Source organism: Hevea brasiliensis, chromosome 10 (genome assembly GCF_030052815.1).
Source record: "Hevea brasiliensis isolate MT/VB/25A 57/8 chromosome 10, ASM3005281v1, whole genome shotgun sequence".
NCBI classification, from domain to species: domain Eukaryota; kingdom Viridiplantae; phylum Streptophyta; class Magnoliopsida; order Malpighiales; family Euphorbiaceae; genus Hevea; species Hevea brasiliensis.
In genome coordinates this window covers 9,950,549-10,094,008 of record NC_079502.1, presented here as the reverse complement: position 1 = coordinate 10,094,008, position 143,460 = coordinate 9,950,549, and the positions used below count along the sequence as shown (strand labels likewise).

The following is a 143,460-nucleotide window of genomic DNA, read 5'->3' as shown; positions in this document are numbered from 1 at the left end:
ATATTTTAGTTTTGTATTTTCGGTCATGTCACACCTTACTCCTCCGTAAGGCATAACATGATCCCGTAGAATACTTAATGAACTACCGAACTTTACCTACCGATAACTCATTAAGTACCCTACAAGGGATTTTAAAACAATTTTCTTACATTTTGGAAGTGGTGAGCATTTTGGTAGGAATTAAAAACCATTTATTCAAGTTTAAATACTAGTAAAATTTTTTGTCCATTTTAATTTTCCGCAATTTCTATAAAAATTTTGACAGAGTTTCCTTTGTATTTTGAGAAAACCGTTCTTCAAATACCTGTAAAAAGCACTTCTAAAAAAAATTCTCAACCACTACTCCAATTTCATACTCAATTCCAAACAATTTCTCAACACATTTATCAACTTTCAAATTTCAAATCCACTATTTAATGATCATCAAAATATTAGCAATCCATTTCATTAAAATTAAATAAAATAGTTGTACTCATTTTTCATTAGGGACAAAATAATTTATATACATTCTTACAAAATTTACATCAAAAGAAATACAACTAAACTTTATTACCAACTTCATACAAATTTTTGTACAGCTGCTCAAGATCCATTTACATGTCCATACATTTATGTGTAATATATACATCAAAAGAAATATTTACAGTTAGGGTATAAATTATACCCGAAGACTTTAAGCTGATGACTCCTCACACCTCAGCAGCTCAGTCTGCTGCTCCTCTAGTCTCTGTATCTGCGACAAGGCAAAGCTATCACGAGTACTAGGACTCAGTGGTGCACAACATACTAAAATAATCTTTATGCAAAATATAAATCACACTTATTCAAAAATTTGATTAAACATGAGCATTAAACACAAAACATGAATTATGAGGTTTTAATGTAAACCAAGTTCATTTCGAAGTATCAAAACACGTTTCATAAATCCCACAGTTAGATCATGCCATTCGAAACAAATAGAATCTCAATAACCAGAGGCTAAAGAGAAATCACATTACAAGGCTAGCTAGTTGAAATATATGGATATCCATTCACATCCTCTTCTACTGGCACACCTCAACACTTCTCCAGAGAAGGAATCAAAATTCGAAACTAATTACCCCCACTAATCGTGTTAGTGAGGTGTTCAAATATATGGTCATGATACTGTGGTTTCAAAACTTATCTTAATAATTTGTTAAACATTGTTATTTCAAATATACACAATAACTTCCAACAATTTAAGTCAAAACATTATAACTAATGTCACAAATAAATTCTCAATAATTCAAAGCAAATGTAAAATACATATTTCATTCACTTTATCAACACATTTTAAAGCATAGTGATGTTGTGCACAAACCTCAAGCGAGTCGTCCCTTAGCCTCGACTCGGTTCCTCGGGTTCCTTCCCGATATTCTTTTCAACTGAAATACAAAATTTTACAATGTTTCAGTACTAGAACTTAACACAAATCCAAAATAAATTTAACTTCACTTATACCTAGCTCTAACGTGCTAATTTCGACATTCTTGAAATTTTTGTGTTTTAGGTTACTATTCACTACACTATTCAAGTCAAATTGTTAACTTTTTAAGGCTTAATAGGTATGGGAACTCCAACTTCACCCACATACCACATTTTGGCCATTAAACTTGTTGGTTTTGGTCATTTTCTCAAAGCTTAAGTTATTTCGGCAAAATTGCCAATTTTCGGTTTTGGTGCTCTTAGTTGCACTATTCCATTGGTCAATCTACTGTTGGAATTTGGCAAAACTTCCTTCATAGAAAATGTTCCTTATTGTCTTAAGTGTATTCCCATTTTTGGATCACCACAATCGGAGTTTTGTAGCTCAAGTTATAGCCAAAATAAGATTACTGTTCACATGCACTGTTCATACTGAGATTTTGGTTCTGGCAGATTTTTGGTCCAACTTTGTTCAGTAATTTGATCAAGTTAAGTTCATAATTTGGCCTAAATTTCTTCACATGAAATGTTCTACTATGTCTTAGGTTTCTATCGATTCAAGAATCGCCTAAATCCGAGTTTCCTAGAGAGAGTTATAGCCTTTCAAACATTACTGCTCAAATGGAATTCTGCAGAATCGCAGGTACAGTAACTCAACTTTGCTCAATAATTTGAATGGGTTAATGGCATAATTTGGGGTGGTGTTCTTCATGAAAGTTTTAGATCTATATCTTATCTAATTGCTGGTAAAATTTCAGATCAATTTGACCTGTCTAGCTCGAATTATGACCAAATGAACAGTTTTGGTCAGTTTGGTGCAGAGGCAGCCTGCTCTCATTTCACTTTGGTCAATTGTTTCACTAAGTTTTGTTCAGTTTTTGGCCATGGTTCCTTAATGAAAATTGTGTCCTTTTTTGTATATTTTCATCCCCAATTGGTGGCATATCAATTGGGCTTGTAAAATTTGAGTTTTGGTCCTTCAAAGTGGGTTTGGTCATGCTGCCAGCAGCATGACCAATTGACCTACGAATTTGGTTTTCATCCCAACAATTTCCACACATCTCTTTTGGTCATTATTGACCATTTTTCATCTCACAATAGACCAAAGTCATCATTTAAGCAGTTCTCAAAAATTTGGTTCACAAACCCTAGCATTCAAACCCTAATCTCACTAACTCTTGCATTTAACCATTTCAATACCTTTAACTATCATCACTTAACTCATTAAGGTTCATATTCCTATCCAAGTCAATCAAGCCATGCAAATTACACTCTTCACAATGCTGGCCGAAATTCCCTCTCTTCCTAATCATGCAATATTTTTCAATTTCTTCATATAATCTCATTCATTTCTACCTTAAATTCATCATATATATACAAAAAAAAAAAAAAAAGTTGGATTAGCTTACCTTTAGTGAGCAGAATTTGTCTATCCAATTCTTCAACTTTGCTTGATTTATTTGCTCCCAACCTTCTTATCAAAGTTCAAATACAAGTTTTAATTATGGGATGTAAAGATTTCATGGCAAGATTTAGGGTTTAAGGGAAGCTTTAGATGGCTTCAATGGAGGTTTCATTCATGGGGAAACAAGGGAGGGTTTCGGCTGGTTTGGGTTGGGAGAGAAGATGAGGGTAATTTTTTTTTCTTTGTTTTATTTTTGTCTTATTCAATGGATATTTAACTTGGTCAACTTTGGTAGGAATTTAAAAATCAATTGTGACATCATTTTGATGTCATAAAGTAATGTAATTAGCTTTTTCTTTTCTTTTCTTTTCTTTTTTTTATTTATCTATTAGTTCTTTAATTTAATTCCTGATTCTGAAATTTTATTTTCTCCGTTTTTATTTGACAATTAGGTCAGGAGTCAGCTCTCGGGGTCAATTGACCAAATTGCCCCTCGCCGGTTCATTCCGGTTTGTAAATAATTCCATATTTCTTCCGGCTCCCTGACCTAATTATTTGACTGGCTTAACAGTTCTTTTTCGTGATTTTCTCTTTTCCACTGTGTTCATAAGGGTCCTAAGGACCACAACGTCACTTTTTACGGTTCGAAATTTGAGTTTAAAACGACTTCGCAATCGTTCCCGAGGAGGTCACTCATCGCTGTGACTCTCGGCTCATTTAACTTCTTCTATTCTGTTTTTCTTATTTATAGTTAACTAATTAAACATTACTAATTATTTGTGTTTATGGCTTCTCAAGTTGTCTTAAGTGTGGTTCTAATCCCCTTAATTGTCCGGACCGACACCGGTCACTGGAACAGTGAAATCTACCAAGCTATACAAACGGGGGGTGTTACAATTCTCCCCCCCTTAAATAAATTTCGTCTCGAAATTTTACCTGGTATCAATCTCTGAACAGCTGTGGGTGCTGTCTCCTCATGTCCTCCTCTCGTTCCCAAGTAGCCTCCTGGCCCGAATGATGGTTCCACAGCACCTTTACCAATGGTATCTGCTTGTTTCGTAGCTGCTTCACCTCATAAGCCAGAATTTGTATGGGTGCTTCTTCATATGTGAGGTCTGAATTCACTTCAATTTCCTCTACTGGTAGTACATGAGATGGGTCTGATCGATACCTCCTCAACATGGACACATGGAAGACATTATGTATCTTCTCTAACTCTGGAGGTAGTGCCAACCGATATGCCAAAGGACCCACTCTTTCCAATACCTCATATGGCCCGATAAAACGAGGACTTAGTTTCCCCTTCCTGCCGAATCTCATAATCCTCTTCCAAGGAGAAACTTTGAGGAAAACTTTCTCACCCACTGCATACTGAATATCCCTTCTTTTCAAATCAACATAGGACTTTTTGGATGCGATGCGGTTTAAGTCGACCTGATCACGAATTTTCTCTTGATGCATTGAACTATTTCGGGTCCAATCATCTTTCTTTCACCCACGTCATCCCAACACAACGGGGTTCTACATTTTCTGCCATACAAAGCTTCATATGGAGGCATCCCAATGCTTGATTGGTAGCTGTTGTTGTAAGCAAACTCAATCAAAGGCAAGTGTGTATCCCAACTGCCCTCAAACTCAATCACACAAGCCCGTAGCATGTCCTCCATGATCTGAATTACCCTCTCAGACTGGCCATCCGTCTGTGGGTGGAATGCCGTACTGAAGTTCAATCTAGTTCCTAGGGCTCTCTGAAGACTACCCCAGAATCTATAAGTGAACCTAGGATCTCTGTCAGATACGATGGATACTGGCACTCCATGCAGTCTCACAATCTCAACGATGTATAACTTGGCCAATCTTTCCAAACTATAATCCATCCGGACTGGCAGAAAATGAGCAGACGTAGTCAGTCTGTCAACAATGACCCAAACTGTATCATGACTCTTCTGTGTCCTCGGAAGTCCCATCACAAAATTCATCGTTATTCTCTCCCATTTCCATTCTGGTACTGGTAGTGGATGTAACAACCCAGTAGGTACTTGATGCTCTGCCTTTACTTGCTGACAAGTTAGGCATTTGGATACAAACTTTGCCACATCTCTTTTCATACCCATCCACCAGTAATGCTCCTTTAGCCCTCTATACATTTTTGTGCCACCAGGGTGCATGGCAAAAGGAGACTCATGTGCTTCCTTCAAAATGATCTGCCTCAAATCAACATCATTGGGAACACATATTACGCCTCGTGTAGTGAGACCATCATCTCTGATTGAGAATTCGGTTTCTTGCCCTGTCGAACTTTTTCCATCGACCGATACTTCGATCATTCGGCGACCATTCTAATCTGATCAATCAATACTGGCTGTACATGCCATGCAACTGCTGTCTGCCCATCATCATTAATCTCTAAGTTGGCATGCAATGATCTCGACTCATGTACCAAAGACAAAGGAGTAACCCGTAGACTTGCCATAGTCTTGCGACTTAAGGCGTCAGCCACAACATTAGCCTTCCCTGGCTGATAGTCTATCAGACAATCATAGTCTTTTATCAATTCTAACCATCTCCTCTGTCTCAAATTCAGCTCTTTCTGGGTGCCCAAATACTTCAAACTCTTATGATCTGTATAGATGTAACACTTTTCCCCATACAAATAGTGTCTCTAGATCTTAAGAGCAAACACAATAGCTGCAAGCTCCAAATCATGTGTTGGATAGTTCCTCTCATGCGGTTTTAGCTGGCGTGATGCATAGGCAATGACATTTCGATCTTGCATCAATACACAACCTAACCCATTGTGAGAAGCATCACTATATACTGTATATTCTTTACCTGGAGTAGGTAAAGTCAGGACTAGAGCCTCTGTCAAACATCTCTTCAATTCATCAAAACTCTGTTGGCATTTATCCGTTCACTGAAATTTTACATCTTTTCTAAGCAGCTTGGTCAATGGAGATGCCAACATGGAGAATCCCTTCACAAATCTACGGTAGTATCCAGCTAAACCCAGAAAACTACGAATCTCTGTGACATTTCCGGGTGGCCTCCAATTAAGGACAGCTTCAATCTTACTTGGATCTACCTTAATGCCCTCTTCTGATACTACATGCCCCAAAAAGGATATCTCCTTCAGCCAAAATTCACACTTCGACAATTTAGCATATAGCTGTTTCTCTCTCAAAATCTGTAGTACAATCCGCAGATGTCTATCATGCTCTTCTGCATTCCTCGAATAGACCAATATATCATCTATGAATACCATAACAAACTGGTCGAGGTATGGTCTGAAGATAGTGTTCATCAGATCCATAAAGCAAATGAACATTAGTTAACCCGAATGGCATGACTAGGAATTCATCATGGCCATATCGGGTTCAAGGCGCTTTAGGAATACTCGCTCTTGTACTTTCGGTGATAATAACTCGATCTCGTGTCAATTTTGAGAACATGTTGCACCTCAACTGATCAAACAAGTCATCAATACGGGGCAATGGATATCTGTTCTTTATTGTCACCTTATTCAACTGCCGATAGTCAATGCATAACCGGAGAGTGCCATCTTTCTTCTTTACAAACAATACTGGCGCTCCCCAAGGTGACACACTAGGGCGGATAAAGCCCTTGTCAAGCAACTCTTGCAATTGTACTTTCAACTCTTTTAATTCCGCAGGTGCCATTCTATATGGCTTTATGGAGATTGGGTCCACACCAGGCATAACATCAACTTCAAACTGCATCTCTCTTTTTGGAGGTAATCCTGGCATTTCATCAGGAAATACATCCGAAAAGTCACATATAGTAGGGATGTCCTTCAGTGCTGGACTCCCCACTTGGGTGTCTATCACATGTGCTAAGTATGCTTCACACCCCTTTCTGATCATTCTTCTGGCTAGTGCAGCCGAAATGATGTTTGATGGCAGTAAATGCCTCTCCCCATGTATTACCACATCACTGTACAAAGGGAGACCAAAAGTGACTGTCTTCAGTCTACAGTCAATCATAACATGATGCCTGGCTAACCAATCCATGCCCAAGATAATATCATACTCTCTGAAGGGCATTTCAATCAAGTCTGACAGGAAAATATGTCCTTGGATCACCAAAGGACAGTCTCTATAAATTCTGTTGACCCGGACCTCTTGTCCTAACGGACTAGTTACTAGCACTTCAAAATCCATTTGCACACATGAAACAGCAAGTAAACTAACTATGCTAGTACTAACATATGAATGGGTTGAACCCGGATCAAACAACACAAATACTTCTTGATCAGAGATAGAGAATGTACCAGCTACCACATCAGAAGTCTCAGCCTCTTCTCGCTGTCTCATTGTGTAGATTCTGGTTGAAGCACTTCCTTGTCCTGACTGACCAACTGTGCCCTGACTGCCTGAAGTAGTACCCTACCTCTACCTCTTCCTCTGCCAACTGATTGTGAACCTCTGAGAGCAGGACTCTGAATAGATCCCTCGGCAATAGTAGGAGCTGGACTATATCTCGGAGCACTAGTACAGTCTTTAGCTATATGGCCCTTGCCACCACAGTTAAAGCAGGCTCCAGTGGCCTAGTAACACTCCCCCCCATGAATCTTGCCACAAGTCTCACAGGGGCGGGCAGAATGTGAACCCCTGCTCGACTGCTGACCAGACCTAGGGGGTCTCTATCCGGAGAATCGGCCCCTACCAAATCTTCCACCTCGACCCCTGCTGGGTCCACTAAACTTCTTCTTTTTTCCAGAAGTCCCACCAGAACTCGGCTCTACAGACTTTTCCCCCTTGTCTTTTTCTGATTTCTCAGCTTTCTCTGATTTTTCTTTCACTGGGGTTGCTTCTGATTCTATTCTTTCCAACTCAAGTGCTTGAGACATGAGCTCTGAAAAGTTACTGTGTCGGAATCCCACAACTTGCATCCTTATGCTGGGCTTCAAACCCGTTTCAAATCTCTTGCACCTTGCCTTGCTGGTAGTAAGGAGACTCCCAGCATAATGACTTAAGTGGGAGAACTCCCTCTCATACTCTGCCACCGATCGATTCCCTTGTTTCAGGCTCAAAAATTCTTGCAATTTCTAGTCAACATATGCATCTGGGATGTATTTACATGCAATTCTCGATGAAGTCATCCTGTGTCAACACGGTGGTTCAAGCTGTGGGGGATGGTCTTCCACCAATCATACGCATCCCCTTGCAGTAGCGACACAGAGTACTCAAACTTTAGTTCATTATGGCAATGTAGCTTCTTAAATACTCTGTCCATTCTTTCAAGCCATTGCTCTGCCTCTAAAGGGTCCACTGTACCCTTAAATTCTGCAGCCCCATACTTCAGTAGTTTATCATATTGTCCGCCGAGGCGGTGGTTGTGCCACAGTGGTTGGGATGGAGCTTGAGCAGGCATACCCCGACCATTTCTTTGAAACATCGCAGCCTATCTGGCATGCGAATTGTGAGGAACTGCGGCATTTGTGGGGCTGGTGTTGCTGACCCACTAACATTCGGTAAAGCTGGGGCTTCCCCTTGTGCCTCAGCTTCAACAGACTGCTCAACTGAGCGATCCCCTTCTTCCATTTCAGGCTGAAGTTAGGGTATCTCCTGAATAAGTAACACATGGATATTTCCCTCCGTTAGTTCATATTCATGATATAATGCACTGTATGTGACAAATATGGACATTGAGCAGTTGTACTTAACAAAGAAAAATACAAATTCACAAGTTAAAATATACTTCAATAATTTGCTCTGATACCACTAAAACATGTCACACCTTACTCCTCCGTAAGGCATAACATGATCCCGTAGAATACTTAATGAACTACCGAACTTCACCTACCGATAACTCATTAAGTACCATACAAGGGATTTTAAAATAATTTTCTTACATTTTGGAAGTGGTGAGCATTTTGGTAGAAATTTAAAAATCAATTGTGACATCATTTTGATGTCATAAAGTAATGTAATTAGCTTTTTCTTTTCTTTTCTTTTCTTTTTTTTCATTTATCTATTAGTTCTTTAATTTAATTCCCGATTCCAAAATTTTCTTTTCTCCGTTTTTATTTGACAATTAGGTCAGGAGTCAGCTCTCGGGGTCAATTGACCAAATTGCCCCTCGCCGGTTCATTCCAGTTTGCAAATAATTCCATATTTCTTCCAGCTCCCTGACCTAATTATTTGGTAGCTTAACGCTTCTTTTCGTGATTTTCTCTTTTCCACTGTGTTCATAAGGGTCCTAAGGACCGCAGCGTCACTTTTACGGTTCAAATTTGAGTTTAAAGCGACTTATGTCGTTCCCAAGGAGGTCACTCATCGCTGTGACTCTCGGCTCGTTTAACTTCTTCTATTCTGTTTTTCTTATTTATAGTTAACTAATTAAACATTACTAATTATTTGTGTTTATGGCTTCTCAAGTTGTCTTAAGTGTGGTTCTAATCCCCTTAATTATCCGGACCGACACCGGTCACCGGAACAGTGAAATCTACCAGGCTATACAAACGGGGGTGTTACAGGTCATTACTGTGTTTTATTAAAAATTATCTATAATGCTTCCAATCAATATTATATGAATTTTAGTCAATTTTCTTGACACAAAATTTTATTATTATCAAAATTAAATTCATTGCTTGACTTTAAATGAATAGAAATTATGATTGTATTTTAGTTTAATGGGACTTAGAAAAAATTATATGATTCTAAAAATTAATTTTTAGAATTATTTGGGTGCAATAGCTTAAGCTCTATTAGATTAAACTATAGTCCAAGTTTGTCTTCAAAATAAATAGTAATTGGAGACACCTGAAATTATTTTAAAATTTATTGCTTTAATTTTCATGATCTAGCGTTGCTTTTGATTTTTATTTAGCTCCTATTTATCCATGTACATATGAATATATGTTTATGAATAACATATCACTCTAAAATATTCTTTAAACTTAAATGCCTTTATTTTTTATCAAAATCTGTTGATAAATCCCTTGGAAATGTACATTATACATTCCATTTATAATATTTATGCATTATGTGGATTATTTCCATAAAAATGTTTGTAGAAGGATTATTTTTGCAAATAATTTCAAAAAAGCCAATGGCCCCAAGGTGATAATTCGCCTTTATTAAGTTTATCAAGGCAACAATCAACTAAGCTAAAAATAAACTGAAGGTGTTTAACCAATTTATAGTGATAGTTTGTTAGGTTAAATAAAAAAATATAATTTTTATAATATTTAATATTTGAAAATAGAAATCGTGTAATATTTTCTAAAAAAATATTTTTCATGAAATATTTTTCATTGTTTGATTTTAATATTAAATTAATAATATGTATTTATTTCATGTATGTATAAATATTTTCACATTTTAAAAATAGGATTACTAAAATTTATAAAATGAAAAATGACCTTTTAAAAAAAATTTTTTTTTAAATAATTTAATTTTCCTTTTGATCAATAAAATATTTTTCATGAAATAAATGAAGTCTTAATATTAATAAATTATTATAATTTAAAAATAATATAAACAATTAATTAATTAAATTTAAATAATTAATAATATTTAAAAAAATATTATCAGACATTTCTGTATCAAAATTTTCTCATCATTAACAAGACTTTTTCTTTTAAATATGTTATTTTTATTTTGTAAACAAAGCGAACTGTATTTATACAAAGTGACAATGAATTAAAAATATATCGCTAAAGAAATTAAGACACAGAAAAGTAATATTTTCTACTTGGGTGAATTGCTATTAGGTCCCTATATTTTATTAAAATTAATTATTTAGTTTCTATTTTTTAGAATCAAATAAAAATATTATTATATTTTGTAAAATTAGATTTTCAAAAAAAAAAAAGTTTAGCCAACTTGTTTTAGCCTTAGTCAAAGAGAATAAATAATGCGGATGCCTATAATTATAAGAACTAAATAGTATGAATAGTTAAAATTATAAAAATTAAAAAATATAAATATTCAGAGTTAAAATAAGTTTATTAACTTTTTTTTACAAAATAATTAAAGTGCTTGATTTTATAAGATACAGAACGTTTAATTAGGTTTTAAAAAAATTAAATAATTAGTTTTTTTATAAATGAAAAAAATATTTCATTAATTAGAAATTAATTAGAAATAAAATATAAAAGAGAAGTACAAATTGACATACTATATTTTTATATAAATGAAATTAATTATAATGGCCCGGCCCACTAATGATATTATCCGCTCTGAGCCGAAGCCCTCATAGTTTTTAAAACGCGTCACTAGGGGTTACGAACCACTAACTTATAAACCCAGCATCTTTCCCGTGTTTTGTCGATGTGGGATTTGCCTAGAGTATTACATTAATAACTAAAAAAAAATAAAAAATTTTAAAGATTCACTAGTGCTGACAGAGTACGTAAATTGATCAATAGAAGAGTTGAATGCTCCACTCTTTAATTTCATGCTTTTTTATGAACCCATAATAAGAAGGAAGAATCTGTAATTTATAGAGTATTCTCTGCAGAAAAATAAAATATATCCAGTGGCAAATCTAAAAGAAGGCAGAGCCTCTCTCTACAATTTTCATAGTGAAAATTCTGACTAAATAAATAATTTTTACATGATAACACGGTGAATGGTCTAAGCAGTAAAAGTTCAGTAATAATATACCATTTTTCACTTCTAATTAATGTATAAAGGCACAGAAATGGTAACTCTTTCTTGCTTCTAATACATGATTTCTCATTTGTCAAACTTGCAAATTAAAAAGCTCACTATCACAAGGAATAATATTTCTTTTTAGCTGCAAACTTTACCCTAAATAATTTCTAAAACCTATCATTTCATGATTAACTTGTTGTCTCCCATATTTTATATTTAGAACTGCTTGCATCAACATGTCATGATCGCTGCAACAACTTTCATATTATAAAGAAAGAACAACAACATAAAAGAAAAAACAGGAAAGACCAATTCAGGTTCAACTGCTTCATTATAGTTTCTTTGCGGATGATCAACCACTACTTTCCCCTTTAATTAAGATCCCACTTCACCAACCCCAACTAATATCCAAGAGATCAAAGAATTGGAATACACACACAAAGATATGAAGGCTTCTTCCATTTCCATGGTCATCTTCTTCACCACCTTATCTTCTTTATCAATCTTGGTAAACTCACAAACCGATTCTTGCAGCTCAAATCTGAACCTCAATAGACAGCTTCCCTTTGATATTGCATCTCTCCACTGCGCTTCTGTATGGAATGCTCACAACTACATCCTTCGAGTAAGTTCATTAATTTCTTCCTTAAGATAACAACCAGTACATATATATAATCTGATCTTCTTTATTCTGCAGTTTGTGCAAACATCTCAGAATCTATGGAGCTTTGTCCTCTCAGCACCAGACGCAAGTTCTTACGTGGGAATAGGATTCTCAAGCAGCGGTTTAATGGTGGGATCGAGCGCAATCGTGGGTTGGGTATCGTCGACGGATGGTTCAGCGATGATAAAACAGTACTACTTAGGAGGACAAACTCCGACTCAAGTAGTACCTGACTCAGGCAACCTAAATATTACATATTCCATGATCACATCTCAATCGTCACGTTTGTACTTAGCCTTCCAGTTGAGCATCGATCAGCCGTCTTCCCGGTTGATTTATTCCCTTGGACCGGCCGGTAGATTCCCGTCGGCACCAGGCTACCAGTTGATGGAGCACCAAGATAAGGTGTCTACGGCTTTGAATTACGTGACAGGTAACCACTAGCTAATTTTGCATTTTTATTATTATTCAATGGAGCATGCTTGTTTATTTGGGGATTATTATAATATGTAGTGACGACCATGAACTAATCATGTCTACGGCTTTGAATTACGTGACAGGTAACCACTAGCTAATTTTGCATTTTTATTATTATTCAATGGAGCATGCTTGTTTATTTGGGGATTATTATAATATGTAGTGACGACCATGAACTAATCATATTCTGTATTAGTTCAATCAGTCGTTGATCATGAGATACCTCCAAAACGGGTTGCTTGTTATTATGCACAATCTCTCTCTCTCTCTCTCTCTCTCTCTCTCTATATATATATATATAAACTAACTAACGAAAATTTATTAGGCAGTATCATAATTGTTTCTAATATCATACATGTTGTGTCCATCATAGATTCAATGCTATGTGAATGTTAGAAAAATAACAATAACAATAACAATAGACTTCGATCATATATTCATTCTCCTTAAAGAAATTATGCCTTCTACTATATTATTGCAGAGTAGTTTGAGCAGATCACTTCAGGATAACATAACCAAAATAAAATTCTATATAGTAATTCTAGAATTTTTTTAAGAATGAATTAAAGAATATTAACGTTAATTGTCAGTAGAAGTGAAGAAACGAGATAGAAAAGGAAGAGATAATATTTTTTTGTTTCAAAACTATTGCTATTTATAAAGCATTTATACTTCTTCAAATAGATATAATAGTTCACTTTATATATATTAAAATAATTACGTTTGTTCACTTGCAACTTTTATAACAAATATAACAATTCATTTTTTCTCTTAGAAAAATTATATCTGTTCACTTATACCTCTTATAATAGAATAATTACATTTGTTCATATATATCTCTTAGAACATATATAATTGCTGGTAATAAATAGTTTCTTTTGATGTATTTTAATGAACAGACATAATTATTTCGATATGGGACAACTGTTATATCACTAATTATTTATAACAAATTTTGTATTCATCATGTATTTTGAATACGAATAAGTGGATTTCACTTATTTTATATATGAGTTTTAAATATATATTGTGTCTTAAGTTTATAATAAACTAAGTCAAATTATAAATGCATTTTCCATATTCTATTAAGAAAAATTCTTATTCAGACTCGGTCCGCTATGAACTTAAAACATAATTACATGAGATCTATATATTTAATAGGTGGGTCTCATCATACATGTTGTATCTTGATTCCATAGTGAATCAGATCTTGATAAGAAAAATCCCCCAATGAAAAGTATTTGTTTGAAGTTTGAAATGCATGAAATTAAACAGGTGCGACTAGCAACAATAACCCTCAAAGTGGACTAAGAAAGAGCCATGGGATACTGAATATGCTTGGATGGGGAATTATGATGATAATAGGAGCAATAGTTGCTCGCTACTGCAAGCAATGGGATCCTATTTGGTTCTATCTTCATACTGCCATTCAATCTTTGGGATTTCTACTGGGCTTAGCAGGAGTCATTTGTGGGTTTGTCCTGGAAGATCGTCTCAATGCTGATGTCTCTACCCATAAAGGCCTTGGGATCTTCATTCTTGTTCTTGGATCCCTCCAGGTTTGCATATAACAATACATTCTTGTTTCTTAATAAGATTTCACAATCCTATAGAAAATGACTTCAGTATCATTGAATTAAATATTATTAATTTTATGCATGTATATAGGTGATGGCATTTTTGGCAAGACCAGACAAGGCATTGAAAGTGCGAAAGTATTGGAATTGGTATCATTATAGCGTGGGGAGGATATTGATGGTATTTGCAATAGCAAATGTGTTCTATGGAATTCATCTAGGTGAGGAGGGAAGTTCTTGGAATGCTGGCTATGGGATTGTTCTTGCTATCTTGTTTGTAGTTGCTTTCATTTTAGAGTTGAGGGTTTGGATGTCAAAATGAATTTCTTAATTTCAACTCTTGTATCTTTATGTAACATTTTATTATTATTATTATTGTTATTATTGTTACTAATTAATTAATTGCTACTGAGAATTTGAGAGGATTTATTTTATTTTATTTTATTAGTTTTTTATATTAATGTGGATTTGATGCCCAATAAAATTAAATAGTGAAAAAAATTTATATAGTTGATCCCAACTAGTATGAGATTAAGATTTAATTACCAAACGATGTGGGATTTGGATATTCAAAAACGCATCATTCCAACCCCTTTAAACTGCATGTCTTTGTGCAGGAGACCAATATTGAGTCAAGTTGGATATCTAGGGTCTGGAGCTCTGATACCAAATAATGTGAACTCTCCTAACTTTAACTCAAAAGCTACCTCAAGAATGGAGGACTTGAAGATCTAGAAAAGCATCAGACCTAACTGTAGCATATGAAGCATCTCATAACAATTTCTAAATTTCATTATTTCAACCTTTTTAAAGTAATATAAAATAAACAAATATAACATAGATTTTTGTTTTTTTAAGTTTTAAGCGTCAAGTTTTTTTTTTATTTTTTTATTTTTAATTCTTAGTTAATAAGGTATAAGAGAAATTATATACTATATAAACATGGAATGCTAAGTAAATTAAGATACATATAGTCATTATAAGAAGGGTAAATTAGTCTACATAATTTTTATTAATTAAATTGATGGTAGCACTAGTAAGTATAGTTGTGGAAATAGAGGTTGTCATCCTAATATTAAAATAATTACATCTGTTCACTTGCAACTTTTATAACAGATATAATAATTTATTTTTTATCTCTTAGAAAAATTATATCTGTTCACTGATATCTCTTAGAATAGAACAATTACATTTGTTCTTATATATCTCTTAGAACATATACAATTGGTGGTAATAAATAGTTTCTTTTAATGTCTTTTAATGAACAGATATAACTATTTCGATATGAGACAACTGTTATATCACTAACTATTTATAACAAATTTTGTATTCATCATGTATTTTGAATATGAATAAGTGGATTTCACTAATTTTATATATGAGTTTTAAATATATATCATGTCTTAAGTTTACAACGAACTAAGTCAAATTATAAATGCATTTTCTATATTCCATTAAGAAAAATTCTTGTCCAGACCCGGTCCGTCATGAACTCAAAATATAATTAAATGAGATCTATGTATTTAATAGGTGGGTCTTATTATACATCTTGTATTTTGATTCCATAGTGAATCAGATGTAAATAAGAAAAATCCCCTAATTAAAAGTATTTGTTTGAAGTTTTAAATGCATGAAATTAAATAGGCGAGACTAGCAACGACAACCCTCAAAGTGGACTAAGAAAGAGCCATGGGATACTGAACATGCTTGGATGGGGAATTATGATGATAATAGGAGCAATAGTTGCTTGCTACTGCAAGCAATGGGATCCTATTTGGTTCTATCTTCATGCTGCCATTCAATCTTTGGGATTTCTACTGGGCTTAACAAGAGTCATTTGTGGGTTTGTCCTAGAAGATCGTCTCAATGCTGATGTCTCTACCCATAAAGGCCTTGGGATCTTCATACTCGTTCTTGGATCCCTCCAGGTTTGCATATAACAACACATTCTTGTTTACTAATCAGATTTCACAATCTTGTGGGAAACACTTTAGTATTATCAATTAAATATTATTAATTTTATGTATGTATACATGTATAGGTGATGGTGTTTTTTGCAAGACCAGACAAGGCATCGAAAGTGTGAAAGTATTGGAATTCATATCATCATAGCATGGGGAGGATATTGATGGTATTTGCAGTAGCAAATGTGTTCTATGGAATTCATCTAGTAAGGAGGGAAGTTCATGGAATGCTGGCTGTGGGATTGTTCTTGCTATCTTGTTTGTAGTTAGTTTCATTTTAAAGTTGAGGGTTTGGATGTTAAAATGAATTTCTTAATTTCAACTCCTTCTGTATCTTTATGTACTGTTTTAATATTATTATTGTTACTAATTAATTCATTGCTACTGAGAATTTGAGAGGATTTATTTTATTTTATTTTTTTAGTTTTTTATATTAATGTGGATTTGATGTCCAATAAAATTAAATAGCAAAAAAAATTTATATAATTGATCCCAACTAGTATGAGACTAAGATTTAACTACCAATCGATGTGGGATTTGGATATCCAAAAACGCATTATTCCCAACCCGTTCAAACTGTGAGTCTTTGTGCAGGAGACCAATATTGAGTCAGGTTGGAGATCTAGGGTCTGAAACTCTGATACCAAATAATATGAACTCTCCTAACTTCAACTTAAAAGCTATCTCAAGAGTGGAGGACTTGAAGATCTAGAAATGCATCAGACCTAACTGTAGCATATGAAGTATCTCATAATATTTTCTAAATTTCGTTATTTCAACTTTTTAAGGTAATATAAAATAAACAAATATAACATAGATCTCTTTTTTTCTTTTTTGAGTTTTAAGCATCAAGTTTTTTTTTTATTTTTTTTTAATTCTTAGTGAATAAGGTATAAGAGAAAATATATACTATATAAACATGGAATGCTAAGAAAATTAGGATACATATAGTCATTATCAGAAGGGTAAATTAGTCTATATAATTTTTATTAATTAAATTGTGATGCATACATTTTGCATAATCATTTAGGTTTAATTTCATAACCATTTTTATTTGATTATTAGTCATTTTTAGCTAATTTTATTAGTTAATTAGTTAGTTTTTCATAATTGTCGATTTTGGATTAATTTGTAATTTTTACTTTGTTTTGTAGGAAAAATGGTGTTTTTGAAGGACTAAAGAGAATTTTGCCATTGAGGAGTGTCTTCTACAGCAAAAAGATGCCAAAAGCAAGTTTTCAAGCTAAAATATGCATAGACCAAATCAGGCATAACTTGCCGCATAAGCTATGCAGCTCGCATAAGGAGGAAGAACACTTCTGTAATCCAAATTAAATGTGCATAAGGAGATCGCATAACTTATGCACATTCTCACCTCCCTTATGCAGATTCACGAAATTGTGCATAACCTATGCACTAAGTCATGCAATCGCGCATAAGGGATCAGATAACTTATGCACCCACTTATGCAATTCCCATAAAGAGTTCATTAATGAGTCGCGTAAGATTCCCTTAATGTATTCCTCCTAGAACATACTATTTTAGGGCTCCATGTCAGAAAAATGCTATATATAGTCCCATTTTCTCATTTTAGAGGAGGGAGGTAAGGAGCAAAGAAAGAAAGGAGGAGGCTAAGCAGAATTTGAAGAGTCATTTCCACCTTCCACACCATTTTCAACTAAGATTTGCAGATTTCTTTCTTTCTTTACACTTTTCTACATTTCTAGTGTTTAATTCCTTACTTCTTAGCTTAGATTAAAGCTTTATTTCCATTTAAACTCATCATATCTTGTAAGCATTATGGATAGTGAGTAGTTTACTTTTGATTCTGGAGTAAGGGTTGTAATATTTGAGATATTTGTGGATTTTGATTGGGTATTCCATATTTTGTGGCCTTAATGAGTTTTATTCATTTCTTGTAAGCTTAATGACATGCTTAATGTAGGATCCCATTGAGTAATGTTCTTAATCCATGGTTGAAGCACCGAAAGGAGAAGGCCTTGTGATAGATAATCAGGAAATTGGACTTAATTAACTTAGACCTAGAAATAGGCTAAGGATTAAGAGGATTCACAGATTAATTAAGGAACTTAATGGGTCTTAATTAATTCTAACTCCACGAAAGTAGGATTAGTTTGATTAAGGCACTCTTTGTCTCACCCGAAAGGGAATTCAAAGGATTTAAGAATTAATCTCCTTAAAACTCATAAGTTTCATAAGATTGGACAACCAATTTAAAATCCCAAAATAGCTCGAATATGAAATCCCGAACTCCGGAATCAGTTTTTTACCATTGTTAATTTCTAATCGAATTTAATCATTTGCCAATTTAAATATTGCCATATTTGAACTTGCTTATTTCTATTTGATGCAATTTTAGTTTAATTAATACATTGTTGAATAGAATATTAATTTTGCACATTTAGATTTCATACTCCATTACCCATTAATTCATCATTTTAATCTCATAAATACTTCAATTTAGTCAACTTTTATATCGAAAATTCAATCATTAACACAACTCCTCGTGGGATCGATATTTTTCTATACTACTTGTACGACCCGTGCACTTGCGGTTGGGACGCATCAAGTTTTTGGCGCCGTTGCCGGGGAGTTGTTTGTTTAAGATTGAATTCTTGATTATTTTAGTTGTTTTTAGTTTTATCTTTGTTATCTTTTCATTTTGTGTTTGTTTGTTCTTTTTCAGGTACCTTTAATCTTTTATGAGAAGAGCTAGAAGCTCAAGTGACACAACCTTACTGTTTAATCCTGAAATTGAGAAATTTTGTAAGGCCAACAAGAAAGAAACCAGAAGAAGGAAGGAAGTTTCGAGAGAGACTGAATTAGAAGCAAACATGGCTGATGAAAGAGTTAGAATTGGTGTTGGTAATGCTGGAAATGGTCAAAACAATGAAAATGAAGCCCAAGGTGAAGAAGTTGTTAATGCAAATGTGCCTAGGGGAAGTATGATGGATCATGCTTTTCCTCGTTTTGATGACTTGAGAGAGAGCATAGCAAGACCAAGAATTGATGCAAATAGTTACAAGATGGATTTTGGAGTTCTTCAAATGATCCAAAACTCTCAATTTGGAGGACATCCTTCTGAAAATCCACACACACACCTGAAGAAGTTTGCTATGATTTGCGACATGCAAAAACAACCTGGAGTATCTGATGATGCAGCAAGATTGAAGCTATTCCCATTCTCTTTGAAAGATAGAGCATTGGATTGGCTTGATTCTTTACCTCACAACTCCATTACAAATTGGGAGCAACTAATCGATGCATTTCTTGCACAATATTTTCCACTGAAAACTCAAGAGCCGAGGAATCAAATGACACTTTTCATCAAGAGAAGATGAAACTCTCTATGAATCATGGATGAGATTGAAGGAATTAGTGAGATTATGCCAACATCATGCCATTCAAAATTGTATGATAAATCTTTATTTCTACACAAATGTCACTCCCGCAATCAGAGGAATTATTGATGCTCAAACAGAGGAGAATTTATTATAAAGCATGAAGATGAAGCTTATGAGTTATTAGAGAAAATTGCAAAGAATACTCATCTTTGGAGTAGTCCAAGAGGACCACTCCAACTCAGAAAAGGCAAGCTGCTGGAATGTATGATCTTGATCCATTCAACATGATTAATGCAAAGTTTGATGCACTTACAAATGTCCTTGCTAAGAAAATGGAAGATTTGAGTATGTTGGTTAGTTCATCATCATCAGCTGGAAGTTCACAACAAGTGGCTTATGCAGAGGAAACAACCAGCTGTGGAGTAGATTATGGAGAACAAGCAGCATATGTTGGTAATTATGGAAACAAGCAAATGGGGAATCCTTATTCTCAAACTTACAATCCAAATTGGAGGAATCATCCCAACTTTTCATGGGGCAATCAGCAAGGTCAAGTTCAAAATCAGAATTTTCAACCACAACAGCAGAGTCAAGTTCCATATCAGCAAAATAGGCAACCATTGCCCAATTTTCAGCAGAAAAATATGAACCCTCCACCATAACATCAAAAGAACGAAATTCCACCATCAAGCTTTATTGCAAATGATTCTTGCCAACCAAAATAAGCATGATGATGAGATGAGAGAGGTGAAAGCAAGGCTGGAACAAATGCAAACACACAAATGTATCGCCGAAAACCAGATTGCACAACAAGCATCTTCCTCAAGTGCCAAATCTTTTGGAAAGCTTCCAAGTCAACCAGAAAATCCAAGAGAGCATTGTCAAGCTATTACTTTAAGAAGTGGTAAAGTTATAAATGATGAGAAGAGTGAAAACAGTGAGAAGAGAGAAAATGAAAAAGGAACTGATGAGAGTGAAAAACAAGAGAGTGCAGAAAAATGTAAGGAGAAATTTGAAGAAAAAGAAGAGAAGTATATACCTCCTGAGCCCTACAAGCCACAACTTCCCTTTCCACAAAGATTTCACAAAGCCAAGCTTGATAGGCAATTTGGGAAGTTCTTAGAGGTTTTGAAGAAACTTTACATAAATGTGCCTTTGTTGATGCTCTTTCACAAATGCCCTCTTATGCAAAATTCTTGAAAGAAATTCTCTCAAACAAGAGAAAACTTGAAGATGATGAAACTGTAGCTTTGACAGAAGAATGTAGTGCTATCCTCCAAAGGAAACTTCCTCCAAAGCTTAAGGATCCAGGGAGTTTTTCAATTCCATGCCACATTGGAGAGTCTTGTTCTACAAAAGCTCTATGTGATTTAGGGGCCAGTGTTAGCCTTATGCCCCTTTCTATCTATGAGAAGCTCAACATGGGAGATCTAAAGCCAACCCATATTTCTCTTCAGTTAGCTGACAGAACAATCAAGTATCCTGAAGGGATTTTGGAGAATGTGCCCTCAAGGTTGGAAAGTTCTATATACCGTTGACTTTGTCATCTTGGACATGGAGGAAGATTCTAATATTCCAATTATCTTGGGAGACCCTTTCTAGCTACAAAGGAGCATTGATTGATGTGAAAGGAGAAAAGCTTACTCTTAGGGTTGGTGAAGAGCAATTAATTTTCAATATTAATAACTCTATGAAGAAGCATCATTCAAGTCGATACTTGCTTGAGAGTTGATATTATTGATGAGCTGGTTGAAGAACACTTCGTAAAGAAATATCCGTAAGATCCACTTGAAAATTGTTTGGTTCATGGAGGAGGCATAGACTATGACAACCCTCATGTAGCTGCATATACTCAACACTTAGAGGGAAGTCCACCATTCATTTCTCGCTCCAGCTTTTCAACTCACACAAAAGGAAAAAGCAATTTAAGCAACCATCATTCAAGGAAGAAGATGCACCTAAGGTAGAACTTAAGCAACTTCCTTCTCACTGTATGAATTTCTTGGCACTAATAACACTTATCCAGTAATTGTAAATGCAAATTTGAGTACTTTAGAGGCTGATAAGTTGTTAAGAGTGTTGAGAAAATTTAGGAAAGTTTTGGGATACACCATAGATGACATTAAGGGAATAAGCCCACATTTTTGCATGCATAGAATCAGTTTGGAAGAAAATTGTAAACCATCTATTGAACATCAAAGGAGGTTGAACCCAAATATGAAAGAAGTTGTTAAAAAGGAAATTTTGAAGTTGCTTGATGCAGGGATCATATATCCCATCTCGCATAGACTTGGGTGAGCCCAAGACATGTTGTTCCAAAAAGGGTGGAATGACAATGTCAAAAATGAAAATAATGAATTAATTCCCACTAGAACGGTGACTAGTTGGCGAATGTGCATAGATTACAGAAAATTAAATGTTGCCACTAGAAAAGATCACTTTCCACTTCCCTTCATTGATCAAATGTTGGAAAGACTAGCTAGGCATTCTTACTTTTGCTATTTAGATGGATATTCAGGTTTTTTTCAAATCCCTATCCATCCAAATGATCAAGAGAAAACCACTTTTACTTGTCCATATGGAACCTTTGCTTATAGAAGGATGCCATTTGGGTTGTGTAATGCACCAGCCACTTTTCAGAGGTGCATGATGGCAATCTTCTCAGATTTCATTGAAGACATAATGGAGGTTTTTATGGACGATTTTTCTGTTTATGGATCTTCTTTTGATATATGCTTAGCTAACCTTTCTAAAATTTTACAAATGATGTGCGATATCGACCTTGTGTTAAATCGGGAAAAGTGTCATTTCATGGTTCAGAAGGGATAGTGCTTGGACATTTGGTGTCTAACAGAGGAATAGAGGTTGATAAAGCCAAAGTTGAAGTGATAGAGAAGATGGCTCCTCCTACCAATGTCAAGGGAATTCGAAGTTTCCTAGGACATGCCGGGTTCTACAGACGCTTTATTAAGGATTTTTCTAAAATAGCTAAACCTTTGTCTAATTTGTTAAGTAATGACACACCATTTGAATTTGACCAAGAGTGTTTGGATGCCTTTTGCAGGTTGAAGCAAGCTCTCATCATCGCACCAATCATGCAACCACCGATTGGAGCCTACCTTTGAAATTATGTGTGATGCTAGCAACTATGCAATTGGGGCTGTTCTTGGTCAAAGAAAGGACAAAAAGGCTTATGCTATTTATTATGCTAGTAGAACACTGGATGAGGCTCAAACAAATTATGCAACAACTGAAAAGGAATTTTTGGCAATTGTCTTTGCATTGGAAAAGTTCAGACCTTACATTATTGACTCAAAGGTGGTTATATTTTCAGATCATGCAGCCATCAGGTATTTGCTCCGTAAAAAGGAGGCCAAACCGAGGCTCATTAGGTGGATTCTGATGCTACAAGAATTTGATTTGGAGATTAGAGATAAGAAAGGAGCCAAAATGTAGTTGCCGATAATCTTAGTAGGTTGAAATTGGATGGTGAAGAATTGGATGAAATCCCTATTGATGAGTTTTTCTTGGATGAACAACTTTTCTCTCTTGTTGCTAAACTAACTTGGTATGCACTTTGTGAATTATCTATCTTGTGGAGTTTTACCTCTAGGTATAACATGGCAACAAAAGAAAAAGTTTCTGCATGAAGTGAAGTTTTATAGATGGGATGATCCTTTACTCTTTAGGAGATGTTGTGATGGTCTAATTAGAAGATGTATTCCTGAAGAGGAAATCCAGAGTATTTTGCATCATTGCCATGCTTCGATTATGGAGGACATTTTGGCATCTCTAAGACAAATAGTAAAATTTTGCAAGCTGGTTTCTTTTGGCCAAATCTTTTTAAGGATGTGAGGAAATTTGTGTTGGATTGTGATAAATGTCAAAGGAGTGGAAATTTGTCAAAAAGAGATCAAATGCCCCTAAATAATATTCTTGAAGTGGAATTATTTGATGTTTGGGGAATAGATTTTATGGGGCCATTCCCTCCTTCATATGGTAATAGATACATCTTAGTTGGGGTTGACTATGTGTCAAAGTGGGTGGAAGCTATTGCAACTCCAACTAATGATGCTAGAGTGGTAGTAAAATTTTTGAAAAAATTTGTCTTGAGCAGATTTGGAGCTCCTAGGGCTATAATTAGTGATGGGGGTTCCCATTTTTGTAATAAGCAATTTGAGAGCTTAATGAGGAAGTATGGTGTAGTGCACAAGATAGCTACCCCATACCATCCTCAAAACTTCAGGACAAGTTGAAATTTCTAACAGAGAGCTCAAGCATATTTTGGAGAAAACAAAGGAACAATTCTAGGAAAGATTGGTCTATCAAACTAGATGATGCTTTATGGGCATATAGGACTGCCTACAAAACCCCTATAGGAACTACTCCCTTTAGGTTGGTGTATGGTAAGTCTTGTCATTTACCTGTGGAGCTAGAACATAGAGCATATTGGGCCATTCAGACCTTGAATTTTGATCTTAAGCAAGCTGGTGAGAAAAGGTTGTTACAACTTAATGAGCTTGAGGAATTGAGGATGGATGCTTATGAAAGTGCCCGTATTTACAAAGAAAGAACTAAAGTTTGGCATGATAAGCATCTGAGGAAAAAGGAATTCAAAGAAGGTGATTCAGTTTTGTTGTTCAACTCAAGATTGAAATTGTTCCCTGGAAAACTCAAGTCAAGGTGGACTGGTCCATATAGAGTTTCTAAGGTTTTCCCTTATGGAGCAATAGAAATTTGGAGTGAAAATTCTGGGAATTTTAAGGTCAATGGGCATAGATTGAAGCATTACATAACCGAGACCCAATACTAGGAGCAAGCTGTTACAAGCTCTCCAATCCTCACCTCTTTTCAAATAAATTCATGAAAAGTCCAAATAAGGACTATAAATTAGCCCTCTTGGGAGGCATCCCAAGTCCTTTTATTTTGCTTTTGTTGATTTACTTTCATTTTCATTAATTTTGTTTTTATCTTAAATCTCCCCAAATTAAAATTTTGACATTGTTAAATCTTGTCCCTTGTAGATGTAATTCAATGAAGAAAGGTCAGAACTGTTGGGGAAGTAATTTTAACTTGGAAAATTTTGTCCTTCAAAAGAATCGATAAGCTTTTGTCGCATAACTGCGGCAGAGCCGCAATCTAGTTCATGCAGAGGAAAAATAAAATCTGCAGAAAAAAGGGTGTCTGCAAAGAAATGGCTCATGTTTTTGATGAGGTTGGATGTATTTAAATGGAGGAAGGTTAGTGAATCAATAAAGCTGCAACTGTTATTGCAGAGGAAAAGTATCTTCAGAGAGCGTAAAAATAGAATCAAGCAGATCACTTGTGTTTTTGGTGAGGTTGGGTGGGTAATTTTCTAATATTTGTGCTTATAATGATATTATGGTGGTAAGTTGGTCATTTTTGCAGTTTTGAACTTCTTTGGGGTTATAGGATACAAGGTAGAAATGTTGCATTTTCTTGACAAATCTTGGAGATTTCATTTCTCATTTGTGGTTAGATGCAACTTCATGCAAATTTTATGGAGTTTTATGTGCTAAATGTTGATTTGCAGAATTTGAGTCAAAATGGCATAGCTCTCAAAGATCTTTTATGTAGGATCCATTTTTACATGCTTGTGTGATGCACTTTTTATGAACTTTGAATATATTGATGTGTTTTTGATGAAAATTTCTCATGGTTTGTGCTTCATAGAATTATATTTCATCATTCCAGGGTATCTTTCACACTTGCAATCCATGTTCTATTGCATTCTTGATCTTGTTGAATTTGTGCATAAGCAACTGCATAGCTTATGCAATCCTGCATGACCAAAATTCTTGCCATTTTTCACCTTTATTGCAAGTGCATAAGCAGAGTGCATAGCTTATGCAACTCTGCATAACCTCATTTTGTCAAATTTCATATCTGTCAAAACTTGCATAAGGTGAGTGCATGACTTATGCACATTTGCATAACTTCAAATCCTTCATTTTCTCTCTCTGCCGAAGTTTGCATAAGGAAGGTGCATAAGCTATGCACTTCTGCATAACCAAAAATCCAAAGCTCCAATTCTGCCGAAGGTTGCATAAGCAGAGTGCATAACCTATGCACTTCTGCATGACCAGAAACCCAGAAAAAAATCAACCTTGCCGAGGGATGCATAAGGAAGGTGCATAAGTTATGCACTTCTGCATAACCAAGATCTCCAAAAATCAATTCAGCCGAAGAGTGCATAAGCAGAGTGCATAACCTATGCACTCCTGCATAACCAGAAAACAGAAAATCCCAAAAGTTGCCGAGACATGCATAAGGAAGGTGCATAAGTTATGCACTTCTGCATAACCAAAATTCTGAATTTCAAAACCTACCGCAGAGTGCATAAGCAGAGTGCATAGCTTATGCACTTCTGCATGACCACCAACCAAAATTCAAAAAAATTGCCGCAGAGTGCATAAGCAGAGTGCATAGCTTATGCACATCTGCATGACCCAAGTTTCTGAAAAACCATTCTTGCCGAGAGATGCATAAGGGGAGTGCATAACTTATGCACTCCCGCATGACTTCGCTCCTCACCATTTCAGGGTCACCGAAACATGCATAAGGACAGTGCATAACCTATGCACTTGTGCATAAGCACTTTTCTGAAATATAAATCCTTTTGAAACACGCACAGGTTATGCATAAATCATTTTCCCCTTATGCAGTCTCCTACAACCCGATTCAAATTCATTTTCAGCAAAGACCATTCCCACCACCTCCACTTCCCGACTCTTGAACCCCACGACCGCCCTTCAACCTTCATTCTTTCCGGCATTCTCGCCGTCTCTCCCATCTTCTCCATCGCCTCATCACGAAACCCTAAATCCCCTACATTTTCATTTCCCTATCTCTTCTCCAATCGACCATGGATTCCCTCCACATTCCCGCCCGCCTCCTCTTGAAGTCTCTCCATTGTCTTCGATACATCCCCTTCCAATCCTCCACCACAAACGACACCACCACCACCTCCATCAACAACATACAAACGCAAAATCCGATCCAAACTGCGCGACCTATGTCCTCCGCTCCTCCTCCGTCCAAACGCAAAGACCCACTCCACCCCATTTTCTGAGCCACCTCCTAAAAAGCCAAAAGCTCCAGCCTCTACACCTTCTTCCAAAGAAAAGACAATTTCAAGAACCCCATTTGTATCAAAGCTACCCCGCCTCTCCCTGATACAATTCAAAAAGCCGCTTTCAAAAGACTCAAAGATAGAAGGGTACAACCTACTAGGTATATATCTGTTGATGCTCTACAATCTATGGGTTTATTTGATAATGTAGTTGCATTTCTTGACGGTATGGGTTGGACAGTAATTTGTGCATAAGCAAGAGGTAGTTTATCCAATTCTAGTTTTGGAGTTTATTTCTTCATTCTCTGCTACCCTCAACTTGCATGATGTAGACCATAAGCCAATTATGACATTTAGATGCTTGGGGCAAAAGAGAGAGCTCACAGTGGATCAATTTCATAGCATATTTGGTTTTGCAATAGAAGGGATCTATAGAGTGCCACATACTGGAGTAGAGGTAGCCAATAAGGGCATCTGGAATCCTGCCCAATTTTGGAGAATCATAACAAACCAACCCCAAACCTTCTCTGCTGGTAGGTCCAAAACATCCCATATCCTTGACCCTGCACTTAGGTTTATTCATTGGTTGATGGCTAGCACCATATTGGGCAGAGGGACTAGTTCTGGTGCTGTGGGCAAATCTGAACTATTTATTTTATGGTGTGCATTTCACAAAGTTAAGGTGTCTCCAGGTTACTTCTTTTGCGAACATGTGTCGCATATTGCCACCAAATCCATTGGTGACATTGTTTTGGGTGGGCTCATTATCGCCATAGCCAAGCATTTTGGCTTTAATCGCAGAGCACTCAATCCCAAAGACTTGAGGACACTTCCTATTTTGATATCGCACACTTAACCAAAACAGGGTTCCATTTATCATATTTTGATGATACTGGCCACCCTGCAGCAGAAACTGATCCTATTGCACAACCAGAAACCCAACCTTTCACACCAGTCCCACAGCACCCTACTACCCCTACCCCACCCCTCACCTACTCAGACACTCCACCTACCTCTGCTCACCCCATTCCTCCTACAAATGAACCTACCTCATCCACAAGACCTCCTCCATTCAACACTAAAGCCTTATTCACCTACCTCGACAGTTTAGTGATGATATCTACTTTGTGGATAGGAAGCTTGATGCTGGTCTTGATACACTAAAGGATCGCCATGATCAACTATTTGACCTTGTCATGGAAACCAGTGGACAAACAGAAGAATCAAGGAGATGGTGAAGCAACTCATGATGTTTCGGGCATGCCACCCCACCTCCATCACCTCCTCGCACCATCATTTTCGACAAATTTCAAACAGCCTACCACTTTAGCAACATCCTTGGACAAAGGAAAAACAATAGACATAGATTAGTGTTTAGTTTACTTTTGTTCAATCTTGTAGGACCTTTTCTTTGTAAATATGTTCAAACATTTATACTTTGTTTTGGATTTTGTTGCTTTGTTCAATTAGTTTCTTTTAAATTCTGCTTTTGAAGTTTTATTGAATAGCTATTACATTAGTCCTCTTTGATTTTTATTGCACTTATTGCCTTTTTGTACATATTTGCCCATACTGCCTATATTTCCATACTTTTACTTTGGTTGTACATTTCCCTTGCCAATTCCCTCAGCAGCTTTTTGTATACACTGCATACTATGAATTTCTCATGCATAACCTTTGCATAGCCTGTGCAACTCTTTCTGCTACTTCTGCAGAACTGCACAGGTTGTATTTCCCTTATGCAACTGTCCTGCATAGCCTATGCAACATCTATTGCCTCTTATGCAGCACCGCATGGCTTATGCACCTTACCTATGCACATGTTCTGATAAAGACTTAACTCGCATAACCCGTGCAAACCTCTTATGCATCCCTTTAACTTGAATTCTCATACCAGGTAACTCTTTCTTTTTGTTCTTATTTTTACAATTCCTGGTCAATATTATTTGCTTTGAGTTTTGGATATCTACTGTTTGAGACATTGAGGACAATGTCTAATTTTGAGTTTGGGGGTGCACATTTTGATTTTTAGCTTTATTTTTCACATTTTGAGTATAGGAACATCTCATCCCATTTCATTTACATATATTGTAAATATTTTACATATACATCCACACATACATATACATAACACATTTACACACACATTATACATCACTTAGAAATTGTACACATTGCATACAAATAGACTTCCTCCATTTAGTTAATGCATTACTCATTTTTAGGAATCATGCATCATGCATTAAATTCTTTTGCCAAATCCCTTGAGTATTGAAAAGTTGCCTATGAGAGTAATTTGACTTACCTTTAGTTGGGTTTGTGGATTGAAAGTTTCCTAAGAGGTGCAAAGTTTTGAAGTGTTATCCCTTGCCTATATCTTCTTAGCCAAAAAGCCACCCAACTAGTCATTTGGAGATGGAAGTGTTTAGAGGGAGTTATTGGATATAAGGTAGTCAAATGATGTCTCACCAATCCTAGAACAAATTTTCTAAACCTTTCAAGGCGAAATACCAGCTTGTACTTGAAAAGAGAGATGATTAGGCATTCTTTGATTTAAACCTCCTCATTTTAAACCTTTGGCCCTTTTCCTAATTAAAATTGACCCTTGCAAACCCCTTTGAGCCTTTTTTGTCCCTAATTTTTCTTGAAACCCTTATTACTACCTAGCCAATGAACCAAACACTCCAACCCTTTTCATGAGAATAATTATTCATAATATTAGATACATAAAAAAAAAAGAAAAAAAGAAAAAAATACAATAAAAGGGAGAAGAAATGCTTGTCACCTTGTAAAAGTGCTAGTATATGTGCTTTTCACCATTGTCATTCAAAATGAAAGAAATCCACCCAAAGTATTAAAAGAAATGAGTTTGGGGGTGGCAATTTTAGGGACAATCATCAAAAGAAAATGCAAAATACAAGTTAAAGTATCAAAATGTCCCTCCATTTTTATGTGTTTTGTAAACTATGCTAGCACTTGACAATTCTCATTGTGTATTCTTCTCTCCCATATATATAAAAAAATACATATATATATATAATAAAGTGTACCTTATGTTTAAAAATTGAAAATATTCTCATGCTTTGAATACTTTTTACCCATCTTTCTTCTTAGCCTCATTTTAAACCCCATGGCCTCATTACATCCCTAAAAAGACCTTTGATCTCTTGATAGTACTTGCTACATTAGTGGAGATAGGAGTAGGGAATTTGCCTATGGGATTGGAAAACTATTCATCTATTCATTCAATTCTATCATTCCATGTTGAGATACTTTGGTTATCAATTGTCCTAGAATTCCTTTTGAGCATGACTCTCTCTTTTGATTAGTTGGTTTGGGGATTTGAATGATAATTGACTTGATGGCTAAGCGGTGAAAGCTTGGATAAGCATTAAATTCTTTGCATTTTGAAGGATGGGTATATGGATTGTTGGTATGGCTAAAGGTGTGTTAAGTTACCTTAATGAGTGATTTTCATAACTCTTGGATAAGGCACCCTTAAAAACTTTGCACCACATTTTAAAGTTTGCTTGAGGACAAACAAAAGCTTGAGTTTGGGGGTATTTGATGCATACATTTTGCATAATCATTTAGGTTTAATTTCATAACCATTTTTATTTGATTATTAGTCATTTTTAGCTAATTTTATTAGTTAATTAGTTAGTTTTTCATAATTGTCGATTTTGGATTAATTTGTAATTTTTACTTTGTTTTGTAGGAAAAATGGTGTTTTTGAAGGACTAAAGAGAATTTTGCCATTGAGGAGTGTCTTCTACAGCAAAAAGATGCCAAAAGCAAGTTTTCAAGCTAAAATATGCATAGACCAAATCAGGCATAACTTGCCGCATAAGCTATGCGATTCGCATAAGGAGGAAGAACACTGCCTGCAACCAAATTAAATGTGCATAAGGAGATCGCATAACTTATGCACATTCTCACCTCCCTTATGCAGATTCACGAAATTGTGCATAACCTATGCACTAAGTCATGCAACTGCATAAGTAACCTGTAATCAGCTAAAATCGCATAAGGGATCGTGATAACTTATGCACCCACTTATGCAATTCCATAAAGAGTTCATTAATGAGTCAAGTAAGATTCCCTTAATGTATTCCTCCTAGAACATACTATTTTAGGGCTCCATGTCAGAAAAATGCTATATATAGTCCCATTTTCTCATTTTAGAGGAGGGAGGCAAGGAGCAAAGAAAGAAAGGAGGAGGCTAAGCAGAATTTGAAGAGTCATTTCCACCTTCCACACCATTTTCAACTAAGATTTGCAGATTTCTTTCTTTCTTTACACTTTTCTACATTTCTAGTGTTTAATTCCTTACTTAGCTTAGATTAAAGCTTTATTTCCATTTAAACTCATCATATCTTGTAAGCATTATGGATAGTGAGTAGTTTACTTTTGATTCTGGAGTAAGGGTTGTAATATTTGAGATATTTGTGGATTTTGATTGGGTAATCCATATTTTGTGGCCTTAATGAGTTTTATTCATTTCTTGTAAGCTTAATGACATGCTTAATGTAGGATCCCATTGAGTAATGTTCTTAATCCATGGTTGAAGCAATCAAAGGAGAAGGCCTTGTGATAGATAATCGTGAACTTGGACTTAATTAACTTAGACCTAGAAATAGGCTAAGGATTAAGAGGATTCACAGATTAATTAAGGAACTTAATGGGTCTTAATTAATTCTAACTCCACGAAAGTAGGATTAGTTTGATTAAGGCACTCTTTGTCTCACCCGAAAGGGAATTCAAAGGATTTAAGAATTAATCTCCTTAAAACTCATAAGTTTCATAAGATTGGACAACCAATTTAAAATCCCAAAATAGCTCGAATATGAAATCCCGAACTCCGGAATCAGTTTTTTACCATTGTTAATTTCTAATCGAATTTAATCATTTGCCAATTTAAATATTGCCATATTTGAACTTGCTTATTTCTATTTGATGCAATTTTAGTTTAATTAATACATTGTTGAATAGAATATTAATTTTGCACATTTAGATTTCATACTCCATTACCCATTAATTCATCATTTTAATCTCATAAATACTTCAATTTAGTCAACTTTTATATCGAAAATTCAATCATTAACACAACTCCTCGTGGGATCGATATTTTTCTATACTACTTGTACGACCCGTGCACTTGCGGTTGGGACGCATCAAATTGATGGTAGTATTAGTAAGTATAGTTGTGGAAATAGAGGTTGTCATTCTAATATTTAAAATAATTGAAAAATGAATTTAATTCATGTAACTAATACTGAATTAATTATAATTAATTTACATAGTTTATTTAATTTTCTTAAAATCGCTCTACTTTAGGAATGATTTGGACTATTAATGCCCTTCATGTGTATTAATTCAATTACTTAATTGACATAAGCTAGCCTTTTTTGTAACGATCGGGCTCTAATCGCTAGAGGAATTGTCCGCTTTGGCCGTAAGCCTCACGGTTTTGTCCCATAGGTAGAATGGAGAACTTCTCAGGAGGTCACTCATCCTAGGATTTCTCTCAAGAGAGCACGCTTAACCCTGGAGTTCTTCCAACTCTCCAGGCCATTCCACCAAAAGGCACCTCTAGTGATTAGTTCCTCCATTTTATATATTGTTACTTTTTGAACCCTAGACCATCTCCGTGCTTTGCCGATGTGGGATTTGCCTAAGGGACCTTTCTCCCCCCCTTTCGGGACTCAGCGTCCTCACTGAGTTTGCCCCACCATCGCCAAGAGGACACGCGAGTAGCTGTAATACTAATTGTAATGGTCGGGCTCCAACCACTAGAGGAATTTTCCGCTTTGGCCGTAAGCCTCACGGTTTTGTCCCATAGGTGGAATGGAGAACTTCCCAGGAGATCACCCATCCTAAGATTTCTCTCAAGTGAGCACGCTTAACCCTGGAGTTCTTCCAACTCTTCAGGCCATTCCACCAAAAGGCGTCTCTAGTGATTAGTTCCCCCATTTTATATATCATTACTTTTTGAACTCAAAACCATCTCAGTGCTTTGCCGATGTGGGATTTGCCATTCTGCCCTAGTGTAGCAATAGACCATTACCTCTTACTGAGAATTCTAATTTCTTGCCCTGTCTGATTTTTTCTAATTGCTTCTGATATCTTTCATCATTCTGAGCAGCCATTCTGATCTGATCAATTAACACTGGCTGTACATGCCATGCAACTGTTGTTTGCCTCTCATCATTAATCTTTAAGCTGACATGCAATGCTCTCAACTCATGTACCATAGACAAAGGAAAAACCTATAGACTTGCCATAGTTTATCAGACAATCATTGTCTTTTATCAACTCTAACCATCTCCTCTGTCTCAAATTCAACTCTTTCTGAGTACCCAAATACTTCAAACTCTTATGATCTGTGTAGATATAGCACTTCTCCCCATATAAATAGTGTCTCCAGATCTTAAGAGCAAAAACAATAGCTGCTAGCTCTAAGTCATGTGTCAGATAATTCCTCTCATGCAGTTTCAACTAGCGTGATACGTATGCAATGACATTTCGATCTTGCATCAATACATAGCCTAACCCATTGTGAGAAGTGTCACTGTAAATAGTATACTCTTTAGCCGAGGTAGGTAAAGTAAGGACTAGAGCCTCAGTCAAATATCTCTTCAACTCATCAAAACTCTGCTGGCATTTATCTATCCACTGAAATTTCACATCTTTCCGAAGTAGCTTGGTCAATGAAGATGCCAACATGGAGAACCCTTTCACAAAACGACGGTAGTATCTAGCTAACCCCAGAAAATTGCAAATTTCTGTAACATTTTTGGGTGGCTTCCAATTAAGGATAGCTTCTATCTTGCTGGGATCTACCTTAATGCCCTCTGCCGATACTATATGCCTCAAGAAAGATATTTCATTTAGCCAAAATTCACACTTTGACAATTTTGCATATAGTTGTTTCTCCCTCAAAGTCTGCAGTACAATCCGCAAATGTTTATCATGATCCTCTGCACTCCTCGAATAAACCAATATGTCATCGATGAATACCACCACAAACTGATCAAGGTATGGTCTGAAAATAGTGCTCATCAGATCCATAAAAGCAGCTGGAGCATTGGTCAACCTGAATGGCATGACCAAGAACTCATAATGGCCGTAGCGGGTTCTAAAGGCAGTTTTAGGGATACTCTGCTCTTGTACTTTCAACTGATAATAACCCAATCTCAGGTTAATTTTGGAGAACACAGCTGCACCCCTCAACTGATCAAACAAGTCATCAATGCTGGGGAATGGATATATGTTCTTTATTGTCACCTTATTCAACTACCAGTAGTCAATACATAAGCCGAGAGTGCCATCTTTCTTCTTAACAGACAGCACTGGCGCTCCCCAAGGTGACACACTAGGGCGAATGAAGCCCTTGTCAAGCAGCTCTTGCTATTGCACTTTCAACTCTTTCAGTTCTACTGGTGCCATTCTATATGGTGTTATAGAGATTGGGTCCACACCTGGTATGACATCAATCTCAAACTACACTTCTCTTTCCGGAGGTAATCCTGGCAACTCATCAGGGAACACATCCCGAAAGTCACATATTGTAGGGATGTCCCTCAGTGCTGGACTCCCCACTTGGGTTTCTATCACATGTGCCAAGTATGCTTCACATCCCTTTCTAATCATCCTTCTGGCTAGTGCAGTCGAAATGATGTTTGATGGCAGTAATTGCCTCTCCTCATGTATTACCACATCACCATACAGAGGGAGACCAAAAGTGATTGTCTTTAGTCTATATTAAATCATTGCATGATGCCTGGCTAACCAATCCATACCCAAGATAATATCATAATCTTTGAAGGGCATTTCGATCAAATCGGATAGAAAAACATGTCCTTGGATCACCAAAGGACAATCTCTATATATTCGGTTGACCCAGGCTTCTTGTCCTAACGGAATAGTTATTAGCACTTCAAAACCCATCTTGACATATGAAATAGTAAGGGAACTGACTATGCTAGCACTAACATATGAGTGGATAGAACCTGGATCAAACAAGACAAAGACATCCTGATCAGAGATAGAAAAAGTACCGGCTACAATATCGGAAGTCTCAGCCTCTTCCCGCTGTCTCATTGTGTAAACTCTGGCCGGAGCACTCCCTTGTGCTGATTGGTTAACAGTACCCTAACTGCCAAAAGCATTGCTTCTACCTGTGCCTCTTCCTCTGCTAACCGGTTGTGAACCTCTGGTAGCAGAACTCTTGATGGATCCTTCTGCAGTAGCAGGAGCTGGCCCAAATCTACGGGCACTGGTGCAATCCTTAGCCAGATGGCCCATGCCTCCACAGTTAAAGCAAGCTCCTGTAGCCCAATAACAAACACCACTATGGGTCTTGCCACATGTCTCACAAGGGCGGGGAGGGTGAGAACTCCTAGTCGTCTGCTGACCAGACCAAAGGGGTCTCTGTCCAGAAAATCTACCTCTACCAGACCTTCCACCTCTGCATGATCCCCCAAATTTCTTTCTTTTTCCAGTATTGCCACTGGAACTTTGATCCATTGCCTTTCCACTTTTCTCTTTTTCTGATTTCTCTGTCTTCTCTGTTTTCTCTTTCACTGGTGCCCCTTCTAACTCAATTCTTTCTAACTCAAGTGCTTGAGAGATAAGCTCAGAGAAGTTATTATATCTGAATCCAACCACTTGCATCCTCATACTGGGTTTTAAGCCGGTTTCAAACCTCTTACATCTTTCTCTACTGGTAGATAAGAGACTCCCTGCATAGTTGCTTAAGCGAGAGAACTCCCTTTCATACTCTACCACAGATCGATTCCCTTGCTTCAGACTTAAAAATTCTTATAGCTTTTGGTCCACATATGCATCTGGGACATATTTCTGTCTAAACTCTCTGATGAAGTCGTCTCAGGTCAATACTGGTGGTTCTGCCAAGCTATGGGGGATGGTCTTCCAATAATCGTAAGCATCCCCTTGAAGTAATGACACAGAATATTCAAATTTCAGTTCATCTAGGCAGTGCAATTTCTTGAATACTCGGTCCATTCTCTCCAGCTACTGCTCTGCCTCTAAAGGGTCTACTGTACCCTTGAATTCTGTAGCCCCATATTTCAATAATTTATTATACTATATGACTGGAGCCTAAGGTTGCACCATAGGAGTCTAAAGTGGAGCTTGAACAGGCATACTCCCAGCCATTTATTGAAATATTGCAGTCATTTGCTAGGCAAACTGTGCCGGAAACTATGGTATTTGTGGAGCTGGTGCCACTGAACCACTAACATTTTGGAGGGCTGGGGCTTCCTCTTGGGCCTCAGCCTCTACCGACTGCTCAATAGAGCGATCCCCTTCTTCCATTTCAAATTGGGGTGAGGATATCTCCTGGACAAATAACACAAGGAGATTTCCCTACGTTAGTTCATAATTATAATATAATGCACTGTATGTAACAAATAAGGACATTGAGCAGTTATACTTATCAAAGAAATAGACAAATTCACAAGTCAAAACATATTTTAAAAATTTGCTCTGATACCACTATAACATGTCACACCTTACCTCTCTGTAAGGCATAACATGATCCCGTAATATACCTAATGAAGTACCGACTTCGTCCACCGATAACCCATTAAATACACTATAAGGGATTTTAAAACAATTTTCTTACCTTTTGAAAGTGGTGAGCTTTTCTAGCAGGTATTAAAAATATTTAATTGAAGTTTAAAAACTAGTTAAAATTTTTATCCATTTTTATTTTTTCAAAAATTTTGAAAAAATTTCGACAGAGTGCCAGCAGTATTTGAGAAAAACCAAAAATTTTTACCTGTAGAAAAACACTTCCAATAGTAGCACTTCAACCAAATTCAACTCAACACAATTTCTCCCAACTCCATAATTCAAATCAATATTTCACAACTCAAAATGTCAATTCAATTATTTCCAAAATTAGTAATAATTAATTTCATACACATTAAATTAAAGAAAAATTAATTTCCATTCATCGGTCCAAAATTACATCAAAAAATCTAAAATAATATTATTACAAAATCTGTATAACTGCTCAATACTGATTTATACACGTACATACAGTTACATACATCAAAATAAACATTACCATCAGGGTATAAAATTATACCCAACAAAAATATCCAAAAGTAGTACAGCAGTTCTTAGCAACTCACTCAGCTGCTCTATCAGTCTCTTGACGTGTGACAGTAGAAAAGAGCTATTGTAACACCCTCACTGTAGCAATTTCATACATTCTACTGTTTCGGTGACCGATGTCAGTCCGGACAGCTAGAATGTCTGGAAAAATATTTAGACTAGAGTGACGAGTCATAAATAACTCAAATATTAATAAGAAAAATTTAGGAAAAATTTTTAAAATAAAATACAACCAAGTTAAATGAGCTGGTGTCCTAGCGATGGGTAACCCAGTGGGAAGTTGCAGTTCTCGCAACTAGGAGCCCTAGACCCGGGAGAAAATTTATAAAATAATTTTTGGGACTCCAGAGAAGAGTCATTGAGGTTTCTATGGAATTATAATGCCAAGGAAAGACTTAGAAAAATTTTTCAATCGGTACAGACGATTTTGGCTCAATAAGCCAAACAGAGGGCATTTTGGTCATTTCGTCTTCGGAGATGATTTTTGGCCGACTTGTCCAGTTAAGTAAATAATTATTATGAAATAAAATGTGAATAAATGTTACTAAAAATTTAATTGAAAATGAGTAGAAAAGAAAATGAAAGAAAAATGAAAGAAATTAGTAATTATGACATCACATGATGTCATTAAACACTCTCCACCCAATCACAACTTGACAAACTAATTAAAAGGGATAAAAACTAATTAAAAAGAGACAAAATGAAAAATCAATATGCACTCCCATCTTCATCCTTTGGGTAGCCAAAACGTAGAGAGAGAGAGGAGAGAGTTTCCACCATTGTTTAGTCTTGCAAGCTTGATTTCCCCAAGTTTTTCACTCCAAAATCCTTAGGCCCCTTCACAAAAAATTATTCTTACACCTTGAGAAAGTGTTTGGCTGCCAAGAAAAGCCAAGAAAGTGAAGGAAAATTAAGATTGGATGAGGAAAAATTCTGCTCACACAAGGGCTAGTGCCTATTTCTTTTCTTTTTCTTTAGATTTTGTGCTAGTAACATTATTTATGCTAGAAAATTGAGAAAATTGAACAAATATGTGCATGTTTGGACCTCTATAAATTTTGGCAGCTGTATGGGGGGAAGTAGTTATGATTATTTCGATGGATTAAAGTGGATTAGAGGTGGTGTTTGAAGTATATATGTAGAGTGATAATGAATTAGTATGTTTAATTGATGTATGTGCATGAATGGACATTTGAAAACTAGGGTTTGTGGCATGAAGTTAGGGTTTGCTCATGTAATGATATATTAACATTGTAATGGTCAATTAGTAACCATTTGAATATGTGAGAGGAGGAATTGAAGTGAGTAAGGATAATGGAGTTGAGTTTAGGCATGCTGCCCTTGGTGACCTGCCGGACTGGTTGTGAGCCCAGCAGGTTTGGGCAACCATAAATGGAGTTGTATAGGTTCAATTGGTGCAAGGCCAATTAGGAATGAAACTAGACACATAATGGCACAACTTTGGTGAAGAAACCCTACCCAGAAAACCAAACCAAGTTGACCTAAAAATTGCCCTAATCCGGGTGACTTGCATTCTGCCTGGGCAAAATGACCAAAAGAACAGTGTTTATTCATTTGGTCATAACTCAGTATAGAATGGTCCAATTGACCTGAAATTTTGCCAGAAAATATCTGAGACATATACTTACAACTTTCATGAAGAACACAAATCCAAATGCTGACCATAACCTAGTCAAATTGCCAACCAAACTTAGGTTACCAAATCTGGTAGAACCAGATTGCCCAGAAATTCTGTGTACAGGTCAATCCGGCCAGTTATGGTAAAATGACCATAACTTGAGTTACAAAACTCCAAATGGAGTGATTCCAAAAAAGAAATATAACTAGACACAATAAGGAACAACTTTCATGAAGACAATTTTATCAAATTCCTACTGTACAAATGACCAATGGAACAGTAAACTTAGGGTATGAAATCTGAAAATTGTGAATAACATAAGATAAGCTTTGAAATGGTATTGGAAATCAATACTAACAAAAATAAAATGCAAAATGTGGTATCTTGGAGAACTTAGGTTTAATAAATTTATTATGTATTAAAAAGTCAACAATTTGAGTGAATAGTACTGTGAATAGTAGTACAAAGGCACAAAGTGTAAGAACTATATTGTTAAAGGGAAATTAAGGCCATAAATTTGAAATCCATGAATTGAAACATGAAAAGTAAGTCATCTAATTAATGTGAATAGGTAGTTAGGGCTTATATGCCCATCACAAATAGAATTCATAAAATGTATAAATGAGAAAGGAAAAATGTTTTGAATACAATAGTACATGTGAACCATTGTTTTGAATTGTGATCAATATGAATAACATAATGAATGAATAAATGAACCATATTAATGTATGAATGAGACATTAGTTCTCATTATTGTAGAAAGAAAAAGTACTTTGAGTACAATGATATAAAAGGATAATTGATGTGAATTATGATCATATATATGATCAAATGAATGTATACATTATAATTGAAAATTTTTATGAAATAATGAAGTTATAAAATATAATTTATTAATATTTAATGATATTATGTGCCCTTGTATTGCCTAGACATGTTTGTCAGATTGGATAGATTGGCATACCAATAGGTTATTTTTTAGCAGTGCTGCGAAAGGCTTTATGCCTGTATTCATGGCTTTATACTCGCATTCATGGCTTTATGCCCGCACTCATGGCTTAATGCCCGATTATGTGTTATCATGGCTTTTTAGCCATACTGACTGCATACGTGATTGACATTCTACGTTCCATGGTATGATGGCTCGAGGCACCGCGGTGTCCAGTGCCAACGACCCGTTATCCAGTTTAGTCAGCCTGTCGTAGGTTACTTGGGCAGTCTAATTTATTAAAATAAGTTATGAATATTAGCAATTAAAAATACTAGAAAGTAAATAAATGAGAAGAAGTTCTGAAATAAATTAGATTAGCTCCAAAAATTTGTTCCTTAGAATGATTTGAAGTAAATTAGACTAGTTCTAAAAATTTTAAATATTACGAAATGATTGTAAACAACTTAGAAAATATCAAGAAAGTGATAAAAAGACTAGTAGAAGAATTATAACTTAAATAACATTACAAATGTGACTTTCATAAGAATATAAGTATAAGTATAAATTTTAAATTTATTTATACATTATATAAATGATTATTGTAAACTTATAACAAAAGAGATTCTAGAGAGCAACATAAATGACGAAAAATGTACTGTATGGAAAATTTCATATGAACTCAGTAAAATTCTTGAATATAGAAAATATTCTCCAATTATTTTTATTTGTATACATTATTTTTTGTTATATTATTGCACCACTAAGTAGCAATGCTTAGCGCAATGGATTTTTTTCCTTATGCAGGTACTAAAGTTAAAGCCCAATAAATACCAAACAGAGATTTTGGAGTTCTGATCTGCAGAGTGTTCAAGGTTGTCACCTCCTCAGCAATGCATGTAGATAGGGTCCATATAGATAATATTATGTATTTTATACATTATAATTAGTTATTATTTGTAATATAAACAATGAATTGTATGTTGAAATATAGATTATGGAACTGTAATTAATTTATAGATTATGTAAATTATGAATTTATGTAATCAGTATGTAAAATATGTAAATTAATGAAACTTGAGAATTTATATATATAAATTGTGCATGAATGAAAATGCATGGAAATGAATATGAAAATTGAGATATATGAATGAGATGTGAATTATGAGATGGTTATGAGAATAATTGATGAGATTTTTATTGTAAAATATTATTGAAAATTTCAAACAGGTGAATAGTAAAGTACGCCAACTGGTAATAAAATAGGGGAAACTCTGCTGGTTTCTCCGTCTAAAAATAATTGATATTAAAATATAACGAGAATAAAATTTTTAAAGAAACAAAGTAAAATAAGTTAGGGTGCTTCGACACCAAATGTAGCACACTTTATTCGGCAACATTATAGTCGGGTGAGGGGTGTTACAGCTATCGCTGAGTACTATAACTTAGTGGTGTACAATATACTAAAATAACATTTTATGCATAATTCAAATCACATTTATTCAAATATGGTACTGAAAATGAAAAGCAGATACAAAAGACAATTTATAATTTTAGTCTAAATAGTCTCATTTCGAAAGTCTCAAAACAGATTTCATAAAAATACATAGTTATATCATGCCATCAGAATAATATTCATCTCAATAGCAGGAGGCTTATGAGAAATCTCAAGGCTAGCCAGCTCAATCTATGGGTACCCATTCAATTTCTTCCTCTACTGGCACACACCTCAACACTTAAGCCAGATAGAGAATCAAAATTCAAAACTAATTCCTCCCACTAGTCATGCTAGTGAGGCATTCAAATATATGGTCATGACACTGTGGTTTCAAAACTATCTTAGCAATTTACTAAACATTTATTGATAATTCAAACACATAAAATTAAATTTCCAACAATTAAGGTCAAAAGCACTATATTCATTTCAGTCACAAATTTGCAGTATAGATAAATCACAATTTATTCATCAAACAATTTGCCAAAGAGCATTGATAGAAAAATTTTATGTTGTGCACAAATCTCGTGCGAGTCGCCTCTAGGCCTTGACTCGATGTCTCAGGTTCTTTCCCAGTATTTTTTTCAACTGAAACACAAAATTTCATAGTGTTTCAGTTTCACAACTTATAACAATTCCATTAACAAATTCACATCTATTTATTTCTAGCTCTAATATGCTTAAATTAACGTTCTTTAAAATTTACATTTCGGGGTTATTATTCACGACACTATTCAAGTCAAATTATTGACTTTCTTATGCTTAATAGGTATAGGGATTTCAATTTCACCCACATACCACATTTTGGTTACCAAATTTGTTAGTTTTAGTTGCTCCTTAAATTTTTAGGTTTCCTAGGCTTTTCAAATTTTCTAGATTTGGTATCCTATTTTGCATTGTTCTATTGGTCAAGTTGCTGTGGGAATTTGGCTAAGTGTTCTTCATAGAAGTTGTTCCTTATTGTCTTAATTTTAATCCCCTTTTTGAATCACCCCATTTGGAGTTTTGTAGCCCAAGTTATGGCCATTTGAACATGGCTGGCCAGATTGGTCTAACCTAGGTTTATGGGAACCTAATTTGGTTCTAGCAGTTTTAGACAATTAATTTTGGGTGGCACAATGACTTAGTTATGGGCAGAATTTGAGTTAGTGTTCTTCATGAAAGTTGCAGTTCTATGTCACACCTTTCCAATGCCACAAAAATCAGGTTATTTGGACCTGTATAGCCCAAGTTATGGTCAAATGAACAAACACTTGTTCATTTGATCATTTTGATACAGTGGCAGTGCACTACACCCGAATTTGACCTAATTGTCGACTATGTTATGGTCATTTTCTGGGCATGATTCCTAAATGAAAAATGTGTCATTATGTGTCTGTTTTCATCCCCAATTAGCCTCACACTAATTGGGTTGGTAAATTTTCATTTGTGATCCCTGAAAGGGACCTAGGTCAAGCTGCCAGAATATGCACACTAACCAATCCGAATTACAATTTGGTTCTACCAATTCACACACACCACAAATGGTCCCAATTGACCATTTCTCAACTCAATTTAGGTTAATTGCATCAATTGCCAATTTTCTCAATTTTTCCTCAAATTGTCAAAATGCTCAAGAACCCTAATTACATAAAGTTAAAATCTAATGCATTCAAAGTATATATCTATAGTCTACATACATAATTCAACTTAAACAACCCTTCCATTGCACCAATTTCAATCAATTCAAACCCTCACATAAGCTGACCGAATTCCATCTTACTCCCCCATAGTTGTTTTCTTTTGATTTTTAAGTTGAATTCTAGGTTAATTGAGCTAAACATACACATAATAAACTAAAATTTTCAATTTAAATTGCTTACCTCCACTTGACTTCCAATTCTTCACTTTCTTCCTTTTCTTCTTTTCTTTCCTTCTTCTAATGCCTCCTCAAGTGAAGATAACAAGCTTTTGGGGGTTAATTTTGGGGGAAGTTAGGGTTTAGTAAAGAAATCTAAGCTTGAAACAAGCTCTCATGGTGGTTTAACAATAGAGATGGCTAAGGGAAGATGGGCGGCCAAACTTAGGAAGGAGAAGAAGAGTGATTGGTTTGTTTAATTTTTATGTATTTTATGTTAATTTATGTATTTGACTTGGTCAATTATTGAGGGCAAATAAATTTTAATTTTGACATCACCAATGATGTCATCCACATGATGCAATAAAAGCTTTTTCAATTTCTTTTTCTTTTTCCTTTATTTTTCAATAGTTTCTTTAATTTAATTCTCGATCCTGAAATTTTCTTTTCTCCAATTTTATTGGATAGTTAGGTTAGGAGTCAGCTCTAGGGGTAAATTGATCAAATTGCCCCTCGCTAGTTCGATCCAGTTTGCAAGTAATTCAATATTTCTTTCGGATCCCTGACCTAATTATTTGACCTGCTTAACAATTCTTTTCTATGATTTTCTCTTTTCCACTGTGTTCGCAGTAGTCCTAAGGATCGCGGCGTCACATTTTCAGGTTCAAAATTCAGGTTAAGACTGACCTCGCAGTCACTTCCCGGGAAGGTCACCCATCGCTGTGACTCCCGGCTCATTTAACTTTTTATGTTCTATTTTCCTTATTTATACTTAACTATCTGACAATCACTACTTATTTGCATTCAGGGCTTATCTAGGTGTCTTAGATGTGGTTCTACTTCCCTTAATTGTCCAGACCGACATCGATCACCGGAACAGTAAAATGTACCAGGCCATGCAAATAGGGGTGTTACATTTTTAGGTCATGTCCAAAAATTATTTATTCCATTATACCTTAAAAAGAGTATATTGAATGCAAGGCTTGTAAAAACTTTTGAAAATTAGTTTTCATGAAAATATTTTTCGTTGTTTGGTTATGATGTTAAACTAATGGTATGTATTTATGTCATGTATTGATGTTACTTGCTCGAATCTCGCTCATTTGTGGGATGTTTGCCCGCTTAATAGGAATAACATTGCTCGCCCATGGGACGTTAACCTATCTAGCTGGTATAAGGACGTTCGCCTATGGATCATGCTCTCCCAATAGGCATAAGGGACGCTAAGACATGGGAGATCTCCCTTTCATGGGAAGATCTCTCTCTCACGAGAGAGAGGATTCTGAGATACTCACATGACGAATTAGAATCCTAACAGGAGGATGAATCTTAGACCAACAAGAACTCTATCAATAGGATAGTCAGAGATATTTGGGGATCAACCCCTATCACAACTGAACACTCCTAATCCCAATGAAAGTCTAACTGATACCTATATATATATATATATATATATATATATATATGAAAATTGAAAGGTACACAGGATTTAACTTTTATTCTCTCAACTCTACTCTCATTCTCCAAATTATCAATAGTAACTTGGGCATCAGAGCAGTGGTTTACTAACCCACCTGGTACTTTCTTATTTTGCAGATCCATACTTGTAGAGATTCCTATGACAACATCATTAGCGCCTTCTATGGGAAACCACCAAATAATTCTCTTATGATCGCTATTATCTCCACCAAACTATGACCTCAGATCTACTATATTATCTCCACCAAACTATGACCTCAGATCTACTAGCTGAACCACCAATTATTGAAACACCACCCACAGGCAATGGCACCACCAATGGTGCCACAGTTGCAAATAATGCCCTAATGCAACTTACACCATAACAGATGCTGCAGCAAATCAAAGAATTGGAAGCTGAGAATTTGGGCCTAAAAAATTAGGCCATGGAACTGGATAATTTTATGGCCCCAGAAAACAGTACTACAATCCGAGCCAATTAGGGACAGAAGTCTAACTCAAAAAAGAAAGAGAAGAAAGACCTAAAGTTTAGTAAAAATAATATCTTTTTTGTGTGATAGCAAGGCACAGAGTATGACTTTACTTCCTTAAAAGAAAACTGAATGCTATGAATGATGTTCATAGCCTGTGAAATGACGCTTTAAGGGGCTTGTAGTATGATAAGAGAGTAGATAGCCTGACATGGTTGTGGCAAAGTGGTAAATGCATTATCTCTTTTGCAATCAATTGTGATGTAGGATATGGTCTTATCCTTTTAGGAAGGATAGAAGGTTACTACTGATGATGGTGACCTATGGAATAGTATCCCAGATGGGACTGTAAAGTGTGGTAGAGAGTTGTTAACTCAGGTACCCTAAAGAGGGTACAAGTTCCATTATAGGAACCATAAGTGATTGAATCATGATGGATGAAAGGCCTGTGAATTGAATGACGGGTTATGGTACCCAATATCTTAAGTTTTGGCTAATTGAGTTGATATTGGAAAATAAAATCCCTGTAGATCCTCTCCTTGAGGTAGTAAAGGGTAGCATGTAGTCTAATGGATAGGAACAAAGATCACACAGTGAATATATGACTGCTATTCCCTGAATTCCTCCTTAACTTCTTATTGCTTGAGACAAAAGTATTATAACACCCCTATATGCATAGCCTGGTATATTTCACTATTCCGGTGACCAGTGTCGGTCCGGACAATTAAGGATTAGAATCACATTTAAGATACATAGATAAGCCCTGAACGCAAATAATTAGTAATTGTTAGATAATTAACTATAAGTAAGAAAAATAGAACATAAAAAGTTAAATGAGCTAGGAGTCACAGCGATGGGTGACCTTCCTGGGAAGTGACTGCGAAGGCCATCGAAACTCGAATTTTGAATTGAAAAATGTGACGTCGCAGTCCTTAGGACTATTGCAGACACAGTGGAAAAGGGAAAATCAAAGAAAAAAATTGTTAAGCAGGTCAAATAATTAGTTCAGGGATCTGAAAGAAATATCGAATAATGTGCAAATCGGATTAAACCTACAAGGGGCGATTTGGTCAATTCACCTCTAAAGCTGACTCCTGACCTAACTATGCAATAAAATCGGAGAAAAGAAAATTTTGGAATTGGGAATTAAATTAAAGAAATAAGGAAAAATAATTGAAAAAGAAAAAGAAAAGAAAACTTTATTTACATCATGCTTATCTCACAAATATGACATTATAAATGGATTTTCTTATTTCCCACCAATTTTCACCAAGTCAATTAAGTAAAAATACACCTAAAATACATAAATTAAAACAAAAAAAAATTCACTCTTCTCTCGCACAAGTTTCAGCAGCCTCACCCTCTCTCTCTCTTCTATTGCTAAAACCACCATTAAAGCTTGGCAAAGCTTGAGTTCACCCAACTAAACCCTAAAATTCCCCAAATTTAAACCATAAAAGCTTGTTATCTTCACTTGAGGAGGCATTAGAAGAAGGAAAGAAAAGAAGAAAAGGAAGAAAGTGAAGAATTGAACATCAAGGAAAGGTTAGTAGTTTGAATTGAAAAATTTTAGTTTATTACTTGTATTCTTGGTGTAAGTAACTTAGAAATTAACTTAAAATCAAAAGAAAATAATTGTTGGGGGACCAAAGGAAATTTCGGCCAGCTTATGTTAGGGTTTGAAATGAATAATTTTGATGCAATTGATTGGTTGTTTTGGTTAAATGAAGTATGTAGACATTGAATATGCACTTGGATTTCATTAGATATTAAATTTATGTAATTAGGATTCTTGGCATCTTGGAAAATTGGGAAAATTTTGTGGAATTGGTCAATTGATACCATAGACCTTACTTGAGTTGAAAAATGGTCAATTGTGACTATTTGTGGTGTGTGTGATTGCTAGAACCAAGTTACAATTCAGATTGGTTAGTGATCAGATTCTGGCAGCTTGACCTAAGTCCTTTTCAGGGACCAAACTGAAAATTTACCAAACCAATTGGTGTGAGGCCGATTGGGAATGAAACTAGACACATAATGGACTATTTTTCATTTAGGAATCATGCCCAGAAAATAACCATAGCCTGGTGAACAATTAGGTCAAACTCGGGTGTAGTGCACTACCACTGTACCAAAATGGTTAAATGAACAGTGTTTGTTTATTTGGCCATAACTGGAGCTATACAGGTCCAAATGGCATGATTTTTGTGGCATTGGAAAGTTATGACATAGCACTACAACTTTCATGAAGAACTCTAACCCAAATTCTGCCCATAACCAAGAGTTTTGCCACCCAAAGTTAGTGATTTAAAACTTCCAGAACCAAATTAGGTGCTCAAAAATTCTGGGTAGACCAATCCGGATAGCCCTGTTTAAGTGGCCATAACTTAGGTTACAAAACTCCAAATGGAGTGATTCAAAAAGGGAATTAAAGTTAAGATAATAAGGAATAAGTTTTATGAAGAACACTTTATCAAATTCTAGCAACAACATGACCAATGGAATAGTACAAGACAAGACACCAAATCTGGAAAATTTAAAATTGTGCCTAGGAAACCTAAAAATCTAAGGAGCAACTAAAACAAAAAAAATTGGTAACCAAATATGGTATGTGGATGAAATTGAAATCCCTATACCTATTAAGCATAAGAAAGTCAACAAATTGACTTGAATATTGTCGTGAATAGTAACTCCGAAATGCAAAATTCAAATAACGTTAAATTAAGCATATTAGGACTCGAAATAAGTAATTGTGAAATTATTTAATGGATTTATGATAAATTATAATACTGAAATACTGTAAAATTGTGTATTTCAGTTGAAAAGAATACCAGAAAAGAACCTAGGACATCGAGTCAAGGCCAAGAGGTGACTCGCACGAGGTTTGTGCACAACATAAAATGTTCTTTAAATTTCTTTTGCTAAGTGCATGAAATGAATTGTGATTTACTTATATTGCAAAATGGTGAGTGAAATGTACATTATGCTTTTAATCTAAATTGTTGGAAATTTAATGATCTGTGTTTTAATTATCAGTAAATGTTTAGCAAATAGTTAAGATAGTTTTGAAACCACAGTGTCATGACCATATATTTGAATGCCTCACTAGCATGACTAGTGGGAGGAATTAGTTTTGAATTTTGATTCCCTCTCTGACTGAAGTGTTGAGGTGTGTGCCAGTAGAGGAAGAAATTGAATGGGTACCCATAGATTGAGCTAGCTAGCCTTGAGATTTCTCATAAGCCTCTGGCTATTGAGATGAACATTGTTCTGATGGCATGATATAACTGTGTGTTTTTATGAAATCTGTTTTGAGACTTCCTAAATGAGATTGTTTGGACTAAAAATTTATAACTTATGTTTTATATCTGTTTTTCATTTTCAGTACCATATTTGAATAAATGTGATTGAATTATGCATAAAATGTTATTTTAGTATGTTGTGTACCACTGAGTCACAGTACTCAGCGATGACTGTTCATTGCTGTCGCAGGTAGAGAGACTATTAGAGCAGCTGAGTGAGCTGCTAAGGAGTACTGAGCTACTTTTGGATATTTTATCGGGTATAATTTTATACCTTTATTGTATATATTCATTTTGATGTAAATAACTGTATATACCTTTGTAAATGGATATTGAGCCGATTGTACAGATTTTGTAATAATATTATTTTGGACTTCTTGATGTAACTTTTGGACGGATGAATGTAAATTAAATTTTCTTTAATGCAATGAGTATGACATTAATTATTACTAATTTTGGAAATAATTGAATTGAAATTTTGAGTTGTGAACTATTTATTTGAAATGTGGAGTTTGGGGAAAATTTGTGTTGATTAAGTTAAAATGGTGGTTGATTTTGGTTGTAAGTGTTATATTGGAAGTGTCTTCAACAGGTAAAATTTTTTTGTTTTCTCAAATAAAGCCGGCACTCTGCTTAAATTTTCCTAAAATTTGCGGAAAAATGAAAATGGACAGAAATTTTACATGACTTTTAAACCTTAATTAAATGTTTTAAATTCCTACAAAAATTGCTCACCACTTCCAAAAAGTAAGAGAATGATTTTAAAATCCCTTGTAGTATATTTAATGGGTTATTGGTAGGCGAAGTACGATAATTCATTAGGTATACTGCGGGATCATGTTATGCCTTACAAAGGGATAAGGTGTGACAAGTATACTCTAAGTAAAGGAAAGGCTAAGGACAGAAGTTAGCATAGATAAATCATAAAATATGTATATATATCAAAGAAGTGCAGAAGAGAAAGACAAAATAGTTAGATCAAATGTAACAGGAGAGATAACTTAAATGCCAATAGAAGTACTAGGTATAGTGGTTAGAGGACCAATTCTAAGTAACATTAAGGTGTTGATGACTTATTTGACTAGCTGCAAGAAGTAAGATACTTCTCTAAAATGGACCTATGATCGGGCTATCATTAGCTGAGAATAAGAAGTGAGAATGTGCCAAAAATAGCATTCAGGACTAAGTATGGTCATTATGATTTCTTGATGATGTCGTTTGGACTCATTAATGCACTAGCAGCATTTATAGATTTAATGAATAGGGTATTTAAGCCATTCCTGGATTGCTTTGTCATTGTTTTCATAGATGACATTTTAGTATTTTCTTAAACAGAGGAAGAACATGCTTGGCATTTAAAGATAGTGTTGCAGACCTTGAGGAAGCATCAACTATATGCTAAGTTTTCGAAGTGTGAGTTTTGGTTGGAAAGTATTTCATTCTTGTGACATGTGATCTCTAGTGAAGGCATTCAAGTGGATCCCAAAAAAATTGAAGCAGTAACTAATTATTTTAGGCCTACTGCAGTCACTGAGGTGCGAAGTTTTCTAGGCCTAGCAAGTTATTACAGGCTCTTTATACAGATCTTCTCCAGGATAGTAGCTCCTCTGACAAGATTGACTCGAAAGAATGTCCTGTTTTTCTGGTCAGATGAGTGTGAGGAAAGCTTCCAGAAGCTTAAGGATTTTTTAATTTCAACTCTTGTGTTAACTTTGCCTATGAGTGGAGAAGAGTATACGGTATGCTGTGATGCTTATAGAGTTGAATTGTGGTGTGTGTTGATGCAGCATGGCAAAATGGTGGTTTATGTTTCAAGATAGTTAAAGAAACACGAGCAGAACTACCCCACTCATAATCTAGAAATGGCAGCTATTGTCTTTGCACTAAAAATCTAGAGGCACTACATGTATGGTGACGTGTGTAAGATATACACCGACCAGAGAAGCTTAAAGTATATCTTTCAAGAGAGGGATTTAAATTTGAGGCAGAGAAGATGGATGGAGCCTCTGAAGGATTATGACTACACCATCCAATACTACCTAGGTAAAGCAAATGTAGTAGTGGATGCTTTGAGCAGGGAATCTTCTGGCAACTTGGCATCAGCAGAGAGGAGACCATTAATTTGAGAGTTGCATGAGTTGATGGATCAGGGTTTGAACTTGGACATAACTGATTCAGGTGTACTTTTAGCACATTTCAGAGTAAGGTTGGATCTGCAGGACTAGATTAGGGTTTCCTAATATAGAGACCCATAATTAATGTGGATTGTGGAAAAAGTATAGCAAGGGGATGATTATGAATTTGGGTTTGATGGAGATGGTACCCTTATGCGAGGCTCCAGGGTATGTGTGTTAGATGTGAATAACCTAAGAAATGAGATTATGCAAGAGGCACACTATACGCTTTATAGTGTTCACCTAGGATCTACAAAGATGTACCCTGATGTGAAAGATAAGTATTGGTGGAATGGCATTAAGAGAGACATAGCAGATTTTATGTCCAATTGCTTAACTTGTCAAAAAGTAAAGTTTGAGCATCGGAGGCCATCAGGGAAGTTGCAAGAGATCCCTATCCCAGAGTGAAAATGGGAAATGATCACTATGGACTTTATGACTGGGTTGCCTTGTAATACCCGAGGGTATGATTCTATATGTGTCACACCTTACCCCTCTGTAAGGCATAACATGATCCCGTAGAATACCTAATGAACTACCACACTTCACCTACCGATAACTCATTAAGTACCCTACAAGGGATTTTAAAACAATTTTCTTACTTTTGTTAAGTGGTGAGCATTTTCTAATAGGTATTTAAAACATATGATTAAAAGTAAATCTAGTTAATATTTTTGGTCCATTTTAGTTTTTTGCAAATTTTATTAAAATTTTGATAGAGTTGTCTGTATTTTGAGAAACCAGTTCTTCAAATACCTGTAAAAAGCACTTCTAAAAGTTTTTCTCAACCACTACTTCGATTTCACAATCAAACTCAATCAATTTCACAATCATTTCAATAAATTTCTCAAGTTCAAAATTCAATAATCCTCAGCATACTAGCAATACATTTCATTTAAATTAAATAAAATAGTTGTACTCATATTTCATTAGAGACAACACAATTTATGTACATTCTTACAAAATTTACATCAAAAGAAATACAACTAAATTTTATTACAAACTTCATACAAATTCTTGTACAAGCTGCTCAAGACCCATTTGCACGTCCATACATTTATGTGCAATACATACATGAAAAGAAATATTTACAATTAGGGTATAAATTATACCCGAAGACTTTAAGCTGATAGCTCCTCACACCTCAGCAGCTCAGTCTGCTGCTCCTCTAATCTCTGTATCTGCGACAGCAATAGAAGCCATCGCTGAGTACTAGGACTCAGTGGTGCACAACATACTAAAATAATCTTTATGCAGAATATAATCACATTTATTCAAAAATTTGACTAAACATAAGCATTAAACACAAAACATAAATTATGAAATTTTAATGCAAACCAAGTTCATTTCGAAGTATCAAAATACATTTCATAAAACCTACAGTTAGATCATGCCATTCGAAACAAATAGAATCTCAATAGCCAGAGGCTAAAGAGAAATCACATCACAAGGCTAGCTAGCTCAAATATATGGATATCCATTCACATCCTCTTCTACTGGCACACCTCAACACTTCTCCAGAGAAGGAATCAAAATTCGAAACTAATTACCCCCACTAGTCGTGCTAGTGAGGTGTTCAAATATATGGTCACGACACTGTGGTTTCAAAACTTATCTTAACAATTTGCTAAACATTGTCATTTCAATATACATAATAACTTTCAACAATTTAAATCAAAACATCATAAGAATGTCATAATCCAATATTTCACATTATTCAAAACAATATGCAAAAGATGATTACAAAAAGTATACGTTGTGCACAAACCTCAAACGAGTCACCTCTTGGCCTTGACTCGGTTCCTCGAGTTCTTTCTCGGTATTTCTTTCAACTGAAACACACAATTTTACAGTGTTTCAGTACCATAATTTAACATAAATCTAAAAATAAATTTAACTTCACTTTTACCTCGCTCTAACGTGCTAAATTCGACGTTCTTGAAATTTTGTGTTTCGGGTTACTATTCACTGCACTATTCAAGTCAAATTATTGACTTTCTAAGGCTTAATAGGTATGGGAATTCCAACTTTACCCACATACCACATTTTGGTCACCAAACTTGTTGGTTTTGGTCATTTTTTTCAAAACTTAGGTCTTTTAGGCAAAATTACTAAATTTTCAGTTTTGGTGTCCCTACTTGTACTGTTTCATTGGTCGGTTTACTGTTGGAATTTGGTAAAACTTTCTTCATAGAAAATGTTTCTTATTGTCTTAAGTTTATTCTCCTTTTTGAATCACCCTAATTGGAGTTTTGTAGCTCAAGTTATAGTCAAAATACAGTTACTGTTCACGTGCACTGTTCATGCTGCAATTTTGGTTCTGGCAGATTTTTGATCCAACTTCGTTCAATAATTTGATCAAGTTAAGTCCGTAATTTGGTCTAATTTCCTGTACAAAATGTTCTACTATGTCTTAGGTTTCCATCGGTTCAAGATTCACCTAAATCGGAGTTTTCTAGAGAGAGTTATAGCCATTGAAACTTTACTGTTCTAATGGCAATTCTGCAGTTTTGCAGGTTCAGTAACTCAATTTTGCTCAATAATTTGATTAGGTTAATGGTATAATTTGGATTGGTGTTCTTCATGAAAGTTTTAGGTCTATATCTTATCTAATTACTGGTAAAATTTCAGGTTATTTTGACCTTCCTAGCTCGAGTTATGACCAAATGAACAATTACTGTTCATTTGGTCAATTTGTGCAGTGGCAGACTGCTCTTAACCAACTTTGGTCAATTGGTTCACTAGGTTTTGGTCAGTTTTTGGGCATGGTTCCTTAACGAAAATTGTGTCATTTTATGTCTATTTTCATCCCCAATTGGTGGCATATCAATTGGACTTGTAAAATTTCCGTTTTGGTCCTTCAAAGTTGGCTTGGTCATGCTGCCAGCAGCATGACCACACTCCCTCCGAATTTAACTTTAATTCCAATCACTCCAACACAACTCATTTGGTCATAAATGACCATTTTTCACTTCACAATAGGTCAAAGACACCATTTACTCATTTCTTACATTTTTGGTTCATAAACCCAAGTCCCAAAACCCTAACTTTGTCCAATCTTCACAATTCATGTAATCTAGTTATACAATCACATATATAACATCTATTCACCAATATTTCATGTTTAACCTAACTAAATACCATTAAAACCTTAGGGTTCTATGGTTGCCCCATTCTTTCTTCCCTTATTTAAGCATGATTTCCTTTATTTCAAATGCAATTTCATCACACATAAACTCAAATTCATGAATTCCATAAGATCCAAACTTGAAATTGCACTTACCTCAATTTGTAGATTTCCTAATTCTTCACTTCTCCAAGTTTTCTTTTCCTTCTTGCTCCCAAAGTGTTTATCTAGGTCTAGGGATAAGATTTAATGTTGGGATTTAGAGGATTTATGGAAAGGAACCAAAGAATTCCAAGCTTTTCTTGCTTAAAAATGGTGGAACAAAATAAGAAGAGAAGGAGAGGAGAGAGCTACGGGAATAAGCAAAAGAAGAAGTGAAAAAAAATCTTTTTGAATTTTTGTTTTTATGCCCATAATTAACTTGGTCAAAAAAGGTTGGAAAATTAAAATTAATTTTGACATCTTATATGATGTCATCATCATGATGTAATAAGTATCATTTTTATTCTTTTTCTTTTTCTTTAATTCTTCAATATTTCTTTAATTTAATTCTGGATCCCGAAATTTTCTTTTCTTTGATTTTATTTGACAGTTAGGTCAGGAGTCAGCTCTCGGGGTCCATTGACCAAATTGCCCCTCGCCAGTTCATCCCGGTTTGTAAATAATTCAATATTTCTTTCGGCTCCCTGACCTAATTATTTGGTACTTAACGATCCTTTTCGTGATTTTCTCTTTTCCATCGTGTTTATAATGGTCCTAAGGACCGCAGTCACATTTACGGTTGAAATTTGAGTTTAAAATGACTTCGTGATCGTTCAGAAGGTCACCCATCGCTGTGACTCTCGGCTCGTTTAACCTCTTATGTTCTGTTTTTCTTATTTATACTTAACTAATTGAACATAACTAATTATTTGTGTTTATGGCTTCTCTAATTGACTTAAGTGTGGTTCTAATCCCCTTAATTGTCCGGACCGACACCGGTCACCGGAACAGTGAAATATACCAGGCTATGCAATTAGGGGTGTTACAATATGGGTGATTGTGGACCGTCTGACCTAGTCAGCTCACTTTTTACCTGTACGAACCACCTATTATGTTGCTCAGTATGCAAGGTTGTACATCTGTGAGATAGTTAGATTATGTGGGATTCTTGTTTCCATAATATTTGACAGAGGGCCCCAGTTCACTTCTCTGTTATGGAGGAAACTTCAGGAAGCACTTGGCATACAGTTGAATTTTAGTACGGCTTTCCACCCATAGATAGATGGACAGTCTGAAAGGACAATTCAGACATTAGAGGATATGCTTCGCATGTGTGTCATGGATTTTAGAAGTCAATGGGATGATCAGCTACCATTAGTGGATTTTACTTATAATAACAACTATCATTCCAGTATTAGAATAACACCCTATGATGCATTATATGGTAGAAAGTATAGATCCCCTTTGTGTTGGACAGAAGTTGGAGAGGCTAAAGTATATAATTTAGATCTGGTACAGTACACTTCAGAGATTGTTCCTTTGATCAGAGAACGTTTAAAGACAGCTTTCAGCAGGCAGAAGAGTTATGCAGATCCAAGGAGAAAAGGTGTAGAATTTGTAGTAGGTGACTAAGTGTTCTTAAAGGTCTCTCCTATTAAAGGGGTTATGAGATTTGGAAAGAAAGGCAAGTTGACACCCTATTACATAGGACCTTTTGAGATTACAGACAAAGTGGGAGTAGTTACTTATCAATTGGAGTTGCCATCAAATTCTTCTCATGTCCACCCAGTATTCTATATTTCCATGCTCGGGAAGTATGTTCCCGATCCTTTTTGTAGATAAATCGGGATGAGTATGGCTTTGAGTTAATTTCGCTGACCCCCGCATTTGGATTATTAAGAAAAAGTTCAATTTGAGTTAATCTCGCTAGCAAGTATTGGATTGAGAGAGCCGTATAGGGGATCAGCTCCTATATTTGTATATAGTGATGTGACACACAGGTGTGTGAGTACTTTAAATTATCTTTTGTGCGAGTATTATTTGAATTTGGTTTAATATATTTGTATATATTATATTTTATACTTAGGGATGCATTAGCCTTAGATAGTTATAGAAATTGTATTTAATATCAATATCTTACTCTATGAGTCAAACACTTACTCCTATTCAACTATTTTTCCTTAGGTAACAGGAGAGCTCTTTGAGTTTAATCTGCTTTCTTCCTCGCAGGTTTACCAGAAGTAGATTTATTATGTTCTTATTTCCTTGTTTATATTTTAAAAACTCTGCATGTACCATTAGTGTATTAAATTTTATGGGACTGTAATAACTTATTATATTGAATGTTATTAAGGTTATTATGTGGTTGTGCTTAGATAAGGAAGCTGAGCTCCCATTGAATTATATTTATTTCTTTGAGGATTGTGAGGGTGAGCTGAGTTCCCCAAATTAAGATATATTATGATTACAGGTCGGGTGAGCTATTTCTTCCTGTTGGGTAGCTCAATTTATGGTCGGATTCTATCCGTTTATTTTTTTTAAATTGGACTATAATTATGGGCCTTATAGTTGGGCTAATAATAGTTAAACTTATTACGGGTTTTAGAAGACTTACGCTGACCCAAGTCTTAGTAGTAGTTTGGCCTAAAATTTGGATCATGACAAAAAATATTATTATTGGAACAATAAATTACACTTAATTATAAATAAATTTATTTAAGTGGAAATAATAATTAAGTTGTTTAAAAGTAATTGAAATTAAAATAAAAATTTGAAATGAGAAAATTAATTTTAATTTATATACACATATAGGAAAAAAAAAAAAAAAGATGTAAAGAGGATTTTTATTGTTCTTGTATATAAGAAAATTTTGAACCCATCCAGTGTGTCCTTACCATAGAATGACGCATGGGCTGCTGGCAATGGCGCCCTCAGGATTTAGAAGTTTAAAATATAAATTAAAAAAAAAAGGACAAAGAGAATTTTTACAGTAAAAGTGAGCTCTTATTTAATAATATATAAAAAAGAAAAATATATTTTTTTAAAAAAGAAAATTTTTATAATAATAATAATAATAATAATGGAATATAATTATTTCAGTTTATTCCTTTAAATTACAAATATATAGTATTACACTAAATACATTCAAATTCAATGGCAAAGTTTTAAATTTTCAATAAATTTTAAATATATTTAAAAAATATTAAAGTAATTAAATAGAATTATATATTTTTAGGACATTATGTGATGTGTGAGGTTAATTACTGTAATTAAAATTTACTAAATTTTTATTAAAAACATGAAATTAGAAAACATGTGAGGAAAAAGAAATAATATATTTTTTTTTAAATAACCTGCACTTTAAATTTATTTATATTAAAATTAAAAAATTTTAAATTTTAAGAAAAAAATTAAAAACGAGTGACGACACTCAAAAAATACATAAAGTTAGTTTGAAAGTCCACATATTATGATACTTTAATGATACATAAATTGAGGATTAATTATTTTAGTGCTTTTTTAATATTATATTCTGAGGTCTAAAATTGATTTTATGGATAAAATTATTATTTTAAATATTATTAAAAAAATAATTTAAAAAAATAATTTTATTATTTTTATAATTAAAATTTATTAAATTTAATTTTAAATTATTTTTAATATTTTTTAATTTATATTTAAAAAAATAATTTTTTTAATAATAATTTCAACAATAATATTAAATAAGTTCTTAATCGTTTTTTCAATTTATGTTATTATTTTATTTTAATCACTTAATTTTAATTTATTAAAATAAAAATATTTAATTTTAATTTAAAAAAAAATCATTCTAACATATGGTAACAGATTTTCAAATAAAAAAAAGTAAATTTATTATTTTACTGTTTTATTTTATTTTGATAAACTGAAATAATGATTTTACTAAATAACTCATAAAATTCATTAAGCCAAGTGAAAAATAAAATGTTAAGACTGTTCAAAAAATATTAAGAGAGTATAAATTCTTAGCAAAAGACTGAAAAATAGTATTCTGCGCCCCTTTTTCTCTCTCAAACTCTCAATCGTCTCCGACCCTCCGTTTCAAGAAAATGCTGAGAACTCGGTTGCTTTGGTTCACAGTGGGATTTTCTATGTCAGCAGCTGTAATAGGTCAATTCGTTTGGAGAGATCTTATTGCTGAGAGATACGCCCTTTCATATCAAGTAAACCCATTGTCTCCCTTTTCTTTTACTGCTTTTCTTCTCTCTGTCTCTCGTAATTGGCTTTCAGAAAGTGTTTGATCGTTTTTCTTCTACTTTTGATAGACGCAGCAGGCTTTTGATGCCCTTGAAGCTAGAGTCTTGAATCTCGAGTCTATCTCTTCCCTTAACTCAAATCCGGATCAGGTTTGTCTGTGTTTCTACTTGCTATGCACCTTTATAAAGCGTAATACCCAGAAAAGAAAAGGGTTGAAGAATTTTTGAAAATTGGAGGAGATTTTAGATCATGGGTTGTTCTGCATTAGTCTATGAGAGAATCATTTAGTTCTCTCTTCATTGTTTCGATAACTTTTGATAAAAATGCAAATTGTGATATTTTGTTGTGTTGGAATTATCAAATTATGTTGTGTTCATAGCTTTCTATGGTTGTTTCTATTGTATGAGATTGCATTATATTTATGCTGGAGTTGGGATTTAGGTTCTTGAGATCCAAAATTATTAAAAAGTAGGATGAAGTTATTTGTAGCTTGTTCTGAGTGAGAGAAGGGAAAAATGTAGCATGATAACAGCCATAATAGGCATTCAATCCTCTGTACTAATTTAATTCCCATTTGTAAACTTAGATAGTTGTCTCATTATGGAGCACAAAATCCTGTTTGTTAGTGGCAGAGTTACTAACAGCTTGATGAAAATGGGGCAAGAGTATCCTGTAAATAAGAATTGGGTTTCAGTTAAAGAGTACTGATAACATTATTTGTTATTGTAAGGTTACTCTTAAGGAGAACAAGAATGATGGGTTCTTTTTCCAGATGAATGCTTAGACTCTTAAGAAATCTGTTCAAGCCAATACAGGCATCATTTAGTAGTAATAATTAAAATTATTCATGGTTTTGCTACATTTTACATTAGATTTTCTAGTAATCCTATAGAAGTTTCTGATATATGTGTAAATGATCGTATCTGCTTAATGTCCTTTAACCAGAAACAGGTATGAATATATTTATAGGAACCACCTGAATTCGCAAATGGCCAACAATTGGTAAAACCTTGGCATTTGATAGATTAACAAGTTAGGCTATAAACTTGGTCAGAAATCATAAGAATGTATCAGGATATCTTGAGTGATGTGTCACTTCACTAGGAAGCAACTTCTGAGATCATTTTATCTCACTTAGGAAAAGTTAAAGTTGCTTTGGGTTTGTGGGAGGGCTCAACTCAAGCAAGCTAACTTCATTACCATTAGGCTGCCATAATTTTCATGCATTGAAGCTACAATAACTATATTTGTTCTGGACATACAATATCCAAATCTTAGAATTTCTTTTTCCTAATCTTTTCTGCTTGGAGTCCTAATCAACAATTGTATCACCTAATTATCCTAATTAACACCCAACTTAGTTATGTAATATGACTTTGAGCCAGTCCAAGGTAATAATTTCTCATAGCTGAAACACTTATAAAGATAATGTCAAATACAAAAATTAAAAGAAATAGGCTGAATTGAAAATCACACAAAATTTATTCCCTTTTTGGTGATTGATGGTAATTAAAGATAAGAATAAAGAAACAAACATGAACACTCTCTTTGTTAAATATTTTACTTCTGCGAATGTGAACAAGTTAACTCCGATTCAACTCAGTTGCACTTTTGACCTTTACTTCTATCCTCATCTTAGTTCCAATGAATGGCCCATTTTTAAAATGTTGATATATACTTCAGAAAAGTAGGAGAATGTCATGCATGTGTGCAGGAGGCAGAGAGTTGGTTGTTTATTTATTTATTTTGACTTAAGGTAGGGGAGACAGGATTATTAGGATTTGAGTCCCGCACCCCAAATCCAACTACTAGGCCAAGAATTGCTTCATTTATATGATGTTTGTTGCACTTTTTGAGCAAGATGTTTATTGATCAAATCTTACCTTTTCTCTTGCAGGTTGAAGGTTAGATCTTATATCTAGCTGAAATGATTTGGTGACAGTTCCAATGGAGTCCGTTGCTCAGGCCATTTGAGTTTCTGTCATTATACTGGGGTATAGTTGAAGTCATATTCTTGTCATGGAGTTGCCTTCAAAATACTATAAGCCCAAATTTTACGTGGTTGAATAAAAAAAATTAAAAATCTCTTATTTTATTTTGTTATCTTTTCAATATCCTGGAAATTTTAATTCCCATATGAAGCCCCATAGTGTGAGTGTGACCGTAATTGGTTGGACTTAAGCTTCATTCTTCTGAAACCAAACTCTCCACAATGGATGTAGAAGAAACGATTACACTAAATTTAGATGTATCATGAAGTTAAAAGAATTCCATCTTTAACTCTTTGTTTGGAAGTGAATTCTAAATGTTTTCAGTACAAATATGGTTAAGAAGATGATTATGGCTGCAAATGACAGGTGATGATCAAAATGATTATCCTGTGCACTTCTCCAAAAGATATGCAGACTAGATACTTCTTGGGAAACTAATTGCAAAATTTCAAGTAGCTAAAGACTAAGGTATCTGAGGAAAGAGATGGTATGGATATAAGCAATCCATCAACTATTTATTATTTTCCATTGAAAACAATCCAACAAATAGTTTTTGTTTGAATTGTTTTTTCAGTGAAAATCCCCCTACGCAGCTAAGTATATATACATATACTACAACTGATTTCCTAAAATCAGTGTCCCCCCCTAATAGAGATTAAATGTTAATAAACAAATAATACTCCTTGTTCTTCAAATGTTTGAAACCATGGGCAATTTAAATGTCTTTGGATCTTCTCAAATGACAGAACTTGAATCCAGTGAGCAGTTTATCTGATCAGATTCAACCAAGAGATCCCAACTTGAGGGCAAAATTCAGAGGCATCATCAGCACACAGGCATCATGATTTAATATGATGTGATGATGGGGGAAGGATGGAGTTGGCAAGCTCTTCGTTCACCTTCACAGGAAGTGAAGGCATCTGTTTCATTATCTCTGGCATGTCATTCAAGCTGCAGAAATAATTCAAATTAGAAGCAAGAATTGAATTCCTTGTATAATACATCAATGATGCTTAACTGCCAGCTGGCATTGCAGGATACTGAATTGCACTCGAAACAAGGGCATAAGCATATATATCTAATTGCATAATTTACAGCTTCAAAGCAAACATTCCATGTATCAAACCAAATTCATAAATCTCATCAATAAGAAAGTGTCTAGAAGACCTACATAATCAAAAAATTTGTTGAGGATAAGCGCCCCTCTAAATGGGCATCAGTGTGTATAGGATGATAGTGGGCAAAATTTCTGAGTTCTAAATGCCTTGTAGTTCTTGGCATGCCATCACAGATAATATTAAAAAGTATTGACCAAGAAAAAAAAAATCCTCCCGATGGCTTGAATGTGACTTTTAAAGCTGATTCCATAGACTGAAAGCTCTTCTCAATAGTCTATTACCATATAGTCATTCGCAGTGTGCATGAAGCTCTGGACACATCAAAATTTGCACTTCAACAACTGACCAATCCAGAAGCAGAGTTGTGAGTAAGGCTGTGATGGAGCACTACAAAAAGCTACTCAAGCCAATCCAAGACAAGATCTATTGGAACTATGCAAATCAGGATCACTTTTGACTCAAGACCAAGTATTCATGATGATTTTGGGTATTTTACTCAGGTTGTTTAGACTACTCTCGCTATTCAAAATTGTTTATGTAATCATTTCCACATTATGATTACAAGTAAAAAATAGTCTCAAGTTAACGTATTGCAGTACTTAGCTTACTGTTCATGTTTTGCAGTCAACAAAGTGTGGGCTGTTGTTCTAGTTTTCTTAAATTAGGGTTTTGTAATCAACAGTAGTGTCTAGGACTAGCTACATGTTTCCAGAGCTTGGAGCTTAAAAAAAGAGTAGATATACACATTTTTCTTCCTTTAAAGGTATTTTTTTGGAGGAGGATTTCAATTGATAGCCTCCCTTAGAGTGCAGAGGCGTAGCCATCAACTAGGTTATGCCTTGGCCAATGTAACATACACTTTATGATGGAAAGGAAAATATTTAAAGAACTAGAGATTAATACCTTTGCTTGGAGGCAAGTATACCTAGCGTTTGTACCTCTGATTTCCTTAGTTTTTAATTTTTTTTAATGTATTTTCCCTCTATTTCTTCTAATTTTGAGCACACAAATCGATGTTCTTTAGCCCAGTTTAGACTGGAATCTGTCTAACAGAATTTTATATTTAGCTTCAATTTAATCTCATTACTTCTAAAAAGAGTCCCTAGCTATCCCCAATTAACAAATCCAATTACCCTACAGAAACTTAAGATTTGTACACAAACCTACATCAGACTGCTCTTATAGAAACTGAGAGGGCAACTACTGACTATTTCATTTAATCTCTCTGTCATTCTGTGATTCTGTATCCATATGAATCATATTGGTTTTGCTATCTTGCATTTTTAATATGTTTAAGTTCCCGTGGACATATATCGCATACCTTTTCCATGTAAATCCAGATTCCAGTCACATTCAAGCATTTTCACAGTGAAACAACTACTAGAAAATTACTCATTTTACCTTTACCATAGTAATCCTCAGTGATAATACCATGAAGATTCATAAAAATATGAATAGGAAAATGGTTGAATAACCACATTTCTTTTTTAAGAAATACATGTCAGAGTCCTGAATGGTCAAGATATACATGCCCAACACATGAAGATATGCCACAAATAATTTGTCTTCATAACAACAGAATGAAGCACAGAGAGGTATGACATACTCATTCAAGATAGAAAGGATGTTGTCCCGAGTTTTGCTGAGGAGATTAAGATTATCGTGTATCTGTAAGACATAAAAAAGGAAGTATTGTGATAAATTATCCCCTACTAAGGAAATGCCTTACAAAATGATGCTGATCCCAAACAAGGCAAAGCAATCACAAGCCCATAGAGAAAAACAATCATATGGCAAGGTCATTAGGTAAATCATATTGGGCAGATATATTAAAAATCAACAATAAACTGGCTTTAGGCTGCCTAAACAGTGTGTTGAATGGATTTGGCCAACAATACAATGAAGCTGCCTAAAAGGTCTCCAATCCTTAATTTCTATGACCACCATTATTCCCTCCTGTTTGCACCGCAAATACAAAAGGAAGAACAATTGGATGCCCCACATAATTAAACTCTATTGCATCTTTCATGAAATTTGTACAAAACATTAACAACTTCCAACATTTTGAACGAGAACAGATCATGAGAAACATTTTGAATGGTTTCAGCCCAAAGCAGATGGGAGTTTTCTTTGTTATTAGAAAGACTCTAGCTCTATACAATACTAGACTTCTGCCTGTGCATTGCACGGGTATAATCATTATCAATATATTATTTAATTGAATTAAAATATGGCTATATAGCATTTTCTATATTTATATTTAATTTATTTTAAGTATTTTAAGAAATGTTTGTACTAAAAGGAACTTTGAAAATATAAAGAAAATAAATATGAAGAACAAATAATAAATTGAAAATAAATATAAAGAATAAAGAATAAAATGCCAATAAAATGTATATAAACAAATTCTTGTAAGATGAAGACTACCTTAATGATATTTGTGCAAACTGTTCTTCATTTTCTTCTAATGCCTTGGTTACTAAAATATCATTTGGTAGATTTAAGAGAAAATCTTGATTGCATATTGTATCTTCTATTTGCATAATTGTATTATAATGCAGCTAGTTTGATTTTTGATGTGTGATATTGGTTTATATGATTCTTAGTTTTCCTAGTATTAGTTAAATTATAACTATTGTCATAAATTTTTTATCATAAGGAATTAAGTACATGGCTTTATAATTATAGTAAATAATGAAAAGGTGGCTTTAGTTTATATAATTTATAATTATGACTCTTAGCTTTCTTAATATTAATTAAATTATAACTATTGTCATAAATATTTTATTATAAGAAAATTAAGTACGTGATTTTTACAATTATAGTAGACAATAAAAAGGTGGCTTGTTGTAACATAATATGGAATTTATTGCAAGAAGATATTTTCATGGCAACAAAGAGGCATTTTATTATTGTAACAAATATGAAATTTGAATGGGATGGAAGACCAAAACAAAAAGCCATGGCACTTGGCAAAAAAATAGGATAAACACTTGAAAATATTTATTATCTATATAAATATTATAAAGCTGAACTTTGAAATAAGTTAATACAAGCCAGAAGATCTTGCAAGAAATAAAACAAGAAATGGAAGAAAAAATGAAAAATAACAGCTTTTACAGGTGTTGTGTGCAAAATGGCCATAAAATACGGGAAAGGTCTCATGATATTGTGATTAGTTAGCATCAACTCAGTGTCAAAATCTATCTATCACCTGAAAAGATGCAAAATTTGCTGAAATTTGACTTAAAATTTGAGCATTTTGCTCAAGAAGCTCTCCACTTGCACCACCAATGTCTGCAAATGATACATCAACTGTAAGCATACAAGTGGTAATGGTCATAAACAGGAAAAGGGCAGATCCTAGTTAAGTTGTTAATGCCAGATTAAAGCATAGGCTCAGTAAGTTCAATGATTATTTATTTTTATTTATTTTGGTGAGATGAATTCAATGATTATTGATCAAAAAGTATAACCAATGACATAAATGTATAATTTTGTAATACTTCCATGATGAGTTAAAAACAAATTATCTCTAGCATTGGTGGAAAACTGTGACAGTCCCTCAACATTATGAAATAAGTGAGTCTATGTAACCATTAGGAATGTAGATAAAATTTCCTTGAAATCAATCCTATATTATCTGTATCGGAAAAAATCATTGTTTCTTGTTTTGAACAATTTCTGTAGATAGTTTACCAGAATGACATATCAAAGGTGCTACCTTTGGCTTGAATCCTCTCCAACAACTCAATAAAACCAATTGTAAGCAGATTGCTAGAGCAATCACCACATTTTTCTACAATTTCTTGTCATTCCAGATAAGGCTAGATTGTGATAAGTAAAAAAAAAAAAAAAAAAAAAAAGAATTTGAATTGTATTCTTAAGCTTAAAATGTTGTACATAGCAGTTCTACACTACAAAACTGCAGAGCAAATATATGTGAGCGATTGCTACTAAAAACAGTCATGTTAAAAGAGCATACAGGAAATGAAAACTGGAAGGACAGCCAAAACAAGAGCAAGAATGAACAGTTTACACTAAATAAGGATGTAACTAATGGGAAGCACTTGGTGAAGCATGAGCTCAATTCATAAAAAAAGTAAATATAATCACCAAATTAGTGTTTGCATGTCCAAGCATGATCTCTGCAATTTCAAGCATATCAAAATTCTCCATTATAGGGAAAATATAGTATTTCATAGTATTTGGTACTATACATAGTTAACAATAAGCTGGCCTAACCAGTACTGCCAGTATTATAAGAGTCCATTGCATATTAAAATTCAATTTCCTAATCACTTACTTTCCTCCCTTTGTATATCAATTTACTAGTCACTTACTTTCCTTCCTTTGTGTTGCTAATTTATAGGAAGGAACCAACCTTTGTAAGAGATGCCATCATCATTGTCCATAGGGATCATTGGGGGAGCATATGAAGGACCATTAGGGCGAGGTGTCAAATGAGATGATGACTTAGCTGAAGAATCTGCAGCTTTTTCCTGAGAAGATGTGCATATATACTTATACTTTTGAAAGATACACAAAAATAAAGTACGTATGTAGTAAAATAAATAGAAAATTATTGATAATGCATGGCATTATAGTTTGGGTAGAGGGGTCAGGGTGGAACAGGAACCTTTCTATAAAAACAGATGCCAACCAGTCCATCGACATCCCAAGCTAAAATAAAATATATTGGAGTCTTGTAGACCAACTGAGCATGGCACCTTTTTATGAATGTAATCCCAAATAGCAATCATGCCATATAAAAAAACACTATTGTCAATTTCAGGCATGTGTCAAGAACAGACACTTTCAACATTCATACTCTAGGTGTATCCATAATTTCATGATGAACCTTTTCTGGGTTATTTCACTTCCAGACACCCCATAGGCAAGTATTGGACTAGTAGGTACTCCAAAAATATTCATGGCTACATCCATTCTACATAAGAATGTAAGATACAATTAGAGTTGCCACAACTCCTGGAAGTTTTTCTCCTTTGAATGTCTTTTTGCATCTTGACCATTAATATTCCAAAGTAAAAAATAAAAGAATCAATCACTTCTTACTATTACTCCTGGAAGTTTTTCTCCTTTGAATATCTTTTTGCTTCTTGACCATTAATATTCCAAAGTAAAAAATAAAAGAATCAGGAAACTAATAACAACAGCAATTTGCAGTATATTCAATTAATTTGATCAACTGATAAATAATTAAAGTTTCTAACATGTACGATTGTTTGAACATGTAAGCCAACCTCCATGTATGAAAATGTTGGCACTATTTACAGCTGTGTTCGTGGTTTAGTTTGAAAAGTTTTCAAGTCTACACCTGTAAATTGTTGTATCAGGTCAGCACTGCCTAGAAATTATATTCACCAAGAAACATTAATTGAACACCATACCTTTCTGTCCTTGTTTTTCCTAGCTGAATGATCCTCTTTCCTTCGCTTACCATTTTCCTTTTTCTGAAATAATAATGCGCCATTTGGTCTGGTTAATGCACAAGATATGCTGATTTACTAAATTAAGCACATAGGACACACATTCAAGCATCTCCAGCATACTGCACAAACATAAATATGATCCAAATGGGCCATACCCCACTAAATAAGAAGTTTACATCTTGCTTTGGTAAAATCAACATTAGAAGGCAAAAAAAAGAGAATAACAATAATAATAATAATAATAATAATAATAATAATAATAATAATAATAACAACAATAACAACGGTAAATCCTTCAAGAGAAAAGTCTAAAACAAACATGGGATAAGTGTAGAAACGCAAACATAAATAAAGTATGATAGATTCATTTTATAATCCCCCCATATAATTTACATGCTTCACTAAAACTAAAGATAAGATTCTCTCTAATGTATAAAACATCAATTCATCCTATAAAGCTGTTATCCTTTCCCAATATCTAATCTAATTTTCTGAACATTTATTATCAATAATACAAACTCTTGGGGCACTCTCATTCCCGTGTACTCTCATTGTATATCTTGAAGAAAAACAGGAACTTTGTAGTGTGGTTAAATGCCACACAATTGACTATAACATATTGCTTACCAGTCGAAATTTCAATTTAGCATCTAAATAGATTTGATGGAAATATAATCTGATATATATGGCTTCTGTAATGGGCTCGCATGAAAATCTATTTTAAGGCAAAATAAAGGTTATAATTGTGCAATTCTAGTCTTTCTTACCGTTTAACAGCAAAACATCACCTTACACAAATGTATTCAGATTCACAGTTATTAATTTCCTCAATATCCCTTAGCCTACAATGACACATAAAATACATGCAGTGATGTTCACCATAAATACGCAAGGAGCAACCTTCAATGTCAATTTTAATTTCTAATTACTAGTAAAACCGCATACACAATTCGCAAGATGTTTAACTACAGAGTTGCAATTTAATTTTCCAACTAATCCTATCCTCAACAGACACATACGTTGAAATGATCAGCCACAGAAATCAGAGCACTTACAGTCATCCATCTACAACGCAGTGCCACATCCCTAACCGTTTTGTCCTTTAACTGGAGAGCAATCTTGGCATACCGTTGAACCATTGATTCTGAGGTATACCTGAAAACAAAAAAAGAAGGTTATACCCATATAAATTTTACCCATTTGTGATCAAATAGAAAATACCAAACATTTTCCAATTGAATTTAGTAGGAAAAAGTCAATCATTTCACCTAAACACAAGCAAAAACCCAAAAATCCTCTACTTCTAAGTAAAGTAAGAAACAAATCGAATAAGAAACAAATCGAACCTTCAGCAAATAACAAAACAAAAGAAATTGAAGAACACGAATATTATTACTTGTTGAGCAAATCCTCGAGAAGCGACTGCTCCTCGGCAGTCCACTCAGTGGAAATACCAGGGCAGTGCCTCAAGGCGGCCTCCGTTTGCGAATTGTCAGCTGCAGCGGAAGCTCCGGAATTACTACCCCCACTTTTGGTAGAATTTACAGGAACGCCATTGGCAGCAGCGGTGGCCTTAGAAGACGGAATCTTCTGAGGGGACGCCCCTTCTTGATTATTCCCTGCGCCTGAGGGATTAGCACTAGCAGCCATAGGCACCATGTATCTCTCTCACAAGCAATCAGTACATACTTTAGCCAGGGAAAGATGAAGGAGAAAAGAGGCTGCTTTGTCTGATCTGTTTCTTTCTTCCTTTCTTTCCTTTCTCATTTTTTAATATAATTTTTCAGTTTTTGTAATTATTAATATTTGAGATTTTTTATGCTTTCTTTTTGGGAGATGTGCTTTTTGTATTTTTTTTAAAGATTATTTCTATCAGTCAAAATCGTGAGATTCCATTCTATGTTGAAGATGCCACGCGCCCATACCTATATATATTTTTTAGGCAAAACATTCATTTTGGCCCTTAAACTATAATGAAATATTCAATTTGACTCTCAGCGAAAAGTTTATATTCAATCAGACCATTTAACTTCAATTTGGACTCAATCAAGTATTTAATTTCAATTAAAAAAAAAAAAATTTAGGGGCAAACATTTAATTTTAAAAAATTTGGGGGCGGCCCCGTGTTGAGCCATCTTCATTAATTTGCAGATGATGAATGGCATCGACTAGATCCGCTTGATCTATTCCTGAGCTCGAAGGAGCTGGCGCTTCAAATTCTTCTGCTTGTCTTTGGCATACTCTCTTTGTCTTGTATATCGATGAACTCGAGCTGAGGCTAAAGGGACTTCAGGAAGCTGTAGTCGATAGAGGTCATCTTCATCAGTATTGGATAGGTCCGTGAATGCTTGTTGGAGATGTGATCTCACAATCAGGATCAACGAAAAGAGCTATGATTTCGTAATGATGACTCCATTACTTGACAAGAAATTTAAAGCTTTGTCCTGTCGAGAAATATCAGAGAGAATATTTTGATGGATTATTCTTGAGCTACTGGTTAACAAGATTAATTTAAAAAAATAATAAAAATAAAAATCAATCAAAATTCTAATATAAATTTAAAATTATTAATAAAAATAATATTTACTTAAAAAGAAATTTTATTAACATATTAAATTATTAATTTTTTATTAAAATTATAGTAATATATTTTTTAAAATATTATTTTTATAATTTTTTAAAAATATATGCCAAGTGCATTTCAAAGCATTACTTTTAATAATATTTTCAAAAGCACATTATATATATTTTTAAAAATACTATTCTCAATGATGTTTTTGAAAGTGAAAAAAATTATTTAAAGGTATATAATTATTTTTTTATTCAATCATTTTTTTTCTTTAATGAGTATATAATTAATATATATATATATATTTAAAAATTATATTTATTATATTTTATTCATAATATGTGTATATATTAATTTTAAATTTAATATATTTAAATATAACTTTAATATTATTATTTAAATATAAAATTTATTAACTAACCGAATATAAAATTTAATTCTGAGATCTTATTTTGTTAATAAAACAAAATCTCAAAACTTAATTATTTTATATTAAAAATAGAATTAAAAGTATTTTGATATTTTTACTATAATTAATTATAAAATAGATAGAAATGAAGCAAATAAATTAATTTATTAATAAAATAAAAAGTGACAAACTAACTTATTTGGTTTTAAAATATATGAATTAAATTATTAATTTTATCAAATTTTGGAAATTATATTAGAATTTACCCTAAAAAAATCCAAAATACACTAAAAATAAAATAAAACTCCCAATCAATTAGAGTTCTTGTGATATTATAATTTTTTTTATTTTGTATTTGATTTTAGTTTTAAATAATTTTAAAATTGTAAAATCATTTTATTTAAATAATTTTAAAATATATATTTATTGTATATTCATTAAGAAGAAAATAATTAAATATAAAAAAATACAAATAGAAATAATAATTATATATATTTAAATAATTCTATCTTTATTTCATATACTTTTGAAAATGCCTGAGCGTAATATTTTCAAAAGTATATATGTAACACCCCAAAATTTTAAATTTTATGAGTATTTTTAGTATTTTAATTTTATTTAAATTTTAGGAAATTTTTGAGATTTTTCGGATTTTAAAAATCGGGTTCGATTTTCCGAAAATATAAATTTGATGATTTTTAAAAATTTATTTAAAGACCACGTGGTAAAACTAAAAATATATTTGGAGTCTACGTATTTTTCTGAGTTTTCTGGAATTTTTTCGGAATTTTTGGACCTCGTTTTCGGTTCCGAGGCAGAGTAAAAAAATTTAAAATTTTGTATCTTGAATCGGACCGGCCGAATCGAACCGGACCGGATCGGACCGGTCGAATCGGACCGGCCTTTTCTTTTTCTTCTTCCCTTCCCCGCGCGCGTCGACCTCCTTCCCTTCTCTCTCTCTTTTCTCCCTCCTCCCTCCTCCCCTTGCCGCGCCGCCGCCTCCCCTGCGTCCCCACCTCGCCGGCGCCCCACCTTGGCCATCCCCCACGGCCGACTTCCGGCCAAAATCCGCCGATCCGTCTTGTGTCTAAAATCATCTACTCGGCGAGCTTTCCATAGACACCAAGAACACCAAATCCATCAAGCGGTTTGTCCGATTTTTGCTCAAGATTTTAGCCCATTTCGACTTTTGGGCTAGATTTCTAATCCCACGAGAAAACCGAGGGTACCCGCTCCACTTGTCGAGAGCTTGGCCGACATAAATTTCGAATTTTTCCGACACCGTTTGGGTCCCAAACTTTTTCCGAGCATTTAATGAGCTTAGAAAATTCTGAAAAATTTATGTACTAACCCTCGTGTTATGGGCTTCGTGTAGGTATCCTCAATTCGCGAAATTTTTGTGAATTTCCAAAGTCTCGAATTGGATCGAGGTTTTGGCTATCCCCATTGTCGACGGAATCGGCAAAGGTAAACCCGAACCTTGCTTTTTCGTAATTTTCTAATGCTTAAATAGGATTAAAAATTCATAAAATATTCGTGGTAGCCTAGAAAATTATGATTCTTTTTGCAATAGCCTAGTAATATTGCTAAGGACCGCAGGGCAAATGTTTAGAATTTTTAGAGCTTGTTTTGGTAGTTTTTGCAAGAATGATCAATTATAAGGACTAAATTGAAATTTTACATATTGTGATGGATGACTGATTTGATGGGCCCAGGAGGGACTGTGTGATGTGATTGAATGGTGGATATATGAGTTGTGAGTATAGAAGTGTGTTTTAAGCCCTTTTGCAGGTTGGGTAAGTCCTAGGTATAGGGGAGACTCTGCCGGATTTTCGGCACGACTTATGACGTATTGGTCTTTTTCTTTGTTTGTATTGAGTCAGATTTATTAAATGATTGTAATAAAATTGTCTTCTTCCTCCGGAGTAAAATATTAATTTTAGTTGTAATTTCACTATTATTATACGTTCAAGCATGCCCATGCATCACTTATATGCATATATTTATGTAGTTAAACTATAGGCACGATTTATGTTGCATTGATAACTGTTAAAGTGCCATGGATGTTGTTGTGGTAATTTGGAGCAGTATGCGTGCGTTGGTGTGCGTGCGATGTGGTGTGGACTATGGACAGGACGGGTAGTCACGGCTTGAGTTCTTCGCTGGGACCCGATCCTTCGGGGGGTAGTCACGGCTTGAGTTCTTGACCCCGATTTGGTTTATTAGCGAAAGTCAGGCTTAAGTTCTTGCACGAGTTGGATTTAAGAGAGTCGAGATCACCCATATATTACGATTGATGCTACGAGTGCGTGAGTGCTCCAAATTACCTTTTGATGTTATGATGTGAAAATGTTGTTGATGTTGCATTTCACTCTGTGCATTAGTTTTAGATAGTTATAGAGATTATGGTTAAAGCGATATTTTACTCTCTGAGTCAACGCTCACTCTGTTCAATATTTTTTGAGGATTTTATTGTAGTTAACCTGTTTTTCTCCTTCGCAGGTTGTTTTATCAATATTTGTGTAATTTTATTTACTCCTAGAATTTTCACATGTGTTAGAGATATTTAAATAATTCGGGTCTGTAATATAAATTGTCATGTGGACCTGTAAAATTATTATATACATGTCGATGGATCGATGAGGAGCCGAGCTCCCATTTATTTTATCTTTGATATGAGTATGTGGAGGGTGGTGAGCTCCCAATTGATGATATATTTTGTTTACAGTCGGGTGAGTCAAAACTCCCGTTGAAAGGTCCACTTTATGGCTGATTTCTTGATATTGGGCCCAAATGGGCCTTAGAGTTGGGTTAATGAACAGTTAGGCTTACTACGGGCCTCGGGGGCTTTAGGCTGACCCAGGTCCTAGTGTCGGTCCGGCCCATAGGTTGGGTCGTGACAATATAGCTATATGTTTTTGAAAATATCATTGAAAATGATATTTTTAAAAGCATATAACTATACTTTTTAACATAATTAATTGATCTAACCTGTCAAAAAACTTTTTTTAGTAATATTTTTCTTAAGTAAATTTCTTAAATAAACACTATTTTTTTAATATAATTTCAAAATTATATTAAATTTATAAATACTTTTAATTTTGTATTTTTTTAATAATAAATCATAATTAATATGAGTTTCAAGTTTTTTTATGATGTGTGCTATGATATGTTTATGGAAGTTAAAATATGTCATGAAATATTTTAAAACTTCGTAGTGTCATGAGATTTTTTTGACTCAATGACAAACTTATTTAGCTTTAATAATTTTGAGGAGAATTTATTTAAAATATATTTTTTTTTAAATTCATATTTTAAAACTAAGTGCTCGTTTAATATTAAAAATTAATTTAAATTAAATTCAATGTATTTTATTATAAAAGTTATAAAATAACTTTTTTAAAATTATTTTTTAATAAAATTTAAAATAATATTTTTTAAAAAGCCTTTTTTTTCCCAAAACTTCAAAACTAAAAATTAGATAGCATATACAGAAAGATTATTACCAACTATTAGTAATTTTAACTATTTAATCGATGATGAAAGGAAAAATGCAATGGAGGAAATTTTATTCATTGAGGAATGTAATGGAAGTATTTTTTTAATATTTAATTTGATTAAAATAAATTTAAATAAGTATATAATTGATTGAATTTTAAAAAATAATACATAATAAAATTTGTGCATTAAATATTTATTATTAAAATTTTCATTTGTATAAATGATTATAAAATTAATAATTTTAAAAAATAAATTATTAATTATAATATAGAAAATTAAATAAATTTAAGTAATATTTAACTAATAATAATTTGATTTAAAATGATCCAAGAAGGTGAAGGAGGTGGCGAAACAGAGAGGTAAAAACGCGGCGCCGCATGAGGCAATAGAATGTTGGATGCGCGATAATATCGATCACCACCTCTTTCTGCGTCCGTGTGCCTGTATGTGAGGTGGGCTTAGAGATAATCGCAGCCCATAATCTTTCGTCGTCCATGGACTCCAATTCACAACAAACAGGTTCCTTTCTTCACCTTCTGCTTCGCTAAAGATTTATGCATTTTAGTTTATCTTCTTCAATTTATTTTTCTGTTTCAATTTTGCATTTGGAGTCCTCTTTTGGTTTCTCTGTGTATCGGATGGTCCATCGCTGGACTCTATTCGTTGCTTGGATAGCATAGGTTTGCTATTTGCTTTATTTCACGCTTACTTACATGAATTTTCTTCGGTATCAGACTGAGGATCATTGATTCGTGACTTTGGCCATGAAAATTAAGGAAATTCCTTGCTTTGTGTGTCGATGACCTGCCTGAATTTTCTAATTCTTTTTTTTTTAATGGGTTTCTAGAAGGCACCTTAGCTAATTGAGTTTTTGATGTACTTGTGTCATCAGGCTATTTGTAAGGGCAAACACGTATATAATTGTATATTATTTGATCCTGAATTATTGATCCTGGTTTCCTTCCTATAGCAGTTTGGAGAATCTGTATCTTCCCATTCACTGGCATTGTTTGTGGATATGTGTATATATATGTGTGCGCGCGCGCGCACGCGCTCAACATGTTATATAATTATTGGATATATATTCTCCCATTGCAGGTAGTAGTCCTCCTGCTAAACCTTGGGAACAAGCCGGGACCTCATCATCTGACCCTACACCTTTTAAACCATCAACGCCTGGCAGCACCAGTGATGTAGTTGAGGCATCTGGAACAGCAAAACCCGGTGAAATTGTTTCAGCTGCTGATAGGAATACAATTGTGAATAGAAATTCTCTTGGTAGGCCTGTACCGACTAGGCCATGGGAGCAGCAAACAAATAGGAGCTTATATGGAGGTATCTTTTGATCTTTTTTAATGAGCTTACGTCTGCACTTCTGCAGGCATGTATTTAGGCATGCTTGTGGTCTTTATCCAATCTGCTCTTTCCTAATGCAATGGAACTAGGCCTAAGAACATGTTTGTGGACTGCATTCAGTAAATGAAATTGCAGATCACCGCAAGAAAATCAGCCTTGTTGGTCTGGGAGTGATTTGCCGCTTTCTTGGTGTGTGTATGTATTTGTTTGTAGATGGAGCTTATTATTTCTATGTCCAATGCAGGCTATGGCTCTGGCCTAAATTATAATTCTGGATATGGTTCTGGAATGTATGGTTCTTCATATGGTGGATTTGGAGGGTCTTATGGCGGTGGCTTGTATGGAAACAACATGTATAGAGGAGGTTATGGTGGTCTATATGGAGGCAGTATGTATGGTGGGGGAATGTACAATAGTGGTTTTGGTGGTCCAATGGGTGGTTATGGAATGGGCACGGGCCCATACGGTGATCAAGATCCGAATAATCCCTATGGTGCTCCATCATCTCCTCCTGGCTTTTGGATTTCTTTCCTTCGAGTGGTAGGGAATCTCTTTTTCATCTTTTATCCTTCTCACTCTCCCTTTCTCTATAGTTTTTTGGCCAAATATCACCAGCTTGATGCCTGAGCTTTTCATAAAGGGGAAAGCTTTACTTTTTTGTGAAATTTCTACATTTTTATTGCATCATTCCTTCAACTTTAGATAGTGGTGGATTTTGCAACTAAATTCTGATCTGGAGCGCTAACATATTTGAGATGAAGGGAATTTGAAAAGATGGTTCATAACATTTAACTAATAAAATAGTTTCTTATTCCCAGGTGGGAATGGGTTTGACTACAAGGAAAAATGCAGAAAATGCTTGCCCACATTTCTCTTCGAATGTAGGATATTTCAGTAAGAATCATTCAATGGACCATGATGAGAGTTTGATTATTTCAAGCATGATTTTGTTATTTTAAATAGTATCTTGATGTTCTATTGCACATTAACAAGTTGATCAAAATCTTTGTCATGCCAAGTTATTTAGAATGAGGAAGTAAACTTTTTGGAATTAAAAAAAAATTGATATTCAATTTGGACAGATTGTTTAATTTGCTGTGTAAACTAATATTTATTCGATTCAGGTTGCAGGCAATAAATGCTTGCTAAATATTCCTAATTTCCTGTTCTCTTTGAATATAAAATGTTTTGGTGGGACTTGGGAGTCGTCTGAAGCATCCTGGAGTTTTATTTTTTCAAGCAATTCATGGTCTCTTTATGTGTTATTAATGAGTTTTTGTTGTCCCAGACTATTCTGGATGAGGGGGCAAACCTTTTAGGCTTAAAAAGAAGGCACACTTAAATGAATTGTTCATTCATATGTATTGTTTAATATTCTATCGAAAGTAATAATGGATAATTTGTTTTATGGAATAAATAGTGCTTTTACAACCTGCTAATGTAAATTTGTTATCATTTGGTGTGCAATGATGGCAGATGCAAGGTGTAGTGAACTTTTTAGGCCGGATATCAATTCTGATAGACCAGAGCACCCAGGCTTTTCACATGTTCATGACAGCACTGCTTCAGGTTAAGCTCTTTTCAAGTATTATTTACGTATCCTTTCAGTAAAAGGGATGTAATATTAGAATGAAATTAATGTTTCAATTAGTGGAACTGAATGTAATCTCATCTGAGTTGGGGCATCAGAATTAGGTGTCACATAATGAGTCTTGGCATTTTCTTGTGCAGCTCTTTGATCGCACTGGCTTATTGTATGGAGAGTTAGCCAGATTTGTTTTGAGATTGTTGGGAATCAAAACAAAGCCCAGGAAGGTTCAAGGACCAGGACCTGATGCACTTCCTACTCCTCACAATCCCCACGGGAATCATAACTACATCGAGGGTCCTAAGGGTGGTCCAAGCGGCGCATGGGATAATGTATGGGGAGACACTGCTAGCAATTAAGCTGGGAATTTGCAATTGACAAAATAGGAAACAAAATAGAATTGAAAGGTATGGTATGCAAGGAGTTTCAATGGATGCAAAGGTGCTTGGTTTGGCTTGCTAAATTGCATCTGCTCTGTTTGCTTGAAATAAAAATCTCTCGAGAGACCGGCAGCATCCAACATTTGTGCCAAAATCTTCCGGCTGACTTTGTACCAAGGTCTCCCTAATGTAGAAAGGGGAAGATATCACAGTGACCCACTAAATGTTGGAAAGAAGAGATGTTTTGATGATTGGAAACTTTATATTTGAATAAATGAATTATCATTCGGAGCAAAGACTGATAGGCTTGTGTGCCTTTCAAGTGAGTCATGTATTCAAAGCAAGTTATATACGAAGGATAGTTGGAGCAGCTTCGGATTTCCTGCATCTTGTTATGTTACTAAAATGGAAATGTTCTGTTGAAGTCGTGTCCAGGCTAACCAAGCATGGGGTGCAGGGAATGAGGTGAGGACTTGGGACTGCAGCTTAGAAGGGTTTTTATTTTATTTATTTTGAACTTAATTTGATAATTAAAATATTTACATATCTTCTCAAGAATGGAAAAATCAAAATCCTCATAATTTATTTTCCTTTGTTTCGTCTTATAAATTAAAAAAAGAATTCCTGTAAAAAAATTCACCGCAATGGTTAAATGCAACAATGAAGGGAGGGAGGGGGCAAGCCTCCGAAAATTATATAAATATTTTAAACATCCAATTCGCAGCTAATGTAATGATTTTGGTTTGAATATGGTCTAAAAACATTAATTATATACTCAATGAAGACCTTTCTCTGCCAGCTTTCTAAAGAGAGGAAGTTCTCGCTTATCGAAAAAAAGAGAGGAAGTTTTCTGTGTTTCCTTTTTTATTTCGTTTCCAGGAGCTCCGTCACCTTCTCTTGCTTTTGGTGTGTGACTTCCCTCTGCCTCTTCCGGGCAGGGTGGAAGCTCTTCCTCTCTACCTGGTCTGTGGGTTTTAACCCTTATTGGGTAGGGACTATAGAGAATTTTTGGGTTCGTAGGTTCAAGACTAAAGAGGGGGAGTTTTCCATGGATGACATGTGTCCTTCCTTCTTGTGCTGTGATATGTTCTTTTCTAGTATTTTCTGTTATTTGCTCCATTTGTTACTGGTTATGGCTATTTGCAGGTAGAAGTGAGATACTGTTCTAAGTCTAGTACTCTCAGGGACATATCAGCACCATCAATGGGTTTTGTAGTCCCCTTGGGAGGATGAAATGAACGTCAAGAGCTTTGTCAAGCTTACTTCCTTTACCCCACCGCCCATGGCTCTCTGGTTTGCATGCGATTTCTTTGGATCTTGTCTCAACTCGCTGGCATCACTGGGCATAGGGGACTCACTAATCCGGTTGAGCCTTGCATGTCCCCTACGCTTCCCTCGTCTTTATAGATCCTGGTGGCGGTACTTTGTTGATATCGACGATCCTCAGCTGCGCGATTATGCTTCTTGCCTAGTTAGGATTTTCCAGTTTTGGGCTTCGGCCATTTGGTGGTCTGGATGTATAGGATCCCTGTTTTAAGTCTCGGGTTAATGTTTGGACTTGGTCTTCATCTGTATGTGCTTGCTGGTAAGGCTTGTGTTTTAAGTCTTTATAATGAGTCTAGCCCATATAATGCTACACTTCATCTAATGAATATTTCTATCTTAGATTAAAAAAAAAAAAAAAAAAAACGTTGATCAATTTCGATTGTAATTTTGATTAAGTTGATTCCAGTCCGATTTCAGGCCCAAGCTCAGATAAGGTTGGGTTTTAGCATGCGATGATCATTTCCGCTACTGCCCTCGTAAATGTTTTTGTCTGGTCATAGGCTGATGGGTTTTTTGGTATTCTACTATTCTTGTACGAAATATGATCACAATGTGGAATACTTATCCCATAATGGAATAGCTATTTCAGAATTGCAAATATTTTAGTTGAAAATTCAAACGTATAGCAATTAGTATATAAAATAAGTATTTTTAAATTATAAATACAAATTCCACAAAAATAATTTACTATTCCATGAATCAAACTAATTAACAGAGCATAATTATTGTAGCAGTGCAATATAAAGTAGCAATCATCCACTCAATGACTTCTGAAGCAGCCCCAAGATTTTCACTGTTCCAGGGTGAGATGTCTCGGGCGAGAATTCATACCACAATACATGTAATGATATTCTCAATGCCGTCAATTAACCTGTCCAACAGTTAACATTCATCAACGTAACCAAACATGTAGAAATATGTAACAAAATTTTGTTTTTCTCTGAGAAAACTCTGGCTCCTTAATTGGCTTTCAGGTATGTGGAAACAATTTCCATCTTATAGGGTATTCATGGGTATTTCATATCAGTTTAGAGGGGTTTAAGTATCACACATCATTATCTAATTGTCCAGTCAGGTCCCACACACATGATCTCTTCTTCCCTGATCTCAACGTTACCTCTATACAACTTGAACAACTCTATTGCAGTAGAAGATAATCGACAACACTTGCTAATATATAAAACTGAGAGCCTTTTGCACCCTTCTCTCAGAGCCTGCAGTCCATGATCAGACAAATTCCGGCAGCGATTCACATGAAGTTTCTCCAATTTTTTGCAATTGGACCCTATAGACTTCCATCCTGAAATCATGACTGAATGACATAATGCCAAATTCCATTCTTGGAGCAATGGGCAACCCTTTGCTATTGCCATGATGGAGTGGTCACCAACAGTTCTGCACATCCGAAGGTTGAGAATTTTAAGCCTTGTGGCAAAACCTGAACCAATTGCTGCCAAACCATCTTCATGAATGGAACAGCTTATACCAGACACATTTAAATACTCAAGCCCACCTCCACTAACAATTCCCATTATCCCTTTTGTTTCAAGGTTACAAGACTCAGCATCTATATAAGCTAAAGTTGGTGAACAACCTGTAAGACCAATACCATTTATTTCCCTGCAACAAGACATCTTAACCGTTTGAAGCTGATGGCATGCTTGAGAAAGAGCTCTCAGTCCAGAGTCAGAAACAAGTGGACAGTATGAAAGATTTATTTGCTTCAAAGCTGGGCAACCATTCGCTAGAGCTTCTAACCCAACATCAGTAATATTGCATCGGGAAAGATTAATAACCATTAGAGAGGGGCAACCAGTAGCAACCAGGGAAAGTCCATTATCTGTGAGTCCAAAACAGCAATCAAGATGAAGGGAGAGCAACTTTGAACCATACAAGTGCAATGGGGTTAGGCCTAAATCAGGTAGCTCAGTGCAACCAGAAAGTGACAAGTAGTGCAAATGCTGAAAACGGGTGAGCAGCTTATGAAGATGGTAGGAATCAATACGAAGGCTAGTCTGAGATGATGAAGCAAGGTTGTGCGTGAATGAGGATTGAAATTGTAAGGACCGGCGGCTCATATTTTGTATATTACACCAGTGACGGCAAGTTAACCCAAATGATTCACGATCAGTACTAGAGTCAAGCCATTGGAAAATAATAGTAAGGCAATCATCGGGCAGGTGCATCACAGAGGTAAGAACATCATTTGAATGATCTTCCATGTCAAATTTTTTAGCACTCATGTGAAGGCTGTAAAGCTCGGATCTTTATGGCAAACTTTTTATAAGCTGAGCTAGACGAGCTGGGGGAATCAAAACCACAGAGAGCAGGAGAATCGCCATAACCATAACCTATATGAACTCCACATTTACGGCAAAGAAGTTTAGTTTTTGAACGATAGCGGCCCCAGTAGAAAGGAAGACAATTTACCTCATCAACCTGCGTGAACCGGCTAAGATCAACAGACAGGAAGGAGATAAAACCTTTCTTTATGGATTTGTGATATTCAGAACCTATGTTGGAAGTGATTCGATTGGAAGATGTTAAGTTCAAAGGGTATCCACAAGACCCACAGCTGCAAGGAAAAGGGAAAAGTTGTTACAAACAAGTATCAAGAAGCAAATGACAATATGCAGCATCAAGAGAAACAAAAGACATCACAAACATTTCATAAACATGACAACTAATGAAGATCATATGGACATGGCAGAAAAGAATATTAATTTGCCACGATGTTTTTTACTATCAAGTAATTTGGCTCTTATTACCTTTTCATAATATATTGGTACTTCAAGACCAATCTGAATTCATCAAAAAAAGGGGTAGATATGATATGAGAGGAGACCAGGTTTGCATGAACAGAAAGGTTCTGAAAGGTAAAGATTGCAGAATAATGAAACAATACTTTCTCAAACCAAATATTTTATTCCTGGCAGAATGAAAAATCAGTTAACAAACAAGGCTAGAGAGGAGATGAAGGGGCACACTGGACCTACTTTTGTAACTAAACAGAAGGCAACTACCCAAGAAAAGCAAACAATGAAAAATAAAGATTAAACTATCAAATCATAAAGCTAAATAGGCTATATGGTATAGAAGTTCAAAGGAGAAACAACCTAGTAGTACTTTCTCGCTGCAATTTAGTTGGCATATTGCAACAGTAGTTGCTTGAAATGTTGGATATCTGTAGTGTTAAGATGTTCTTGAGTAAACCTCTATGTCTTCTTATATGTAAAAAGATTTTGACTAGAATCTTAGAAAGCAGTGGTTAAGACCAGAATGTGGGTTGGAAAATCTATTGCATCCTGATAGAACTCAGAATCAACCTTAAAAATGTGTGAGCCAAATATTGTTTTTACATTAGAACTACAAATTTTGAAAAAGAAATTGGTCAGTAATTCTTAAAAAAAAAAAAGAAAAAAGAAATAATGATGACAGCCAAGTATAAACTGATTGAATCACTATTTCCTTACTTAATCAGTAATTAAAGTGAAATGAAATTTCCCAAAGCATTGCTCAAAACTCAAAAGGGTTGCGGTTTTAAAATATGAAACAATAAAGGACACATAAAGGATCAAATAGCAATTTAATTTCCCTCATCAAGCGACATTATACTCATTTACATTGCATGTTAAACAAACTTAGCTAACTGTAATGTATTCTGATGATATACACACTTGTGGATTTACAAACAGCCACTTGCAGGTTCTTCCCTTGAGAAGCATAATTTACTACCGCATGAAGATTTAAACAGTATTCATTTTCTACAGTTTCCAAAACTACAGAAACATCAAGAATTGATTGAGGATAACCATAGTTAGGATCACAGAACCTCGACTGTTCAATTCATCATAAAGCAACAAAAACCTTTATAGTTCAATCGTTCACGCGGCTGCATTTGTACATAAGGTCAACAGTAGATAGGTTCCTACAGAATAACTTGAAAAGAGAATCTTATGTCAAAAGCCCTCATCAGGCTGTTGCAGATAAAAGTCCTTATTTTCAAAATGTAAATCCTAAAGATCCTAGCTCTTCATTCTTCAAAAGAGCCCATTGCAGTAGCATATAAAAAGGGAGTTGAAAGCCCTATTTCCATTCTGTTAAAAGCCCCAAGAAACCGCATCAAGAAATCACCCACCAAAAAGTCAACCATAAATTAGCCAAACCAGTTGGTGAGAATAATTGAACTTCCATTTAGAGAGGCCTCCAATTCATCCTAAACAGCAAATGCAGCTAACCCTCACTTCAAAAAAAATAAATAAATAAACACACACACAGACATTCTCAAGACTTCAAACTAAAGGATCTTCTATTGCCTCCTATCATTTCCTCTAGCAAAAGACTATCCATGAAAGACAAATGGTTAAACATGCAAAGAGAATATCTCGTTCCCTTTTTCTTTCTTTTCAAAATTACAAGTTCAGGATCTGTTCAACGGTAGAATTTCTTCTTCCGCCTCATATTACAAATCAATTCTATAAAATGCTGACAATTCTAGCATTCATCTTGAAAGCCTTTTAACAAAAAGAAGCAAACATCATCTTATGAACCGAAATCACCCACAGAATCAACAAAAAAGCAGAACCCAGATAATAAAATAAAGATTAAAAAGTGCAGAAAACTTTGAGAGGATCATTAGATTTACCTGTAAGAGACATCAGCTTGGGACATCCTCAGCTAGATGATCAGAAAATTGTATTCAGAGATCCCATCTGACACGAGTATAAAGAGTAGAACAAGTTTAATAGAGTGGGGTTTCTTTGTCAGGAGATGGAATGATTTTCAAATCTAGGCAAACTCCACCCGGACTCCGCAAATTATGTACGAGTGCGGTTTAATTTATAATATAAAAATTTGGAATTAATTATATTGAGTTATTTTATTTTAATTATTTAATTCTAATTTAAAAAATAAAATTTTTATTTTTAATTTTATTTTAAAAAATTCTTAATTTTATTATGTTTCTGAAAATTCTCTCAACTCACTGAGTCAAACCTACGCGTGTTGAAAAAGCTCATTATAGTGATAAAATACTCCATTAATAAAAATCAAGCACTCAACTTTAATAAGAGATAAAGAGTTTTTTTATCACTCGTAATAATTTAATAATAAATTATTTTATTTTTAATAAAATTATTACTTATAAAATTTATTAGTAAAAAATTTATTAATTCATATTTTTATCTATTTATTATTAATTTAAATTTTTAATTATTTTATCAATAAATAATTCTATTTATTTAATTTTAAAGCTCTATTTTTTAAAATTTTATTTTAATTAAATAATGTAATTCAAGTTTTAATTCATAATTACTTGTCCTTTTTAATTTTAAAAAATAATTTAAAATAAATGATTAGATTCAACCTCAATTTAATTAGAATTATATTAAATTTTAGGTTGTTTTAAAATAAAATAAATAAATTTTTAAATATTAATGAAAAACAATTAGTTAAAGAGGGACACTAATGATCCATAAAATTTTAAAATTTTAAATATTATTTTATTAATGTATGCTATTTTATTAATCCTAATTAAATAATAATAATAATTAAAATAAAAAACTTTTTCTAGAAGCTTCTCTCCATTCTATTGAAAAGTTTTCTCCTGACAACCCTCCGACGTACCTACCGTCGTTTCCCTCTTTCTCTTTTTTCCCTGGCCGCCAATTCATTTTCCTTTTACCCCTTTGCTCCGATCGTCTCCTTTCCCCTTCCTCGCAACAAGAAATGCCAACCATGACACCCATGTCGGCAGCAAAACAGCGAGAGAGAGTATCCAATACGGTATCTGATTGGATGGAATCCTAATAGTAATGGTTTAGTTAATATATAATTAAATTTTGAATAAATTTAATTTTGAAGGACAAAATCATGTTGGAGTTTTTTATGGTTTTCATTATCTAAATTTATTTATATAAATAAATAATTAAATATAAATATATATTTTTATAATAATATTTATATTTTTTTAAATAAATAAAATTTAAATATTTAAAAAATTATTAAATTTATATAATATAAATTATTAATTAAAAATATTTTTATATAAAATATTAATTAAAATATATAAAATTAAATGAATTTAAATATTATTCACAAGATAATAAATTAAAAATTTTAATTTTTTATTTAGAAATTTTTTTTAAATATACTAAAATTAAAAATTTTTTTTGATAAATTAAAATTAAATAATTGAAGGTGCAATTATTATAAGTTATTAAGTCACTTTTTGTATCTAATTTTATAATTTATTTTCAGATTTTATATTTTGTTAATTATTTTTATAATATTAATTACAATAGTGACTCATTGCCCTCGAAAGTCTTTGATTTATTCAACTACATTGTCATATTTGTATCCAATACTACTTGGTATTATATTACATGTAGTATGAGATAAATATTAAATTATTAAACTATTTCATATAATTTTAATATATATTTTTTAAATTTGTAATATATATATATTGTGCAAATTTATAGAAATATTATTTTTAAGTTATTTTATTTATTATTTTATATTTTTTTCATGTATTGACTAAAATAATATTTAATGATATATATAAAATATTAAAACTAAAGTGCAAACCTTAATTTTCCCCCTTTTTTTTTTCTCAACTCAATTTTCAATTGGCAAACACTAGTCTTGCTAAATCAAATCCTTGCTTTGCTCTAATCTCTAATTAGATCAAGTTAATTGTTTGAAATATTGCAAAACTATCATAAGTTAAAGTTTTTAATAATTTATTTTGAATTTAATTAGTGATTAGCGTAATTTTTATAGCTCGTTTCTAAATTTTGCTTTATATTTCATTTTTGTCTCTTAACTTTAATTTACTACTAAAAAATATTTAAACTTTAATTTTATTTTATAAAAAATCCTTCTAACTTATTTTAAAGAATTTTTAGTAATAAATTAAAATTAAAGGAAGAAAATGAAACAGGGAGTAAACTTGGGGACAATTACCCAAGTGGCTGAGATTACATAATCTATCCAAATAATCTGTTGCTCAGAACAAAATAAACTCTGCAGCAAGCTGACCTTCCATGATCGACAGCCATACATTTCCTACTGGCTATCTGATACTAAAGCAAAGGAAATGGCAATGCTTTATTACAGAACCAACAATGGAGGAGGAGAAGGTGAAGAAAGCATGCAAACCTCACTGTATAGTAGTATCATTTCCAGCCCAAGGTCACGTAAACCCAATGCTTGAATTCTCCAAGCGCTTACAACACAAAGGAGTCAAGGTTTCTCTAGTTATCACTCGCTTTTTTGCCAAAACTATCACCCATATTCCATCATCTGGATCCACCTCCATTGCCCTCGAAACCATATCTAATGGCTACGATGAAGGTGGTGTAGATGCCATAGTAAATGGCAAGGTCTACCAGGAAACGTTGAGGAGGGTGGGTTCCCAAACGCTTTCTGATCTTATTCAGAAGTTGAATGCTTCTGCCTTCCCTGTAGATTGCATTGTTTATAATTCTTTTATGCCTTGGTGTCTTCCAGTTGCCAAGAAATTTGGGTTGCATTCTGCTGTTTTTTTCACTCAATCTTGTGCTGTTGATATTATATATTATCATGTTTCTCGAGGGCTGATCAAACTTCCCCTTAGCGAGAATGAAACCTTATTGGCTCCTGGATTGCCTCCTCTTCAACCTCAAGATCTTCCATCTATGGATATCAACCTCCTGGTATGACATTCACTTTTTGTTGGAACTTTGAAAGTATTTGCCTCTTAAATGCGGATGTTCTAATTGCTATTACCATAAATCTAGCTTACTGCACTGGAGTTCTATTGGCTCGATGAGTATTGAAAATGCTTCAGATGGATGAGGAATACGAGGGAAATGTTGAGGTATGTGGTTTATTTGTAGTGTAAATGCATTAGTGCGAGTTGGGTAGTATTCCTTGTGTGGATGTGTAAATATGCAACTCATTCTATGTACAGGGAAATGGAGGAGATTTTTCTGTTGAAACAGCTGGGAGCAGGAGGCCTTTTCGTGCTCTCCTTGATGTTGGACTTGTGAGGACAACAACTGGGAATCGTGTTTTCGGTGCTCTTAAGGTATTCTAATGTTCTCCTTAAAACATGCTTTTCTGTTGAGCTTTCTCACTCCATGATGGCAATGGTAACAAGAAACTGCTTTCTTCTTTGATTAGGGAGCTTTGGATGGTGGACTTGATATTCCTCACAGTGACAAGAGTTTTGCAGGATTCAACAAGGAGAGCAAGCAGCTTGATGCCGAACTCCATCGGAAGTACTTCTATGGCGGCCATGTTGCCGCATACATGAGGGTGAGATTTATTTTGATCCAGATATTTGAAGGTTTTACCCAGCATGGTAATCTACATAGAGCCTGTTTAATTCTGTCTGGGTTTATACAGATGTTAATGGAAGATGAACTAGAGAAGTTCCAGACTCACTTCAGTGAGTACATAAAGAAAGGCATTGAAGCTGATAACATGGAAGAGGTGTACAAGAAAGTTCATGCTGCCATACGTGCAGATCCCACAGCAAAGAAGGCGGAGAAGCAGCCTCCAAAGCAGCATAAAAGGTGTGATTCATTCCTACTTGCCTCCACGCACTTTCACTTACTCATCAAACTTTTAGGGTATTCTAGAGTTGGTTATATGATGCACGCAAGGAAAACTTATTGGGACACAAAAAAAATAGCGTAAATTCTCTCTTTTCTGCAGAAAGCAAAACTATCTATGAATTTCTGCTAGCATTTTATAAAGAATTTTTAAGATATTAACGAGACATTTACAAAAGATATCTTTATGGTTTTGATTTTCCTGCAGATACAACTTAAAGAAGATGACCTATGAGGAAAGAAAGGCCAAGTTGGTTGAGAGGTTGACGGCACTCAACTCTGCTGCTGAGGATGATGATGATGATGAGTAAATAAGAGATGGAATTTTGGCTGTTTTCTTCAGCGTTGGTAGGATGGATAGGCTGGGGATTAGGTTACTGTTTGCAGAGAAATTGTGTTAATTTTATTCTTAAAATTAAATGAAACATTTTGTAGTTTCCAGCCAGCAAATGCTTTTTTCTTATAGTAAACGCACTTAATAGAAATATTAGTGGAATGGAAAGCCAAAAGCAGCGATTTTGAAAAGTGATTGCGGAATTTGTATTTGATAAAATGCCCTTACAAGCTTTGACGCCTGTGAAAAAGGGCTTCTTTAAAATTTAGGTCAGCCTGAGAATGTCCCGGATTAAAGGCACTGGACAAGAATAAAAGATCAGAAAAAAAATATTATTTTAAATTATATTAATAATAAAAAAAATAGTTTAAAAAAAAATCACCTGCTATTCAGAAATCCCTCAATCTAGAAATTTTCATGTTTTCAGAAATCTCTTGTGCCCATGCTTCAATTGAGGGAATTAAAAAAACATGAATAATTGGAAGATGAATCTGAACGGTAATAAAGTTCAAAGCACATCATATTTTTCCAAACATTAAAAAAAAAAAAAAAAAAAAGAAGAGATGATGTATTGAAAATGTTTGCTCAGAACTCGTCATTCTTCTTTTAATTTATCTACAAAGTGAAAAACATATTGCATCCAGCTCAATTTCAAGGAGTGGCTGCGTCCTCAATAACTTAATTCCAGCAAACATTAGTCTACTCATCATCATCCTCTGGATCAAAATCTCTAACCTTCACGTCCGCATCTTCTCCATATTGAATGCAGTTGTCAATTTGAGCCAAAACATATTTTATACTGTAACATTAAAACAAGCAATATTAACAATTATATGGATCAATTTTTGCTATTCAACACTGTTAGATATCAGATACTCATCAACATCCCATTTCCACCTATGCTTTTCTTTTCTTTTTTTTTTTAAATTGCCAAGTCATGAATTCTATATTTCAAAAAGGCGAGTAGAATGACCATTGAGATGTTCATAGCAAAGCAACCTTCTAATCTCAAGGCACTCAGACATCAGAAAGACCATAGCAGTCATTAGCATGTCATCACTACAACTGTCATAGGCCAAGGAGGCAAAATATCCCATAAGAACAAACAATAATTCTGTGTATGCCATCAATTGACACAAAGTTAACTCCAAAGTAGGAACAATAAATACAAGTGCAAACACCTACATGATATTCATCTAACAAACTAGTTCGTCAATGATAATTGTACAAAAACAAAATATATGCATAGAACTTCCTAATGGCTAATGCTTTAGACATATGGAAAAGATTTTGGGGATCGTAGAAACATAATTATTGTTGTTGTTCTGGACATAACAAGGTAAAAACTATTAATCCAAAAAGAAAAGCAAAATTGTCTTTATAAAAAATATAAATGATTGATTCTAAGCATATACAAGTGTTTTTAACATAAATAAATTAAACATTCTAAGCATATACATGAGAGAGAGAATACCTGCTTTCCTTCCTCAGGTCAAGTGGCACAAAATTCACCATGCTATACTCATCCACCTGACATAAAGTTAAAATTAACCATTAAAAAGTCAATAACTAAAGAAGCCTTTGGTAAAGATATAAAAATATATATCCAATTTCTACAAGAGGAAGAAATTAATTTTAAGTCAAATGGGAAAATATACTCAAAACCCTAATGGACCTCTAGGGTAGATTCACTATACCTAGCCTAGAGCCTCCCAGTCATGAAAAACTATTCTTTCTTTCTTCCTCTATTGCTTAATCACTTACCAGTTCAATCAAAGCTTTATTTAGCTTTAAAAACTGAGGGGCCATGCGTTGATTCAGTTCTGACAACAAAGCTCGAGGCTCTGGATTCAAGTAACTGAAAGCAGTAAACATAAAAAAAAATAGACATGAATATTCAAAAATAAAATGGTAAAACAGGCATACACAATAGGAAAGGAGCCTACTCTTCAACGTCCTTTTTGTTGGTTAAGAGGTCCATTTTGGAGAGGATATTAACATGAGGCAATTCAAGTTGTACCATTGCAGAAAGGGATGCCATACACCCACTTATAAACTTGGTCACATCTGTGATGAACTACACAATTACGAATTGTAAGAGAGTGATCAAATGAAAAGGCAGCATGCAACAAAGCGTTAAAAAGAAAATAAAAAAAAGGTAGAAGCATAACAAACCTGTGAATCAATTAAGTACACAGCACAGACATTGAAATTTTTACGCTTCAAGTGCTCCACAAAGTTCCGAAGCACCGGAACATGTGAAAAAAGTTCTATCTGGCCTATAATGAATATGATGGACATAAGTTCCATAACACCATTACCAACTAAAAGAAATATATAAAAAATTACAACAGCAAGCCTTGATCTTGAAGCATCATTATCAAATATTACATGTCAAAGCATGTGTTGCATATCATAAAAGTCTAAACAAAAGGGATAAAACAATGAATTTAGGAATCTTTAGATTCATTCTCAAGCTTTTTCATAAGAATATAGATGAATCATTACCTTTAAGACTAACGCCATTATGAAAATTAGCAATCTCTATTGTATGAATTTTATATAGTATCCAAAAGAAATGAGATCAGGAAAAAATATTGAGGTATGATACTGGTAGACACCCCTTTTTTTATTTATTTTTGGGATAATCTGTAAAGAAACCTTGATGTCTTCATTTTCACATACTTGTGCTATTGGGTAAGATTCAAAATGAAGTCTCAGTCACAAAAAGGTAATGACTTCTACCATAATTTGTATTCTGCATGATGGTGATCATGACAAAGAAAGAGTTGCATAAATAAGGTAAGCCACCCATGGTAAAGCTACCAACAAGTATGAGGCTTAGGCAACAAATAGGCCCCATGACTAGGACATTATGCTTAATAAGGCAGGAGGTTGAACAATGGAGCTATGTTTTTACTCTAGCAACAAGTTGCATACTCATTGCTGGGACATCTTCTCCATTTTTATGTTTAGTCTAGGCATTACAAGTTAAAAGTAAATAAATGGAAAAACTAACATTATTTTGGACAAAAAGGTCTACGCAGCTACAATGAAGAAACATTATTTTTAAAGTCGATAAAAGAATAATCAAAATTAAGTAAAAAAGGGTATCCCATACAAGCATCAGGGTGTATCAATTGCATCACCAGGACATGAATGCCAATTTTATCTCGGTAGTGCCACTACTATCCATACAAAATAAACAGAACACCAAATAAAATTAGAAGTTGACCATTCAATAATCAATGTGTTTGTGTTTTACTCCACTTATCTAGAAACAGGTCCACACATCTAACATGTCCATTAGAAAGTAAAGAACTCTCCCAGTAACAACAATACAGGAGGGAGAAAAGATCTACTTGTGTCCTCTTTCCCATCATTTGCACTTAATACATACAAGTGCTCTTCAGGCATATTTTGAATTATTGCATGCATGGTCCTACATAAACACACGAGGAAAATATGGACACACCTGGGCAGTCAAAAACTAGATAGTCATCATCAGTGTAATTATCCAGCTGTTCTGTCAACCAGTCATCCAAATTGTCTTCAAGCTCTCTATCATTCAGATTAAGGCCATTCAAATGACTCCAAAATTCAAAAGAATGGAAAAGAGCCCATTCTCATAATATTAAAGCACAAAGAAATGCCACATACAGAGCACACAAGAGGCAATTAAACTGTGGTACACATCTACGCTCCCACACCAAGCATAAGCTTTTTTATATGGAGAAGATTTCCATCTATGTAAGAATATTAGATAAAATGAACAAAGGGAAGCAATTTTTAATTAACAGTTAAAAGAATAAAAGAAGACCCAAGCAATTGATACAAAGATAAAAGTCAAGCAATTGACACAAAGAAAAAGGATACTCCATGCAATAAATAAGAGCTCCATTGGGACCAAGACCAAGTTCCTCCATAACATCATCCAAGGAAATGAGTTCCCTGATATCTGCGAGCAAACATGACTTGAAGCTCCAAAACATAACAACCTTCGTCATCAAGGAATCAAGCACGTAATAGATAAACTCAACTCACCCATAGCCACAGGATAATCAAAATGTTCTGCAGCAGGATCTAGGTTCACAATGTGTATTGACCGCCTGACTGTTTCACAATGTTGGTACAAACTAGAGCAATAAGTGGACTGCACAATAGGAAACACATACATAGTCACTGGAGTGTACAACAACACATCATAAATAATAATTCTTGCAAAAGATTGAAGAACTCTTCTAAAACCCCGATTAAGAAACCAAGACAAGAAAGGGCCAGAAGTCAAATAATTGAATAATGGGCAAAAACAAGCGAGTAATAATAGCAGAAATGTTATGTTCATATAAAAATCACCTTTCCACTGCCTGCAGGGCCAATTACAAGTTGTGCATAGCCCATTGTAGCTTCTTCAAACTTCTAGCTGCACTAATCAGGAGCAAAGAGAGCTGAATATCCGGAAATATGAGATAATTGCAACGGTAATATAAGCAGTACACCAAACACCAAAGGCAAACAACAACTGCAGGGTATGAGAGGAAGCCATTAACAGCGCTGTGAAAGATCCAACATGATAACAAATATAAAATTGATTTCAAATTTTCCACCAAACACTATTACAATGAAATTATAAACATTTATAAACCAACCAAAGGGGTTGCAACTGTTAAATTACCGATAATTTAAAACAAAAATGGCATCAATCAACAGAGAAAGAACATGAGACGTAAAATTAAAGACTCAAATCGATTCGAAGCTTGAGTTAGAGGTTACCCAAGGAATGCAAGAAGATTGTAGATTGGGACACTAGGGCTGGAGTGCTAAAGCAGGAAGCTTTTTAGGAGCTTGACTTGAACAAGTTCTAAAAGTGACGGGAGAGACACGCCGTTTTACGTTAGGGCTTGAAGGGTGCCTTTGTTCCAAGAAGGCGGCATTTCAAAACGCACCGTTTAATCGATCGTTCATGAAAACGGTGCGTTTTATTGTCGTTAGTCATCGTATTAACCCACCCTTGGTCTTGGGTTTAATAAACCCAAACCACAGAGAGATTTCGATTACGGCTCCGGCGAGCCTCTCCTTCTTCTTCTCTAGAGAAGTCTTCTTAGTTTGGTTTAAGCTTGCAGACAACCTTGCAAGTTTTTCCCTTTCTTGATGGGTTTCTTTTGGAATTTGCCTATCTAGTTCGATTCATGTGTGATCTTGAGATTGAGTTGCCGTCCAATTGTGACACTTAAGGCATGTTCCTGTGTACTAGAAGAGAATAGCGATATAAGAAAGCAACAATGGTTCGCTTGTTTTTGTCGGAGCCTAACTGGAAAGAAGATAGAGGAGGTGGAGATAGTGGGGTTTCCAAGCAATGGATATTGCTTTTGAACCAATTGGAATCCGTTATCTGGTCGTTGATGACTTCTGGGGGTCGAGCAGAAGCTCGTTTATGGCTATGCAATACAATAGCAGGCATTACTTCCATAACCTCTCGCCAGCAGCGGGACCTATTCGTGAACTTACTAAGAACCAGGCTTCCAAATCAGGGTTTAGCATCCCAGCTTTTGCAAATGATATTTGAAAAGAGGCCGCAGAAAGCAGGGCCTGTCATAGCCGAGAGAAGCTATGTGCTTGAGAAGTTCTTTGAAGGCAAGTGGGTTTTATAAATTATGAAAAGCTTCTAGTCTGAAAATGCATTTTATTGCATGTTTACTTGGTTGATTCTTGCAAAGCTTTCTTTTCTGAAAGAATTCGATTTTCCGGAGTCCAAATTGGCCCTTTCTCTATCTCTATATAGTAAATGTAGCTTCTGCAGTTGAATGCATATGATGTAAAACTGTTAACGTGCATTAATTCCCTTATGCTATTGTTTGATACAGGAAATCCAAAGCGTATAATGCAATGGTTTTCTAACTTTGCTGGTGGTGGTGGATTGGATCATAAAAAAGGTGCCAAAGCATTATCACAATTCGCATTTGTGAATCGTGATATATGCTGGGAGGAGCTTGAGTGGAAAGGAAAACATGGGCAATCACCTGCGGTGGTGGCTACAAAGCCTCATTACTTTCTTGATTTGGATGTCCAACGAACAATAGAAAATTTTCTTGAAAACGTACCTGAATTTTGGTCATCCAGTGAGTTTGCTGAGTCCTTGAGAGATGGTGATATTTTGTCCATTGATACTAAATACTTTGTAGAATTTTTTGTTGGCTTGATGTACAAAGAGGATTCAAATGTATGGGATGTCATAAGTGAGTTTCTTATGGAGGAATCTTTTTCATCTTTGTGTAATCGCCTCCTTATCAGTCTTGAAGAGAGGGAATTGCTCGCTGCTCTAGAATTGCTTCATAGATATTATAGCCTAAACATGGAACCTGTGGATTTTGGTAACTCATCTTGTTGGCTTGATTTTGTACTTTCCAAATTCAATGATTGTGAATCTCTTGATCAGCTACTTCTGTTAAATGCGGTTACAAATCAAGGACGCCAGCTTCTGCGGCTTGTGAATGATGAAGAGTCACAGGAGGAACAAACAAAAATCAAGGACATTGTATCTCAGATCTGCACTATCTCAAGCACTGCCAACAGCTTGGTCCCTTTTCTGAAGGAGTGCTTCAAGATGAAAACCATGGAAGCAACTAAGTTCTTGGGGCTTCAGTCTTGGGTTATTCATTATGCGTTATCGGAGGAAAACTGGATTTCTGAGTCCTGGGAATCTTTATTTTCAAATAATGGTATAAGTTTTCGAAAATCTGATAAATATGCAATGCTACATCATGATGGATTGTCGGAAGAAAATGACTCTGAATTGGATGATGGTGCATCAGTTAAAAGAAAGCATAGGAAGAAAAAGAAAAGTAGAAAAAAGAGGAGAAGGAACTTTGATGATGATGACATCTATGACAATGAGCTGCTGGATCTCCATGCATCAAACAGTCAGCTGGAATTGCAAACAAAGTCTGGAAGTTGGTTGCTCTCTACAGATGGATTTTCTGCATCATGGACCAATGTGAGTTCAATAATCATCTCTTGCAGGAAGTATTTAGATTCTTTTACGCAGTTTTTTTTACCACTGCACTCTATGCACTTTCCAATTGTAGGAGTTAAGAATGTTTTATCATGATTGACTAATATATTGTAATGTAATTGAAAATATTGTTAACATGTTCGAGAGGCTTTTTAATATTAACCAAATGTGCCTTAAACTTGTCAAATCACTTGGTGTTGAATCAGAATATCAGATAATGATCAATAATTATTTCAAGCTAATCCTGGATTTTTCCATATTGAGGCTAAATTGCCTTTCGTACCCATTGACTTAGCTGGAAAGAGATTAATAGTAGTTCTAATGAGTACTGTTATTTTGAGATTTTTGTTTCTAAAAGTTGTAAACGCACTGAAGCTAATATCTTTTCTGATAGTTAGTCACCAGTCTTGCTAGTGTTTTTCATCATTTCCTCTTGCCTCTATCTTGTAGTTGTGTGTAACGAGTACTGATCTTACTCTAGGTAACCAAGTATCTGAGTAACAGTGTACTTATAGATTATCTGATAGTCAATTATGTTCTGCAGGTGGACTTGCCTGAACACCTCTCAAAGTTTTGCTTTTCTGTGTGGATGAAGTGGGTTTTTGCTAAGTGATGCAACTTACTTCATGCAGCCTAGGGTAGGCCATCAGACATCATCTCTAATTTGCTATCTTGATCTTGTTAAGAGAACAAATACAACACTAAATTCTTTTTTTCTTTCTCCCTACTGTTTATGCCACTTCACAAAAGACTTACAAATTGCAGATGCAGGAATGGTTACTGTGGGAAGGTTTTATGCATTTTTTAGTTTCATTTTTCTTTCAAACATTTAAGATTTGATCAATCAATTCCTTCTCAGATGGTAAATATTGGGTTGAAAGCAGAATTCTTTCTGCTGCACAGACTTGAGTCGTGTCTGCTCAACTGATTGATTCAGGATCTGCTGATTTTGTGGGACGTGTTCGTGTGTGTTGGCATTTTGCTAGACTAGACTACTGTTTCCAAAGGTTTTTAAGGTTTGAACTTTGGCAGAAAAAATTCATCTGCAATTATTGTTCTCATAAGGTTTGATCCTGATGCTTTTCTGGCTATTTTGAGCTGCATATACATTTGAAATATCCCAAGTACGGATTGCTGACATTGTCATTTTACAACTTTTTTTTTCTCCTGTGGCTTGGTTTTAGTCTATAGACCTGCATGCTGAACAGCTTGAGATGGGAGAGCCAGCCTGCACACAAAGATTTGCAGATTCACAGATTGGCCATCAGATTTTGCAGACTAGAAAAACACAGATTTCTTCCCCGGTGATGCCATTTTTTGCTAGGAATCTACTTGCTCATATGGTTGATCATAGAGATGGAAGTGAAAAAAGTTCAATAAAAACCAATTTTGTCTATGGAATTGAATTTCTTGGAATGTCAAATTATTCATAACTAAGCAGCGAATCTGATCGTATAAGTTCCAAGTCTCGATGTGTTAATGTAACATCCCTGCTCCAATCGATCCAAATAATTTTCAAAGTCCTAAATCATCTGACCCAAAGTGATTAACTCATGTTACTATAGGAGTCGGAGTGAGGTTATAATATATCCTTTTTTAATATCTCCTGTCCCTCCGATGTAGGACTCTATCCCACCACCAGGTGGTGGGATGTAATAATATCTCTCATTAAATTTTGCATTTGTTCTGCTACGTTGGTTGTGTTGTATTTGATACAATTGCTAAACCAGGATTGGAATTGGATCTTCGAGCATTGTGGTTCGCTTGTGTTTCACTTGTGTCTCGGGTGGTTCCATCTAGTTTCTAATACATTGATTGACCATAACTAATAAAAAAGGGGATGCTGCTAAAATGCTAAAATTTTAATATGCCTATGTAACACAATTAATGAGATGGAATGTATAGGATCTATTTTTTTGGATCTTACAGTTAAGACGGCTTAGCTGTGAATTGGGATTTATGAGGGAGATCATCGACTCCAATTGTCCAAACTTCAGTGCAACTATTCTAAGAAAGATTTACTGTCAATATTCTCTCAAATTTCATAATCTATTGTACAACTAACATAACCAACCTTAACTGACATATCCAGTGGTTGAATAAAGAATATTCTATCCTTTTTTTTTTTTTAATGCCTGCCATATTTAACAATACCCTCCCCTTCTTTCTGGTAGAAACAATACCTACCCTTTAGCCCATTCTTGCCCCGAAGGATGGTGAAACTCAGGGAAATTGCTGTCCGATAAAATTTTCATCCTCCCAAGTAGCATCTGCAGCAGACAAATTTTACCACTTGATTAAAAGTTGAGACACCTGAAGATAACCCTTCAAGGCCATCCTATGTCAGCATCTTTTCTAATGTTTACAGCTATATGACAGGTTTCGAAGAAGTATTTTCTCCTCAGAATGCGCAAGGGTTCAAACATCCACACATGATTCAATTTCATTAAGGCTAAAATAATGACCAGGACACCCATACTTGGGTTTCCAAGAAAGCAAGTTCCCCAGGAGGGCTCAACCAAAAGCATAAAATTGTCTAACAGTTCTTGTGTCTAGCCAAAAGAACTCTCTGCTCTACTACCGCTGGATTATTTGTGTTGTTGACATGCTTTTTTCCTGCTCCGATTGGTTCTTCAATCTTTCCTTTATTTTTCCTTTAATTAGAATAGGATGAGAAGGGGCAGAAAGATCAATCTGCATGTTTGCTAATGTATTTTAAGGAACTTAATTATAAAACCAAATCCAAGAATCTCTGTGTGCCATGCCAGACAGAGGTCCAATTCTGCAAATAAATGACATATACATTAATTATGCAGAGGCATCATATGTTGTGAATAATGACAACATCTATCAACTATTGGATAAGTGTACAACATTTGCCAAGATCTCAGAGAGCTTCATTATCTGGTATCCATGAGATTGCAGTTTCAGCAACATCAAGGCCTGCAAATACAAAAATAAACATCATAAAGGTAAATTGAAGTGCACCTCACATAACATTCCTACAAGCAATATTTAGCAATGTTGTTATGCATGGGTAGATAAGGAATGTACTGATATATGGTAGTTGGTAAATAAACAAATGGAAGACCGGAAGGCATCCTCATAGATAGAGAAGACTCGAAACAGTTTTTCATGCTCAAATAAACTCCACAATTACTGTTTGGACTCGTATTAATGCCAAAAGGCCAAATATAACTGTTAAAAATAAAGCCAAAATGTAATCCACTTTAAGGAAAGGAGAAAACATACATATATATCTTTCCTAGACCTACTTCAATGCCTTCAAAATAACAACACAATGCAGTTCTTAAATGAAACTGTTATGGAAAGTCAATCACTATGTTATGGAAAGTCAATCACTATATTATTTTTCTGTATATTTTGTATTCTGTATTCCTATTTAGGATTTCTTATTTAGGATTTCTTCCTAATTAGTAGAACACGATTATAGGAATCAATTGTATATATATACCCATGTACAGATTAATTGTAATCAATAAGAATCATCTCTTTCTACATGGTATCAGAGCAGGTCATCAATCTAGGGTGACTATTTGTTCTCACTACCCAGCTCAGGAGAGACCTTGATCGCCGACCGGCCGTTTCAACCCCGATCAACATTGCCGGCGTCGTCTCAACCCCCTCATTCCACCACCGTGTGCTGTTGCCTGATCCAGTATAACCATTAAAGGACTTCTGAGGTTTGGCTCTCAGATCCTATTTCGGTATTTGCTTGATTTGTGATTTTGGGTTATTTTGCTGCTATAAGCACTTTGGATTAGCGTTTCGGTTAGTTTTCTTTGTCTCAACAAATGGCAGACAATAAGAATATTATTTCTGATGTGATTCCGGTGATGACTAAGATCACGGAACACAAACTTAATGGTTCGAATTACATGGAGTAAGACTTAGGGTCTATTTGCGTAGCATTGATAAGGATGATCACCTTACTAAAGATCCACCCACTGATGATACACGACAAACTTGGCTAAGGGAGGATGCTCGATTGTTTTTGCAGCTTCGGAACTCGATTCATAGTGAGGTAATTAGTTTAATTAATCACTGTGAATTTGTTAAGGAATTGATGGATTACTTAGATTTTCTGTATTCTGGTAAAGGGAATATCTCCCGTATTTATGATGTTTGTAAGGTATTCTACCGTCTTTGAGAAAGAGGATAAGTCTCTCACGGCTTATTTTATGGATTTTAAGCGGGTATATGAGGAACTTAATGTATTGTTGCCTTTTAGTCACGATGTGAAAGTTCAAAGAGCCCAACGGAGCAATCGTTGTTATGAGTTTTCTTGCAGGCCTTCCTTCGAGTATGAGGCGCTAAATCTCGATTCTCTCGATCGAGATTTCCTCTTTGCATGAAACGTTCACACGGGTCCTTCAGAGTACTCAATCTTCACAACAGTGCTCTTATTAGCCGTAATCCAAATGGACAACGGGGTAATAGAAGAGGAAGTAGAGGAGGAATTACAGCAAGTAATCAGCGTAATGGAGAGGCTAGTTCTAATCGGGACTCAAGAGGAGTCATTTGTTATTATTGCCATGAGCACAGCCATACAAAATATAATTGTCCGCAACTTCAGAGAAAAATCAGCGATCACGGATGGCAAATATGGCGTGAGAGAATTCTCTGATATCTTCCTCTGAGAAAACTATTTTGGTATCTGCAGAGGATTTTGCACAATTTTCCCAGTATCAGACATCTCTAAAGCCTACCAGTTCCTCTGTCACTGCGATCGCTGAGTCAGGTAAATCCACTACATGCCTTGTGTCTTCTTCATCCAAATGGGTTATTGATTGTGCGACGGATCACATGACAGTAATTCTAGTCTTCTATCCGCTTTTCTAATCTCACTTCCTCTCATTACTTTGGTGATGGTTCTACTTCTTGTGTCATGGGTTGCAGGCTGAACCCGACTTCTCAATTTCTTTGTCTTCTGTTTGTGTCTACCAAAATTCTCTTTTAATCTACTTTCATTAGTAAACTTACTCGTACCTTAAATTGTTCTTTCCTTTTTCTGACCGGTGTTTGTTTGAGGAGCTTACGACGGCGTTATTGGTAGAGGACGCGAGTCGTGGTCTCTACATTCGAAAATCATGTACGCGATCGCTTGTTTGCTCCAGTACCTTAACACCTCTTGAAGCTCATTGTAGATTGGGTCATCCTTCTTTGTCTACCATGAAGAAGCCGTGTCCTCAATTTGATCTTTATCGATTACTAGAATGTGAGTCGTGTCGGTTGCAAAACATCATCGTTTGCCTTACGTGTCTAGAGTCAATAAACGGGCTTCATCTCCTTTTGAGGTAGTTCATTCGATGTTTGGGGTCTTTGTTCATTACATCTCAAACCGGATTTCGTTATTTTGTTACTTTTGTTGATGATTACTCGTGTTACTGGTTATATTTAATGAAAAATCGTTACGAGTTGTTTTCTATCTTTTGTGCCTTTTGTAATGAAATCAAAACTCAATTTAATATTTATGTGCACATATTAAGAAGTGACAATGCCAAAGAATACTTTTCAAACAATTTCAGCCTTATATGACACAAAATGGCATTCTTCATCATCTTCTGTGTGGATACCCCATCCCAAAATGGCGTGGCGAAAGAAAAAATCGTCATCTTCTTGAGGTAACTCGTGCTCTTCTTTTCGGATGAAAGTACCTAAACACTTTTGGGCGGATGCGCTTCCACGGCATGTTTTTGATCAATCGTATGCCGTCTTACATCCTTAATGGGGATATTCCTTATACTACTTTGTTTCCTACAAAATCTTTGTTCCCTATTGAACCGTATTTTTGTTGTACTGTTTTGTGCATGATGTTCGTCACGAGTTATTAAATTGGATCCAAAATCTCTCAAATGTGTCTTCCTTGGGTACTCCGGCTCCAAAAAGTACCGTTGTTTCTCTCCTACTCTTAATCGTTATCTTGTTTCTGCAGATGTCACATTTTTTGAGTCCACTCCATTTTTTCCTCCATCATCTGTGTATGAGAGTCAGGGGGAGGAGGATGATCTCTTAATATATCTTGTCAACCAATGTCTAGTACTCTCCCACGGCTGTTCCTTACGTCTCTAGACCTACTCGACCTCCCGTTGTTCATGTTTATTCCAGAGATTGGAGATTCCCGACTCGGATCCTCCACCGGCTACTTCGTTGGGAGATCCTGCCTCATCGATCATGATTACGATCTAGACTTACCCATTGCTCTTCGTAAAGGTAAACGTTCATGTACTTACCCTATCTCTTCTTTTGTTTCTTATAATCAATTGTCTTCTTGTTCTCGGTGTTTTGTTACTTCTTTAGACTCACTATCCCTAATCATTAATGAGGCCTTTGTCTCATCTGGTGGTGTGATGCTATGAAAGAGGAAATAGAGGCTTTAGATGCTAATGGTACATGGGAACTATTGCCTTTACCCACCGTAATAAAGCTATTGGTTGTAAATGGGTATGTCTGATAAAGGTAAATCCTGATGGTTCTGTGGCTAGGTTAAAAGCACGCCTTGTAGCAAAATGATATGCTCAGACATATGGGGTTGATTACTCTGATACTTTTTCTCCTGTAGCTAAACTTACTTCTATTCACTTGTTTATCTCTTTAGCAGCTACATATGATTGGCCTGCATCAATTGGATATCAAGAATGCTTTCCTTCATGGTGATCTTCGGAGGAGGTGTATATGGAGCAACCACACAGGTTTGTTGCTCGGGGAGTTGGGTAAAGTTTGTAGGCTTGAAAGTCTCTTTATGGCTTGAAACAAAGTCCTAGGGCATGGTTTGGGAGATTCGGTGAAGCGATGCAGAATTTGGTATGCAAAAGAGTAAGTGTGATCACTCGGTATTTTATAGGCAATCTGAGTGGTCTAATTCTCTTGGTAGTCTATGTGGATGACATTGTCATCACCGGGATTGACTCTGCAGTATTTCATCTCTTAAAACCTTCCTCCAAACTCGGACCAAAGACTTGGGATTGTTAAAGTATTTCTTGGGTATCGAAGTTATGAGAAGTAAGAAGGGTATTTTCTTGTCTCAAAGAAAATATGTCCTCGATCTATTGACAGAGACAGAAAATTAGGTGCTAAGCCTTGTAGCGCACCAATGACTCCAACTTTACAAGGATAGTGAGTTGTTTGAAGATCCAGAGAGATACAGAGATTGGTAGGAAAATTGAACTACCTTACGTCACTCGTCCCGACATTGCTTATGCCGTTAGTGTGGTAAGTCGGTTTATGTCTTCCCAACCGTTGCTCATTGGGAAGCCTTGGAACAAATCTTGTGTTGTCCAAGGGCGCTCCAGAAGAGGTTTGCTATATGGTAATCATGGGCATTTGAATGTTGAATGTTTTTCGATGCCGAGATCTAAGGTTGACAGGAGGTCAACTACTGGATATTACGTTTTTATTGGAGGAAATTTGGTGTCTTGGAGAAGCAAGAAGCAGAGTGTAGTTTCTCGATCTAGTGCTGAATCCGAATACAGAGCCATGGCACAATCAGTATGTGAGGTAATGTGGATACTTCAATTACTAGATGAGACAGGTTTTAAGACCTCCCTGCCTGTGAAATTGTGGTGTGATAATCAAGCTGCTCTTCATATTGCTTCTAATCCGGTGTTTCATGAGCGAACCAAACATATTGAGATTGATTGTCACTTTATTCGTGAAAAGATTCAACGACAGATCATCTCAACAGGACACATCAAAACTGGAGAGCAGTTAGGAGATATTTTCACAAAAGCTCTGAATAGAGCTAGGATTGACTACATTTGTAACAAGTTGGGCATGATTAACATCTATGCTCCAACTTGAGGGGGAGTGTTATGGAAAGTCAATCACTATGTTATGGAAAGTCAATCACTATATTATTTTTCTGTATATTTTGTATTCTGTATTCTGTATTCCTATTTAGGATTTCTTATTTAGGATTTCTTCCTAATTAGTAGAACACAATTATAGGAATCAATTGTATATATATACCCATTTACAGATTAATTGTAATCAATAAGAATCATCTCTTTCTACAAACCTTACAACTTCTAGAGGCTTGCAATGATGCAAGGCCAAGAACAATGTAGGACTTGCCACCCACAATCCAGATGATGGGCTGGAGAATTGTTTCACCAAACAAGAGGTAGTGTAATAGCGAGTAGCTAATTTATGAATTCTAATATTACTATATAGGGAATTATTGGATTGTCCTTAAAACTCCAGTGAACAGACTCATGAACAATCTGCTTCACGTTACATAAAACTGGATCAAACTATGGTCCTTTAACTCCACTAAGAAGTCTTCGAAAAAAAAATCTTCTTAGGCACTGACAAATGTGAGAAAGACGAACCCTAAATAAATGGACAAAAGTGGAGATTTTTTGCAGAATCTCACAACGGCATTCTGATAGATCTCTCACAATTTGGTTATTCTTCTGTTTCATAATCACTATATATGATACTTTAGTAACCCTCTCAACCACACTGTTGTCTCATCACAGTAGATAAGTGAGAATTGGTTTTCTCTTTCTTGTGAAGTGTATATTTGTGAGTCGCGTAATGGCAACAACCAAGTACATGGGAACTATACAAGAGAAGCCCAAAGGACAGAACAGACAAACTACCAACTTTTTTGAGCCTGCAACTATCCAAGAAATCCGGGAAAAAGAAAATACAAGAAAGAAAAAAACATGAATCCAGCTGTACAAAAATATCAGAAACATAAGCCTCAGTCTTGCAAAGGGCCTAAAGTTGGCTCAAATTCCACAAGATGATGGCTAGATTCCCCAGACCCAAATGGGCAAACCGCATCATTGAGTCAACAAACAAAAAATGCCAGCATTAGGAAAATGATTTCTATGACACCCAGCAAAGTGCAATTGGAAAGAGGCATTCCTGAAATCTCAGCAGCAAAGAAAAAATAGTGACTAAGAATTTAGGGTGTGTAGGAATGAAATGGGTAAAAAGTGGCAAGCATAAATTGTTCAATTAAAGTGTGTCATACCTCTCAACTGAACTAACTTTCAATCCCAAACTATCAAGATAATCAGCAAAAATTCGATCCCATTCAAACAATCAACCAGTCACTCTTTATCCCAAATTCTCAATCATCGTGATTATTCATCTGATTATTTACATTTCAAATGAGAAGTTCAAAAGCAGAATATTTTAACAGTTAAAAACAAAATGTTGCACATTAACCCAGGAATTAGTTACAGGTACATGTTACAAAGATGAGACCTACAAATAATTTGTGTTGACATAGTAACCATAATGAGAGTAAAAGAACCATTTTTTTCCTACATCTAATAATCAATAGTTTTAATTGAATGATATATGACATATCAGAAGCTTACCAGATGAAAAATATAACGGCAGGCTAACATACATTGGACATGAGCTTTTTGAGGAATATACGTCTTGAATTATTGATCCAACTACACAGTCCCGAGGCTGTAAAAAGCAAGTATACAAATGAATTTTCTACATGAAAAGGAAAAAAAAATTAAAAATATATGTTATTAACTTATTGTACAGATAGGACAACTATACAGACACAGAAGTACATGAATCATGCCAGATTAAGGTTTTACCTAGAACACCAACGTCAGATTATTTTATCATCTAATTTGTCAACAATTGCCAGAAAAGCAGGATAAAAATAGGCGGGTATTCAAAAGAATTTCAAGATTAATCTATTGAAAATCTTGGCATCAAGAGATTAAGCACACTAAAATAGTAGATTGTTAACCTCACGTTATGAGCTATGCACAAATCAAACTGCCATAATAACTTTTTCTCCAGCCTTAAATCTCTACAATCTATAAACAATGCATAAATATATTCTTATCTAACTGGTTGAATCTAAGACTGAGTATATAAATCTAGGAAGCATAAATAGAAGAGTCTAACCTTGAAATCCTTGTAGAAGCACAAATAAAGTTCCTGTACAGCACCTTCTGAGCAAACCAGTGATGGGGTTGCATGGAAAGCATTCTCAATGGCAGAGACAAGACCTCCAAGAGGATATTTTTCAGTATTTGAAGGAATATATCCCGCTTCATTCAGTACTTTCTAGCATCAGATATTACATAAAACAATCAGTGGTCAATTGGATAAACCAGATATATTTCCAAAAAAGTACCCAAAAATATTACAGCATGAAATAACTGATATATGCACACAAAGATGACCTAAGATAGTGAATTCAACTTACATACATAATCCAAGTACTGAGAGATGAATTGTTTATAAAACAGATTTGCAACTACAATGAAATAAGTAAATCAAGGAAAGTTGGCAACAGAATTTGTTACCAAAGATAAAAACCTAAAATGGTCTAGGCACTAATTTGATTCACTATCTTGATAAAACTTTATGATTATGTTGTGAGGGAGTATTTAAGATCCAGAGCACTACACCATAATCTGCACTTTCTTTAATCTTGTTCTTCATCTTCTGCTATGATATTCAATATTATAGTTTGCGTTGCAAGTGAAAAAAGCTCTGTAAAACGCATCAAAAGTTTGTAGTTAATGACCAAAATTGGATTCCCACAGCTTACCGTGACATTATACTTAAAGTATACATTAAGGGCTGTTACAAAATAACTGTATTCGTCTTGGACAACTGGAGAGGAGCAAGTCCCATGCTTCTCTGCAAGAAGAAAAGGTCGCAAGAATTTTACAAATAAAAAATATATGCAAGATTGGAATTACAAACAGAAATCCAAATTTCATACAGATTCTTGAAATAGATACATGTGCAGAAAGTCCATCTAGTTACCAGTCAATAAATCATTAGAAATGATAGTGCACATGCAAGGGTGACCAATTATTCTAGTTGATCTTTTAAGGTGAAACGCCATACTATCCCAAACAGATTATTGTTTTCATGATTAGATCAAAGATATTTCGCAGTTTTGAATTAATTCATAACATTAAAGATCATACTGTAAAAATTGAACACAGGTATAGTGTGAAAACTTTTTTCTCATTACAAAACAAAAGCCAAATATTGCTCCCCATTTTGCAGAAAATTGATCATCAAACACAAAGTATGGAGCATACTTTTCTCCCAAGTCCTAAGTCACATGGTCTTTGTGCTGAAATCATGTCATTTTTGCCCTATTTATTTTTCTGCCTAACAGCCCAACAAAATCAAAAAGTTAATAGAAAGTAAATATGGTTCGATAATCTATTCATTTCAACAAATTAGTTGGAGAGAAGGAACACTAGCTTGCATATGGCCCTTTGGTGTCTATGGTCACAACTTTTTCGGATATGATATATGCATAAAATAGCTAATTTTTGCATCCCCATGAGAAGGAACTTGATAAAGAGGGCACTTCTTAGCACTCCCCTTCAGTTAATGTCCAAAAGAAAAGGTAAACTCTATAAGTAAGTCAATTATATCAGGTAAGTAAGTCAATTACATCAGGTAACAGAGCAAAAGTTGAAGATAGTTACCCCACTGCCAAGTGCCAATGCGCATTTCCCCATTTAGCCATCATGAAGCACAGAAAGCAAAGCATATTAGTTTTGAATAATGGTAGAGGATGATTTAGCAATAAACAGTGTCTATAGTTGGCAACCACCTCATGTGCCCAAAATGATCCTTTTGTACCATGACAAGTTGACGATGAACCACAACTTAATGATGGCCAATACTTCTTTAGACCATCAAGCAATGTTGAGATCTGCATGTTGTAATTTTCTTAGGTTCAATAAATAGTAAGAAGTTACAATGAAAAATTAAATCTAATACATGACACAAGACAGAACTATTTTTCAAAATATCTAGAGTAACCAAAATACAATGAATAAAGGCACACATACGATGTACCACCTAAATGTTTTATACTCTCAATTAGCAATATGCATAAAATAGAACATCACCATAATTTGTCAATAATTCTATCACTATTTAGAACTACTTCTCAGTCCCACCATACACCTTGAAGATGATTCTTTTCGAAAACTATTTCCTAATATTTAAAACTCCACCACATAGGCACAGTCTTATCTACATGTATCAGACAAGAACAAAAAAAGATGTAATACAAATTGAAGTATAATAAAAACATACCTCTTTTTCTTCAAAATCCGATCGCCTGCAACAGGCAGGCCAGGTTCCATCGTTATAGTCAGGCCACAGCCCATCTGCAGTACAAGTAAACAGCTAAGCAAATTCCTTTTTGATGCTTTCTATGCATTGAAGAGATGCGAAGGTTAAGTTACTGTCTTACAACAACAAGAAAGCCTAAAACTAAAGCCAAACTCCATCCATGATACAAAACAAACTTTTTTCTGGAAATGATTTAAGAGAGGAAAAATTTTGAGTAAAGACGCTGGCAGGTTGTTTCAATTTAAAAGGCCATGATGAAAACATAGAACAAGTCACTTTGAAATTTCCTAAAAATGAAAGGGATGATGAGCAACACATAAAAAGGCTGTTTCAAAGACTCTGAAAATAGATTTTCAAAAAGAAACAGAGAAAGCCTTCTTGCCCATGTATTTAACAAAAGAAAAAAGAACTCTAAAATGCCAGCAAAGCAGCCCCAAGGCCCCTAACCATCCATTTGGTCTTGGAAATAAAGACAGAGGAGAGTTTCTTAATGGTTTGCAACAAACAAATCAACAGAATAGTACTTACGGATTGTAAATTCAGTTGGAACATTTGAACTGGGAAATAAAACAACAGAGATATTAGTTCAAGTTGCAACGCTTAATTTGCACTACAAAATAAACAAAAACCAGAACACAACCCTGCTAAATGATCAGCTTAAAAATATTGATAAATGCTGCATCAGACTGATAACAATAATCAAAACAAGTGCATGCACTGAAACAAAAGAGGAGTATAAACATCTTTTATTTTAAATGCCGGTAACACGTCTGTCCACAAGTTACATATGCATTAACTTTTATCCATTATTCACTGAAAGTAATCAAGCGATCCTCTGGTTAACTTGATCTTATGCAAACACACACCTTTTACTGAATAAAATAGCAGAAGCAAAAAATATATATATAGATATATAAAAAGCAAGATTACCCAATGAAGACTAAATTTACCAACTCAAAGTTATCAGGATCCTGACTAAGCAAAAGGAGGTTCTACAGAGAAAGTTTTGAAGTGCCAAATCATGAAGTACAGAAAACACCATTCCAATTGACAAACTCTAGACTTAAAAGGGAATTCCTTTGGCCACATGGCCAGCCAATAATCGATCAAAAAAAAGAAAAAATAACAAGCTTTTCTTCTCATAGTCATTCATTTTATTCTTTCTATCAAAAGGGAAAGCCCAAAATAAACTGATACCTCAAAACAACATAATCAATTCGAATTTGAAACCAATAAGATATGCCTAAGATTCATTAATTAGATACAGAGATGGTAAATAAAAACCATGCAAGAAACAGAAGAATAAAAGGTAAAATCAAATGAACCCAAAAGAAATACCCTCGGCAGCAAGCATTAGAGGAGCAGCAATGGCGAGTGTGCTGGCAGTAAGTGCCAGGCCATTGCAGAGCCAACTTGAAATAATCGAACTCTCTTTGTCGTGGTCTCGCGCTAACCTCATCAACCATGCAAAACGATACCATTACGAGGAGGAGGAAAGCAAGCTGAAGATGAAGTAGTGTTGATTTGACAGAGAGAGACGCCATTGATTGAAGAAGTGCTCTGAATGTTACGGAGAAGAACCCGCCGCAAACAATAAAGAATAAATATTTAAAATAAATGAAAAGGAAAAAAAAAGTAGAAAAGGGTATAACGGTCATTGAAGCGTCAGCTGCAGGATAAAAAGCTCCCCACACAGAATATGCCTTTTCCGTTGACGTTCACTTTAGGGAGGGCAATGTGTGTCAAATTATGCAAACTACTCAATTTAGTCCCTGTACTTATTAGAAAATTCAATTTAACCCTTTTTTTTTTTCAATTTAACTCAAAATTTCAATTTAAGATCAAATTAGTTCAAAATTTAAAATTTATGAGTTAAATTTTTTGATTGTTTGATTTAAATAAAAAATTAATAAGTTTAGTTTTTTTAATTTTGAGATTAAATTTTTTTATTTATTGATTTAAGCTCAAAAATTAAGCTCTATTTCTTTATTTTCTTAATTTTTAGGTTAAATTAAACGTAAATCGAAACTTTTATATTAGATTGGATAAAAAGTTAAAAAATAAACTAAATTAAACTCTCAAATAAATAGATGGATGGAATTGAGTTTTAATTAAATTATTTTTTATATCATCTTATTAAGAAAGAAATGAGAGATCTTACTGTGAGTTTTAAAAATTTGTACAATTAATTATTATATTTAATAAAAATAAGAATAAAATTTTAAAAAAATTAATACTCATCTATTTTTTTTAAATGATAAATAATTATGAATAAGATAATTTTTAAAGAATAATAAATAAAAGTGGAATTGTTTTAATATATTCAATCAGTCAAATTTTAAAATAAATGGCTATTTAGTTATTGAATTTTATTATTATTAACATTTTTCTGAGCATAAATTAAATTATTCTATTGTTAGCTTTTATAACGATATTTTGTTTATGTATTATTAGCTACATAAATTGAGGGAATAAATTGAGAGAATAAAGCATTGTTATTAAACTCAGTCCACCTTAGTGTGTTGACTCTACTATAAAATTGGGTGGTTCTATTATTAAACCAAATAAGAAGTTAATTCAGGAAAAAAAAAATTTAAATGACTCGTTAATTGTACCATTGATTTATTGAACAAATAATTTTAAAAATTTTAAAAATATAAATTATATTGATATTTTAAAATTTATAATTTATAATTAGCAAATAAATATGATATTTATCAGCTATAATTTTTTTATTTATAGTAATAAAAAATTGTCAAAAATGATATGTTATTTTTTAGTTTTAATATATAATTAATAATTCATAAATATTAAGAAAATAATTATCCAATTATAATAATATTTTTATTTTACATATTGACTATAAATGCTCATAATAAAAATAATTCAATTATAATTTTTTTAATATTTTCATATAAATTTTAATAATATTATTAAGATATATATAAATATATTCTAATAAATATTGAAATATTAATTCTAAAAATAAATTTAGTTGATTAAAATTATTTAATTATACTAATAAATATAATATTTAATTAATATATTTAATTAATATTTTAATGATTCACCGGTTGAATTAATGATCCGTTGATTTGATTTCTCAGTATGATCAATGTAACGCCTTAACTTTAGGTAGTCTGTACATTCTACTGTTTCGGTGACTAACGTCTATTCGGACAGTCAGAATGTTTGGAACTATACTTAAACTAGAGTGAGGAGCTATAAATAAGCTAAATAAATGTCAAGTAAAATTAAAGAGGAATCAAAGAAATGGAATGCAAATGGGTTAAAGGAGCTGAGATTTTGGTGATGGGTGACCTTACTGAGAATTAACTGAAAGTTCAGTTGCCACCCAAACTCATGGGAAACCCTATGAGACATTTAATTATGACTCAATTAAATGATTAATGATAAAGAAAATGTTAAGAAAATGCAAGGAAATTAAGCCCACTGGTAAAGGTAATTATAACTTGATGAAAACAACGAAATGACATTTTGGTCATTTCACCCTCAGTGTTGAATCTTAACCTAAATATCAATAAAAAAGAGTGAGAATAAAACATTTAAAATAAATTAAAATCATGAATTATGTAGTGGAAAGGGGAAAAGAAAGAAAAGAAAATGAAGTTGAATTATGACATAAGCCTTACCATATGATGACATAAGCATGATTAGGCATGATGATAAAATGACATCATTAAAACTTTAATTCAATTACATGAAGATAAATACATAGCAAGAGACAAAATTGATTAAGAAAAACTATCTTCTTCCTTGTTCTTCTCCCATGGCTGAACCTCTTTCTTCCAAACCTTCCACAATTTTCTTTATTCAAAGCTTCATTTTCTCTTGATTCTCACCATATTTTCCATAATTACCTTCACTAAAATTTATCACAATACCTTGATTAAGAGTTTGGGAGTAAAAAGAAGACAAGGAATTAAAGTTTGGGAAGCTTTGAATTAGCTCAAGTTGAGGTTTGTGCAAATTCCATATATCTCTCATTTTTTAATCCTTAATATCATGTTAAATTGAGTTTTTTTTGCATGAAAAATTTAAGAAAATGATGAGTATATGAATGAGGTAAATTTCGGCAGCCATAGGGAAGGTTGGAGTTTGATAGTTTTTATTTGAATTAAATTGTCTAGAAGTGGTTTTTAATAAGTATACATGAGTTAGATGTTGAATGGTATGTGTTACATGAGATTTGAAAAGTGACAAGCTAGGGTTTGGTATGAAAATTTGGGAATTTGAGGATATGTTGATTAGTTGATGATATTGAGATCAATTGTTGACTATTTGAAGTACATTGAATGTGATTTGAAGTTAGTAATAGTGTGGAATAATGGCATTGGGAGTGTTATTTTTCATGCAGGGAATTTTAGACCTTGAGTACAGTGTGCTTTCATGATCATAAGTAGAGTTATGTTGCTTTAATTGGTGTGAGGCTAATTAGAGATGAAACTTAGGACATAATGCCACATTTTTATGAAGAGACACTGCTCAGAAACTGAACCTAACATGACCTAAAATTGGCTTGAATCCGGGTAACCACCTGTTGGACTTGGAAGAATGGCTATATAAACAGTAAATGTTCACATGGGCATAACTCACCCTAGGAAGGTCAGAATGACTTGATTCTTGAACCAATGGAAAGGTTGGATATAGGAGAACATTTTTCATGAACAACACAAAGCCCAGTTCTAACTCTAACCCAACCAATTTGCTAGACCAATTTAAGTCAACAATTCTAACTAGAACCAGAACTTGACATGAAATTCTGGACTTTGACCTACCCGACCAGTTTTAGCAAAAATACCATAACTCGATTCACAAAACTGCAAATGTAATGATTTCAAAGCTAAAATCTTCATAAGATATAGAACTACAATTTTGATGTTTTGACCAAAACCCAGAACCTAATGGAACCTAGATAATTTGCTAGGATAAATCAGTACTTCCAATCATGGATTTCCTGAACTTGAACCAAAATGCCATTTGACCCCTGGATAGTAGTTAAATCATAACTCCCACTAGAAAACTCTAATTGGGATGAGCCAAGCCGTTCTGGAAACTTAAGAAATAGGACTCCAACTTTAGTTTAGGAACTTGACTCAATTTTTGAGTGTAAGGACCCTAAAATGGGAATTGTAAACACTGATCTAAACCTAAAATCCTGAATGTTCAGGGTTTAAGAGTTCAGGTCAGTTAATTAGCCATAACTCATCCTACACAACCTGAAACTTAGTGATTCTTAAACTTTTGTGACCCTAAGACATGGGAGAACAACTCATATGAAGGATATTAGGCCTAAATATGACTATAACATGTCCAAATAGCTGGACAGAGTGGGGATTCTAGAATTTGCCTGGTTCTAGAATAGTAATGAGTCAATGGACTAGCCTTGGAAAATTGACCATAACTTGAGTTCTAAAAGTGCAAATGACATGATTCAAAAAGGAAAATAAAGATAAGACATATATGAATAACTTTCATGAAAGAAGTGTGATCCAACTGACTTTGCATCATAACCCACTTGTTAAGACAATTTGCAATACTAAATCTGGACCTTGAGAAAGGTTCATGAAATAACTTGTTATATGATATGGAATTAACTAAAATAATTTGTTAACCACATAACTCACTTGAAAATGAGATTAGGACCTATGTTCCCATCACAAAGGGAATGACCATGATATGCACAATGAATAATGCTAATGAATAGTATCTATGAATAGTACATAAAATAACATAATGACACTAAATTGCCCAATATATGCCTAGACTCATGTGTAAAGGTTGGATCGATTGGTATACCAATTAGGGACCACAGATTGCAGTACTGCTTATATGAATGATAATTGATGGACAATATATGTCTGATATGATTATTTTTCTGACTTTATGCCTGACATAATATGATTACTGGCTTTTATGCCTAGCATGATTTCTGGCTTTATGCCTACTTGCTAGCCTTGTGCCTGACATGACATGATATATACTTGGTAGATACACAGGGTGTCTAACTAGTGTACTCCCGTGTATTCAGTCTTAACAATCTGTTATATGTTACTTGGGCACTGATATGAATTTAATAAGACGGAATATGGAATAAATGAGTAGAAAAGATCCTGATAAATTTATTTGCTCACAAAGTTCAATAAACATGTAAATGACTCAAAATTCATGAAATCTGCATTTTTTATGAAATTATACTTAGAATAATTATCTTTAATTATTTAGTTATTTTTACTCTAATTATGCACCACTAAGCAATTCGTTTAGCAGGTTGGTTTTTCCATCGCGTAGGTACTGGTGAGCAAGACAAGTCTAGACATTGAATTGGAGCAGACTTTGCAGTAGTGTGACGTGTCACCTCAGCAATCTATTTTTTTAGTAGGCCCCATGTGTATTTAGCTTTTGTATTTTGATCATTATATATAAGTGAGCAATATAATTAAATTTTGAGATTGTATAATAGTTTATAAATATTATGCATGATGCAATATGAATGAAATGAAATGTTTTCACTTGAAATGAATATGAGAAATTTATATGAGCAATGATGATATGATATGATACATGGAAAATGAGATAGATATGAGATTATTTTTAACAGGTGAATAGCGGAACTCACCAAACGCTAATAAAACAAAAGAGACTCTGTCGGGATCTCCACAAAAATAAAATATGATAATAAAAATTTTTTACACATAGGATAATATGAATAAATAGAGTTTATATTAATAATATATACGACAAGACAAGATAGGGTGTTTCGGCTCTGAATGTAGCACGTCTTGCTTGGCTACAATGTAGATCGAGTAAGGATATTACAATCAATCTCAGTGCCGAGTTTAATAACTATAAATAAAATTGTTTAACATAATCAAAAATTAAAAATACTTTAGTGAATTTCTAAAAAATGAAAATCAACTTATCAATAATGACAATACAAATGAATTTCTAAAAACATGAGAATCAACTTATCAATAATTACAACGCAAACTAAATTATAATTATAGTTATTGCTAAGAGACAAAAGTGTTTAACGGAATAAAATTATAAAATATTTTAGTGAATTTCTAGGAATGACAACACAGAAGAATTTCTAGAAGTATGGGAATCAACCTATTAATAATCACAACAAAAGCTCACTTATCATTTATTTAATTTTTTTAAAAATTTTAAAATTTATTTTAAATTTAATTATTATTACTTAAATATATCCAAAGTCATTAAATTTATACATTTTAATTAATAATTTATATAAATATATTTTTACTAATAAGTTATATTTTAAAATTTAATAAATAATAATTATTTATTTAAAATAAATATTTTAAAATTTATAAATATAATTATAATATATATATATTTTTTAGTTAACTATTTATACAAATAATTTTAATAATGAGCTTCTTATTTCAAAATTGAATTGAATATCTGAAAAAAATTAATTTAATCTCGAGCCCCTTTTATTTTATGTGATATTTAACTAACTTTAATAGCGTAATTATCAATTTATGTCCAATTTTATTAAAAAAAAATTCAATTTATGCTCAATTTATAAATAAGTTCACTCGTTAGGATTGGATAAGGAGAAAATATTGTATACTCTTAAAGTACATGTTTCCAACATAAAAATTATAAATTTTATTCTCTACAAATATAAAAAAATAAAAAATATATATATGTTAAAGAGAATGCTAAAAATTAATGCTCTCAGTGTATTGTATAATTAATTATGAATAAAATGGATCATTTACCATTTCAAACTCTAAATTAGGATTGAGAAAAAAAATTTTGAAAATTGACTAAAATAAAATAAATATGGTAAAAAAAAATAAAATGAATATAAAAAAATTATTAAGGTTTTGATTTTTAATTTACAAATTTAATATTAAATGAATTAAGCTGAAGCAACATAAAATTATATATTTTTTTAATAATTTATATCACAGCAAATTTTTTTTATAATTATTATTTAAAATTTAATAATATAATTCCTAAAATATGGGAACCTATTTATGAATAACGGTAATACCAAGGACTAAATAGTAATTATGCTTAAAATAGAAAAATAAATAATAATAAGCAAAGGAGAGCAAGCCAGCGGGGGACAGACCAAGGCCTGAAAAAAAACACCTGAGTCTCATTCGCTCTCCGCCCCTTTTCCAAACCCTAGTGCAACGATTCCTCGTCTTTTTTACAGCTCAACCTTTCAAATTATCCACTTTCCACACTCTTCTCCACTCTTCTTTCATCTCACACTTCACCAATCCAACAATACGCCATTTCAATTCACTGCTTCAAATTTCTCTAACTTTTCGATTCGAAGCTGTGTTTGCTGCTGAAAGAATTGGAAAGGAATTAGCTTCTTGATTGAAGAAGGAAAAGGGGATTTGGGATTTTAATTTACCAATTTAACCCCTTTGATCTCGAAGAGGAAGAATCCTCGTATCCATGCCAAAGGTATGCTTGTTATGCTTAAGCTTTGAAGTTTGACCTATTTTTTCTTTGCATGAGAATTTATTAGGAGTATTTTTATACGTGAGTTGTTATATATTTGGTTCTTGAAAAATAAAGGGAAAAGAATGAAAGAGAGAAAGAAAAGAAGATGGTCCAATGCTGTGTGCTGTTTTTTCACTTTCTGGGTTTGGTAACTATGAGCTGACCCAAATCATAGGGAGAGGATACGAGAGGGAGAGGGAAAAAGTTTCCTAATAAGATCCTTTTCACATTTGTAGTGGATAATTGATGAGAACCCCTATCCAATTTTGACTTTTAGTTGTCAGATTGCAATTATAAGGGTAGTGGTCATAGATGTTGTAGTATTAGCAACTAGATATCCTTGTTTGCACCATGAAATTTATTTTCTTTGCTAATGTGCGGAATGCATATTCCACATTTGAATTCATCCTAAACCAAAGTTGATATTATATTCACATTTATAATTTAAAGAAAAGTTGAGTTATCGAATTGTCATGTTGGTGGTGTTAGACTTTTAGGTGAAAAATTGAGCAAACCCAGGAGCTAGGGTTGACTAGTGACTCCTGCTAATCAGAATATGGTTGCAAGTGTTTTGGAGTGATTAGCATTGAGATTTTTGTTACCAACTTACAAATTAGATTATGCCATTGTTGATATCTTCTGTATCATTTTTCTCTTCCTTGGAAACCAAAAGGGGTTCTTCATGACTAGTATAATTTGTCTTCAATCTTTTCATTTTGAGTTCAAAACTATTCCATATATTGGCAAGATTAAAAAGGAATTTCATGCTGCTGTATGGCCTGATCTAACAAATTATGGGGTCCTTTTTGGGCTATATGTTTACAGTTCACTGTTAGGGTGCCTAGAACTGAATAATGAGATGCATAACAATGAATTTAGGGTACAGTTATGCTGAAGAATAGTTTTGAACCGAGTAGCCAGTGCATTAACCCTAATGCTTAACTACGATGAGGATATGAATGTTTTTCAGTTTTATAGAGTATAGACAATGAGGAATGGTATTGAAAAACTTTAAACACTACCTGGCATTCATGGGGACAATGTGGACAGGGTTATTTAAAACCTTTGTTAGTATCTTATGTTTTTCAAAAAGCAGTGATGAGATAGGAAATCAATTGAATCCATAGTTTGATGAAGTCAATTTTTTGGGACAAAAGATTTCCTCATTTGGTTTGGGATGACAATCTTGAACTATAATCCATCATGCAGCATCTAATAGATCTCAAATTCATTGGTAACTGTAAACATTTAAATGCAATAATCCTGTGTAAAACGTCAGAATGGGCCAATCATGAGTTTCTTGTACTCTTGCTATGCATTTTGGTATGGCTGTATCTCTTTACATGTACCTAGCTTAAGCAGAACTTGGTGAGCTTCTTTCTTCTTTGTTTGTTTCTTGGAATTTAATTTGTTGTACTTGATGGTAATGGAGCATTCTTCCACATGTCAATAAATTGCAGTTAATGGTTCACCTTCTCATGAAACATTGACCCATGGATCCTGAAAGCAAGAAGTTTGAAAGAGGTACGATTCCATTGTTAGAACATTTCTGTTTTGTTGCACCATTTCCTTTCCTTTTTCCACTGAATTTCTGGAGCTTAGATCTGGTAGTTATATTGTTACCTGTTGATATGTATTAAAAACACTCCACTGGTGGATTGTTCTCATTTGCACATTTGCATGTTTTAATCTAAAGCTATAAATTTGATCTACAGTTCCATCATCCCCAAATTACCATAGTAAAATCCTGTATCTTCTTTACAAAATCTGTAATTTTAACTAGTAGGGGGGTGGTTTATGTGTTTATATAGGGTGTTGCATTTTGCCCAAAACTGTTAGTCATATTCATGTCGGAAGGAATTTTGCTTTTGCATGTGTCTGCCATGCTAAAACTCTAGAATGAGTATGGAATGGTAATTGCTCAGATTCTCATGCTGATCTTTGAGTGACCTATAGGTGTTGCCCTTAGCTTGTAAAATTATCTTTGGGTACATGTGTTGTGTATATGATTAAATTCAGTTGTTGGGTATATAATTTAGCTTTATAACTCTCCTCCGTCCACCCCTTCACACATTCACCTCACCCGCACTCATGTACACATCCACCTTAATCTTCTATGGAAAACTCATTCGTATTCTGAATAATTATTGAAAATTGATACTTTGTGCAAGTTGGATGATCTAAAATTTTATTAACATGCTAAACAATAAGACCGTCACTGTTATTATCCAAACAATCTGTGTCGTATACTTTTCTTCAGACAATTAAAAGAGTGGAAGGTGAAATAAGAAACTGAGAGGATAAAATAGATATGTACCAAGCCTTGAGGGTGAGAATGATGTATTCTTCATCTTTTGTTGCTTATACTGATGCTATCTATCTTGAAACTTAGGACCAAGAGAGTTGACTGGTGCTGTTGATCTTATAAGTCATTACAAGTTGTTACCCCACCATGAGTTCTTCTGCAAGCGATCACTTCCTTTGTCAATTTCTGACACTCATTATCTTTACAATGTGGTGGGAGACACTGAAATCAGAAAAGGAGAAGGCATGCAATTGGATCAGCTCATCCAGAATACTTCCTATTCCAGAGATAGCAATACATGCATACAGCCATTTGACCTAGATGTGCTCCAAGAGGCCTTCCAATTTAAGGAAACCACCCCTATAGATTTGCCTCCTGTAAGAAATATATTGCCTTGAAATTTGTCTTTGATTCTGTTTCGTTAGCTGTGTTTTTCACCCTGGACAACAATCCAAGCTGCATGGCATTTGTTCTGCAATTGTGCCTATTGAAGTTTATTTTGTAGATCACTCCAGTTGAGGTGAGGGATTTCGTTTTTATTTATCTTTTTCCTCATCACCTTCTTCAGGCAGAGAAGGGGACTCCTACAATTGCTGCAAAACCAAAAAGTGAGTCCAAAGACAAGGAGAGGAAGCATAAAAAGCACAAAGACAAAGAGAAGGAGAAGGATAAAGAGCATAAGAAGCACAAACACCGTCATAAAGATAAAGATCGAAGTAAAGATAAAGATAAGGAGAAGAAGAAGGAGAGGAGTGGACATCACGATTCTGGTGGTGATCACTCTAAGAAACACCATGAAAAGGTTGGAAGTCATTGCTTTCTTGTAGCTACTGCATGAACACATTTTAAAATTTGTGGTAAATGGGAAAAGGACAAAATTTTCGGACTATCTTGCTTTTATACTTCTTATGACATAAATGGTAAACTAGTAAGCTTATAATTTGCCCAAGAACTCTTACTTCCTCTCAAACTCTAAATGGGGCAATTTTATGTTGGCTAATGGAAATAAACAATTGTTCTGGTTGCATGGAGTGGACTGTTGTTGATGTAATTTTTACGGTGCAAGTATTATGAAACACCGTGTTTTCCCCACTTATTTTAAATTTTATTTAATTTCAATTCGTTGCCAATATGTATCTTTGGACTTCTTATGATTTCAGAAAAGAAAGCATGATGGAGATGAATATGTTAATGATGGTCACAAGCACAAAAAAAGTAAGGTAATTAATTTGATTTTTGGGTTATTTTCCCGCATGTTCAGTTTCCATTCATACGAGTTATTTTAATATGACGCCCCTGACTTCTGCTTTTTTCTTTTAATTTTTCCTGCAGCATAAGAGCTCAAAAATTGATGAGATTGGTGCCATAAAGGTAGCTGGCTGAAGTGATTGGCATAATATTGTTCATTTTTTGTTTGAGTTGTTGATAGTTTGGAAGGGATTTTCACTTAAGGTAGACAAATTGTTTGAGGTAAACACCATACTTGCCCTTTGCAATTTTAGCTCTGCTTTTCATTTGCCTTATTCTTTCTGGATCAAATGTGTAAATTTACAGAAAACTAACAAAATATATATTTTCCTCAGTAACCTAGCTATATTGTTAAAGGCAAATTTATTTAGCATCCTTCTGTCCATATGTTGCCTTCTCCTTTGTGGCCTTTAGTTTTAAACAGCTTTTTCTAGGTGAAAAGAAAAGATGATATCTCTGCTTTCCTCAATAGCCTAGCTATATTGATAAAACCAAATTTATTTAGCCTCCTTGTGTCCATAGGTTGCATCCTCCTTTGCGCCCTTTAGTTTTAAATGGCTTTTTCTAGCTAAAAAGAAAGATGTGTTATTTTAGCCTTTTTATCATCTTTTGTTATGAAATTGAATTGGATAAAGTTTTTACATTTGTACATTGAATTGTTTGACTTAGCATCCTTCAGACTACGCCCTGTAGGTTTTTACTTGCCAAACTGAGGTTAATGTGACATTTAGTTGTCCCATTACATTTAATTAAATCTTCAAATTCAAACCCTAAAGGCTATATACATTTTTGTAATCTTAGGAGGAGGAATGATACATCTCACTGGCAAAAAAATATAGATAAACTTTTAAGAATGAAGATGAAGTTCTCTTCATTTCAAACTGTGGTAGCTCTTGAATTTAACCAAACCTCAGGAAGATAAAGGGTCACATTAAAAAGCACAAGCTGACCAAGTGTAAACGGGCCTACAACAAGTTTATGGATTTCTATATAATTTCCTCAAATTTATTTTTTTATTGTCACTGCACACTGTGATTTTTTATTAATTATTTGAAGTAAGAGCTTCTTTCCTTGGGCAATATCTAAAAGATATGGTTTAGGGGTTAGGCCCTGTGGAAATTGCCTCAATTGGTTTATGCTTTGCTCTATGTTATCCAAGAAGAATAGCCTTTCTATGATATAAAAGATTGTAAAGAATTTGCTTTTGCTTGTCTCGACATACTTTTATCTTCTTAATCAATTTATTAAAATCAGCAGTTGTGAATCTTTATTATTACCATTAAGAGTCTCCTGATGGGTTGTTTCTTGTTTTTATGCAGAATAGGTTCTGAACTGACTGAAAATTGTGAAGATGGTGAATTCACCTGACACAGGAAAATTTGGATGCAGGGTTAAAATAGCTGAAAATGAACTTTGTATCATAACAATTATATAATTGCTGGTAATACGCTAAACTTCAATCCTTTCTTCCCAGTTTTTATGGTGCCTTGAACATTTTAGTGTGTATACATTATTGTAATCTTTTATCCTTTTTGGAGTAGTCCCAAAGCCTAGTCTCATAATTAGTTTCAACTAGAATCTGTAGTGTTGAATTGTAGGAAGATCAGGTTTGAGAAAAGAGGATTTTGTAAATTAATTCCTTTCTGCCTCATTATTATGGCAATACCAACATAAATTAGTTCCTCGAAAAGAAGAGCCTGGGCTTGTCCTCACTTGAATGGTCTACTTTATATGAAAATCATTATAAATTTTACTTTGAATATATAAGTTCGCCTTGGAACTTTAGAAAAAAAAAACTTTTTATGGCATCGTAAACTTTTAAAACGTTTTGTAACACGTTTCAATTTTAGTAAATATTCCATGACACATCTCTGTGGAATTAAGACATTATTTGAATCGTAATCGGTAAATTATTATGTTAACGCGATTGGAATTTACGCTTGAACTTAAGGATAAGGATATCTTAATTTCATTTTACAATATTATAGGATGTTTTATATGATGTTTAAAAGTCTAGGGTACCAAACAAGAAATTGTTGGTTCATTGAGGGATCATTACTGCTATTTAAATTTTTGAGTTGAAGAATGTTATCATTATCTTGTATCATATTCTTTGGACTGTGATGGGAATTGGATGCAGAATCTACTTAAATATGCAAATTAACATAGTCATGGGGAAAAAAGAAAGAGGTGTATTTGGGGCAGGTCATGGACCATTCACTAGAGACGTGCTTGAGGGGTTGGGTTTATAGCTGATGTGTGGGTATACTTCTGCTGGGAAATGGGCTCAAAGCGAAGACTTGTTTTACTAACTGAGAAGGTGACTTTCTGTCTTTTTATGTACCCTTAAATACTCTCAGAACCTCTGATTTAGGAACGTTCGATAAAATGCGTCAATGGCAGTTGAAGATAAGAAGAAGGCTCGGGTACTTGTGGTTTTATTTTTGGAAAATTATTATTTAATTTTTATATTTTTATAAAATTAATTATTTAATTTTTATATTTTTAAAAAATATATTATTTAGTTAATATATTTTATTTTTATTAAATTATTTAATTTTTTTATCAATTTTTTTTAATTAATGCTAGTTAAAATACTATTCAATATTTCTATTTTAAAGTAATTAATTAATTAATTCATATATTTAAAAAATATACTATTTAGTCACTTTACTTTATTTTAATGAAACTAATTAATTGATTTTTATGTTTTAAAAAATATTATTTTGAATAACATATTATTAGATAAAAATGAAAATTTGTTATAGGAATATTAACTCTGAATTTATATTTTTACAAAAAAATTATTTCAAGTAAAATCTAATTCTTTTGATACTATTTTTATTTTTTTTTACCGAGAAACAATTTTATTTTATTGCTTAAAAATATAAAAAAAAAAAAGTTAATTAATCTTTTTGCGTAGATAACTTGTGCGATTTTTATCAAAAGATGAAAACAAAGTGAGAATAAATGATGTGTAGGTGCAAAAGAGAAAAAATATAGAAAAAAAAAAAGGGAGGATAAGAAAGAAATAAAGGGAAGATGTTTAAAATAATTTAGGTATAAACGTGTTTTTTTTAAATATATTAATTAACTAATTTATTTTATTAAAATAGAAAAATTAAATATTAATTTATTAGTATTATTGTTAAATAGTTTAATAAAAATAAAATATAAAGGTAAAACAGTATATTTTTTAAAATATAAAAATAAATATTAATTTTATTAAAATATAAAAATTAAATAATAATTTAAATTAAATAATATATTTTTTAAAATATAAAATAATTAATTTTATTAAAACGTAAGGATGATAATAATTTATAAACAGCTTTTTTTGGCTTGCCTACACGTGGGCTGCTTGTAATTTTCCCTTTTACAGTCTCCACGAGCACAGCAAAAAATTACATGAATATGAGAAAGTTAGCTAGCCGTGAGCCTAGCAAGTGGTTCCTCATGTCCCGGCTATGTTCCACGAAAGAAATGATTCTTTCCACCTAATTCATTTGCCCTCTTCCTAATTGACTTGGCCTTCTTTGGTTAAAATGGCCACTACATCCATAAAAGTAACTTAATTAGGTTGAGCAAAGTAAGTTGCTCATAGAAAGTGAATGAATTAAGAACGTTAACTGATCGGGGGATTATGATAAAACTCATATGGAACTCACCACAATCAATAATTATAATGAAATTATTGTAAATATATCAATTTTACTATATAATTTTTCTTAAATAAGATCTTAGATGTCACCTCTAGTTAGGACTTATATTAATCACAATAAATTGAGTGTTTATATTATTATTATTACTATTAAACAGAGATAATTGTATTATATTATAAAAATTTTGTAATTTGTTTTTCAATTTCACATTCCAAACAAATAGGAAGCGAAACTAATAATAATAATAATAATATCACAGGTGGGGAAGCTGCACAACTGTAGAGTCGAAGTTCACTTGGGCATGTATTGCAGACGACACATTTCATCCAAGGAAGTGTCTCCTCCACAGCAAGCACACCCATCTAGTGAAACTTCATTGAAGCATGTAAAGACAAACAAGAAATGGAATCAATGGCATTATGGAAAAAGAAAAAGGCATATATAGTTGTAACCCATGTGAAGAAGAGGCTTCTTCATCATTAACGTTAGCAATGGTGATGAATAAACGGTCAAGAAAATCATTACAATTGAACCACCCCATCTTTAATATATCTTTTTTTTTTTTTGTTAATCACCTATTTGGTTGATAATAATCATTCATGATCCACCTTCTTTAATTTCCCTAAGGGTCTCATGCACTGATAATTGCTCCAAAGACCTCATCAAGCAACATTCATCACTTTCTACAACTAACCGAGGAAACAATTAAAGAACTTTTTTTTCCCGGAAAATATAATTTAAGACTATGTACTTTTATAATTTTTCGATTTAAGAATTAAAAAAATCTTCATAATAAATCAAAAATTGAACTATCGCGCCGTTAGTACTTTAAAGATTTAATGGCTAATACTGTTAACTATACTGATGTGATATGCTGACATGAGCACTATGTCTAACATAGTATGCTGATGTCATTATAGTATATGACGTGGCATGTAAAAGTCAATGTGCCCTAATAATATTGCTTGATATCAGCATATCACATCAGACATGGTGCTGATATTAACATAATACATTTAATAGTGTTAGCCACTTCTTTTTTTTAATTTGAATGGTGTGATACTTTAATTTTTGACTTATTATAAAATTTTTTTAAATTTTAAATTAAAAATATGTAAAAATACATAATATTAAATTGTACTTTTTTTTTCCTATGCTTTCATGACATAGAAAGTTAAGAACTTTATTTTTTAAAATTTTTCTCATGTATCAAAAGAGAAAGAAACAGTGCCATTGATGTTACTGGTTTTACTGCTTTAGGAGGAATGAATCATGATAGGAATTATGCAAGGTCCAAGAACTTCAATTCCCTCTGCTTTTCTTTTACTTTCACCCTTTTCTTTTCATGGGTATCCCAAAAAGTCAAAAAGTTAGCTCCTACAAGATGATCCAAAAAAACAAGACGCTATTACTGAAAGCAAGAGGGTAAAACAGTGCAAACCAATAATTATAGATTCCATTTCCAACTAGAATAGATAGATGCTACTATTAGGATTGAGCAGAATTCAGTTTAAATTAAAAAAAAAATCAATTCAATTAATTTGATTTTATTTTTTTTTAAAATTTAATTTTAAATTATAAAATTTTTAATTATTTTGGTTAGTTCATTTTAAAAAAAAAAAAAAAAAAAAATAAATCGAACTAATATAAATTTTATATAATCAAATCAAATTCATTATATATATATTAATTGTTTAATTTCATTGATTAATGGTTATTAGGTTCAAACCAAAGTTAAAATTAGATCAAATAACTTGAAAATCAAATCTAAATTAAAAAATTAAAAAAAAAAAAAAGATCATTTAAACCGAACCAAAAAAAAAATAAGGCGTTTTTCGATTTTTTTTTTTTTTTTTTTTCGATTCTCTTTTCTTTTTTTTTTTTTTTTTTTTATTTTTGTTTTTTTTTTTTTTTTTTTTGAACAAAAAAATGCTCACCCCTAGCTACTATAATAATCTTGATTAATAGTGAAATAAAAACAAGTTTTCTTTCAATAATTTGATTGTTTTTAACATATTTGATATGATATTAGCTATATTTTGCATTATAAGTTAATAGCTATTTAATAATGACTTAAAATTCAATGACGCTCTATATTTATTGGGAAAATTTAATTTAATTTATTTTTAATTTTTTATTCAAATTAAAAGAAAATTTTTAATTTAAATTTAATTTAATTCAAAAATTAAATTTTATAGGCTTGATTTTTTTATTTATTCATTTAAATTAAAAAATTAGGAAGTTTAATTTTTTTTTATTTTAAAACTAAATTTCTTGATTTCTTTATTTAAATTTAAAAATTAATAAGTTTAATTTCTTAATTTCTTTATTTTTAGTTAAATTTAACTTAAATTGAAAATTTTAAATTAATTAAATAAAAATTTAAAAATATATTAAATTAAATTTTTTTATAAGTACAATAGTTAAATATAATATTTTACCTTTTAATAATATTTAAAAGAATTAAAAAAAAAGGGAAAATCTTTGCCATTAATGCTTTAGTGACCTTAATTAAAAATCTAGTAATGACTTTATTGAAAAGCTTTTTGTATTTTCTAAATTGTAACTAAAAGTCTAAAGTTTTTCATTTTTTTTTTTTTAAATTAGGAAAAGTCTAAAGAATGAGGAGAAAGTGATAAAGATTTTGCATTATCAGTGACAGAAAAAGCCAATCTAGCATTAGAGAAGGGCCATGATAATCAAAGGCTAGAGAGGCTCACGTGATGGGGCCATGGCATTCGATGATACTTAGACTTCGAATCAATCTCGATATCTCACAATTTTGAATATATTCTAAAATAAATCAATTCAAAATTTATTTATTAATGGTATATTCTAAAATATATTAATTCAAAATTTATTTATTAATGGTGTTGCTAGGTAAAGCAAACATTTATTTCATTGAATATTTGAGTAAATTTGGATATATGTGTAAATTTACTTATAAAAATACGGGTTTCATTTTTTAAATAATAAAATATTTAATTTAATATTTATATTTATTGAAAAAGTTTAATCTAACTATTTTAATTTTTTTATTCAAATTAGCTGAAAAATTTTAATTTAAGTTTAATTTAGTCTAAAAATTAAAATTTATTAGTTAAATTTCTTAATTTCTTAAATTAATTATAAAATCAAGGAGTTTAATTTCTTAATTTTAAAACTAAATTTCTTGATTTTTTATTTAAACTCAAGAATTAAAAAAATTAAATTTCTTGATTTTCTTGATTTTTAAATTAAATTGAACTTAAATTAAAACATTTAAGCTAAATTGAATTTTTCTAATCAGTATAATTGAGCTTTAAGCCTTTTTTAAATTCAATACTCATTTGTTTTTTTTTTCTAAGGAAACTTACTTTTTAGTCCTTGTATTTTAATAAAATTAACTATTTGGTCATTATATTTTAAAAAATATATTATTTAGTCTCTTTATTTTATTTACGTTAAACTATTTAGTCCATCTGTCAATTTTTTCATTAGTCAATACTAGTCAAATTATTATTTAGTCTCTCTATTTTAAAAAAAATTAATTAGTTGATTCCTACATTTAAAACATATTACTATTTAATTTTTTTATTTTAGTAAAATTAATTAATTGATGTCTATATTTTTAAAATATATTCTTAGATAAAAATAAAAATTTTATTATGTGAAGACTAAATTTTACATTTTTTAAAAAATTATTTAAGCATTTTCATTTAATTCTTTAGATATCATTTTTGTATCTTTTTTATTATGACTTAATTTTTCTTGATTACTTAAGATATGAGAAAACTAATTAATTTTTTTATGTAATTAACTTATATAATTTTTAAGATGAAATCAAAGGGAGAATGAGAGGAGAGAATGGTATGGATATAGAAGAAAAAAATCATAATCAGAATTTCAGTGACTTTCTGGTTGAAGAATCTCATAATCAGGGCAAGTGTGTACCTTTGGGGGGCAACCAGTAACTTTCACATATTTAAGAAAGTAGAATGCGACGCATGAAGTATAAAAACGCTGGTGGAGCAGAGCAAGTACTTGTCCTTTGGATGGCCACTGTCTTCACATGGCAGGCTTACATAATTTCAAAAATAATTTCAGTACCATTAATTAAGGGTATTTATGTTTTTTCGATGTTTATAATTAAATTGAAAAATCACATGGAATAGATCAAAATCATGTTAAATCAAATTTATTTTACTGTTTTAATTTAATTTTAATTTAATTTTATAAATTAAAAAGTCATTATATATATATATATTATCTTTAATTTATTTACCTCTTCTTAATAATTTAGTTATAAATAAATTAAATAAAAAATTATAAGTGATTAATATATTATATATAATGTATATAATCCTTAATTATATATTTATTTTATAATTAAATATTAAATTATTAAAGATTACTAAAATATTTATCGTATGATATATTATACATTAGAAACCAACTTTGATACTTAAATGATAATTTAGATATAATTTTTCATATTATTATAATTGTATAAAATTATTTTAAAAATTCAAAATCAAATCAAAATCAGAATAATTAAATCATAATTAAAGTATTGAGAAATAAATCAAATCAAAATAAAAAAAGTGAAAAAAAAAACTAAATAAATACCATATTGAAAATTCAATTTTAAGTCTAATCTAACTTAATTCAGTGACTAAAAATATATCACTTATATGGTAGATTTATATTGAGTACACGTTTTCTCAATTCTCTATTTAAAAAAAAATTAATTTCAATTTTTAAATAGAGCAAAATTAGAATTAAAACTGCACACCTTTATCGCTAACAGTTTACATCTTTGAAATTTTCTATGATAAAAAAAAAAAACACTAATGAAGTGAGGGTGATTGAGAATTTGAATCTTTGAGATTGGCTCAAATTATTGGTAAATGGGGATGAAAAATTATCAATTATTACTCAAAAAAAATCATTCTTCTTTATTAAGATCATCTTTAAATAAAAAATTTTACTTATTTATATTTATATTTTTTTTTCTCTTATAAGATGATTATAATATTTTTATATTATTATGCTTGTTAATGAATGGTTGAATTTTCTATCTAAAAAAAAATGTTGGTAAAAGGGGATGAAAAGTAATAGTAAATGATTTTTCAGATGGTTTGATTTGTCTATAGGGATGAGAAGTATTAACAAGGAATTAATTAAGATTGAATGAACCCTTTAATTTAAAGACTAAACGTTTGCTATTATTCTCCTTGGGTTGTGTTATAAGTTGATCTCCTTCCATTATTACTATCACTTTCACTATTATTTTATGATCACTAGCATAGACTTTCTTCCTTCCCTTAAATAACCATTTTCTAAGAGTGCTCTATGAAAAAAATCACTCTTTCAAATATAATAGTTTGAGAATATTAAAAAATAACTTAAAATTAATGAAATAGCTTTTTTCAAGCTGCTTTTTTCTAAAATAGTACTTTTGTTCAGAAAATTAGTTTTAGCTCTCCAAACGCAATGTCAAATAGGTACTTAGTAGTAGATTTAAATTTGAAAAGACAATAGAATCAAAAAGTGAAGGGCTTAGGATGGGCCATATGATGATGATGAGATGTGGATGTGGGATTTGTGTATTATAAATGTTATTTGGATCATTTTACAGGTTGGGTAGATTTTAGGTATAAGGGAAACTCTGTCGAATTTTCGGCAAAACTTAGGATTTGTCCTTTGATTCTTTTGATATATAGGTTGAAACTAAGAGAACTGTATAGGGGATCAGCTTCCGTATGTATATGTGTGAGTATGGATGTGACACACAAGTGTGTGAGTGCTCTATATTGCTTTTGATGTGATTATGAGTTGTCCTATTTGAACTGTGTGAAGGTATTGCATTCATTATTAGGAATGCACTAGACTTATGTAATTATGGAAATTGTATGTAAAATCAATATCTTACTCTATGAGTCGAACACTCATTCCTGTTTACCTATTTTTTTTCTAGATTACAAGAGAGTTTATTTATTGTGTCTAACCTGCTTCCTATCTCGCAGGTCTATTAACTGTTATTTCTGTATTTTGTATTATTAAATTTGAATTATAGACCTTTGCATGTGTAGAACTATTTTATTTAGCTTGGGATTGTAAGATTAATTATTTTGAAATTGTAAATTTATTAATATATATATGTGAAATGAGTGGATGGATGATCATATTGAATGAGGGAGTTGGACTCTCATTTTATTTTATATTGAGTTGTTGATGATTGTGAGAGAGAGTTGAGCTCCCTATATATATGTATGTTGTGATCACAGGTCAGGTGAACTAAAAACTTTTCATTTGATGGTTCAGTTTATGGCCGGACTTTGTCCAGTTATTTTCTTGAAAATGGGCTTGTATATGAGTTTCAAGGTTGGGCTAATGAACAGTTAGGCTTACTACAGGCTTTGGGGACTTTATGCTAACCCAAATATTAGTGCCAGTTCAGCCCATAATTTGGGTCATGACAATTTATTTATTTATTTATATTTTACTTTTGTACTTATATTTTCAATTAATTAACTTTACTATTCTATAAAAATCCTATTTAAATACCCAAATCAAATTTACCCATTGCAAGTGCCTATAAAAAATTCATTTATTTTGAAATCAATACCAATCTTGAAAATTGGAATTCAAGTATTGTAATTGAGAGACTAAAAGGTTGTTTTTCAAAAAAATTATTATTATAAATATTATTAAAAAGACATTTTAAATTAATTATTAATATCCTTTAATTATGTGTAGTGAGAACATAGCACATGTTCTTCTAATTTACATTCATGTCGGTTCAATAGTTTGCCACCAACCCAAAAGAATATATTTATATAGAAAAGAAATATCAATGATACAAATTATTATTATTTTTTTCATTGAATAGATCAATACTATGCAAAAAATTAATTTAAATATTTGAACTTAATCTTCATACTTGGGTCAATCTTAGCATGTGCCTTCAATATTTGTGATTTATAATTGTTTATTGTTAACATAATAAGATTAGGATAAATTACAATTTGGCCCTGAGCAAAATTTACAATTTAATTTTTGTATTTTCATAATTAAGCAATTTAGTTAATTCCTCCATTTAATTTTTCATCCAATATACCTTTAGTTATAACAAAATATAAAAAATACTCATATATTTTTTAATTTAAAAAATTTATATTTTGTATTATAAACAAAATAGTAACTATTTTATTTATAAAATTTAAGTTAAGGTATTGTTTTGTTTAACATACAAATTACTTGATTATAGGTTTTTCAAATCTAAGAAATTAAATTACTTAATTTTAAACATATAAAAATTAAATTATATTTTTTTTCTAAATTTTAGAGATTAAATTACAATTTATCTAATCAATTACTCTCTTCCTTTATTTTTATCTATCATATTTATATTTTATTTTGTCCTAAATTATTTGTTATATTTAAAAAAATTTAATAATATTAACTTTTTTTTTAAATTTCTATTTATTTTTATTAAACATAATAAATATTTATAAAAAAATAATTAAATAAAATAAAAAATAATTTAATTAATTATTAATATATTCTTACAGTAGATTTTTGAGGTGTCCAAAGGGCAATACTAAAACAAACAAAAAAGAAAAATTAAAAGAAAAAAAAAAGGATTATTAGGTGGATCCACCAATAGAATAAAATAAGAGGAGAAATATCTCAAAGTGGGTCCCAATAATTTTTTTTTTTTAAATGTACCACAAAGTGGAGTGAAGAGCAGCATGCATGCACCAACATCAACATGGGTCGTACACAAAGTTAGCTCAGATTCCCAAAGTTTGGAAGATAGAATGGCTATTTGACGTACTTGTTTGGTATTTTATGGAAATGATCGAAATCACATTTCTCCACTCAACCCATTATATATGCCATCAAAGTGTCGGTGTGGACTCCTTCTTTGCATTCTTATATATTGAACCACAATTTTTAACTGGATTTTTCAATTTGATTTCAAGATATTGAATCTCAGATGATATGGTGATTTCTTTAAGTTTGAAATAATTTAAATGATTTGCATAATTTGATTTAAAATTAATTTAAAGATTGTTAATTATTATTTATGTGATCTTATCTCGCTTTCATATCATACCAAATAGAAATAGAGAAAAGGTTTTCGTTCTAAATCTTAATATTTGCGTTGATAATAATATATTATTATTTTTATTAAAAATTAATTTATTATTATTATATATTTAAATATTATAATTTTAATATATATATATATATATATATATATATATATATATATATTAATTAGATTAAATTTCATCCTTGCCTTTCTAACTTATAATTTATTTTGTTTAATAAAAAAATTTATATTGTATAATAATAAATTAAAATAAAAAAGTAACAAAAACTCTGTAGAAAATTTGCCTTTCCTTACACTTGGGTATTGAAATTACCGCTTCAACCCTAATCTTTCGAGTTTTACCAACTCGGTCCTTTTTTATGAATAATTTGTAAATTCTATTATCATTGCACAGTGATATCAGTGGTAATGGTATGCCTTAATTGTAATTTTCCCTCACCTAAACATTTATTTAAAAAAAAAATGAGATTGGTGTAATTTTTATGCTAAAAAAATTGTATTTTATATAATAAAAATTTTATATTTTTATAAAACATGAATATTATTTTTACATACTTTAAAAATATTATACTACTTTCTCTCTTGGTTAAAGAGAGAAAGTTCTCTCATTTGGGTATTTTTCATCCTTGGTCTCTGAGGTTCACTAAGCTTGCTTCCCATTGACTTCCCCTGCCTCTAGGCAAGGGAGGCCTTTGCCTTTTGGTTCTTTGGCCTGGCTCTGAGGGTCAGCTCTTCCTTAGTTAGGTTCGTTTGTATATGGTTACCCTTTGTGTTTGGCTGATTGCATGCAGGTAGATTTTCAATGAGAGGGCATTTTTTTGTTGTTTCCTAGGTGTTGGGTTTGGAGTTGAGATTTTAGGACAAGAGGCGGCAGTAGATGGTCTCCAGTAGGAAGCTTCATCCATTTTGCGGATTTTTGTCATTTTTCTGTTCTTTTGGTTTGCTCTATGTGGCGAGACGGTTTATATTGCTCTGGCCAACTTGTATCTTCGGGATCTGCTTCTATACCATGACTGTGAATGTCATTCTTTCAGCATTGTATGCCAAGGAGCTCCATGATGGCACCTTCATTGTTGTTGAGTGGTTTCTTCGTTGTTGTTGAGGAAGTTGGCAAGAATCCTTGCTGAGTTTAGGTGCTGGTAGAGATGGGCTTTTTAGCTCTTTGCAATGCTAGTAGTATTCAATTGGCTTTGGTCTCTATTCATTTCCTTTGGCAGTAGCAACTATGGCAATCAATGTGCTCCTGTGTTCTTCCCTTTTCTCTTAGGGTTTCTAGTTGGGGTGGGTTTGATTGTGGGTTGGTCTAGTTGTTTCCGACGAGTTTGATTTCTGGGCTGTTACTATTTTTTTTTTATTAACTTTCTCTTTTCTCTGAAGTGTATCTAAATCCCAATTTGTAATCTTGCCCTTCGAGACTCTCAATGCAATTGTGCATATTAAAATCTATAAAAAGTTTAAATTCACATGAGAATGAATATATTTAACATTAAATTAAATTTTTATATATAGATTTTGTGACACCCTCACTCGTCTACAGTATAGCAGAGTAAGGAGTGTTATAATTGGTGCTAGCGCTCTATCTTATCTTACTTTATTACTTTAATAATTTGTTCTCGTTATATTTTAATATTACCATTTGACGTATTTCATTTTCAATAATAATTTCCAATAATAATCTCATTCATATACATCATAATCATCTCAGTATTTTAAATATAATTTATATATTCCATATTACATAATCATTCCCATACAAATCCATTCTTGCTTAATTTATATATAAAAATTTTCAAATTTCATTAAGATACATAATTTACACACAATATACAAATTAATTATATATGAGAGAGCCAATTTATTAATTTGCGTCACATACATATTAATTACATTTTCATAGTCACATTATAACATAAAAAATATTTGTGATATACAAAATACATAATATGACTTATATGAGCCCTATCTACATGCATTGTTGAATACTCTCCAGATCAGAATTCCAAAATCTCAGTCTAATGACCATTATGCTTTGTCTTCAGTACTTACGCGAGGAAACAAATCCATCGAGCTAAGTCTTGCCGCTTAGTGGTGCAATAATATAACAAAAAATAATATACAAATAAAGATAGAAATAAAGCATGATTTGGGTAATTCAGAATTAATTTAATCTCGTACAAAATTTCTAATATTAACTATCTTTTATCATAATTTGTTTATTTCCCATTGGAGGTGCTTAGTTCATAAATTTACGATAATAATATACAATATAAAAATAATCTAAAAATGTTAAATCTATGTTTATATTATTATGTATGACACATTTGCAATGTTTATTTAAGTTATAATTCTTTTGCTAATCTTTTTAACAGTTTCTCAATATTTCCTAGGTTGTCTGAGATCATTGCATAATAATTAAAATTCTTAGAGTTATTTCATAATAGATAAATTTTAATATTAATTTAGTTCATTTCAAATCTTTTAAATAAATAATTTCTTAGAGCTAATCTAATTTATTTCAGATCTTTCTAACTCGTTTATTTAATTTTTAATATTTTAATTTCTAATATTCTTACTTTATTTCACTACCCAAGTAATCTATGACAGGCTGACTAAACTGGATAAGCGGGTTTCTGGGCACTGGACACCGTGGTGTCTTGGGTCGTCATATTATGGGATGTGAAATACGGAACGTCAACCACGTATACAATCAATATGGCTAAAAAGCCATGGTAATAAATAATCGGGCATACAAGCTATGAATGCGGGTATAAAGCCATAAATACAGGCATAAAATTTTACATAGTACTGCTTAAATAATCCCCTATTGGCATGCCAATCTATCCAATCTGACACACATGTCTAGACAATACATGGGCACAATAGTACCATTAAGTATTCTTATATTTCATTATTTCATTATAAATTCTATTTATATTTTATAGTATTTTAGTTATAGTTATGATGGAAGCAAAATTTTTCAAATCACATTTTTACACAATTTATATATTCATTTTATCATCCATATTGATCACAATTTACATCAATCGTTTTCATGTACCATTGTACTCAAACATTCTTCTTTTCTCTCATGATGAGAAACAAGTGTTTATAATTCACATTGTTCCCTCTCATGTGTCATTTATTATAAGCAAGGTATTATTATTCTATTTATAATGGAGACGTAAGTCCTAAAGACTACTTTACCTCATTTAATACGATTAGCAATCCATTTATGTAAATCACATTTCATATTTCAAGTTATATTACTAAGGTATTATTTGTTCTATTTGTGATGGGAATACAAGTCCCATCTACCTATCCACATGATTTAGGTGTAAGTCATTTAGGTTTTGGTTCTTTAGCTTTGATGTCATTGTGGTTACTATTCACATTACTATTCAAGCAACCGTTGATTATTTCATGAATAATAGGAATATAAATTCTAAACACATGATCCTACCACATTTTGGGTTCTAAATTTATTTGCATTAGTTACCAATTACAATTCAAAGCTTCCTAGAAGTATTTTCAAAATTTCAGATTTTGTCTCTTAAGTTTACTATTCCATTAGACTAATCTACAGTGGAATTTTGGCTAGCTTTTCTTCATCAAAGTTGTTTCATAATGTCTCTACTTTATTTTCCTTTTTGAATCACTCCATTTGAAGTTTTGTAGCTCAAGTTATGATCAAATTACTATAACTGGTCGGATTGGTTCATGTCCAGAATTTCTGGGCAATTTTGGTTCTAGCAATTTTAGTGAGCTAACTTTGGTTAGGAATTTGAATAGGTTATGGTTAGAACTGGGCTCCAAGTTCTTCATAGGAAATGTTCTCCTATGTCTAAGCTTTCCAATGATTCAAAAATCAGGTCATTCTGACCTTCCTAGAGTGAGTTATGGCCATTTGAACATTTACTATTCATATGGTCATTTTTTCAGGTCTAGATTTTGGTTACCCGAATTTAGGCAATTTTTAGGTCACTCTAAGTTGGTTTTCTAAGCAGGATCTCTTCATGAAAAATGTGGCAAATTGTCTTAGGTTTCATCTTCGATTGGCCTTACACCAATTGGAGTAACACAGCTCTACTCATGGCCTAAAAACCACACTAGACTCAAGGTCTAGAAAATCCTGCATAAACACAACACTCCCAATTTTCAATTTCCACCCAACTACCAAACTTCAATCACATTCATAGCACTTCAATTAGTCAATAATCAACCTCAACAACATTAATTGAACAACATTGCATCAATCCCCCAAATTTAGTTCCAAATCCTAGATTTCACAATTTCCATTTCATGCAAACCATGCAATCTAACATTCTAATCACATATACATACTAAGCAACTCCAACAAACACATTTAATTTCAATTAAATTCATCAATTCTCACAACTACACATGCTGGCCAAAATTTCTCTTCAATCAAACATGTATAGTTTCTCAATTTTCCTTGCAATTCTTTCCATATTCATACTTAACTTCAAGTTTACAAGTAGAGGAAAGGAAGGGGATAGCACTAACCTTGTTCTCCTAACTCTAGGCAACCTTCAATCAACCCAACACCTGATTCACTTCTTTGGGGCTACCAACCAGATTTTCCTTTCACTTTTCTTCCCACTTTCCTTGGGTTTTATGGCTGGCTATGGAGGTTTATCAAGGTTGCCAAAGGTAATGGTTTGAAAGGTAATGGTTTGAAAGCTTGAAATTGTGTTTCAATGATAGAAAAATAAAAGAATTTGAGAGAAAAATGGAGGAGAGAGGGCTAGACGGAAGAATGACTGGAGAAGAAGATAATTATCACTTAAAATAAAACAAAACAAATGAGTGTCTTATGTTCATAGGTTCTTAGAATTTAATGATGTCATGCTTGATCATGCTTATGTCATAAATTTGATTTTTTTTTCATTTCTTTTCCCATTTCGATTATCACATTTCATGATTTTAATTCATTCTTAATGTTTTAATCTCTGTAATTTTAATTAACATTTAGGTCAAAATTCATCTTTAAGAGTAAAATGATCAAAATGTCATTCATTGTGTTAATCGAGTTATAATTGTTTGTACTGATTGGCTTTATTTTCTTGCATTCCTTCGACATTTTTATTGTCATCTAAACCTCATAAATTCTTCAATTAAGTCCCAAATAATTATTTCACAGGGTACTCCACTAGTCCGGGTTGACAACTGTCTTCACAGCCACTTCCCATTAGGGTCACCCATCTTATAACCTCCAGCTCATTTAACAAAGTTGCACTTCATTTCTTAAAATTTTCTTTAATTTTTCTTCTCATTATTTAGGTGATTTATGACTTCTTACTCTATTTTAAATAGAGTTTCAGACATTCTGACTGTCCAGATAAATATTAGTCATCAAAATAATAAAACGTACAAACTATCTAAAATAAAAATATCAAAAATTTATACATTTTATATATACATTTTAATTAATTTTATATATCTTTATCCAACTATTTAATCTAACAATATTAAATTATTTCTCATAGAAATTTGACTCAAAAAGAATTCATTAGCATCGGATGGTACAAATTTAAACAAGAATTTCTCGGGAATAACATTCCATTGGATGGGTTCAAATAAGATGGGTACATTATTTGGAGGTAATTTTTTTTTTAAATTCATTATTTTTATTAAAAAGATACTATCAAACTAAGAACACAAGTCAACAGACATTATCATTATTTTGACTAAAAAATCAACTTTATCTAGCTTTGAGTGACTAAATTCAAAACATTTTGAAAATTAAGCATTCGCTTTTTGGGTTTACAATTTTACACCATCCTATTATTTTTTTTTAAATAAATGAAGTTTAAATAATTTATAAAAATTTAAATTAAAAACAATAATATTTATAATTATTAAACTCGATTTAAAATTTGATTTGAGAAAAAAATTTAGTTAATGGGTCATTAATTCAATCAATAAATTATTATAAAATTAATTAAATATATACTAATTAAGTAATACACTTATTAATATAACTAAGTTTAACTAACTAAATTTTATTTTTAGAATAAATATTTCTATATTTATTAGGTTATATTTATACATATCTTTATAATATTTTAAATTTTATATGAAAATATTAAAATTTTATATATATTTATTCTCAAAATTTATAATTAATATATAAAATAAAATATTTTTATAAATAACTAGCTTTACAATATTTATGAAATATTAATTATATATTAAACATAAAAATAAACATATTATTTTATAAATTTTCTTTTATTATTATAAATAAAAAAGATAATAATATTTTATTCATTAACAAAATATACATCCTTAAATATCAATATAATTAATATTTTTAAAAATTTTCAATTTAAAAAATTTTAAATTAGCTAATTTTTTTATATTCGTACCACTTTACTGCATCAACCCGCCCGAATCGGTCTAAGTTTTATAAAACATCGGTAATGCTATGAGAACCGCTCTTATTGACCCCGTAAATCTCGGGCGTAAAGTATATACGAAGAGCATATTGGATCATTTCCCATTCTTTATGTGACTGTGATGTGATAAAAAAGCTTAATAATAAAATAATATTAATATATATATATATATATATATATATATATATATATATATATTTATTTATTCAAAATCATAATAACAATTGATGGGATGTCATCTTAATGCAAATCATTAGACATGCTCGTGAACTTCTTTTGGTTAATTTCTACCCTAATTTTTTTAGACTTTCTAAGCTTACAATTATTGGCTTAGACTTTGAGCAACTGAACCTACTTATTAACAAAGTTGATGTAACTTTAACATCATTTTAAAAGTACTGTAGAGTTTAAAAGATAAATTTATTAAGTTCTCACTTAATTTTTATTAAAATTTAAATTTAAAATTTTATAATTTAAATATAATTAAATAAAATTTTAATTTATATAAAAATAAGTTTATTAATTATTAGATTAAATATTTATATATATATATATTTATTGAAATTAACATGTGTTATTAGATGTTAGTTCATGAATTTTTTTTTTTTTTATAAAATTTAAGTGTGGCATGCGCTATTTTTTAACTCGCCCATAATAAATAAACAATCACCACCATACGATAATTAATACTCATGCATCAGAACCGTTAAAAGCAAAGTGGGTCCCAACATGAAGATCTATAAGCACATGGGACTTCGTTGCAGAACCGATTCCCATTATGCTTAGGAAATGGACTCTTCCCATCCCCATGCAAAAACGACGCGCTCTCTCCCCTTCTTAGTCGACACCTTTGAAATTAAATGAAAAAAAATTATATATATATTATTATTATTTTTTTATAAAAAAAAAAGAAGGAAACATTGACCAAAATCAAAGGACAAAGAAAAGCAAATATCAGCAAGTTTTCACTCCTGCAAACACAAACGCAAACAGAATCTTAGCTGGATGCGCCTCTCTTCACTTTCGTTGCTTTCTCTCTTTTCTGCTTCTCTTTCTTTTTTCTATCTTCAACCCTTTCCCATTTTCCTCCCTTTTCTCTCACTTTCCCTGGAAAAAAAAAGAAAAGAAAACACACACACACACACACTGCACTGAAACACCTTAAACCCCACAATGCCCGCCTCCTCCTCCTCCTCCTCCTCCTTCTTCTTCATCACATTCTTCGTCTTTTCCTGCGCTTCCCGCCAATTATCCTCCACCTCCAGCCGTAGGATCCTCCACCAACCTTTCTTTCCTCAGGACGCCATTCCTCCTTCTCAACCGCCTTCTCCTTCTCCACCTTCTCCGCCTACTTCCCCTAAAATCCCCTTTTCCACTGCTACCCCAAATCAGTCCCCTTTTTTTCCTTCCTACCCTTCTCCTCCACCTCCTTCTTCTCCGGCTACATTTGCCTCTTTCCCTGCCAATATCTCCTCTCTCATCCTCCCTCAGTCCCCTCAGCCCAAACCCAATTCCCATAAACTCCTCGCCGTTGCAATTTCGGCTGTCGTCTCTGCTATTGTTGTATTGGGTATTTTCGTCTTTTACTATAGCCGGCGCTGGCGACACAGTGGCTTCTCCGATGACAAGACTTATAGATCGGATAACAGTAACAGAATGCACCCAGCATATGCGGATACCACAAACAGTAACCATCACAAGCTAAGAACCACTTCAACCAGTTCTGAGTTTCTTTATCTGGGTACTTTGGTTAATTCACACACCACAGATGAAGGTTCTAATGCTCATGATAATGTCAATGTCGAGTCAGATCCTCCGAAATTGGATTCTCCGGAGTTACTCCCGCTGCCACCGCTTAACAGGCAGAGTTCCATGCAGAATTTCGGGAATGGAGAAGTGGGGTCTACTGCAGATGAGGAGGACGAGTTTTACTCGCCAAGAGGGTCTCTGGGGGGTCAAGAGAGCTCGAGCGGCACAGGATCGGGGTCTAGAAGATTGTTTGCGTCCGTCGGTGATCAGGATTTTGATGCAAGAAGCACTGCCTCAAGCTCGTGTTCGTCTTCTACTTCGGGCTCTCCTGCTCGGTCTCAGTCACTCAGTATTTCTCCGCCAGGAAGTAGTCCACGACCAAAATCTCCGGAAACTAGTGTTCTTGAGGCTTCTCCAGCACCTTCTCCGCCTCCTGGCCCCCCGCCGCCGCCGCCGCCACCACCACCACTAATGCCACTCCATAACGAGCGGAAATCTCCATCGCCGTTTCCGTCTGCGTCTGCCTCCCATCCAGATGAATCGCCGAGATTATCGTTTAACTTGGATCGAAACGCACAGTCTCCATCAGTGTCCTCGGCTTTGTCATCGCCCAACAGGAGTTTGGAGAAAAGCGCAGTTGCGTCACCGCGAATTTTGAATGATTTGGATAGAAATGTGCGGTCTCCATCCCTGTCCCCAGCAAGGATATTGAATGTTTTGGATCAAAATAGGCAGTCACCTTCATTATCCTCTGTTTCTACATCACCTGACAGAAATTTGGAGAAAACTCCGATTGCTTCTCCTAGAATATCGAATGCGTTGGATCGAGAAGTGAGGTCCCCATTTCTGTCGTCTACTTCTACGTCGCCAGAGAGAATTTTGGAGAAGACCCCGTCTTCAAGAATATCAAATTATTTGGATCGAAATGTGCACTCTCCTTTATTGTCTTCAGCTTCTACTTCACCAGGAAGAGGTTTGGATAAGAACCCACTTGCATATCCCAGAATTTCAAATGTTTCGGATCAAAGTAAGAGGCCTTCTTCAGTGTCTTCAGCTTCTTCATCGCCAGGTAAAGTTTTGGAAAAAAGCCCAGATGCATCACCAGTAATGACTTCGAGTGTTTTTGGTCTAAATGCCAGAATTAGCAGTGTTTTAGGCCAGCCTATTTCACTTCCACTACCGCATCCTCCACCTCCACCTCCACCACCGCCACCACCACAACAAAGGCGCTCACCATCCCCACCACCACCACCACCACCACAACAAAGATACGGGGGTTCTCCAGTTGCATCAACACCGACAGGCCAACCCCTTTCCAAGCTGCCAGTACTTATACCACCTTCAAGGTCTTTTGTATTACAAAGCACATCTATGGTATCTCCAATTGAATTACCACCTAGTTCTAAAACAATTGAGGATGTTGAGGAGACTGCCAAGCCAAAGTTGAAGCCTTTGCATTGGGATAAAGTTAGGGCCAGCTCTGACCGTGAAATGGTTTGGGATCAGCTCAGGTCAAGCTCCTTTAAGTAAGATACTGAACCCTCTGCTGCTACCTTGTGTTTGGTATTTTACCTTATTTTTTACTAGTTGAAATAGGTTTATAATTGTTTATTCTTTTATTGATCACAACTGTATCTCCTGCTTAAATTTATAGAATTGTGCATTTTGCAGATTTAACGAGGAGATGATGGAAACGTTGTTTGTTGTCAACACTCCAAATCCAAAACCAAACCAACTAACTCCACGTTCTGTTATTCCATCACCTAACCAAGAGAATAGGGTATTGGATCCAAAAAAGGCTCAGAACGTTGCAATTTTGCTCAGGGCACTCAATGTGACAATTGAGGAAGTTTGTGAAGCCCTTTTAGAAGGTAAATGTTCATTTACTTTTGGTAGGCATGGTTCAGGTGCCTACACATTTTAGTGCCATATGTGGTTTTATTTGATGTGTTGGGTTCTATCTTGAAAATGTATTCTTGGAATTCTGAAAATGACCTTGGCATTGTGTAGCCTGAACGCATTGGGATCCTTCAGAAGAAGCAACATGCCATTGTGTAGTCTTTTTCTCTTAGCAACTTACATTATAAGATAGATTTGCTTCACTTTATTTTTCTTCTTATTAGGGGTAATCAATTTGCAATAGGTTACTTGCATAATTATATTTTACTATAGAGGTTAACCTTCATGTGTATATATATATATATATATATATATAACTTCAATTTTAAATACATATGACTTCATCAATTCAGTTCAGTCTTATAATACTTCAGTTCAACTGTATCCAACTTTAATATCATAATTATCTTACAGCAAGCAAATGCTAATGGTGCATGAATTATTGGTGGCATGGTGCAGTCAAAAATTGATACATCTTCCTAAACTGGCATCTTGAATAAATGAAACTGTGGAAGGTCTTTCATTCTTTCTGAAGTCATATTCTAATTGAAGGAATGGTGCTTTATAAGGTCATTGTACATAAATGCATCTATCATTGGCATTGTGCTTCTTTGCTAGTTTATTCTTGAATTGAAGACCCTGAAACTAAAGTAAGTCACTCTTACATGCAGGCAATACCGATGCACTTGGAACCGAACTTCTAGAAAGTTTATTAAAGATGGCTCCTACCAAAGAAGAAGAGCGTAAATTAAAGGAATATAAAGATGATTCACCAACCAAGCTTGGTCATGCTGAGAAATTCCTCAAGGCTGTGCTTGATGTACCTTTTGCGTTTAAGAGAGTGGATGCAATGCTTTACATAACCAATTTTGAGTCTGAGGTTGAGTACCTCAAGAGGTCTTTGGAAACCCTAGAGGTAAATAAAGCCTTCCTCTTTCTATTTGGGCCCCTTTATACTGCTTTCAGCCTTGTTCTAAAATCGGATATTGTTAAGTCGATGATCACCTTGAGCTTGAGATTACTCAACAAGGGAAAACATTGAAGTTCTGTTTGAGCCTAATGCGAATGGTTGTTGAATGGCATAATTTTTTAGCCATTGCCAGTGAATGATAAGTAATCATATGCTATTCATATTTAGAAATGGATAAATGTTTTGTTTGGGTCTTCAACTGGGAATCCTGTGCTCGTATCCAGTGCTGGTGGGGGCAGTTCATTCTTTCTAGTCTCTAAATCAATGCAATTTCGCTTTATTATTGTTTGTTGAAGTTGATCTCTTTACTTCTTTACTTCAGTCCACGTGTCTCATGTGTTTTACCTTTTCACAGGCAGCCTGTGAAGAACTGAGAAGTAGTAGGATGTTCTTGAAACTTCTAGAAGCTGTGCTCAAGACAGGGAACCGCATGAATGTTGGGACTAACCGTGGTGATGCCCATGCCTTCAAGCTTGACACGCTTCTCAAGCTTGTTGATGTCAAGGGTGCAGATGGAAAGACCACACTATTGCATTTTGTTGTACAGGAAATTATAAGAGCTGAAGGTGCTCGATTTTCGGGTGCCAACCAAACTCCAAACTCCACTTCAATTGAAGATGCTAAGTGTAGAAAACTTGGCCTGCAAGTTGTTTCTGGTCTAAGCTCAGAGCTCACAAATGTGAAGAAAGCAGCTGCTATGGATTCTGATGTACTTAGCAGTGATGTCTCCAAACTTTTCAAAGGCATTGAGAATATCAATGAAGTTGTGCGATTAAATGAAACAATGGGGGTGGCTGAAACCAGCCAGAAATTTTCAGATGCAATGAAGAGATTCATGAAATTGGCTGAGGAGGAGATCATAAGGATTCAAGCCCATGAAAGTGTAGCCTTGTCTCTAGTGAAAGAGATCACAGAGTACTTCCATGGGAATTCAGCGAAGGAAGAAGCTCACCCTTTCAGACTTTTCATGGTGGTGAGGGATTTTCTTACTGTTCTTGATCGGGTCTGCAAAGAAGTTGGTATGATAAACGAGCGTACAATAGTTAGTTCTGCCCACAAGTTTCCAGTTCCAGTAAACCCAACTCTTCCGGTTCCAGTAAATCCAACTCTGCCACAGGAATTATCTGGACCCAATGCTAGGAAGCAGTACAGTTTCTCTGATGATGATAGTGCATCTCCTTAGCATTTATGGCTTGTATGAGGTTGAATTTTTGTTGCATTTAGGCAGAAACTGCCTAAGGTTGGTGGTTTGGGTTGGCTGGGTTTTGCAGGGGCATGGCTGCCAGATTCCTGTAATTTATTATTTTTTGTCCGATATTTGTATAAAGTTTTGGGATTGCTTTTGTCCTATAGATAGTATACGAAGATCTTCCTTGAGAAGAACAAGGCAGAGTACTAAATCAGGTGGATGATTATTAATGGATATTTCATATAAGCCTGAGCCTCTCAAGGACTTTTATAGGAACAATGCTTAATTATAGAAGTAAAGCTCTGATTATAGCAGACAAGACTATACGATTTCTTGTTATATAAAAGAATATGTGATTTATTCCACAATTATCATTTCATGTCAAGAAATTCTGATTTGATTTACACTATTTGGAATGATTCTTATGTAATAATTCAATTTTACTCAAAGAATTCAATTCAAATGATTATACGAATGAGTTTTAAGATGGAATTTATTTTAATTATATTAAAGAAAAAAAAAGGAATTTATATTTAAAATAAAAGCATAACATCAGCTGCAAAGCTGGTGTTTGCAGAGCATTGGACTACTGGGTTTTAGACATTAGGAAGAAATTTAGAGAGATTAGCCATAAAAGCTTCTGAAGAGTCTCAAACCCCACACCAACTCCACCGGCATTGTTTGGGCCAAAAAGAAGACCATTGGAATAGGCTCCTAAAACTCATGCAAGCAATAACAATGCTAATTGCCGCCCATCTCGACTCTCAGAGACAGCAATACTTCCCCACACAACTTTGTTTCTATGACACCACAATATCCAACACGCCACTAACAGACTCTACACTCGTTTTGAGAACTCATACCCAAAGAACACGAACATTAGATTGGGAACTCAATTTAGGTCGGAGTTATATGTTTTTAGTCATTGAACAAAATCATTATAAAAAGAGAATGTCTGACTTAACTTACAAAATGAAAAATTTTTCTCAGATTAATTTTTTTTTTTGAGTTTATAAATTATAAAAATATTTTAAATAAATATATCAATTTAAAATTATTGCTTATAAAAAAAAGAAAGAGATGAGACAGAAAGTAATTAGCAATTAGCAATTGACATGAGAAGACTACATAGTATCATTAAAAAATATTCATGCATCATCCAGGCATATTTCTTTATTTTATAATCATATTTTCATAAGATAGCCAGGGTATATATGTTCATGATGATCAGAACCCTAAACAAACAGAAAATCCATAATTAACCCATGTTTAAGCAAAGCCACAGCACTTCAAAAAGGCTCATCACCTAAACCAAAACCTCCCAGAGCACTACCAATATTCTGATTACCAAAATGATTAGCCATCATCAACTCATTAGCCCTAGTACCCACATTCCTCCTTAACTCCTTCATGGCCCTCACATATTCCTCAAGCTCCTCTACACCCATATCATCAATAGAATCATCCCACCAAAACCCTGCATTCACATTACTCTCCCTCACCTTATTCCATTCTTGAATCATTGCCAAACACTTCTTCTCCTCCTCCAGCTCTTTCACTGCCTCTTCATACTCTCTGTTCCACTGTTGGACATGTGGGTTATTGCTACTGGTCACGGGATCTTCTTCCTTGGTATCAAAACCTTCGTTCAGATAGCAATCAAGAACAGTGTCTACATTGGGATGGCCAAAGGCAAAGACCTTTTTCCCGGGAGAGAAGGCGATTACAGCCACTTGTGCCCCAGAAAGGAGACTGAGCTCACTTGCTTTCTTGACTAGACCTGCTCGGCGTTTCGAGAAGGTCACTTGCAGATTGCTTTTTGCTTCAATGGGCTTGATCTCGATCTTTTGGCGGCCTTTGGTTCTCTTTTGGTGTTTGTTTGTGGTAACCATGGCTGCTAGCGAAGAGTGTTAATGGGTTTTTAAGGTTTGAAGATCTGAAGATATTTATAGATGAAAAGCAAAGGAAGAAGCAGAGTTTGTGTTGTGAAATGTGTTTTATTTTTGGCAATTAATGTGATTTTTCCATATATTAGTGCATGGTTCATGACAAAGTATGCCAAAATCTTGGTCAAGAAAATGTAAATTATTTTCCCCCCATTTATGTCTTGGGAAATTTAAAAATATGACTCTGATTTAGGAGAAATTCAAGGAAGCTGTGGGAGAAATAAGGAAATATTGATTTTAAATTAAAAAAAAAATTGATTAC

General features: G+C 33.5%; 13 protein-coding genes and 1 non-coding gene across 21 annotated transcripts; 7 read left to right on the top strand and 7 right to left on the bottom strand.

Moving 5' to 3' along the window:
• Window positions 1–11,659: 11,659 nt before the first annotated feature.
• On the top strand, window positions 11,660–14,637 carry LOC110646043 (cytochrome b561 and DOMON domain-containing protein At3g07570). Its single transcript, XM_021799347.2, has 4 exons — window positions 11,660–12,097; window positions 12,170–12,569; window positions 13,889–14,172; window positions 14,282–14,637. The coding sequence occupies exons 1-4, from the start codon at window positions 11,918–11,920 to the stop codon at window positions 14,510–14,512; spliced, it is 1,095 nt and encodes a 364-aa protein (XP_021655039.2). The 5' UTR covers window positions 11,660–11,917; the 3' UTR covers window positions 14,513–14,637.
• Window positions 14,638–19,473: 4,836 nt separating this feature from the next.
• LOC131169944 (small nucleolar RNA R71) lies at window positions 19,474–19,579 on the bottom strand. Its single transcript, XR_009140889.1, has one exon. It is a non-coding gene; the product is annotated as a small nucleolar RNA R71 (small nucleolar RNA).
• A 40,329-nt stretch (window positions 19,580–59,908) lies between these two features.
• Window positions 59,909–67,778, bottom strand: LOC110646045 (uncharacterized). Its single transcript, XM_021799349.2, has 7 exons — window positions 67,386–67,778; window positions 67,045–67,144; window positions 65,948–66,010; window positions 64,921–65,038; window positions 63,751–63,833; window positions 62,143–62,204; window positions 59,909–60,369 (listed from the first exon to the last, which is right to left on the bottom strand). Exons 1-7 carry the CDS (start codon window positions 67,646–67,648, stop codon window positions 60,258–60,260), a joined length of 801 nt encoding a protein of 266 aa, XP_021655041.1. The 5' UTR covers window positions 67,649–67,778; the 3' UTR covers window positions 59,909–60,257.
• Window positions 67,779–72,828: 5,050 nt separating this feature from the next.
• Window positions 72,829–77,398, top strand: LOC110646047 (peroxisomal membrane protein 13). Its single transcript, XM_021799354.2, has 6 exons — window positions 72,829–72,987; window positions 73,567–73,803; window positions 74,069–74,364; window positions 75,301–75,393; window positions 75,556–76,257; window positions 76,939–77,398. The coding sequence occupies exons 1-5, from the start codon at window positions 72,963–72,965 to the stop codon at window positions 75,769–75,771; spliced, it is 867 nt and encodes a 288-aa protein (XP_021655046.2). The 5' UTR covers window positions 72,829–72,962; the 3' UTR covers window positions 75,772–76,257; window positions 76,939–77,398.
• Window positions 77,399–77,747: 349 nt separating this feature from the next.
• On the bottom strand, window positions 77,748–79,340 carry LOC131169795 (F-box/LRR-repeat protein 12). Its single transcript, XM_058129156.1, has one exon. The coding sequence runs from the start codon at window positions 79,338–79,340 to the stop codon at window positions 78,174–78,176; it is 1,167 nt and encodes a 388-aa protein (XP_057985139.1). The 3' UTR covers window positions 77,748–78,173.
• Window positions 79,341–79,350: 10 nt separating this feature from the next.
• Window positions 79,351–81,952, bottom strand: LOC110646046 (uncharacterized protein At4g08330, chloroplastic). Of its 3 annotated transcripts, XM_021799352.2 has the most exons (3): window positions 81,764–81,948; window positions 80,235–80,302; window positions 79,351–79,693 (listed from the first exon to the last, which is right to left on the bottom strand). In XM_021799352.2, the coding sequence occupies exons 2-3, from the start codon at window positions 80,267–80,269 to the stop codon at window positions 79,351–79,353; spliced, it is 378 nt and encodes a 125-aa protein (XP_021655044.2). In that variant the 5' UTR covers window positions 80,270–80,302; window positions 81,764–81,948. The 3 variants fall into 3 exon arrangements, with proteins under 3 accessions (XP_021655044.2, XP_057985140.1, XP_021655045.2); XM_058129157.1 differs by lacking the exon at window positions 80,235–80,302 and having other exon boundaries at window positions 81,764–81,952; XM_021799353.2 differs by lacking the exons at window positions 80,235–80,302; window positions 81,764–81,948 and adding an exon at window positions 79,887–80,202.
• A 2,136-nt stretch (window positions 81,953–84,088) lies between these two features.
• Window positions 84,089–85,055, top strand: LOC110646048 (UDP-glycosyltransferase 74G1-like). Its single transcript, XM_058129155.1, has 2 exons — window positions 84,089–84,815; window positions 84,900–85,055. The coding sequence occupies exons 1-2, from the start codon at window positions 84,165–84,167 to the stop codon at window positions 84,936–84,938; spliced, it is 690 nt and encodes a 229-aa protein (XP_057985138.1). The 5' UTR covers window positions 84,089–84,164; the 3' UTR covers window positions 84,939–85,055.
• LOC110646054 (60S ribosomal protein L5) lies at window positions 84,941–86,203 on the top strand. The gene is made up of 5 exons (XM_058128535.1): window positions 84,941–84,979; window positions 85,049–85,189; window positions 85,285–85,419; window positions 85,510–85,679; window positions 85,927–86,203. The coding sequence occupies exons 1-5, from the start codon at window positions 84,941–84,943 to the stop codon at window positions 86,027–86,029; spliced, it is 588 nt and encodes a 195-aa protein (XP_057984518.1). The 3' UTR covers window positions 86,030–86,203.
• A 418-nt stretch (window positions 86,204–86,621) lies between these two features.
• On the bottom strand, window positions 86,622–90,964 carry LOC110646053 (uncharacterized). Of its 4 annotated transcripts, none has more exons than XM_021799367.2 (10): window positions 90,826–90,964; window positions 90,409–90,574; window positions 90,097–90,205; window positions 89,929–90,010; window positions 89,528–89,613; window positions 88,228–88,331; window positions 87,999–88,129; window positions 87,817–87,910; window positions 87,527–87,582; window positions 86,622–86,851 (listed from the first exon to the last, which is right to left on the bottom strand). In XM_021799367.2, exons 2-10 carry the CDS (start codon window positions 90,451–90,453, stop codon window positions 86,752–86,754), a joined length of 807 nt encoding a protein of 268 aa, XP_021655059.2. In that variant the 5' UTR covers window positions 90,454–90,574; window positions 90,826–90,964; the 3' UTR covers window positions 86,622–86,751. The 4 variants fall into 4 exon arrangements, with proteins under 4 accessions (XP_021655059.2, XP_021655062.2, XP_021655061.2 ...); XM_021799370.2 differs by having other exon boundaries at window positions 90,409–90,475; XM_021799369.2 differs by having other exon boundaries at window positions 90,409–90,606; window positions 90,826–90,939.
• Window positions 90,965–91,087: 123 nt separating this feature from the next.
• Window positions 91,088–94,465, top strand: LOC110646051 (uncharacterized). Its single transcript, XM_021799358.2, has 5 exons — window positions 91,088–91,686; window positions 91,917–93,046; window positions 93,609–93,702; window positions 93,924–94,129; window positions 94,249–94,465. Exons 1-3 carry the CDS (start codon window positions 91,335–91,337, stop codon window positions 93,675–93,677), a joined length of 1,551 nt encoding a protein of 516 aa, XP_021655050.2. The 5' UTR covers window positions 91,088–91,334; the 3' UTR covers window positions 93,678–93,702; window positions 93,924–94,129; window positions 94,249–94,465.
• A 1,298-nt stretch (window positions 94,466–95,763) lies between these two features.
• Window positions 95,764–106,783, bottom strand: LOC110646052 (ribonuclease 2). Its single transcript, XM_021799364.2, has 9 exons — window positions 106,529–106,783; window positions 105,719–105,747; window positions 105,152–105,225; window positions 104,661–104,762; window positions 104,533–104,536; window positions 103,629–103,720; window positions 102,977–103,138; window positions 102,421–102,517; window positions 95,764–96,007 (listed from the first exon to the last, which is right to left on the bottom strand). The coding sequence occupies exons 1-9, from the start codon at window positions 106,732–106,734 to the stop codon at window positions 95,952–95,954; spliced, it is 822 nt and encodes a 273-aa protein (XP_021655056.2). The 5' UTR covers window positions 106,735–106,783; the 3' UTR covers window positions 95,764–95,951.
• A 6,509-nt stretch (window positions 106,784–113,292) lies between these two features.
• Window positions 113,293–118,822, top strand: LOC110641665 (mediator of RNA polymerase II transcription subunit 19a). Of its 3 annotated transcripts, none has more exons than XM_021793483.2 (7): window positions 113,293–113,668; window positions 115,168–115,231; window positions 116,100–116,389; window positions 116,581–116,814; window positions 117,173–117,232; window positions 117,345–117,482; window positions 118,585–118,822. In XM_021793483.2, exons 2-6 carry the CDS (start codon window positions 115,201–115,203, stop codon window positions 117,393–117,395), a joined length of 666 nt encoding a protein of 221 aa, XP_021649175.2. In that variant the 5' UTR covers window positions 113,293–113,668; window positions 115,168–115,200; the 3' UTR covers window positions 117,396–117,482; window positions 118,585–118,822. The 3 variants fall into 3 exon arrangements, with proteins under 3 accessions (XP_021649175.2, XP_021649176.2, XP_021649174.2); XM_021793482.2 differs by having other exon boundaries at window positions 113,294–113,668; window positions 118,580–118,822; XM_021793484.2 differs by lacking the exon at window positions 118,585–118,822 and having other exon boundaries at window positions 117,173–117,227.
• Window positions 118,823–136,366: 17,544 nt separating this feature from the next.
• LOC110654365 (formin-like protein 1) lies at window positions 136,367–141,620 on the top strand. Its single transcript, XM_021810327.2, has 4 exons — window positions 136,367–138,720; window positions 138,866–139,065; window positions 139,765–140,009; window positions 140,419–141,620. Exons 1-4 carry the CDS (start codon window positions 136,619–136,621, stop codon window positions 141,244–141,246), a joined length of 3,375 nt encoding a protein of 1,124 aa, XP_021666019.2. The 5' UTR covers window positions 136,367–136,618; the 3' UTR covers window positions 141,247–141,620.
• An 843-nt stretch (window positions 141,621–142,463) lies between these two features.
• On the bottom strand, window positions 142,464–143,229 carry LOC110654308 (agamous-like MADS-box protein AGL62). Its single transcript, XM_021810243.2, has one exon. The coding sequence runs from the start codon at window positions 143,142–143,144 to the stop codon at window positions 142,542–142,544; it is 603 nt and encodes a 200-aa protein (XP_021665935.1). The 5' UTR covers window positions 143,145–143,229; the 3' UTR covers window positions 142,464–142,541.
• Between the last annotated feature and the right edge of the window lie 231 nt (window positions 143,230–143,460).

What these genes read in the sequence shown, in the direction of transcription:
- LOC110646043 (XM_021799347.2), top strand. Translation starts at nt 11,918, where the DNA reads ATGAAGGCTTCTTCCATTTCCATGGTCATCTTCTTCACCACCTTATCT. An exon ending in CTCACAACTACATCCTTCGA is followed by an intron (nt 12,098 to 12,169) that starts GTAAGTTCATTA and finishes TTTATTCTGCAG; the next exon opens with TTTGTGCAAACATCTCAGAA. An exon ending in GGCTTTGAATTACGTGACAG is followed by an intron (nt 12,570 to 13,888) that starts GTAACCACTAGC and finishes GAAATTAAACAG; the next exon opens with GTGCGACTAGCAACAATAAC.
- LOC110646045 (XM_021799349.2), bottom strand. Translation starts at nt 67,648, where the DNA reads ATGGTGCCTATGGCTGCTAGTGCTAATCCCTCAGGCGCAGGGAATAAT. An exon ending in GGAAAAACAAGGACAGAAAG is followed by an intron (nt 65,039 to 65,947) that starts GTATGGTGTTCA and finishes ACATCTTCTCAG; the next exon opens with GAAAAAGCTGCAGATTCTTC. An exon ending in ATCCTTTCTATCTTGAATGA is followed by an intron (nt 60,370 to 62,142) that starts GTATGTCATACC and finishes TTATTTCTGCAG; the next exon opens with CTTGAATGACATGCCAGAGA.
- LOC110646047 (XM_021799354.2), top strand. Translation starts at nt 72,963, where the DNA reads ATGGACTCCAATTCACAACAAACAG. An exon ending in AAATAGGAGCTTATATGGAG is followed by an intron (nt 73,804 to 74,068) that starts GTATCTTTTGAT and finishes TGTCCAATGCAG; the next exon opens with GCTATGGCTCTGGCCTAAAT. An exon ending in TCATGACAGCACTGCTTCAG is followed by an intron (nt 75,394 to 75,555) that starts GTTAAGCTCTTT and finishes TTTCTTGTGCAG; the next exon opens with CTCTTTGATCGCACTGGCTT.
- LOC131169795 (XM_058129156.1), bottom strand. Translation starts at nt 79,340, where the DNA reads ATGGAAGATCATTCAAATGATGTTCTTACCTCTGTGATGCACCTGCCC.
- LOC110646046 (XM_021799352.2), bottom strand. Translation starts at nt 80,269, where the DNA reads ATGCCAACTAAATTGCAGCGAGAAAGTACTACTAG. An exon ending in CAGCGAGAAAGTACTACTAG is followed by an intron (nt 79,694 to 80,234) that starts GTTGTTTCTCCT and finishes TTTTCCTTGCAG; the next exon opens with CTGTGGGTCTTGTGGATACC.
- LOC110646048 (XM_058129155.1), top strand. Translation starts at nt 84,165, where the DNA reads ATGATCGACAGCCATACATTTCCTACTGGCTATCTGATACTAAAGCAA. An exon ending in CTATGGATATCAACCTCCTG is followed by an intron (nt 84,816 to 84,899) that starts GTATGACATTCA and finishes CCATAAATCTAG; the next exon opens with CTTACTGCACTGGAGTTCTA.
- LOC110646054 (XM_058128535.1), top strand. Translation starts at nt 84,941, where the DNA reads ATGCTTCAGATGGATGAGGAATACGAGGGAAATGTTGAG. An exon ending in GTGTTTTCGGTGCTCTTAAG is followed by an intron (nt 85,190 to 85,284) that starts GTATTCTAATGT and finishes TTCTTTGATTAG; the next exon opens with GGAGCTTTGGATGGTGGACT. An exon ending in ATGTTGCCGCATACATGAGG is followed by an intron (nt 85,420 to 85,509) that starts GTGAGATTTATT and finishes GGGTTTATACAG; the next exon opens with ATGTTAATGGAAGATGAACT.
- LOC110646053 (XM_021799367.2), bottom strand. Translation starts at nt 90,453, where the DNA reads ATGGGCTATGCACAACTTGTAATTGGCCCTGCAGGCAGTGGAAAG. An exon ending in TCTAGTTTTTGACTGCCCAG is followed by an intron (nt 88,332 to 89,527) that starts GTGTGTCCATAT and finishes TATTCATTATAG; the next exon opens with GCCAGATAGAACTTTTTTCA. An exon ending in TGTACTTAATTGATTCACAG is followed by an intron (nt 88,130 to 88,227) that starts GTTTGTTATGCT and finishes GTAATTGTGTAG; the next exon opens with TTCATCACAGATGTGACCAA.
- LOC110646051 (XM_021799358.2), top strand. Translation starts at nt 91,335, where the DNA reads ATGGTTCGCTTGTTTTTGTCGGAGCCTAACTGGAAAGAAGATAGAGGA. An exon ending in GCTTGAGAAGTTCTTTGAAG is followed by an intron (nt 91,687 to 91,916) that starts GCAAGTGGGTTT and finishes TGTTTGATACAG; the next exon opens with GAAATCCAAAGCGTATAATG. An exon ending in TTTCTGCATCATGGACCAAT is followed by an intron (nt 93,047 to 93,608) that starts GTGAGTTCAATA and finishes TATGTTCTGCAG; the next exon opens with GTGGACTTGCCTGAACACCT.
- LOC110646052 (XM_021799364.2), bottom strand. Translation starts at nt 106,734, where the DNA reads ATGGCGTCTCTCTCTGTCAAATCAACACTACTTCATCTTCAGCTTGCT. An exon ending in ACTTTAAGTATAATGTCACG is followed by an intron (nt 103,139 to 103,628) that starts GTAAGCTGTGGG and finishes ATCTGATGCTAG; the next exon opens with AAAGTACTGAATGAAGCGGG. An exon ending in GCTTCTACAAGGATTTCAAG is followed by an intron (nt 102,518 to 102,976) that starts GTTAGACTCTTC and finishes TGCTTTTTACAG; the next exon opens with CCTCGGGACTGTGTAGTTGG.
- LOC110641665 (XM_021793483.2), top strand. Translation starts at nt 115,201, where the DNA reads ATGGATCCTGAAAGCAAGAAGTTTGAAAGAG. An exon ending in CCCCTATAGATTTGCCTCCT is followed by an intron (nt 116,390 to 116,580) that starts GTAAGAAATATA and finishes CACCTTCTTCAG; the next exon opens with GCAGAGAAGGGGACTCCTAC. An exon ending in ACAAGCACAAAAAAAGTAAG is followed by an intron (nt 117,233 to 117,344) that starts GTAATTAATTTG and finishes TTTTTCCTGCAG; the next exon opens with CATAAGAGCTCAAAAATTGA.
- LOC110654365 (XM_021810327.2), top strand. Translation starts at nt 136,619, where the DNA reads ATGCCCGCCTCCTCCTCCTCCTCCTCCTCCTTCTTCTTCATCACATTC. An exon ending in CTCAGGTCAAGCTCCTTTAA is followed by an intron (nt 138,721 to 138,865) that starts GTAAGATACTGA and finishes TGCATTTTGCAG; the next exon opens with ATTTAACGAGGAGATGATGG. An exon ending in GGTCTTTGGAAACCCTAGAG is followed by an intron (nt 140,010 to 140,418) that starts GTAAATAAAGCC and finishes ACCTTTTCACAG; the next exon opens with GCAGCCTGTGAAGAACTGAG.
- LOC110654308 (XM_021810243.2), bottom strand. Translation starts at nt 143,144, where the DNA reads ATGGTTACCACAAACAAACACCAAAAGAGAACCAAAGGCCGCCAAAAG.